General features: G+C 45.7%; 2 protein-coding genes across 11 annotated transcripts; both read left to right on the top strand.

Moving 5' to 3' along the window:
• Positions 1 to 28,778: 28,778 nt before the first annotated feature.
• Positions 28,779 to 30,996, top strand: LOC137345885 (probable G-protein coupled receptor 139). The gene is made up of 2 exons (XM_068009129.1): positions 28,779 to 28,902; positions 30,104 to 30,996. Exons 1-2 carry the CDS (start codon positions 28,779 to 28,781, stop codon positions 30,994 to 30,996), a joined length of 1,017 nt encoding a protein of 338 aa, XP_067865230.1.
• Positions 30,997 to 46,924: 15,928 nt separating this feature from the next.
• LOC137345659 (uncharacterized) lies at positions 46,925 to 123,683 on the top strand. Of its 10 annotated transcripts, none has more exons than XM_068008908.1 (5): positions 46,925 to 47,665; positions 48,311 to 48,342; positions 51,188 to 51,362; positions 89,825 to 89,892; positions 123,399 to 123,683. In XM_068008908.1, the coding sequence occupies exons 1-5, from the start codon at positions 47,659 to 47,661 to the stop codon at positions 123,564 to 123,566; spliced, it is 450 nt and encodes a 149-aa protein (XP_067865009.1). In that variant the 5' UTR covers positions 46,925 to 47,658; the 3' UTR covers positions 123,567 to 123,683. The 10 variants fall into 10 exon arrangements, 9 of the variants coding, with proteins under 9 accessions (XP_067865009.1, XP_067865013.1, XP_067865006.1 ...); XM_068008912.1 differs by lacking the exon at positions 123,399 to 123,683 and adding an exon at positions 96,830 to 96,864; XM_068008905.1 differs by lacking the exons at positions 89,825 to 89,892; positions 123,399 to 123,683 and adding exons at positions 90,535 to 90,687; positions 92,266 to 93,645.
• The last annotated feature ends 20,496 nt before the right edge of the window (positions 123,684 to 144,179 follow it).

The raw sequence follows: 144,179 nt of genomic DNA, 5'->3' as shown, positions 1-144,179 counted from the left end.
AACAGTAAGTACAACTTTTAAAACACAGTTCCTGGTGCCTTCACTTACCCACCGAAGAGTCGCTACCTTCTCCTGCTGCTCCGCCGGGAAATGAGCTGGAATCTGGAACACACTGCCTGAAGGGGTGGTAGAAGCAGGAACCCTCACAACATTTAAGAAGTATTTAGATATGTACTTGAAACGCCAGAGCATGCAAGGCTACGGGCCAAGTGCTGGAAAAATGGATTACACTATTTGGGTGTTTGATGGCCAGCATGGACACGATGGGCTGAAGGGTCTGTGTCTGTGTGGTACATCTCTATGACCAGAAACCTAACTAGGCCATCATGTATATATATAAATATATATATATATATATATATATATATGTGCAGCCAACAAAATCGGAACTCAGTGATGCCATTGATTCTCTAGCCAGCGGAAAAGCCCCTGGGAAGGACGGCATGACCACTGAAATAATCAAGAGTGCTAAGCCTGCTATACTCTCAGCACTCAACGAACTGCTTTGCTCTGCTGGGATGAGGGAGCAGTACCAGAGGACATGCGCGATGCCAATATCATCACCCTCTATAAAAACAAAGGTGACCGCGGTGACTGCAACAACTACCGTGGAATCTCCCTGCTCAGCATAGTGGGGAAAGTCTTCGCTCAAGTCGCTTTAAACAGGCTCCAGAAGCTGGCCGAGCATGTCTACCCTGAGGCGCAGTGTGGCTTTCGAGCAGAGAGATCGACCAATGACATGCTGTTCTCCCTTCGCCAGCTACAGGAGAAATGCCGTGAACAACAGATGCCCCTCCACATTGCTTTCATTGATCACACCAAAGCCTTTGACCTCGTCAGCAGACGTGGTCTCTTCAGACTACTAGAAAAGATTGGATGTCCACCAAAGCTACTAAGTATCATCGCCTCATTCCATGACAATATGAAAGATACAATTCAACATAGCAGTGCCTCATCAGACCCCTTTCCAATCCTGAGTGGCGTGAAACAGGGCTGTGTTCTCGCACCCACACTTTTTGGGATTTTCTTCTCCCTGTTGCTCTCACATGCGTTCAAGTCTTCAGAAGAAGGAATTTTCCTCCACACAAGATCAGGTGGCAGGTTGTTCAGCCTTGCCCGTCTAAGAGCGAAGACCAAAGTACAGAAAGTCCTCATCAGGGAACTCCTCTTTGCTGACGATGCTGCATTAACACCTCACACTGAAGAGTGTCTTCAGAGTCTCATCGACAGGTTTGAGGCTGCCTGCAACGAATTTGGCCTAACCATCAGCCTCAAGAAAACGAACATCATGGGACAGGACATCAGAAATGCTCCATCCATCAATATTGGCGACCACGTTCTGGAAGTGGTTCAAGAGTTCACCAACCTAGGCTCAACTATCACCAGTCTGGTGTCAGAACTGCAACTATCACAGCTGGAATGGTTTTGACAGGCCAAGTAGCCTCCTTTTATTCCATAAATGGCTCTATCACTCTATGGTTGGGCCTCGGACATGTCCCTCCAGAACTCGTGCAGAGATAACTTTTGACTGAGATGGTTGGCCTCCAAAAACGACAAGAACCTTCCTTTGTGTTCAGAATGACTGCAACCAGTGGACAGTTTTCCCCCGATTCCCATTGGATTCAATTTTGCTGGAGCTCCTTGATATTTATCAATATTTGCCAAAATGTTTCAGTGCAGTTTCCTGTCTCAACATTTGTAATGAAGATGTAGGTTGTAGTTCCAGCTCTCAGTTACTAGTTGGCACAAATGCGAGTTCACCAATTTATCTTCCAACTTCAGCAGTCATACAGTAAGCCCTGATTTCCAAATTATTCACTCTCTTTTCCATTTGTAGTTCTTCTTCTGCCATTCTCCAACCATCAAACCAATCTAATATCTCTGACACTATGCTTTCCATGCTGACGAAATGGTTGGCTGCCAAATTATAAGTCCAGCTAATCATAGGAAATTAGGAACAGGAGTAGGCAATTCATCCCATGGAGCCTGCTCCACTATTCAATTAGACCATGACCAGTCATCTACCTCAACGTCACTTTCCCACACTGTCTCCATATCCCTTGATGTCATTATTTATTTATTGATACAGCACTGAAACAGGCCCTTCGGCCCACCGAGTCTGTGCTGACCAACAACCATTCATTTATACTAACCCTACAGTAATCCCATATTCCTTACCACCTACCTACACTCGGGGCAAGTTACAACGGTCAATTTACCTATCACCTGCAAGTCTTTGGCTGTGGGAGGAAACCAGAGCACCTGGCGAAAACCCACGCAGTCACTTGCAAACTCCGCACAGGCAGTACCCAGAATCGAACCCGGGTCCCTGGAGTTGTGAGGCTGCGGTGCTAACCACTGCGCCACTGTGCCGCCCTAGTATTCAGATATCTATCAAATTCAGTCTCGAACATTCTCAATGATTGAGCTTCCATAGCCCCCTGGGATAGAGAAGTCCGAAGATTCACCACTCTCTAAGTGAAGAAATTTCTCCTTGCCTCTGTCTTAAATGGCCTACCTCTTATTCTTAGACCATGTTCCCTGCATAGCCACCAATGCATCCACCACCTTCAACACTCTGGGATGTAGCTCATCTGGTCCAGGGGATTTATCAATCTCAATCCAGTTAACTTTTCGAGTACTACCTCGTTATCAATATTAATTTCTTTCAGTTCCTCATTTTCACAGGTCGCTTGGTTCCCAAGTATTTCTGGGAGATTTTTTCTATCTTGCTCCATGAAGACAGATGCAAAATAATTGTTTAGTTTCTCGACCATTTCCCTATTCTCCATTATAAATTTTTGTGTTTCCACCTGTAATGGTCCCACATTTTTCTTTGCTAATTGTTTCCTTTCTATATACCGAAGGACACTTTTACAATCCACCTTTATGTTTCTCACTAGCTTGCATTCATATTTTGTTTTCCCTTTCTTTATCGGTTTCTTGGTCATCATTTGCTGGAATCCAAATTGCTCCCAATAATCATCCTGTTGGCTTTTCTTGGTGGTATGTGCTAAAATTATTAGCTATGACCTCTGACCCCTTCATCCCACAGGTTGCACCGATCCTGGCCTGTGATATCGAACACTATTACCCACTTAACCATTACCTCTGATCGCACTATCAAGCTAACACTACCACCATAACTTCAGTCCCCACAGTGAACTCTAACGTCCTCCTCCCTGCTACACCAATCTGTTAGCTCTGCTCTTATTCTGGGAGCTTTGCTACCTTCGAAATGTCTCTGTGATGGATAACCCACAGAGTGAATTTTAAAGTATCAGAATATTTTAAGCACTCGAACTGATTTTGGCATGTATTGCATCGAATTAACTTTTTTTTACGCAACCTGACAATCTTTTTTTTATCTCAAAGCCGTCTACATGTTAAAATGTATGTTTAATTGTTATAAAATGTATAATCTTCCCTCGGTATTGCTGAAAGTAGCTGCTGTTTAAACAAACAAAAGTCAGTCAACACCCACCGGGGCAGGAAGCAATGGCACCAATGGACGAATGGGCCAGTATTCTCCACTGAACAACGGCTTGTTAATTTGTTAATATCCTGGTATATCTTTTCTCCATTAAATCTTTATTTGTGGGTGTTTCCACTGATTAGGATTATTATTAGGTATCGAAGTCTTTCATAATTTTAAAGGTCTCTATTGTTTTACCCGTCAGCCTTCACTTCTCGAGAGAAAAGAAACCCAACATTTTCATTATCTCCTGACAGGAATACTCTGCATTTCTTGTATCATACTTGTAATTGTTTGCACCCTATCCAGTGCCTGTATCTCTTTATCATATGGTGATCTGAGTTATATGTAATACTCCAGGTCTGATCCATCCAAAGATCGATACATGTTTAGCATAACTTTATTCAAACTTTTAAATTCCATCCCTCTAGAAATAAACCCGTGTGTGATTAGTTATTTTTTATAATCTTGTTAAGCTGCTTCACCAGGTTTAGTGATTTGTATATTTGTAAACCTAGATCCCTTTTCTCTTCTCCCCCATTTACATTTTCTCAGTAATATGCAACCTCCTTATTCTTCTTGAAAAAAAATAATAACCCAGATTTGTCTATATTTAAATTCATTTGACAGTAATTTACCAATTCTTCAAGTTTATTAATATCTTCCTATGATTTGTTGCAGTTTTCCTCAGTATTGGCTAACTCTCCACCGCCCCCCCCCCCCTCCCCACCCCCTCCCCCCACCCTCAATATCCTGCTCCCAACTCTTAACAATTCTGTGTCTTCTGTAAATTTAGAAATTGCAGTTTTGTCTCCAAAGTCTAAACTGTTAATATAAATTGTGAGTAACGGAGGCCCCAGCACTGATCCTTCGAGAACACCACTTCCCACCTTCTGTCACTCTGAAGAATTGCCCTTTTACACTACTGTGTTTTTTTTCTGTCTTGAAGTTAGCTCGCTATCTGTTCTGCTACTTGTCCACTGACTCCGCATTCTCTGACCTTATCATAGTCTATTGTGTGGGCCCTGATCGAAGGCCTTTTGGAAATCCAGATAATTTACATCGACTGTATCATCTTTGTCTAGTCTCCCTGTTACCTCTTTAAAAAATTCAATGAAGTTGGTCAAGTAAGACTTTCCCTTTTGTAATCCATACTGACTAATCATTATCATGTTTTTGTTTCTAAATGATCTTCTAATCTTTTAATAGGGATTCCATTATTTTACCTCCCACAATATTAAGCTAACTGGTCGACAGAACACTGAACGTGCTCTATCTCCTTTCTTTAGTACAGGTATAACATTAGCTGTCCTCCAGACCTCTGGCACTACAGCTTTTACTAATGAGCTGTTAAAAATATATCATTGTGCCTCTGCTATCTCTTCCCTAGATTCTTCCAAAATGCACAGATGTAAACTGTTCAGAGTAAGTTTGTTGCCCTCTTTAACTTTGAGAAGTTTATTTAATATTTCAGCTTTATTTATTTCAAATGCAGTTAACTTATTTCTAATATTATCATCTAACACCATGTCCATTTGTCCTGGTCCCCTGGTAAGTATATATACAAATTATTTCTTTAATATTTCTGCAATTTATTTTTCGTTGTCTGTGATATTATCCTGTCCATCATTAATTGACCCTAATCCCACAATTGACTTTTTTTTATTCATGTACCTGAAGCTTAAGGGATGATGTAAAGCAGATCCACTGGGGTGAGGTTTGAGGAAATGAAATATGATGCAAAACTAGGAAAGATGGTGGGTTTGCTTTGACCAAAGGTTGAAAACATTGGCAGATTCTAGAAGGACACGCCTGCTTGAAAGTCTGGATTTAACACACATTTTGGGTCTTAATTGCTGATGACCGCAATTTAAACTTGCATGAATGTGTTAAGGAGTCACCAACCAGTTTATTGCTCATGGCCTGGTTAGCAGCAATATTGGTGGAGCACTGCATACGGGCTCCTCACTCCTACGTCTGTCTGTGTTGGGTGTTCTGGTTGGTACAGGGACGATCATTGCAAAAAGACTCGGGGAGCGAGGGAGCGTGGGAGCGTTGCATAGGTTTTTCGATACGGGCGTTCTGGTAGACGACCTCCAGAGCAGGAGGGATGTCTTTACCGCTTGAGAATAGGATACAACGTTGACCTCCTCCTTTCACTCTCTCTTGCAGAAGCTACTGCTGTCCTGCTTGACATCCTGTGTTCCTCCCGTTTCTCGTTAAGCCGAAGGAGAGCCTTCACTCATCTACCCATGACAGAGCAATCCCTTTCTCTGGATGACTCCGAGAATGTATCGAATGTGGTTGAGAACACAACACCGAATAGCACTTAGTATTTATAGGGGAATTTCTCAGAGTTCCCAGAATGTATGTTGCTCGAGTGTTGGAACAGTGTTGACAAAGCATCCCAAAGTGTCTCCCATGGTGTTCCAGAGATGTTTTTTCACAACGACAGCAGAAATGATCGTGACATAGTGAGTATCCCTTTAAGTAGCTCTTGAAGTCAACATCAATGTGGTGTTTGCTCCCAAACAGCTAGTCGTTGTTAGGAAAGGGCATTACATGAAGCATTAACTACCAAAATGCCGTGTGGACTCTTTAGTGAGCGTTAGCAGGCATTTTACACAGCAATAAGCTACTCAATGAGGGTCTGAGTGTCTCTCTGAGCTCTGGTTTCAACTGCTTTACCAAGATAACATATCTTACGCAAGTGCGGGCTAAACTGACGTTGTATATTAGTCACATCTGAGGATCTTTAGTTCCTAAAACATTCGATGAAAATCACTCCCCCTCCCTCTGGTGAAATGAATTAGATTACAGGGCAATATGATCAAAGTGTTTAAAATTATAACTAAAGTGAGCAGGGTCGATAGAAGAAGTCTGTTTTCAGAAGTTGATGGTGTAAGAAAAAATGACAACAGATAGAACTGTACATAAATAAAGAAATAGGAGCAGGAGTAGGTCATTTGGTACCTCGAGTCTGCTCCATCATTCAATAAGATCATGGCTAATCTGATACTGGCCTTAACTCCACTTTCCTGCCTGCCTCCCATAACACTTGACTCCCTTGCAGATCAAACAACTGTCTAGCTCGGCCTTGAATCTATTCAATGACCTAACCTCCACTGTTCTCTGGGTTAGAGAATTCAAAGATTAAAGACCCTCGAAGAGAAGAAATGCCTGCTCGTCTGGGTCTTAAATGTGAGACCACTTATTTTGAAACTGTTCACCCTCGTTCCAGATTTCCCCACCAGGGAACGCATCCTCTCAGCATCTACCCTGTCAAGCCCGCTGAGAATCTTATATGTTTCAAAAACATCACCTCTCATTCTTCTAAGCCCCAGTGAGTATCGGGCCAATCCGCTCAGCCTTTCCTCATAAGGTAATCCTTTAATCCCAGTAAACAACCGAGTGAACCTTCTCTAAACTGCATCCAATATATTCCCTCCTTAAATAAGGAGAACAAAACTCTGCAAAGTATTCTCGGCGTGGTCTCACCAATGACCTGTACAGCTGTAGTAAGACTTTCAAACTTTTATACTATATCCCCCTTGCAGTAAATGCCAAGGTTCTATTTGCCTCCCGAATTACTTGCTGTATCTGCATGGTAACGTGTTTGTGATTCTTGTATGAGAACACCCATAAACCTCTGTGTTGTAACATTCTTCAGTCTCTCTCCATTTAAATAATATTGTGTTTTTCCATCTTTCTCACCAAAATGGACAACCTCATATTTTCCCATATCATACTCCATCTGCCAAATTGTTGTCCACTCACATAATCTATCGAAATCCCTTTGAAAACTCTTTGTGTCTTCCTAACAACTTGTTTTCACACCTATCTTTGTATTGTTCGCAAATTTGTTTGCAATATAGTCAATCATTTCATCACAGTCATTCATAGAGATGGTAAATAGTTGAGGCCTCAGCACTGCTCACCACTTACAACTTGCCCACCTGAAAATGACACATTTATCCCAATTCTCTTTCTCCTATTGGCCAAAACTCTATTCATGCTAATATATTGCTATGATTGAGGGAAGGGCAGGACTGGCAGCTCAATATTCCAGGGTATAGAATCTTCAGGCATGACGGGAGGTGGGCAGGGGGTGTAAAAGAGGAGGTGGCATTGCAATATTGATCAAGGAGTCAATTACTGCAGTAGGGAGGGATGATATCTTAAAAGGATCCTCAAATGAGGCCTTATGGATAGAACTTTAAAACAAAAAGGGGGCAATCACTTTGCTAGGGGTGCACTACATGCCTCCAAACAGTCAGGAGGAGATAGAGGAGCAGATATGTAGGCAAATCTCAAACAGGTATAAAAATAATCGGGTAATAATAGTCCGGAATTTCAACTTCCCTGATATTAACTGGGATAGTCTTAGTGCAAAAGGCTTAAAGGGGGCAGAATTCTTAAAGTGCAGACAGGACAGCTTTTTGAGCCAGCACACAGAAATTGCTAAAAGAGAAGGGAATGAAACTGGACAAGTGGTAGAAGTGTCAGTAGGGGAGCATTTCAGGGATAGTGACCAAATCTCTGCAAGATTTAAGGTGGTTGTGGAAAAGGACAAAGATGGACCAGAAATAAAGGTACTGAATTGGGAGAAGGCCAATTTCAAGATGAAAGAACAGAATCTGGGAGCAGCTACTTGTTGGAAAATCTACATCAGACAAGTGGGAGTCACTTAAAAAGGAAATAGTGAAATTTCAGAGCCAACATGTTCCTGAAATGGTGACAGGTCAAACCAACATGTCCAGGGATATAGAGAAGGGTAGCAAGGATAAAGCAGGTAATTACAGGCCAGTGAGTCTAACATCAATGGTAGGGAAACTATTGGAAAATATTCTGAGGACAGGATTAATCTCCACGTGGAAAGGCAGGGATTAATCAGAGATAGTCAGCATGGCTTTGTCAGGGGGAGATCATGTTCAACAAATTTGATTGATTTTTTTGAGGAAGTGACTCGATGTAGAGATGAGGGTAAAGCAGTTGATGTCGTCTACATGGACTTCAGTGAGGCATTTCATAAGTCATGGGAGATCAATTAAGAAGGTAAGAGCCCATGGTAATTTGGCAAATTGGATCCAAAATTGGCTTAGTGGCAGGAGGCAGAGGGTGATGGTCAAGGGTTGTTTGTGTGATTGGAAGCCTGTGACCAGTGGTGTACCATAGGGTTCAGTGCTGGGACCCTTGCTGGTTGCAGTGTACGTGAATGATTTAGACATGAATATAGGAGGCATGATCAGTAAGTTCGCAGATGACACGAAAATTCATGCTGTCGTAAATAGTGAGGAGGAGGCCGTGGATTACAGGACAGTATAGATGGGCTGGTAAGATGGGCAGAGCAGTGGTAAATGGAATTTAATCCTGAGAAGTGTTAGGTGATGCATTTTGGGAGGACGAACAAGGCAAGGGAATGTACAATGGATGGTAGGACCCTCAGAAATACAGAAGGTCAGAGGGACCTTGGTGCACTTGTCCATATATCACTGAAGGCAGCAGCACAGGTAGATAAGGTGGTTCGGAAGGCATATGGGATACTTGCCTTCATGGGTAGGCAGTGGCATAGTGGTATTATCACTGGATTAATAACCCAGAGACCCAGGGTATTCCTCTGGGGACATGGGTTCGAATACCACCACAGCAGAAGGTGGAATTTGAATTAATAAATCTGGAATTAAAACTAGTCTAATGATGGCCATGAAACCATTGTTGATTGTTGTAAAAACCCATCTGGTTCACTAATGTCCTTTAGGGCAGGAAATCTGCTGTCCTTACCTGGTCTGGCCTACATGTGACTCCAGACCCACAGCAATGTGGTTAACTCTTACATGCCCTCTGAAATGGCCTAGCAAGCCACTCAGTTGTACCTAACTGCTACGAAGTCTATAAAAAGGAATGAAACTGGACGGACCACCCGGCATCGACCTAGGCACCGGAAACGACAACGGCAAACCCAGCCCTGTCGACCCTGCAAAGTCCTCCTTACTAACATCTGGGGGCGTGTGCAAAAGTTAGGAGAGCTGTCCCACAGACTAGTCAAGCAACAGCCTGATATTGTCATACTCACGGAATCATACCTAACAGACAATGTCCCAGACACAGCCATCACCATCCCCGGGTACGTCCTGTCCCACCGGCAGGACAGACCCAGCAGAGGTGGTGACACAGTGGTATACAGTAGGGAGGGAGTTGCCCTGAGAGTCCTCAACATCGACTCCGGACCCCATGAAGTCTCATGGCATCAGGTCAAACGTGGGCAAGGTAACCTCCTACTGATTACCACCTACCGCCCTCCCTCAGCTGATGACTCAGTACTCCTCCATGTTGAACATCACTTGGAGGAAGCGCTGAGGGTGGCAAGGGAACAAAATGTACTCTGGGTGGGGGACTTCAATGTCCATCACCAAGAGTGGCTCGGTAGCACCACTACTGACCGAGCTGGCCGAGTCCTAAAGGACATAACTGCTAGACTGGGTCAGCGGCAGGTGGTGGAGGGACCAACACGAGGGAAGAACATACTCGACCTCGTCCTCACCAATCTGCCTGCTGCAGTTGCATCTGTCCATGACAGTATTGGTAGGAGTGACCACCGCACAGTCCTTGTGGAGACGAAGTCCCGTCTTTACATTGAGGATACCATCCATCGTGTTGTGTGGCACTATCACCGTGCTGAATGGGATAGATTTCGAACAGATCTAGCAATGCAAAACTGGGCATCCATGAGGCGCTGTGGGCCATCAGCAGCAGCAGAATTGTACTCAACCACAATCTGTAACCTCATGGCTCGGCATATCCCCCACTCTACCATTACCATCAAGCCAGGAGACCAACCCTGGTTCAATGAAGAGTGCAGGAGGGCATGCCAGGAGCAGCACCAGGGATACCTCAAAATGAGGTGTCAACCTGGTGAAGCTACAACCCAGGACTATCTGCGTGCCAAACTGTGTAAGCAGCATGCGATAGACAGAGCTAAGCGATCCCATAACCAACGGATCAGATCCAAGCTCTGCAGTCCTGCCACATCCAGCCGTGAATGGTGGTGGACAATTAAACAACTAGCTGGAGGAGGTGGCTACACAAATATCCCCATCCTCAATGATGGGGGAGCCCAGCACATCAGTGCGAAAGATAAGGCTGAAGCATTTGCAACAATCTTCAGCCAGAAGTGCCGAGTTGATGATCCATCTCGGCCTCCTCCTGAAGTCCCCAGCATCACAGATGCCAGACTTCAGCCAATTCGATTCACTCCACGTGATATTAAGAAACGACTGAAGGCACTGGATACTGCAAACGCTATGGGCCCTGACAATATTCCGGCAATAGTACTGAAAACCTGTGCTCCAGAACTTGCCGCGCTCCTAGCCAAGCTGTTCCAGTACAGCTGCAACACTGGCATCTACCCTGCAATATGGAAAATTGCCCAGGTATGTCCTGTACACAAAAAGCAGGACAAATCCAACCCGGCCAATTACCGCCCCATTCGCCTCCTCTCAATCATCAGTAAAGTGATGGCTCAGTGACGCTCAGTTTGGGTTCCGCCAGGGCCACTCAGCTCCTGACCTCATTACAGCCTTGGTTCAAACATGGACAAAAGAGCTGAACTCAAGAGGTGAGGTGAGAGTGACTGCGCTTGACATCAAGGCAGCATTCGACCGAGTATGGCATCAAGGAGCCCTAGCAAAACTGAGGTCAATGGGAATCAGGGGGAAAACCCTCCGCTGGCTGGACTCATATCTAGCACAAAGGAAGATGGTTGTTTTTGTTGGAGGTCAATCATCTGAGCTCCAGGACATCACTGCAGGAGTTCCTCAGGGTAGTGTCCTGGGCCCAACCATCTTCAGCTGCTTCATCAATGACCTTCCTTCAATCATAAGGTCAGAAGTGGGGATGTTCGCTGATGATTGCACAATGTTCAGCACCATTCGTGACTCCTCAGATACTGAAGCAGTCTGTGTAGAAATGACACAAGACCTGGACAATATCCAGGCTTGGGCTGATAAGTGGCAAGTAACATTCGCGCCACACAAGTGCCAGGCAATGACCATCTCCAACAAGAGAGAATCTAACCATCTCACCTTGACATTCAACGGCATTACCATCGCTGAATTCCCCACTATCAACATCCTAGGGGCTACCATTGACCAGAAATTGAACTGGAGTAGCCATATAAATACCGTGGCTACAAGAGCAGGTCAGAGACTAGGAATCCTGAGACGAGTAACTCACCTCCTGACTCCCCAAAGCCTGTCCACCATCTACAAGGCACAGGTCAGGAGTGTGATGGAATACTCTCCACTTGCCTGGATAGGTGCAGCTCCAACAACACTCAAGAAGCTCGACACCATCCTGGACAAAGCAGCCCGCTTGATTGGCAGCCCATCTTCAAACATTAACTCCCTCCACCACCAACGCACAGTGGCAGCAGTGTGTACCATCTACAAGATGCACTGCAGCAATGCACCAAGGCTCCTTAGACAGCACCTTCCAAACCCGTGACCTCGACCAACTAGAAGGACAAGGGCAGCACATACATGGGAACACCACCACCTACAAGTTCCCCTCCAAGTCACACACCATCCTGACTTGGAACTATATCCGCTTCCTTCACTGTTGCTGAGTCAAAATCCTGGAACTCACTTCCTAACAGCACTGTGTTCAAGAAGGCAGCTCACCACCACCTTCTCAAGGGCAATTAGGGATGGGCAATAAATGCTGGCCTGGCCAGCGAAGCCCACATCCCATAAAAGAATAAAAAAAAAAATTAGTCGAGGCACAGAATATAAGAGCAGGAGGAATATGATGGGAGCTGTATAAAACGCTAGTTCGACCACAGCTGGAGTACTGTGTACAGTTTTGGGCACCACACTATGGGAAGGATGTGATTGCACTCGAGAGGGTGCAGAGGAGATTCACCAGGATATTGCCTGGGCTGAAACAGTTCAGCTATGAAGAGAGACTGGATAGGCTAGGGTTGTTTTCCTTACAGCAGAGAAGGCTGAGGGAGGACCTGATTGAGCTGTCCAAGATTATGAGGGGCATAGATAAGGTAGACAGGTAGAAACTTTTTTTTCCCTTAGCAGAAGTGTCAATAACCAGATGGCATAGATTTAAGATAAGGGGCAGGACGTTTAGAGGGGACGTGAGGATTTTTTTTTCACCCAGAGGGTGGTTGGAATCTGGAACACACTGCCTGAAGGGGTGGTAGAGGCAGGAACCCTCACAACATTTATTAAGCATTTAGGTGAGCACTTGAAATGCCCTAGCACACAAGGCTAGGGGCCAAGTGCTGGAAAATGGGATTAGAATAGATAGGTGCTTGATGGCTGGCATGGAAACGAAGGGCCTATTTCTGTGCTGTATAACTCTATGATTCTGTGACCACCCACCTCCTCCCCCTACCAGCCCCCACCGACGTCATGAGCTCTTATCTTATTCAGTACCCTTTTTGTTGGCACTTTATCAAATGCCTTTTGGAAATCCACATTCAGGATGTCCACTGGTTCCCCTTTATCCACCCTACTTGCTACATCCTCAAAGAACACTAATAAATTTGTGAATGACGATTTTCCTTCCACGGAACCATGTTAACTTTGCTTAGTTGTGTTATGGTTTTATAAATGTCTCACTATTACATCCTTCATAACTGTCACCACACTACCAGAAGGATGTGGAGGCTTTGGAGAGGGTACAGAGGAGGTTTACCAGGATGTTGCCTGGTCTGGAGGGCTTTAGCTATGAGGAGAGGTTGGATAAACTCGGATTGTTTTCACTGGAATGACGGAGGTGGAGGGGCGACATGATAAAGGTTTACAAAGTTATGAGCGGCATGGACAGAGTGGATAGTCAGAAGCTTTTTCCCAGGGTGGAAGAGTCAGTTACTCGGGGACATAGGTTTAAGGTGCGAGGGGCAAAGTTTAGAGGGGATGTACGAGGCAAGTTCTTTACACAGAGGTTGGTGAGTGCCAGGAACTTGCTGCCGGGGGAGGTGGTGGAAGCAGGCACGATAGCGACATTTAAGGGGCATCTTGACAAATACATGAATAAGATGGGAACAGAAGGATATGGTCCCCGGAAGTGCAGAAGGTTTTAGTCTAGGCAGGCATCAAGATCGGCGCAGGCTTGGAGGGCCAAATGGCCTGTTCCTGTGCTGTAATGTTCTTTGTAATGAATTCCACTTTTTCCCAATGACACATTTTAGGCTCACTGGCCTCTTGTGTCCTGCATTCATTCTGCCTCTTTTCTTGAATACAGGTGGTCCATTTGTGGTTTTTTAATCCACTGGAAACTTTCGAGAACCTAGAGTATTTTGGAAAATTACTAAGCATACATTACTTTTTCTGCAGCCACTTTTAGGACCCTCGAATGCAGGCTATCACTTTCAGGGGACTTGTCGCCTTTCATTCCATTAGTTTGCCCAGTACTTTTTTTCTCTCGTGGTAATGTTTGTTTTTAGTTCCTCCCTCCCTTTTGGCCCTTGATAATCTTCTGGTCTTGTGATATTTTTTGTGTCTTCTTCCGTGACAGTGAAATTTTAAGAGATTTATTATTGAAAGAAGGAGAAACTTCTTCACAGAGATGTGTGGCTGTTTTTTGTAAGAATTATGGCAAGATTCAGAATTAGAGTGGATGTGGTGATTAGGAAAAATGGTGAAATTATCTGGGAATAAGGTGGGTCAATGTGATTCAGACTTTTTGCTCTGGTGGAGAGTTAATGCTGACGTGGATTTAATAGTGTATTTCCCTCTTACAGCTTGCATGTTTCCAATTAGCCAATAATCCTTAGAGTTAAGCAACAATCTGATCTGTTTGTTCAAAAGACCGTGATTAATGTCAGTCACTGAGTAACATAATTAGTTCACCTGAGAATTCTTTTAGGTATAATAAAAGGTTTGAATTGAAGCACCTTCATCTGCTTGTTAATCAGAGATGTTGCCAGCAGCACTCACATCACATCAATCAACAGATGGATCGACCAATCCTTATGCAGATTGAAGCAGTTTACTACCCCTTCCTCGCAGCTGTTGGTGTTCCTGGTGAGTCATTACCATAATTTGTTTATGTAACTGGGCGTTGAACCACTTGATTGTTCTTGCTGATTTTGTGGTCTGTTTGTTTTGAACGGTTTGCTGTAAAGCCCTCAAGTTTACTGAGATCTCTATTAATTGAAATTATTATTGTGATTTGATCTTTTATTACCCATCCCTGGTTGCTCCTGAGGAGATGATAGTTCTTCTTGGCATCTTTATAAGTCTCTTCCTTTGATCTCATAAAATATTAACTTCCATTGTTAGCTATGGTTAGATCACTTCTTTTGCTGGGTTTTTTTGGTGCCTCAAATGAATGTAAGTTCTTTGTAAGCGTGTATTAATTCCTTACATGCTGGCTATTGCCTGTCTACTGTCATACATTCTCATGAAGTTTCCCAATCCACCACAGCTAACTTTCCCCTCATACCTTCGTAGTTTCTTTTGTTTAGATTTAAAACTCTAATTTCTGATTGAACTACAGCACTTTCAAACTTAAAGTATTTTCTATCATATAATGGTCCCTTTATGGCAGACAAGAGAAGTTAAATATTGTTTATTAAATATTGGCTGATAAGTTGCCAAAAAAAAAGACGAGTTAACCTTTGGAATTTAGCAAAGAAGGGCCAAGAAACTGATAAGAAAGGGAAAACAGAATACGAAAATAAAGTAGCAAAGAACATAAAAACGGATTGTAAAAGCTTCTCTTGTTATGTATAAAGGAAAAGATTAGCAAAGACAAATGTGAGTCCATATCAGGCAGAGGCATGGGAATTTATAATGGGAATAGGGAAATTGTAGATAAACTAAAGAAATAATTTTTGTCTGTCTTCACGGAGGAAGACACAAAAAACTTTCCAGAAATACTTGTGATCCAAGGAACTAGCGAGAAAACTGAAAGAAATTAGTATTAGCAAAATGTAGTATTGAAGAAATTAATGTGACTAAAAGTTGGTAAATCCCCTTGGCCTTATAATCTACATTTCAGAGCGTTGAAAGAGGTAGCTGTCGAGATAGCAAATATATTGGTGAACATCTTGCACAATTGCATAGATTCTGGAGCCGTTCCTGAAGACTGGAAGGTTGCAAATGTATCCCCACTATTTAAGAAAGGAGGGAGAGAGAAATCGGGGAACCACAGACCTGTTAGCCTGACATCAGAAGTAGGGAATATGTATCTACTATAAAGGATGTGATAACTGGACACTTAGACAATAATGGTGCAATGGGGCAGAGTCAATATGGATTTAAGAAAGGGAAATCATGTTTTACAAACCAGTTGGAGTATTTTTTGAGGATGTAACTAGCAGGATAGATAAGGGGGGATCAGTGAATGTGGTGTCATTGGATTTTGAGAAGGCTTTCGATAAGGTCCCACACAGGAGGTGAGGAAGGAAAATTCGAACGCATGGAATTGGGAGTAATATAACTGACATGGATTGAGAATTGATTAAGGGACAGAAAACAAAGAGCAGGGATTATCGTGTCATTCCCAGGTTGGCAGTCTATGACTAGTGGCGTACCACAAGGATCAGTGCTTGGTCCAAGCTATTCACAATCTATATCAGTGATTTGGATGTGAGGACCAAATGCAATATTTCCAATTTTGCTGATGATACAAAACTGTGTGGGAATGTGAGTTGTGAGGAGAATGTAAAGGGGCTACAAGGGAACTTAGACATGTTAAGTTAGTGGCAAGAACATTGCAGATGGAATATAATGTGGAAAAATGTGAAGTTATCCACTTTGGTAGGAAAAACAGAAATACAGTGCATTTCTTAAATGGCAAGAGGTTGGGAAGTGTTGATGTTCAAAGGGATCCGGGTGTCCTTGTTCTTAAGTCACTGATTGCTGGCATGCAGGTGGAGCAGGCAATTAGGAAGGGAAATGATATGTCGGATTTTATTGCAAGAGGTTTTGAGTACAAGAGTAAAGAAGTCTTGTTGCAATTGTATAAAGCCTTGGTGAGAATGCACCTGGAGTATTGTGTACAGTTTTTGTATCTTTAACTAAGGAAGGATATACTTGTCAAAGAGAGGGTGCAACGGTTGTTCACAAGAGTGATTGCTGGGATACTGGGTTGGCCTCTGAAGAGAGATTGAGGAGACTGGGCCTGTATTCTGTGGAATATAGAAGAATGAGAAATGATCTCATTGAAGCAAACACAATTATTACAGGGTTCGACAGCGTTGATGCAGGAAGGATGTTTCCCCTGGCTGGGGATAGCTAGAACCAGGGACAGTGTCTCATAATAAGAGGGAGTCCATTTGGGACTGAAATGAGGAGGAATGTCTTCACTCAGATTGTGCTGAATCTGTGGAATTCTCTATCCTAGAGGGTTGCGGAGGCTCAGTCATTGAGTATGTTCAAGACAGAGATCAATAGTTTCTATAAATTAAAGAAAACAAGGGATATGAGGATAGTGCAGGAAATTGAGGTTGAAGTAGAAGATCAGGCATGATCTAATTGAATGGCGGAGCAGGCTCGAGGGGCCGAATGGCCTACTTCTGCTCCTATTTCCTATGCTCCTATGTATTTTCTTGAATCTCTGCAGCGTGCGAGGTGAATGTTCTCCCATAATACTGTGAGGTAGTACACACTAGGATTTTGACCCAACATCAGGATGGTGTGCAACTTGAAGGGTAACTGGAGATGCTGGCTGCCCGTGTCTTTCTGGGTGGTGGAAGTCACGGATTTGAGAGATTCTGGTTTTGAAACGTGGTGAATCACTGCAGTGCAGCCTGTGGATAGTAAACACTGTATTCACAAGTGATGGATGGAGCAGTTGTTAACCTAGTCGGTGCAGTGCCGATTCTTGATGTAGTTACTGCACCCTTCCAGGCGAGTGGGCAGGATGTCATTATACTCCTGATTTGTGTCTTGTAGTTATTTTAAGGTGTTGGATAGTCCGGAGGTTAACTCGTCTACTCATGACCTAAATCTGTGTCCTCACAGAAGGTACTGAGGATATTACAATTCTCTCCACAGCCTCAATATCAATGATTTCACAACTTAATTTACAGTCTTGCAATAATGAGTCTAATCAGTTTCAGGGTCAGTTCAGCGATCAGTTTCATTGCATTTTCATTTCAGAAATATTCTCAGATCAAAGTAACCTGATGTCACAGATGAATAAATCCGTCTTGTTCAATGTTGATAATTTCTTGCGGTACATTTTCTGCTGATTTGCTCTTCGTGCTGAGTCTTATCCACTATGAGCACATTGCTTTAAACCGCGAGTCGGCAGACCTCGATTTCCGTGCGTGAGGGGTAAAAAATCAGAGGGAGAGAATTCGGTCTTGAATGGTATTACAAAGATGAAGTAGGGAATCTGCAGCCCGTTTTACACCCTGCCTGATATTTATTCCCATTGTCTTCAATAAGAAAATACAATTGAGAGAGGTTTAAACCGGTCTGTCAATTCGCTGTCACCTGCTTTACAGTAAAATTAATTTCATGAGTGTTTGTACAGCGTTACCTGGTGCAAAGAGCAATTGAATTTCATCCTATCACTGATTGACATGTTGCTATCAAATTCCTGTCTGCAAGAATGGAACGAGGAAATTCGTCCAGAAGCAAAGACAGCTACTTCAGATCTCCTGATCGAATGTGGTACTTTCAACAGATATTTTGGACAGGTGGTGTATGTGGGGAGTCCGCCGAGCTTCTACCAGCAGAGTTATAATGGCCACTTCGACAATCCTGAAAGAATCTCCTGCGGTCCAACATCAAACAGGAGAAATCAACGAAAAAAACAGTCAGAATCAAACTAGTAGATAACAAATGGAATGGTGTAGACCGAAGGTGTCAGAGAAAGGAAGAGATATCCAGATTCGGGATAAAGATAGTGTCACAATCCTGTGTTTTTCTTTCTCCTCGGGAAATATTGTGGTGCGCCTTTAAGGGTGTAAAGAGATCAGTGTATCTTTAAGATCTCTCCAGAAGGACTGTGAGTGAAAGTGCATTCTGGTAGCCAAGCTACAGCCATGCAGAGAGGGAGAACAGAGAATCAATATATCCATTTTCACTTTGAAACTGGCTGGCAGAGAGAGACAGTTGACAGACTGATCCAGCATGGGAAGGAAATAGGAGAGCTCTATCTAAGTCCATTTAAACCCTGGGTAGTTTCTCTCTTGAACTTCTTTGAGCCAAGTTAATTCCTTAAAGAAATAAGAAAAGAAAACGTTTTTTTCTCTCACCAGAAATTATTGATCTGCTGTGTTCATCGCTGGCAAAAAGAGTTCAATAGTGTTTGGGGCGGCACAGTGGCGCAGTGGTTAGCACTGCAGCCTCACAGCTCTAGTGACCTGGGTTCGGTTCTGGGTATGGTTCTGGGTACTGCCTGTGTGGAGTTTGCAAGTTCTCTCTGTGACCGCGTGGGTTTCCATCATGTGCTCCGGTTTCCTCCCACAGCCAAAGACTTGCAGGTTGATGGGTAAATTGGCCATTGTAAATTGTCCCTAGTGTAGGTAGGTGGTAGGAGAATGGCGGGGATGTGGTCGGGAATATGGGATTAATGTAGGATTAGTATAAATGGGTGGTTGTTGGTCAGCACTGACTCGGTGGGCCGAAGGGCCTGTTTCAGTGCTGTATCTCTGTATGACTCTAATACTACAACTGTTAAACTGAACTGTTGAACCCCTATCTCTGGAAGGGCCCTTTTCTCATGGACCTTGGAAGACTGCAAATAAACTTGGACTCTGTTGAATTGGAAGACTGTTCGTCAGAAGCATAATCCGCAAAGATTTTATTGTTTTTCTATTATTTTCGTGCAGCTAATTAAAAAACAAAGAACTGTTAGTTCGAATACATGTATGCAAATGTGGGAGTTAGATTTTTAAATAAGAAGTTATAAGGTCTTTAGATATTAGTTTAGTTTAGAGATACAGCACTGAAAAACAGGCCCTTCGGCCCACCGAGTCTGTGCTGACCATCAACCACCCACTTACACTAACCCGACACTAATTCCATATTCCTACCACATCCCCACCTGTCCCTGTATTTCCCTACCACCTACCTATACTCGGGGCAATTTATAATGGCCAATTTACCTATCAACCTGCAAGTCTTTGGCATGTGGGAGGAAACCGGAGCACCCGGAGGAAACCCACGCAGACACAGGGAGAACTTGCAAACTTATCTTAATAGTGTTTAAGATTTCAGTTTTTAAATAAATAGTTAATTTGTTGATATCTAAAGACACATGGTTTGGTTTGCCTCATTCAGGGATTACTAGATTGTTTCAATTTGGATGCTACTTTCTTGGATTTGGAATGCTTAAAGATATATGATGTGACCTGTGGTGTGGCGGGACTGAATTAACAGTGTGTTGCTCCAACGCAATCAGAATCAGATATTTTAAGTGTGGGCTTTGGGAGCGGACGGAAGGGAGCAGAGCGGGACAGGAAGGGGAAGCAGTGTGGGATGGGAGGGAAGCGGAGTGGGACATTGACGGTGGGGGGGAGCGCAGCGGGCTGGGGACGGTGGGGGGGAGCGGTACGGGGGGTGAGCGGAATGGGCCGGAGACTGGGAGACCGAGCGGGCCGGGGATGGGGGGGGAGCGGAGGGGCCAGAGAGAGCAGCGGGGGGGTGGGGGGAGGCGGGGAGCAGAGCGGCCAAATGAGTGGAACGGCTGGAGAGAGCAGCGAGGGAGGGGTAGTGGAGTGGGCGAATGAGCAGAGCAGCTGAAGAGAGCAGTGGGGGGGAGGGGAGAGGAGGAGCTAGACGTGTGGGTGAATACCCGTTAGTGTTGCATTGCTGTACACAGAAAGCGCATGCGCAGAGACCAACCAGGCGCATTATCCGAAGATGTACACGTCACGCAATGACGTGATTGGCGCATGCGCTAAACAGTCCTGGCAAGCCAGAACGCAGCAGATGCGCAGAGAGCAGGAGACCCTCTGCGCATGTGCGCACCTTGGCGCAGCCTGATGACGTCAGTGGCCGGCTGCGTTGGCAGGAATCACTTTGATATTTAATTGGGGGCTCGTCCACAGTCAAATCATATTTTAATTAGGTGGCTTACATCTGGGATCAAAAACAGACTAATTTGGAAGGCTTGTGTTTGGAATCATATTAATTTCTCTTGTGTCTGTGATCATATCAATTGGAACCTCGATTGTTGGGCTTTAAATCTAACACCAATTACGAAGAAATAAAATGAACCAGGTCTCTTGTATAATAAGGTACAGTCAATATCATAGTAATGGCATTAACAGTTGCAGCAGAGTATTTTGGAAAGCAGAGTGTTTCCCTCAGTGACTTGATAACTTTACCTAAGAACAAATTAAAAGAATTGGCGTCAAGATTGGGGTTAGAATTTAAATTAGGTGTCAAAAAAGCAGAGATAATTGACATAATAACCCAACATCTGGAATTAGAGGAAGAAGAAGTAAAAGAAGAATTCAAGGAACAAGGAAGTAGTGAGTCAGAGGGTGATGCAGTGGTATTGGCTAGGATTCAGTTAGAAATGGAAAAAACTTGAGCCTGAAAAAGAAATGAAAATGCTTGATTTGAAAAAGAGGAAAGGGAGAAAGAGAAAGCATTTCAGAGAGAATGTGAAAGAGAAGAGATGGAATTTAGGCCACAAGAGATGAACTAAGACAAAAGGGTTGTATTATATCCAGGGAGAATTCAGGTCAAGAAGAATCTGAAATTAGCTCAGGTCCCAGCGAAGAGTTCTTTAAATTTATTCAATCCCTCCCTAAGTTCTGAAAAAATACCCAAACAGATGAAATGACTGAAGGAAGTTGGACACTGCTTATGCAAAGCAGTTTGGTAGTCAGAGCTCGTGATGTTTATGCAATGCTTCCTGAAGAGGCTTCTGCAGATTATGAGATGGTAAAAAAGGCTTTTCACGCTGCATATGAACTAGTCCCTGAAACTTACTGTCAGAAGTTTCGGAGCTTACGGAAATTGGCTAGGAAGACATATGAGTGGGTGAAGCAAATTAATTTTGATCGTTGGACGCAGGCGTTAAAGATGGAAACCACATTTGAAACCTTCAGGAGTTGATTCTCTGAGAAGAGTTTAAAATTCAATTCCTTCAGCAGTGAGATCTCATGTAAATAAACTGTAGGTTTTGAAAGCTAGGCAAGCAGTGGAAATTGCTGATGATTTTGAGATTGTGAATAAGCCAACCTCTTTTGTCCGTCACCTCCATAAACCCAAGGATGGAAAGTGGAAGACTGAAAGGAAGACATAAAGGAACAGCTGGGATTGCCCCAGGATAACCTCCTCCAGTCAGAAAGGAAGGTGCTGAGGGTAGAAATTAAGTTTGCAAGCCACAGTGTTATCATTGCAACAAAACAGATCATCTTCGTTCAGAATGCTGGAAATTGTGAGGTAAACCCATAGGACGTGTTGGGATATGCAAAGCTAGTGCAGAGGTAATGACTCTGACTGAGAGCATAGCAGACCAGGCTACAGCTTTAACAACAGTTTTAAAACCAGATATTAAACTAAAAGAAGTGTAGAGGTTCAGAATAAAATACCCGAAAGTTATAATGAATTTTTGTCAATGGGATTTGGAATGCTTAAAAATGTATGATGTGACCTGTGGATTGACGGGACTGAATAGACAGTGTGTTTCTCCCACCACAATCAGAATCATAAATTCAGATTGGGGGCTTTGTCCTGAGCGGTCATAACATTAGTGAGAAAGACAGACATATTTGGGGATACTGATAGGGAAGCACTCAGGCACAGGGTTAGAGGTAGACAGATTGAGTGAGAGAGAGAGAGAGAAACAGATAGAAACAGAGATGCAGATTTAGTTATTTAAATAAAGAAACAGGTAACTAGATTCAGGGATATATTTAGAAATAGAAACATTTAGACATAGAGAGAGAAGGATCTAAGGAAGGAGAGAGAGATGGAAGCCCATATTCTCCTCGCCCAATATTGCTGTAGGTTCTATGCATACAATATTTACACAAAGCCGGACAGAAAATGTGCCAAATCTGTTGTACAACAAAATGCCTGATGACTGTCTAAGGAAAGCTTTAATCAGACTACCTTAATATCAGTTAATTGTATAAGTTTGTTGATTTAATTTCATATTCCATTAATAGTAACCTGTAACATTTGCTTGTTACGTGTCAGTTAATTTCGATCAGTGACCATTGATGTGTTGAATTGCAACTAACTTTAAAGTTAGGGTTAGTTTAGTATTTTATTTTGGTTCCTGGGACGTGAGTGTCACTAGTAATTAATGTTCATCGTTAATTGTCTTTCAGAAGGTGGTGGGGAGCCACCTTTTTGAACTTTTGCAGCCAAAGCAAGCAAGTCCAGTAGGCAGGCCGTGCAGGGGCAGGACAGGGAGCGTGGAAGGTCTGATAGGCTAAACTGCATTTAATTTAATGCAAGAAGCCTTACAGGTAAGGCAGATAAACTCAGAGCATGGATCGGTACATGGGATTGTGATATTATAGCTATTACGGAAACGTGGTTGAGGGATGTGCAGGACTGGCAGCTCAATATTCTGGGGTACCGATCCTTCTGGCATGACAGAGGTGGAGGTAAGAGAGGAGGGGGAGTTGCACTATTGATTAGGGAGGACATCACGGCAGTACTTAGAGAGGATATCCTGGGGGAATGTATAGTGAGGCCATATGGGTGGAACTTAGAAATAAGAAAGGGGTGATCTCTTTGATGGGATTATACTATAGGCCCCCCAATAGTTAGAGGGAATTGGAGGAGCATATATGTAGGAAATCACAGATAGGTGTAGGAATTATAGGGTGGTAATAGTAGATGATTTTAACTTCCCTAATATTGACTGGGACTGCCTTACTGCGAAGGGATCAGATGGGGAAGAATTTGTTAAGTGTGTCCAGGATAGTTTTCTGAAGCAGTATGTGGATGGCCCTACTAGAGAAGGGGCTACATTCGACCTCCTCTTAGGAAATGAGGATGGGCAGGTGGTTGATGTGTCTGTGGGGGAGCACTTTGGGACCAGTGACCATAACTCTATTAGCTTCAAGATAGTTATGGAAAAGGATAGGACTGGCCCTCAGGTTGAAGTCCTAAATTGGGGGAAGGCTAATTTCGATGGCATCAGACAGGAATTCTCAAAAGTTGAATGGGAGAGGCTGTTTACAGGTAAAGGGATGTCTGGCAAGTGGGAGGCTTTTAAAAGTAAGATAGGAAGAGTTCAGGGCCAACATGTTCCTGTTGGATGGAAGGGCAAGGCTGTCAAGTTTAAGGAATCTTGGTTGACGAGGGATATTGAGGTCTGGTCAGGACAAAGAAGGAGGCATATGTCAGGTATAGGCAGCTGGGATCGAGCGAGTCCGTCGAGGAGTATAGAGGATGTAGGACTACACTTAAGAAGGAAATTAGGCAGGCGAAAAGGGGCCATGAGATTTCCCTGGCAGATACGATAAGGAGTATAAGTATATGAAGAGTAAAAGGGTAGCTAGGGAGAGAGTAGATCCCCTTAAGGATCAGTGTGACAATCTATGTGTGGAGCCACGGGAAATGGGCGAGGTCATAAATGAATATTTCTCGTCCGTATTTACTGTGGAGAAGGTCATGGAAGCTAGTGAGTTCAAGGGAGGGAACACTGATATCCTGGAGCATATCAACATTACAAAGGAGGAGGTATTGGAGATTTTGAAGTGCATTAAGGTGGATAAATCCCCAGGGCCTGATCAGGAGTATCCTAGGATGCTTTGGGAAGCAAAGGAGGAGATTGCTGGGGCCCTGGCAGAGATCTTTGTATCATCGTTAGCCACGGGTGAGGTACCGGAAGACTGGAGGAAAGGTCATGTTATGCCTTTATTTCCGATGGGCAGCAGGGATAAGCCAGGGAACTAAAGGCCGGTGAGCCTTACATCAATGGTGGGAAAGTTATTGGAAGGGATTCTGAGAGACAGGATTTATATGCATCTCGATAGACATGGTCTGATTAGGGATGGCTTTGTGCATGGGGAATCATGTCTCACGAATTTGATTGAGTTTTTTGAGGAGGTGACCAAGAGCAAGGCCTTTGACAAGGTCCCACATGGTAGGCTGGTCCAGAAGGTTCAAACACATGGTATCCAGGGTGAGCTAGCAATTTGGATACAAAATTGGCTTGGTGATTGGAGGCAGAGGGTGGTAGTGTTAGGTTGTTTTTCAGATTGGAGGCTGGTGACCAGTGGTGTGCCGCAGGGATCAGTGCTGGGCCCTCTGTTGTTTGTCATATATATTAATGACTTGGAATTGAATGTAAGGGGCATGATTAGTAAGTTTGCGGATGACACCAATATTGGTGACAGTGAAGAAGGTTGTCTAAGGTTACAACAGGTTATAGATCAACTGGGAAAGTGGGCAAGAGAGTGGCAAACAGAATTTAACACAGACAAGTGTAAAGTGATGTATTTTGGGAAGTTAAACCAGGGCAGGACATATATAGTGAATGACAGGGCCCTGGGGAGTGTTCTTGAGCAGAGAAACCTTGGGGTGCAAATACATAGTTCCCTGAAAGTGGCAACACAGTTAGACAGGGTGGTGAAGAAGGTGTATGGCATGCTTGCCTTCATCGGCCGAGGCACTGAGTACAAGAGTTGAGACGTCATGTTACAGTTGTACATAACATTGGTTCGGCCGCATTTGGAGTACTGTGTGCAGTTCTGGTCACCGCACGACAGGAAAGATGTGATTAAGCTAGAGAGGATGCAGAAAAGATTCACAAGGATGTTGCCTGGTTTGGAGGGCTTGAGTTATAAAGAGAGATTGGAAAGGCTGGGTCTGTTTTCACTGGAGTGAAGAAGGCTGAGAGGGAACATGATAGAGGTATGTAAAATTATGAGAGGCATAGATAAGGTAGATACCCAGAGTCTGTTTCCCATGGTCGGGGTGACTAAAACTAGAGGGCATAGAATTAAGGTGAGGGAGGAGGTTTAAAGGGGATCAATGGGGTAAATTTTTCATACAAAGAATAGTGGGTATCTGGAATGAGCTGCCAGAGGAGGTGGTGGAGGCAGGAACAGTAGCAACATTTAAGAGGCATTTGGACAGGTACTTGAATGAGCAAGGCATCGAGGGATATGGAATTAATGCAGGCAGGTGGAATTAGTATAGATAGGCATTATGGTCAGCATGGACACGGTGGGCCGAAGGGCCTGTTTCTATGCTGTACGACTCTGACTCTATGTGGTGTAAGTTCAGCAGCAATGCTGTTAGGCAGGGAATTCCAGGATTCTGACCCAGCAACAATGAAGGAATGGCGATATTGTTCCAAGACAAGTTGATGTGTGACATTGAGCAGAACTTGCAGGTTTTGGTTTTCCCATCTGTCTGCTGCCCTTGTTCTTTTAGGTGGGAGAGATTGTGAGTTGGGAAGGTGCTATCGAAGGAGCGTTGGCGAGTTGCTGCAGTGTCTCTTGTAGGAGGTAAACACTTCTACCTCTGAGTGCTGGTGATGGAGAGAATGTGAGGTAATGGACGGGGTGCCAATCAAATGGGCTGCTTCATCGTGGGTAATTTCAAGCTTTTTAAGTCTTGTTGGAGCTGCACTTATCCAGGCAACTCGGGGGTATTCCATCACACTCCTGATTTGTGCCTTGTAGATGGTGGACAGGAATTGGAGAGTCAGGAAGTAAGTTAGTCATCACAGAATTCCCAGTCTCTGACCTGCTGTAGTCGCCACAGTATTTATATGGCTGGTCCAGGCAAAATTCTGGTCAATGGTAAGCCCCAGGATACTGATGGTGCAGGATTCATAATGCCATTGAACAACAAGGTGCTGTCTTGTTGATGTTCATTGCTGGGCACTTGTGTGTCACGAATGTTACTTGCCACCTATCAAGCAAGCCTGAATGTCGTCCAGGTCCTGCTGCATGTGGGCACAGACTGCTTCAGTTTCCGAGGAGTTGCCAAAAGATACTGAACACTGTACAATCATCAGCGTACATTACCACTTCAAATTTTATGTTGAAGAGGGCTGGCCTGTGACACTACCTCAGAAACTCCTGCAGGGATGTCATGGGACTGCGGTGATTGTCCTCCAACAACCACAACTACCTTGCTTTGTGCTCGGTATGACTCCAACCAATGCAGAGAATTCTTCTGGGTTCCCATTGATTTCAGTTTTGCTCAGGGACCTTGATGCCACGCTTGGTCAAATGCTACCATGGTGTCAAGGGCAGTCACTCTCAACTTAACTCTGGAATTCAGTTTTGTTTCATGTTTGGGTTAACGTTCTAATGGGGTTTCATAATTTATGTAAATATAATTAAAAGACAATCCAGTGCAAAGTGATGCATATATTTCATAGAAATTGAATTAGTTGATAACAAGTTCTGCAGAGTGAAATATATGTGAATACACCATCCTCTTTAGAAGTGGAAGATTGATATGTAATGGTACTGCAGCTAAAGGCCTGCTTGGGTCTGGGAAAAATCCCGGCCCGATCCCGACAGAACCACATCGGACCCGAGCCCGACCCGGCCCGAGTCCTTCTATTTTCTCCCGAGCCTGACCTGACCCGAGCCTGACCCGACCACCGGAATGTTCACTTTCTCCAGTTGACAGCATTCATTTTACATCCATAGTGCACTCACTGTACTTCCCACTTTTGGATGGATGGAATAGAAGGAAGCTGCAGCATGAGTGTGATGACATCATAGAGACACTCACTCACTCACTGCGCAGACTCAGAGTCTGTGGAGTCCGGATGCACGTTTCCCTCCTTGACCTCCCAGACTCCCAGCTCAGGCTTTTCAAATTTTGAGCTTATTTACTCAACTTCCCTTTTCCTCCCAGCAGAGCAAAAGGTAGTACTGTGTGTGTCCGACCCGGACCAGGCCTGACCCGAGTGCGAAAGCCAAACCCGGAAGAGCGACCTCTGGTCCCGTCAGGTTTGGGTCGGGTAGCAGGCCTTTAACTGCAGCAAAGACACACTTATAATTAGAGATTCTCTTGGTGAATAGTAATCCGATGTAACAAGATTGAAACTATCTTTAATACAACAATGCAGCTGAATTGTATGAAAAAACTTGTTATTGATAAGCAATAAGGTTAAAATTGTCTGTATATGAAGTTATGTTAAGCATTTTAGTTTTAGTTTGGAGATACAGCACTGAAACAGGCCCTTCGGCCCACCGAGTCTGTGCCGACCATCAACCACCCATTTATACCAATCCTACACTAATTTTATATTCCTACCACATCCCCTCCTGTCCCTATATTTCCCTACCACCTACCTATACTAGGGGCAATTGCTAATGGCTAATTTACCTATCAACCTGCAAGTCTTTGGCATGTGGGAGGAAACTGGAGCACCCGGAGGAAACCCACGCAGACACAGGGAGAACTTGCAAACTCCACACAGTACCCAGAATTGAAACCGGGTCGCTGGAGCTGTGAGGCTGCGGTGCTAACCACTGCTCCACTGTGCCGCCACTGCTGAGGCTTTCCGAAAGTCGGATCAACCGATATCCACCATTGGGCCGAAGGGCCTGTTTCGGTGCTGTATTCCCTATGATTCCTTGAAACGGCATTGTGTTTGAGTTCCCGACTTAACCCGCAAGGTTTTCTCATCAATACTGCTTTTAAGTGTATGCTTAGGTACGGGATGCGTAATTCCTTGAAACTTGACCTTTAATCTTTAAGAACCTTATTTATTTCGGTAGTTATTAAAAGTACGCCTTAAGGGGATTTGCAGAGTAGATGCTGGGTGTTTTGGGGGCAGAGCAAGTGTCAAGAATTGGAGCTGCAGTCTCAGAATGAAGGGTCGGTCATTTCGGACTGTGATGAGGAGAAATTTCTTCACTCAAAGAATTGTGAATCTTTGGAATTCTCTACTCCAGAGAGCTGTGGATCCCCCATTGGTGAGAATATTCAAGACACAAATCCACAGATTTTGTTGGATATTAGGGGAATCAAGGGATATAGGATAGTGCGGGACAATACAGTTCAGGTAGGAGATTGGCCATAACTGCATTGAATGGTACAGCAGACTCGAAGGGCCGAATGGCCTGCTCCTGCTCTTGTCCTTATATTAAGTACACATCTAATATCTCTAACATTTTCTGAATGCATAGTGGAAGCAATAACTTCAAATGAAATCATTTTTCTTAATATTGTGTGTTTTACCTGCGTATCATTTCCTGCCATTCTGCTGTGCAGAGCACCTGACATAAAGAACACCTCTCAAATGGAAATCAGGTAGTTGTTCAGGAAAGGCAGCTATATGGATAGTCCTAGAAAAGAAGCTGTAATATCATGATAGCTTGTGTTTTGACCATTTTGTAACCTTGTTTTATTTAATCTTTAATTGTTCTACAATGAGCCGATCTTCTCTAACTGTTACACCAAATGATGTAAACTATCATATTTTCCCCAACATTACTACTGGAACAAACGGGCTTCTCCTTGGGAATTTTCCATCTGATGTGTTTGGGGGAGGAGGTATATTTACACAGGGATGCCAGATAGACCAGACTGAAGGAGCGATGCTCTCTGCCCCACCCACTGGTATCTGGTGTGTTGTATTCACATACGGAAGTGAAAATATCTCACTTTTACAAATGATTAGTGCTGATGGAAGTTCGTTTTTTTTTCTCAAATGAAGCTGGGACAACTGATCCAATGGTATTGCTAACAGATGCGGACACCTACTCATAGTTTTAGATGCTTCTCTTAAGGTTTCAGTCACATTGTGATGCTGCATAAAATAAGACATGTCAAGATGACTGACTGTTGCTTTTACCTAACTGGCCTCACCAGTCAAATTCCACCAAACGTTTTGGTAGTCCCTGACCCAACTGCCTGACAAATGTCTTTGCGGATTGTCTTCTTATTGTCTTGGCTCTCAGAGGTGCAGATGCTGAGCTGCTAAAGCATCTGAAGATAGTGTGCATTCCAGCTCAGGCTAGGACATTGAAGAACAATGGTCAGCTGTGACGGAGAACATAACCCCACATCATCACAGACATGATGCATTTTCACTGTCATGTGACTGATTGGGTATTTTTCATCAATGGACACAAAGGTCACAGAGGGTCACCTCAATTACAGCCGTCACTTGCTTCATCACTTCAGCTGCCATTAAACTATTGAGCAGGTGCTTGTCTTCTGCATTACTTGGTGGCCAACTCATGGCTGCCTCGTGGGTTACCTTTTCCTTTCAAAGCCTCCTGTCACCTCCTAGTGCCTTAATTATTCAGCATTGTAAAACAAAACCTCTGAAATTTTATCGATAACTTCGGAAATGTTCTCTCCCATTACGGCACTGTCTTTAATTGTTCCCATTTCTTTCAATTTGAGAAAAGCACTTCCTGCTTCAATTACAAATGTGCCCCGAGACCTGTGTAAATTCCCATCTGGAGTTCTGCTATTAGCAGAATTCATAAAACAGGATGTTAACAACATAATTCCAATTGAATTTCTCCAATAGGCGAACTCTCCAAATACATCAGCTAAACTAAAAGAGGAAATTATATATCAGAGATAGAAAAAAGGTGGAAGATAGAAACTGAGAGATAAATAAAAAGGGAATGAGTTGACTGACAGAAAAAAGATGCACCACAACTTAATATATTTTATCAACCTATTAATCCTCTCATTGTGAATAGAATCATTAATTTCTCTTTTCCTATCTTTATTGCAGCTAATTTATTAACAATTGTGATTCTGTCCCGTGGAAAATGCGGTCTCTCCAAATGTATCAGTCGTTATATGGTGGCCATGACAACAGCAGATCTACTGGTCCTAATATTTGATGTAATTCTGTATGAGATTAAGGAGATGTATTTCACAAATTCATTTCTGGATTACACCTTCATCTGTCGTCTTCAATTCACCTTCAGTTTTATTTCCATTGATTGTTCTGTCTGGTTAACAGTCGCTTTCAGCTTTGATCGCTCTGTATCCATCTGTTACCAGAAACTGAGAAACAAATACTGCACAGAAAAAACTGCACTTGTCGTTATAGCAGCGGTGTGTGCACTTTCCGTTTTACAAAATATTCCAGTTTACTTTGTAAATAAACCTGGAATAATGATTGATAACATACCATGGTTCTGTATTGTAAAATCTGCATTCTATATTTTGCCCTATTGGATGGCTTACTTGTGGCTTAACATTATTTTAACCCCACTTGCTGCATTTTTCTTAATTTTGTTCTTCAATGCTCTGACCATCAGACACATTGTTGTGACCAATAGAGTCAGGAGGGGATTCCGGGAAAAGAGCAAAGATCCAGAGATAGAGAGCCGCAGAAAGTCCATCATATTACTGCTCGCTATTTCGGGCAGTTTTATCTTGTTATGGATTCTAATCTCCATCTGTGATATTTCTGTACAATTTACGGAAAATCAATTTGACCAAAGTGATTACAATGACCCTTTCACCATCATGGAACAGACCGGACTCATGCTCCAGCGTTTGAGTTGCTGCACCAACACGGTTATTTATGCAGTGGTACAGACCAAGTTCAGAGATGAGTTAAAGAATATTCTTAAATATCCCTTTACCCAGATTAAATTAATCGGAATGCGTTAAATTTATCTCCCGACCCACCCACCCCGGATTGGTCTCATATCATACACAATTATCTGCCGTTTAGATTGGATCTGTCCAACCACTCTACAGAGACATATTGTTCCTGCTGTTTAATATACTACTGAAAATCAAGTTCTCTATTTGCCCTGGCGGAACTGTGGCCAGCAGAGCTGTCAACAGATTTGGAGCGACTCAAAGAGAAATGTGAGGGTAAATGTTTATGTTTACCATTTAAAGCTCTTTGCAAAGACTAACATGATCTCAATGGGTATTTAATGTCCAGGAATTAAAGGTAATGAACTAACTTATTCTGTTTACACCAATTTCTAACTGGTCAAATATTTACATAAAACCAATCCAGGTTTGGAAAGAATTAAATGTATAAGTAAATTTGTGCGGCATTTTTGAAGAATTTACCTTTGTATCGGCTGCTTTAATTTTGTCATTGTATACAATAGGTTCAATTCAGCTTCACTCAAAGAAATACTGTTCTCCCTTTTTTAACAGACTATTGGTCTGATTGTTCAGTTTGCTGCAACTAGTTTGCTTGATGGATGAACCAGTTCACTCAGTTCAAGAATCTGATTGTTTGTGTGATTTGCTCAGCTACATATCTGCTTGGCTGCTTTTTGAATTTTAGTGATGAATTATTTAATTTCACGAAGCTTCGGGTCAATTAATATCATTAATATCATTTTCAGATCACAACAAATTGCTCTTGTTGACATACAGAAAAGACAGTGACAGATTTCCCCAGTGGTGTGCCTTGGGCTATTGAATCATCTAACATCGTGAATACAAGAAGCCGAGCAGGAGATGGTAAATATCCAAAAGGGATTCTGCCAAACGCTATTTTTCAGGCAGTTAAATGGGCATGAATTCAGATGAGTTCATTCGCGGTGTGTTTCTCTTGCTCCAGTCCTCTACTCACCAGGCAATCCAACAGCCCCAGCGTAGGAACAGGAAATATATTCTGGAACATTTAAAATATTGTCTGGAACATTTTAACTCCCTTGTTTGATGAGAAAATATTGACAGTTTTATTGCAGTAATAAAATATTTACAGCACTTTTACCATGAGACATGCAATCTTATTATTTTCCAAAACATGAAACAACTGTAGCTATCTAAGTTACAACTACTGTTTATTTGGTTTATTAAAATTCAGTCACTGTGACAATTATACATAAAACAATATAAATGTCGTGTCACTCTGTTACATTACAAAGATAAGGAAAATCCTGGGAACTCACAGGATAGACAATAAAAATCTAAACCTATTATCAGGTTCTTTTGTGATGAAGTTAAACTGATGCGTTCCTGCCAAGAAGTGAAAATAGTTTTTGTCATGATTTTTCTGATCCAAGCTCTCCATAACTTTGAGCTCCTCTCATCAGATCACCACTCTGTCTTTTACCTTGTCCCACTTTGTGTAAATGGAACGGAGATCAATATAGAAGATAGAGAATATAGTCTAATTCACGCTCCCTGGGCAACACACAAGGAGTCGAGACCAAATGTAATCTTGAAGAGAAGCAGAGTTAAAGATTTCAAAGATTAATGGAGCATAAAATCTAGAAATAATATAACCCCAGTTTTAAAGTGTTACATTGTGCTCCTATATTTCATGTCTTGTTATAAGTTCTGAACTCTATATTTATCTTGAAATACCTGGAATGTGTAATCGGACGGATTGTAAAACCGGTGTTGAACCTGAACGCACGTCATTGCGCCAGGTGTGTTAGGTTTCAGTCAGGAATGTTTCCTCCATATTTTGTGCAGAGATTAATTTAACAATTACTCTCCCACATCCCCCCACTCCAAACCCATTTCCTTCTCATAACGATTATGGTGAAATTAACTTCAAAGGAATGAGACAAAACAGATCGCCTGGATTGTCAGTCTGAATTCTTTTTTGTGTTTTTCTGTGCTGCATTTCTCTGCACATCTGTGTCAAAAGCGTTTTCTTTTCTTCATTGGAAAAACTCTCTTCAATATAATACTTGAGAACTGCAACATTTAACCGATTTGGTGTCTATAGTTTGAAACAGATGCCGAACAAGACATTGTGATGACAAAATGTTAACTATGAAACAAAAGGAAAACATGACAATAAACGAGCTGGTTTTCTCCCAGAGCATCTCACCTTTCACCAGTAATTAAACTGAATAGTATGAGATCAATACACTCCCCAACTTTTACCGTCAACTTCTAACCTTGAGGGCTTAGGGCCTAGGATGGGTGCAGCGCTAAGAAAGAGAATTCGGATTAGATTTTAGCTTCAGAACCAAAGAATCAACCCAACCGTTCACAAGAACTGCAATTCAACCCGTTCTCCAGTCCAAGATGGAAATGATCATTCCTCACAGCACCAACCTCTTCAGTTTGTCCTCCTGAGAATCCACTCCTACTCCAGAAGCTCGCGTCTCCATGTTGCCTTTCAGTATTTGCAGTGATTTTCACCCACTAGACGCTGGATCTGAGAGCATCAAACACAAAATGTAAAACTTAAATAACTAGAATGGTGCCGACCTTCGACTGACGGAGGGTGAGGTGGTTGGGGGGAATGCGGGAGGAATGTGGCTGAGAACCGACAGGGGAAAGTCCAAACTATGCAGCCCAGAAAAGGTGCCCAGTGAGGAACAATTACCACAAGTTATTAATAATAAAGTGAAGAAATCCCTCAGCAACGTAAGTGTTACAATAGGGCAATGTCAGAGCAGTAATGATATTAACAGTCATGTATGAGAACAGCCTGCTAAATTACTGATCAGTGAGAGCAGGGACCAGGAACAGGCACACAAGGGAAAATAAACACATATAAATATAAGGAATGGGAATTGGAGCACACCATTCAGTTCACTATAAAATTAAATTTGGTGGAGATGAAGAGATCTTTTCTCAAATTCTCAAATCACTTTTCACCTTTTTGTTCCTGCACGAAGTAAATTTGAAATGTAAAATCAGATCAAAATCAGCTCATGGGCTGAATTATCATCAGAAAATCATCCAGGCAGAGCATTTCAAGATATAAAATCTATTTCTAGCTGAACATTATTTATTCGGTTTATAAACAATGTAAGGTCACATGAGGCTTGTTTCTGCAGGTGTAACATCAGAATATGATCATAAAGGGGGAGTTTCTGCAGCGTCACCACGTAATGACGTCAACGAGATGACGTCCGAGTGTTGCCCGACCCGTCAATGGCCGCGATTCCCGCCTGATTCCCCCAACCTTAACCCACTCCCTCCCGCACTCGTCGCCTCAGTCGCTGCTTCCGCCTGCAGACGTGTGCTCGCTGCTCCATCCCGCCGCTCCTGTGCTCGCTGCTCCATCCCGCCGCTCCTGTCTGCTCGCTGCTCCATCCCGCCTCTCCTGTCTGCTCGCTGCTCCATCCCGCCGCTCCTGTCTGCTCGCTGCTCCATCCCGCCTCTCCTGTCTGCTCGCTGCTCCATCCCGCCTCTCCTGTCTGCTCGCTGCTCCATCCCGCCTCTCCTGTCTGCTCGCTGATCCATCCCGCCGCTCCTGACTGCTCGCTGCTCCATCCCACGGCTCCTGACTGCTCCCTGCTCCATCCCACCGCTCCTGACTGCTCCCTGCTCCATCCCACCGCTCCTGACTGCTCGCTGCTCCATCCCACCGCTCCTGTGCTCGCTGCTCCATCCCACCGCTCCTGACAGCTCCCTGCTCCATCCCACCGCTCCTGTGCTCGCTGCTCCATCCCACTGCCCCTGTCTGCTCGCTGCTCCATCCCGCCGCTCTTGTGCTCGCTGCTCCATCTCACTGCTCCTGACTGCTCCCTGCTCCATCCCACCGCTCCTGACTGCTCGCTGCTCCATCCCACCGCTCCTGACTGCTCGCTGCTCCATCCCACCGCTCCTGTGCTCGCTGCTCCATCCCACTGCTCCTGACTGCTCCCTGCTCCATCCCACCGCTCCTGTCTGCTCGCTGCTCCATCCCGCCGCTCCTGTCTGCTCGCTGATCCATCCCTCCGCTCCTGTGCTCACTGCTCCATCCCACCGCTCCTGACTGCTCGCTGCTCCATCCAGCCGCTCCTGTCTGCTCGCTGATCCATCCCGCCACTCCTGACTGCTCGCTGCTCCATCCAGCCGCTCCTGTCTGCTCGCTAATCCATCCCACCGCTCCTGACTGCTCCCTGCTCCATCCCGTTGCTCCTGACTGCTCTCTGCTCCATCCCTCCGCTCCTGTCTGCTCGCTAATCCATCCCTCCGCTCCTGTGCTCGCTGCTCCATCCCACCGCTCCTGACTGCTCCCTGCTCCATCCAGCCGCTCCTGTCTGCTCGCTAATCCATCCCTCCGCTCCTGCGCTCGCTGCTCCATCCCACGGCTCCTGACTGCTCCCTGCTCCATCCAGCCGCTCCTGTCTGCTCGCTGCTCCATCCCACCGCTCCTGTGCTCGCTGCTCCATCCCACTGCTCCTGACTGCTCCCTGATCCATCCCACCGCTCCTGTCTGCTCGCTGCTCCATCCCGCCGCTCCTGTCTGCTCGCTGATCCATCCCTCCGCTCCTGTGCTCGCTGCTCCATCCCACCGTTCCTGACTGCTCGCTGCTCCATCCAGCCGCTCCTGTCTGCTCGCTGATCCATCCCGCCACTCCTGACTGCTCGCTGCTCCATCCAGCCGCTCCTGACTGTTCGCTGCTCCATCCCGCTGCTCCTGACTGCTCGCTGCTCCATCCCGCCGCTCCTGTCTGCTCGCTGATCCATCCCTCCGCTCCTGTCTGCTCGCTAATCCATCCCACCGCTCCTGACTGCTCCCTGCTCCATCCCATTGCTCCTGACTGCTCGCTGCTCCATCCCTCCGCTCCTGTCTGCTCGCTAATCCATCCCTCCGCTCCTGTGCTCGCTGCTCCATCCCACCGCTCCTGACTGCTCCCTGCTCCATCCAGCCGCTCCTGTCTGCTCGCTGATCCATCCCTCCGCTCCTGCGCTCGCTGCTCCATCCCACGGCTCCTGACTGCTCCCTGCTCCATCCAGCCGCTCCTGTCTGCTCGCTAATCCATCCCGCTGCTCCTGACTGCTCGCTGATCTATCCCTCCGCTCCTGTCTGCTCGCTGATCCATCCCTCCACTCCTGTCTGTTCGCTAATCCATCCCTCCGCTCCTGTGCTCGCTGCTCCATCCAGCCGCTCCTGTCTGCTCGCTAATCCATCCCTCCGCTCCTGCGCTCGCTGCTCCATCCCACCGCTCCTGGCTGCTCGCTGCTCCATCCCGCTGCTCCTGACTGCTCCCTGCTCCATCCCACCACTCCTGACTGCTCCCTGCTCCATCCTGCCGCTCCTGTCTGCTCGCTGCTCCATCCCGCCGCTCCTGACTGTTCGCTGCTCCATCCCGCTGCTCCTGACTGCTCCCTGCTCCATCCCACCACTCCTGACTGCTCCCTGCTCCATCCTGCCACTCCTGTCTGCTCGCTGCTCCATCCCGCCGCTCCTGACTGTTCGCTGCTCCATCCCGCCGCTCCTGTCTGCTCGCTGCTCCATCCCGCCGCTCCTGACTGCTCCCTGCTCCATCCCACCACTCCTGACTGCTCCCTGCTCCATCCTGCCGCTCCTGACTGCTCGCTGCTCCATCCCGCCGCTCCTGTCTGCTCGCTACTCCATCCCACCGCTACTGACTGCTTGCTGCTCCATCCCGCCACTCCTGTCTGCTCGCTGCTCCAGCCCGCCACTCCTGACTGCTTGCTGCTCCATCCAGCCGCTCCTGACTGCTCGCTGCTCCAACCTGCCGATCCTGTCTGCTTGCTGCTCCATCCCGCTGCTCCTGTCTGCTCGCTGCTCCAACCTGCCGATCCTGTCTGCTTGCTGCTCCATCCCGCCACTCCTGACTGCTCGCTGCTCCAACCTGCCGATTCTGTCTGCTTGCTGCTCCATCCAGCCGCTCCTGACTGCTCGCTGCTCCAACCTGCCGATCCTGTCTGCTTGCTGCTCCATCCCGCTGCTCCTGACTGCTCGCTGCACCAACCTGCTGCTCCTGACTGCTTGCTGCTCCATCCAGCCGCTCCTGACTGCTCCCTGCTCCAACCTGCCGATCCTTTCTGCTTGCTGCTCCATCCCACCGCTCCTGACTGCTTGCTGCTCCATCCCGCTGCTCCTGACTGCTTGCTGCTCCATCCCGCTGCTCCTGACTGCTTGCTGCTCCATCCCGCTGCTCTTGTCTGCTTGCTGCTCCAACCTGCCGATCCTTTCTGCTTGCTGCTCCATCCCACCGCTCCTGCCTGCTCACTGATCCATCCCACCGCTCCTGTCTGCTCGGGTGGAGCCTCGGACTGCAGTCCCTCAAGCACCGGGATTCTCGAAGCTTGTCCTAGGGAAGTGGGTGGAGCATCTGTGTCTACAACATGGAGAGACATTGTAATAACATGGAAATGAGGGGGAGGGGACTAACCCTGCCTCCCAGTTAATGTTTCTCCAGGTGGGAACCATTTGAAAGGGGATATCAGGAAACTGTCAGTAACCCTTGTGGCTGCTCCCCTCTGATCGGGTCTCCTGAGAGGGAATGGCAACAAATTGAAGCAGCTCTAAAATAGTAAATAGACATTTTCACCCACAGGAATTTGTTAGATATGTGGATGTGAATAAAAACAGCAGTCAAAAGTCTCCAGCCTCTAGATAAATGTCCGATGTCTGTAAAGGTAAAGTACGACCATGTTATACACTCCATAAACACCAAAACCAGCCACTCAAACTCGAGAGTGGGGAAGATTCTATTCCTTTTTTAGTACAAACATCTTCTTTTCCCCATTATTCCTCTTTCATCCCTGGGCAAAGTTCTGTTTTATTCTCCTACATTCAAGTTTTAGATCAGATTGAGCAGCTAGTTTTTTCAGCCAGCACAAACATGATGAGCTGAATGGCCTCCTTCTATGCTATAATTTTTCAATGGTTCTATTTGAACATAGATCACAATTCCTTCAACATCACTGTTTTAAGATCTGGGATTCTGTCCCCTCTTCATTCTCTTTAGGGTTCTGTATTTGATACCTATTGTACTCAATACTTCTTTAATAGCCTCCCATTGTTTTACTCTCGGTTTCCCTGTTAACAGCTCAGCTGAGTTTTATGTGTTCACCTTACATGTCATTCTGTCCAAGTCAGCCTCACTAACATTAAAACCATAGCATGTGGGGGACCTTTCTCCTGGAACTGAATGTCTGTCTCTGACATATTGTGGTCACTGATTGCTAAATGTTCATTTACTATCCGAATGTTATAGTCACAGTCATAGAGTGATACAGCACTGAAACAGGCCCTTCAGCCCACCGAGTCTGTGCCAACCATCAATCACCCATTTATACTAATCCTATATTAATCCCATATTCCCTACCACATCCCCACCTTCCCTCAATTCCCCTACCACCTACCTACACTAGAGGCAATTTACAATGGCCAATTTACCTATCAACCTGCAAGTTGTTAATTAATTCCTGGTCATTATTCATTGTTAAATCTAGTACACCCTGTTTTCTTGTCAGTTACACGATATGTTGTGTCAGGAATCTGCCCTGAATTCAATCTAGAAAATAATTGCAGAAATTGCGGGTCAGTTGAGTTCATCTTGAATGAGCCAGTGAGGAAGGAGGAAGAAAGGAGAGATCAATGTTGAGTAAATCACTGATGTTCCCAGAGTTACTGTTAAATGGGGAGAGTCAGTGTTGGCTGCATTTAGGGGGATTGGGGATGTTTTAGATGATGGTGCCTCCTCCTGGTAGCAGAGAGTGTTACAGCTCAATGTTCCCTGAATGATCCAGTAGGAGGCCATTTGGCCCATAGTTTCTGTGCCAGCTCTTTGGAAGAGCTATCCAATCATTCCCACTGCCCTGCTCTTTCACCATAGACCTGAAGTTCCGCTATTTATCCAATTCCCTTTTGAAAATTACTATTGAATCTGCTTCCACCACCTTGTCATTACTTTATTCAGATCATAACAACACACTGCGTAAAAAATATTCTCATCATCTGCCCCTCTGGTTCTTTCACCAATTATCTTAAATCTGTGTCCTCTAGTTACTGACCCTCCTGTCACTGGAAACAGTTTCTTCTTATTTATTCTGTCAAAACCCCTTATAGTTAAATCTCCCCCTTAACCTTCTCTGCTCTGAGGAGAACAATCCCAGCTTCTCCAACTCTCCACATAACCAATTCTGCTCAATCTCCTCAGCACAATCTCCAATGACTTGACATCCTTCCTAAAGTGAAGACAATTCTCCAGCTGAGACCTAACCCAGTGATTTGTAAAGGTGATACATAACATTGTTATATAAATGTAACCAGTTCACTGTGTGGTATCCACCAAACACACTAAGAACTGGACTCAGAAGGTGACCAGCAAGGAAGTTTTCTTGACAATGAATCCTGTCCCGTGCACCCAATATCGAGAGTGTTGGAAATGTAGAGTCAGCTTGTGTGAGTAAAGTTCAGTGGAAGACCAGCTCTCTGTGCTGGATGAGGAGATGGCAGACAGACTGGAGACAGTGATCGTCTCTCTGAGTTTCCAAGCAGAGGGAATCCCGTGATATTTTGGTGAGAGGCTGTTGAATAAGTTCAGAGGAAAGATCACGTGTAGTTTTCAGGTGAAAGGGGTGAAATAGCAGAGGCTCTGACCATCATTTTCTAATTTTCTCTGGCTGCAGGCATGGTGCCGGTGAAGTGGGGGACCACTAAAGTTTTACCATTATATAAAAAGGGAGGAAGGGATAGACTGAGTAATTACAGCCAGTCAGCTTAACCTCGGTAGTGGGAAAATTATTGGAAATAATTCTGAGAGATGGTATGAACCATCATCTAGAACAGTTTAATCAAGGACCATTAGTTAAGGGAAGGTTGTGTCTGACTAACTCAGTTGAATTCTTTGAGGAGGTAACAAGATGTGTTGATGAAGGTAGTGCATTTGATATACTCGACATGAATTTACGCAAGGCTTTTGATAAGGTCCCACATGGCGGACTGGTCATGAAAGCAAAAGCCCATTGGGATCCAGAGCAAAGTTGGATACAAAATTGACTCAGTGGCAGGAAGCAAAGGGTCGATGGGTGTCTTTTTATGACTGATAGGTTGTTTCCAGTGAGGTTCCACAGGACTCAGGACTGGGCCCCTTACTGTTTGAGGTATATATCGATGATTTAGATTTAAATAAACGTAGAATAGAAACATAGAAAAATAGGAGCAGGAGTAGGCCATTCGGCCCTTCGAGCCTGCTCCGCCATTCAATATGATCATGGCTTTCATCAAAACTCAGTACCCAGCTCCCACTTTCTCCCTGTATCACTTTAGCCCTAAGAACTATATCTAACTCTTTCCTGAATATATTTAATGATTTGGCCTCAATTGCTTTCTGTAGTAGAGAATTCCACAGGTTCACCACTCTCTGGGTGAAGAAATCTCTCCTCATCTCAGTCCTAAATGGCTTACCCCTTATCCTTAGACTGTGACCCCTGGTCCAGGAATCCCCCACCATCGGGAACATCCTTCCTGCATCTAGTCAGTCCAGTCCTGATAGAATTTTGTAGTTTTCTATGAGATCCCCTCTCATTCTTCTAAACTCTAGTGAATACAAGCCTAATAGACCCAATCTCTCTTCATACATCAGTCCTGCCATCCTAGGAATCAGTCTGGTGAACCTTCGCTGCACTCCCTCCATAGCAAGAACATCCTTCCTCAGATAAGGAGACCAAAACAGCACACAATACTCCAGATATGGTCTCACCAAGGCCTTATATAATTGCAGTAAGACATCCTTGCTCCTGTACTTGAATCCTCTCGCTATGAAGGCCAACATACCAATGATTAAGAATTTTGCAGATGATACAATAATTGGCCTTGTGATTGATAGTGAGAAAGAAAACTGTAGACCACAGGAAGATATCAATGAAGTGGTCAGGTGGGCAGAAAAGTGGTGAATGGAATTCAGTCTAGAGAAGTGTGAATTAAGCATTTGGGGAGGGCAAACAACACCAGGGAATACAGAATAAATGGTGCAATTCTGAGAAGTGTATAGGAACAGGGGGACCCTGGAGTGTTTGTCTTCAGATACATGAAGGTGGATGGACAGGTGGATAAGGTGGTCACGAAGGCATAAGGGATACTTACACTTATTCGCTGAGTAGGGAGGTTATGCTAGAAAACTGTATAAAACATTTGTTCGACAGCAGCTAGAGAACAGTGTACAGTTCTGGTCACTGTAATTACAGGAAGGATGTGATTGCAGTAGATAGGGTGCAGAGGAGATTTATGAGCATGTTGCCAGGAATGGAGAATTTTAACTGTGAGGAAAGATTGGATAGGCTGGGGTTGTTTTCTGTAGAACCGAGAAGGCTGAGGGGAGATTTAATTGAGGTGTATTAATTATGAGGGGCCTAGACAGAGTAGATAGGAAGGACCTATTTCCCTTAGCAGGGATGTTAATAACCAGGGGGCATAGATTTAATGTAATTGGTAGAAGAATGAGAGGGGGTGAATTTTTCACCCCGAGGATGGTGGGGATCTGGAAGTCACTGTCTGAAAGGTTGCTGGAGGCAGAAACCATCAGAACAGTGAGAAAATACTTAGAAATATCGTTGAGGTGCTGTAACCTACAGGACTACAGACCAAGAGCTGGAAGGTGGGATTAGAATGGAAAGCTCTTTTCTGGCTGGCATTGACATGATGGGCCAAATGTCCTCTTTCTGTGCTCTAAATCTTTCTATAAATGAAAGGAAGAACTTGCATTTCTATAGCACCCTTTACTACCTGAGAATAGATGGACTGGGAAGATGGGCAGAGCAGTGGAAAATGGAATTTAATCCTGAGAAGTGTGAGGTGATGCATTTTGGGAGGACTAACATGGCAAGGGAATATACAATGGACGGTAGGACCCGAGGTGGTACAGAGGGTCAGAGGGACCTTGGTCTACTTGTCCATAGATCACTGAAGGCAGCAGCACAGGTAGATAAGGTGGTTAGGAAGGCTTACGGGATACTTGCCTTCATTAGCTGAGGTATAGAATATAAGAGCAGGGAGGTTATGATGGAGCTGTATAAAACACTAGTTAGGCCACAGCTGGAGTACTGTGTACAGTGGTCACCACACTATAGGAAGGATGTGATTGCACTGGAGAGGGTGCAGAGGAGATTCACCAGGATGTTGCCTGGGCTGGAGCATTTCAGCTATGAAGAGAGACTGGATAGGCTAGGGTTGTTTTCCTTAGAGCAGAGAAGGCTGAGGGGGGACCTGATTGAGGTATACAAAATTATGAGGGGCAGATAGGGTATATAGGAAGAAACATTTTCCCTGAGCAGAGGGGTCAATAACCAGTGGACATAGATTTAAGGTAAGGGGCAGGAGGTTTAGAGGGGATTTGAGGAAAGATCTTTTCACCCAGAAAGTGGTTGGCATCTGGAACACACTGCCTGAAGGGGTGGTAGAGGCAGGAACCCTCACAACATTTAAGAAGTATTTAGATGAACATTTGAAACGCCATAGCATACAAGGCTACGGGCCAAGTGCTGGAAAATGGGATTAGAGTAGATAGGTGCTTGCTGGCCGGCATGGACACGATGGGCCGAAGGGCCTGTTTCTGTGCTGTATAACTCTATGACTCTATCCCAAAGAGCTTTACAGCCAATGATGTACTTCTGAACTGCAGTCACTGTTGTCGGAAACATGGCAACCAATGTATGCACAGCAAGCTTCCATAAGTATCAATGATATAAAACAACAGGTAATCTGTTTGGGGTGTTATTTGAAGAATAAACATCAACCAAGGGCACCAGGGAGAACTTCACTGCCCTTCTTCCATTAGATGCCATCCTTTACATTCACCTGAGGGGGTAAATGGGGCCCTCGGGTTTAATGTCTCATCTGAATGACAGCACCTCTGACAGTGCAGCACTCCCTCAGTACTGGCATTAGGGAGTGTCAGCCTGGATTATGGGGCTCAAGTCTCTGAAGTGGGCCTTGAACCCACAGCCTCCTGCCTTAGAGTAGAGAGAGTTACTAACTGAGTTGGGTGAAAGAGCAGGATATGGAGGGACTGAAGATTAAATCCCATTTTAAACTCATCTGATCTCTCCTGTTCCCATCTAACTGGTCAGTGTCCTGTGACCTTGAACATGGGGATGAAAAGAGGAAGAAACACTGGAACAAGTATTTTGAAAAATGATATCGATTGATGGACACATGCTGGTTTAAATGATGGATATTGTCCTGCACGGAAGGAGCCGTGATGAAATAAACAATGAAATGGAGGAATCATGAAGTTTAAAAGTCAGCTGTTAAAATACATCACAGGAACTTGAACACTTGAAACACAGTCAAAATGGAGTAGTGACCATGTGACCGCTCCTGTACTGGAAATCCACAAACTCAACTGCAAAGATGAAGCTCATTAGCCTTGTCTGAAATAACTCTGTGGAAAACCCCTGTGAAATTGAAAGGAGCCAAGGCATATTAATGACTATGATTGATGTGAATAGACTAACAGAGGATGCTGGAGACAATCAGACTCACAACTCAAACCAAGATGAATAAGGTGTAAAGTAGCAACATCTTCACAGAATGCTAGCCATTTAAACATCAATCGATAGCAATCACTATCACATCCTGACCCATTTTGTGGTCACAACAGGGGACAGGTCATGTGTTTCCTAACAGAAACTCTAATGTGATAAACTTTTATCTTGAAAGGTAAATGTCTGGAGAGAGAGACAGAGATCAAGCAAACACCTTCAGAAAGCAGTCAGGCCAGGGACTGTGGAAACAGTTCCAGCCAAGCAAGAAGATGTCCTGCTGCCAAGTCTACCCTTCAACTTGCTGCAGCAGGGAACTGAAAATGACCACCAGCTCCAGTCTGAAGTCTTACCCTCTAGAAATCTGCAACACCTCAACAAGCCAAGACTGCATATACCCAGGCCTGCACCTTTAAAAGAGACTGGTCTCCTGAGAATTTTCAACATGTTTACTGTTAACCATGAATACCTACCTCAGTTTGAACTAACTCCTACCCTTTTCTCTCTATCTATCTATTCTTGTTTATGTGTGTGTGACTGAGTATGTGTGTGAGTGAAGTTGTAACCATTTCAGGAATTGTGTAAAAATAGTTATTTTTTTAACCAACAAGAAAATCTGCCATTTGTCTATTTTTTGACCAAAAAGATACTCAGTAGCTAAAGCATCATTTTTAACTAAACACGATTGCAGTCAGTTGGGTGGTGAACAGTGGGAACCACCCACATTCCTTCACAACCGTCCGTAACAATATGCTGTGTAAATGTGGTTGCTTTTGGTTGGAAGAAGCTACTTAAATAGGTACAAACCCTTTTAATATATACATGGTTTCAAATTATTTATCTACTGTTTAAAGTTATACTTGTTTTCTGAAATATTAGGTCCTCCATTTCAATGTATAGATATGTTGCATTAAATTGCACACACTCACATCTCTATAGTTACCACTAATAATGTTAGCTTATCAATACAATATTGCAGATAGATGTTATTCCGAGAGATAAGTCTACCCAGATATATTGTACACCTGCTGCCTTATATTACACAATGCTGCTTGGATTTATATTTCTATTGTGGTGAGTTATAGATCTTCTTTTGGGCCTCCTTATCTCGAGAGACAATGGATACGCGCCTGGAGGTGGTCAGTGGTTTGTGAAGCAGCGCCTGGAGTTATAGATAAGTCTTATGATAAGCTCATACTTAATATTTTAAATTATATCAATGCTGATTTGAAGTGTACATGTCAACCAATAAATTATCTGCTGTGGATACCGAATTGAAACCCTCCCATATTGACACACATATCTATAACCAACAACAACTGGCAATGATGGAGTGTCTTCATATAGTAAAACATTACAAAGTGTTTCACAGGAGCGATGATCAGGCAAAATTAGATACCGAGTCACATAAGTAGATATTAGGACAGGTGACTGAAAGCTTGGTCAAAGAGGTAGGTTTTATGGAGCATCTTAAAGGAGGAAGTGTCTCCCTCACCTTCTAATCTATCATCATCATACACTCCTTAAATATTCCACCCTTGACCACACTGTCCGGGAAAATTACTGCACAATCTCCAGCCTCCCTTTCCTCTCCAAAGTCCTTCTCCCAAATCCGTGCTCACCTTTCCCAGAACTCCGTGTTTGAATCCCTCCAATCAGGTTTCTGCCCCTGTCAATATACTGAAACGGTTCTCATCAAGTCATTAATGACATCCTATGTGACTGTGACAAAGGCAGTCTACCCATCCTCATCCTTCTCAACCTGTCTGCACCTTTTGACATGGTTGACCACACCGGCCTCCTCCAACTCCTTTCCCACATTTTCCAGCTGGGTGGGACTGACCTTGCTTACTTCCATTCTTATCTTTCCAGTCATAGCTGGAGAATCACCTGCAATGGCTTCTCTTCCTGCTCTCCCACTGTTAGCTCTACAATCTCTCAAGGAGCTTTCCTTGACTTCCTTCTATTTCCCATCTCCATGCTTCCCCGCGGAAACATCGTCCATAAACATATTGTCAGTTTCCACATCTGCGCTGATAACACCCAGCTCTACCTCACCACCACCTCTCAACCCTCCACTGTCTCTGATTTGTCACATTGCTTGTCTGAAATGCAGCAACGGATGAGCTGAAAATTCCATCAAATAAATATTCGGAAGACCAAAGTCATTGTCTTGGGTCCCTGCCACAAATTCCATTCCCTAATCATTGACTCCATCCCTCTCATTGGTCACTGTCTGAGGCTGAACCAAACTGTTGTAACATTGGCATCCCATTTGACCCTGAGATCAGCTTCCGACCACCTATCTGCTCTATCACGGAGACTGTCTATTTGCAGCTATGTAATGTCACACATCGTTGATTCTGTCTCAACTTATCTGCAACTAAAACCTTCATCAGCTGCTGAAATCCTCATCCATGCTCTTGTTATCTCTAGACTTGACTATTCCAATGCACTCCTGGCCAGCCTCCTATTTTCACCCTGCAGAAACTAAAACTCATCTAAAACTAACCTGAATTCACTCCAGTTCCCATTCCGCAATCACCCCTGTGTTCACTGAACTACATTGTCTCCCGGTCAAGCAACGTCTTGATTTTAAAATTCTCATCCTTGTTTTCAAATCACTCCATGACCTCGCTCCCTCCCTATCTCTGTAATCTCCTCCACCCCCTCAACCCTCTGAGGTATCTCTGCTGCTCTAATTCTGCCATCTTGAACATCCCTGATTTTAATCGCTTCATCATTGGTGGCACCTTCCGCTGCTTCGGCCCTAAACTCTGGAATTCTCTCTCCAACCCTCTCCGTCACTCTACCTCACTGTCTTCCTTCACCTCCCTTTCCCCCGGGTGCCTCTCCTCTCATTCACTGATTACCCGCAGTTCAGCTCATGCTGCAATTGACAACAGTGAAATATGGTTGTACAACAGTAATTCTCTGTGCAGACTCGCTTTAAGTACCTTTGCCCCGCCTCCAGCATCAACAGCGAACTGGTCGGAATTGGCCGTCAGAGCGCCATGACGTAAAGACGTTCAGCCAAGTGGATGCAATGACTCTGGACGGGGAGGAACACGACAGGAATTGAGCAGCACCGCTCTTCTTTGATTGGTTAGTGTGCAGCAATTCTGCTCACCGATTGGTTCACTGAGCTGTTGGTCACATGCATTGAGAGGCGGTGCTGAGCTGAGCAATGCCGCGCTAGGATTGGTCGGAATTTGACACGCTGCTTCTGCTGTGTCGAGACATGTTGCACGGCGGAGAAGGAAAGACTGCATGTCGATTGGTTAACGCAGCTGTCACTCAGACAATACGATAACCTTATTGGTTGCAGAAGATGTCGGTCACATTGTAGTCCTTGCCATTGGTTGGGGCCGTGTCGGTCTCTAACCGTCCGCTCTGATTGGCCTCCTCATGTCTCGAGGGCGGGGATTATACGCGGTCTGATCACACACTGGGCAGAGCGGCAGCGGGTGGCTGTGTTTTGGCGGGGATTTCAGTTTCCCAGCCTTGGCCAGGTTTATGATCCAGCTACGGGGCTCCAGAAGAAGGAAGGCGTTTAGGGCTGGGAATCCCCGCGTCGTCCGACTATTAATCGCCAACTCAGGGTTGCCAGTGGGAGAATCCGATGTAAACATGTCACGCTGCAGTTCCTCAGTCCTGCCAGTGAAGGAGCTGCAGCAACTGTTCAAACCCCCTGGAGTCAGATCACTCAGCACAAGGCGGGGATAGCGCCTGGGATCTTCCTGTGCTCTGTGTTTGGGCTTTGGTACCACACCAGCTTTGAGCATGTCACATAGCACAGGCTGGGAATGGATCCTGGGATCTTCCTGTGCTCTGTGTATGGGGTTCTGTACCAGACTGGGTGAGAGAAGCTCCTTCAGCATGAGCTGGGGATGGAGCCTGGGATCTTCCTGTGCTTTGTGGGGCTCAGTGCACACTAGTTGGATATCCCTCATTGTATGTTTCTGATTGCAGCCTCTCTCTCTTTCAGTTAGTCTCGGAGTTCCTGACTGATCAGAATGCCCCTCTCCTGTCACACCCATCACACACATTGAAGATGGACGACCTGCTGCCAGAGATCCAGATGATCAGGAACTCGAGCCTTCGGTACACTCATTTACTTCAGTGACTCCTAGTCCCTGATTCATCATCAATTTCCCTGGAATGTCAGGTACATTATCATCTTCCTCTACTGTGAAGACTGACATAAAGTAATTATTCAACAAATCTGCCATTTTCTTATGTGTGGGTAAACATGTCAGGAAAGGATGAACAGACTGGGTCTCTTTTCGTTTGCAAAAAGGGAGGTTGAGGGGTGGCCTAATAGAGGTCTTTAAAATGATGGAAGGTTGTGATATAGTGGATCCAGAGAGAATGTTTCCTCTTGTGGCGAAGAACATCACTCGAGGCCATCAATATAATATCGTCACCAAGAAATCCAATAGAAGAAACTTCTTTACCCAGAGAGTGGTGAGAATGTGGAACTCGCTACCACAGGGAGAGGTTGAAGCAAATAGTGTAGATGCATTTAATGGGAATCATAGGAGGGAGAGGGGAAGAGAGGGTAATGATAGATTTACATGAGGAAAGACAGGAGGAGGCTCGAGTGGTGCATAACCGCTGGCATGGACTGGCTGGGCCGAATGGCCTGTTTCTGTGCTGTGTATCCAATATAATCCTAGTTATGTGGAAAGATTAGAGAAACTGGGGTGGTTTTCATTATAGCAGAGAAGGTTAAGGGAATATTTGATAGAGTTGTTCACAATTATGAATGGTTTTGAAAGAGTAAATAAGGAGAAATTGTTTCTGATGGCAGGAATGTCAGGAACCAGAGGACACACATTGAAGGTAATTAGCAAAATAACAAGAAGGAACATGAGGAAATGGTAATTTATACAGTGAATTATTATGATCTGGAATGTTCTGTCTGAAGAGGTGATGGAAGCAGATTCAATAATAACTGTCAAAAGGGAATTGGACGAATAATTAAAGTTGAAAAAATTGCAGCCAACGTGGAAATAACAGGTGTGTATAACTGATTGGAAAGTTCTTTCAAAGAGCCAGCACAGGCACGATGGGCTGAATGGACATCTCCAGTGCCATATCACTCTATAATTCATGATATATATTAATGACTGAGACTTGGGTGTGCAAGGCATAATTTGAAAATTTGCAAATGACACAAAAATTGGAAGCATTGTGAACTTTGAGGACTGTGATAGACTTCAAGAGGACATAGACAGGCTGGTGGAATGGGCAGGCATGTGGCAGATGACATTTCATACAGAGAAGACTGAAGGCATTTGATACAGTGCCACACAGCAGACTTGTCAGTAAAATTATAGCTAATGGAATAAAAGGGACAGTAGCAACATGGATACAAAATTGGCTGAGTGACAGGAAACAGATTTAGTGGTTAATGCATGTTCTTTGGACTGGAGGAAGATTTGTAATGGATTTCCTCAGGGGTCAGTGTTGGGACCCTTGCTCTTCCTGATCATTATTAATGACCTCGACCTTGGTGTACAGGACACAATTTCAGTAGTTGCAGATGATACGAAACTTGGAAAAATTGTGAACTGTGAGGAGGATAGTGTAGAACTTGAAAAGGACAAAGACAAGTTGGTGGAATGGGCAGACAAGTAGCAGATGAAGTTCAATGCGGAGAAATGTGAAGTGATTCATTTTGGTAGGAAGAACATGGAGAGACAATACAGAAACATAGAAAAATAGGAGTAGGCCATTCGGCCCTTCGAGCCTGCACCGGCATTCAGTATGATCATGGCTGATCATAAAGAGCAGAGGGACCTCGGTATATATGTGCATAAGTCATTGAAGGTGGCAGGACAGGTTGAAAGAGTGGGAAATAAAGCATACAGTATCCTGGGCTTTATTAATTAGGGGCATAGAGTACAAGAGCAAGGAGGTTATGGTAAACTTGTGAAAGACACTAGTTTGTCCTCAGCTGGAGTATTGTGTCCAATTCTGGGCACTGCACTTTAGGAAAGATGTTAAGGCTTTGGAGAAAGTACAGAAAAGATTCAGGAGAATGGTTCCAGCGATGAGGAACTTCAGGTATGCAGATAGATTGGAGACGTTGGGACTGTTTTCCATGGAGAAGTGAAGGCTGAAAGGTGATTTGATAGAAGTATTCAAAATCATGAGGGGTCTGGACAGAGTGGGTAGGAAAAAACTGTTCCCACTCATGAAAGATTGGAGAACGAGAGGGCACAAATTTAAAGTAATTGGTAAAAGAAGCAAAAGTAACATGAGGAAAAACATTTTCACACAGCGAATGGTTAGGATCTGGAATGCACTGCCTAAGAGAATGGTGGAGGCAGGTTCAATTGAGGCATTCAGAAGGGAATTCGACTGTTAACTGAAAAGAAAGAATGTACAGGGTTACGGGGAGAAGGCAGGGGAATGGTATTAGGTTAATTACTCATTCAGAGAGCCGGTGCAGACACGATGGGCCAAATGGCCTCCTCTGCACTCGAACAATTTGGTGATTCTGTGATTTTGTGAAGTGGTATATGTTTTTAGGAAGAACAAGGAGAGGCAATATAAAATAAATGATACAATTCTGAAGAGGGTGCAGGAACAGAGAGACCTGGGGGTATATGTGCATAAATGATTGATGATGACAAGCACAGATTGAGAAAGAGGTTCAAAAACATATGGGAACCAGGGCTTTATAAATAGAGGCATGGAGTACAAAGGCAAGGATGTTACGATGAACCTTTATAAAATACTGGTTCGGCCTCAACTGGAGTATTATGTCCAATTCTGGGCACCGCACATTAGGAAGAGGTTACAGAAAAGATTTACAAAAATGGTTTAAGGGGTGAGGGAATTCAGTTACGTGGATAGATTGGAGAAGCTGGGGCTGTTCTCCTTGTGGGAGAGAAGGTTGAGAGGAGATTTGATGTGGTGTTCAAGATCATGAGAGGTCTCGGCAGAGTAGATAGAGAGAAACTGGTCCTGTTGGTGGAAGAGAACAAGAGGACCCTGGCAAAAGAACCAACTGCGAGTTGAGGGAAAACCTTTTTCGCACTTCGAGTGGTTAGGAAGTGGAATTCACTGCCTGAGAGTGGTGGTGGCAGGTACAGTCAGGACTTTCAAAAGGGAATTGGATAAGAACCTGAAGAGGAAAAAAATGCAGATTTATGGGGACAGGGCAGTGGAATGGAACCAGCTGAGTTGTTCTTGCAGAGAGCTGGCATGGACATGCCAAATGGAATGGCCTCCTTCTGTGCTGCAACCATTCTATGATGGGAGTGGGGTTGGAGACGGGACTGATTGATGTTCATGTCCAGTGAGATTGCACACCAGGAGCAGAGCCTGGTCATGTGATCCTGTGATACCTCGAGTGGGAGGGGCTCTGGCTGCTTTGTGACATCATTGCTGGGTGCTGTGTGATTGGCTTCTGACAGGTTCCTGACCCTGGTTACGCCCCATCACTGGGATGTCGGTGTGGGAGGAGCTGGTGTGACAGCTGACATTGCCAGTGAGTTCAGTCCTGATCAACAGGACAAAGGACAGAAAAGACCAATTTAATAACAAGTTAAAAATTCAAGACAACTCATTAATTGCAAATAAATTGATATGAAATCCAATCATAATTATAAAAACAGTCCCATTGTATTCCAGTTACAGGTTCTGGGATTAATATGAATCATTTTTCTATTGATAGTTTCTTGGCATGTGGAATATCTCAGGAAGGTGGAGAGAGAGAGAGAAGTTGAATCATTGCCACACTAACTGGGATTGGAGAAATGTCACCGGATCCCCAGAGCAGTTCTGCTGGAACCAAGAGCCTCGGTGTTGGAGACGGGAGAAAACAGGAATCATCAACAATAACTGGAAAGGTGAGGATCTTTACTGAGAATCCCATTCGTCCAGGATTTTGCTGAGGTGAGAGTGTAACCAGATACTGGGAGCATTTCACCATCTGCCATCAGGCTTGGCCTTTGATTTGAGCCGAGCTTAACTCGTATAATCTTGTACACCTCTATTAAATCTCTCCTCAAACTCCTTTCCTCTAAGCAGAACAACCCCAGCTTTTCCAACCTAACCTGTAACTAAAATCCCCCATCCCTGGGACCATTCTGGTAAATCTCCTCTGCATCCTCTCCAGGACTTTCACATCCTTCCTAAAGTGTGGTGACCAGAAATGGACACAATTCTCCAGTTGGGGCCTAACCAGTGCTTTATAAAGGTTTAGCATAACTTCCCTGCTTTTGTACTCAATGCCTCTATTTATGAAGCTCAAGATCCCATATGCTTTGCTAACCAATCTCTCAATATGTCCACTCCCTGGTCCCTCTTCCTGCGCTCTTTAAAACTGTGCTATTAAGTCTATATTGTCTCTCCTTATTCCTTCTGCCAAGATGCATCACTTCACACTTGTTAGTATTAAATTCCATCTGCCACCTGTCAGCCCATTCTGCTGGCCTGTCTATGTCCTGTTGCAGGTGGTTCATGTCATCCTTAAAGATTGCCACATCTCCAAATTTGGTGTCATCAGCAAATTTCAAAATTCTACTCTGCATTAAAAGATGCAAATCATTTATATTTAGCAAAAAAAAGCAGTCGTTCCAGAACTGACTCCTGGGAAACACCACTGTCTACCATTCTCCAGTCTGAAAAACAACCATTTACTGCAAGTCGCTGTTTTCTGTCCTTAAGCCAATATTTTTATCCAATTGGACACTGACCTTCCTATTCCCTGAGCTTCAGTGTTTTTAACTAGCCTTTTATGTGTACATTATCAAACACTTTATTAAAATCCGTACAAACAACATCCACCACATTCCCTCATCAACCTTCGCTGTTACTTCATCAAAAAAATCATTGAGATTGAATCTGATCTGCCTTTTACAAATCCGTTCTGGTTATCCTTAATTAACTCAAACCTCTCCAAGTTTCAGTTGATTTCCTCCCTAATTATTGTTTCGAAAACCTTACCCACCACTGATGTTAAACTAACTGGCCTGTAGTTGCTAGGACTGACCTTCTTGAATAAGGATGTCACTCTCCAGTCCTCTAGCACCTCCTCCATATCCAGTGAAGATTGGAAGATTATGCAAACCCTTCTGCTATCTCCATCCCCATTTCCTTTAGTAACCTGGGATGCAAGCCATCTGGATCAGGGGACTTATTTACCTGAAGCATAGCCAGCCTTTTTAGTACTCCCCCCCCCCACCCCTCTCCCCCCCGCTCAATATTTACCCTATCCAGTACCTCTACCTTCTCTGCTTCCACTGATATTTTGTCAGACTGCACTGCCTTCGTGAACAGAGTTACAAAGTACTCATTAAGTCTATAAATATTGCCCAGCTCCTCTCAGCATATATTACCCACTTTGTCCCTAATAGGCCCCACTTCACATCTTACTACTCACTTACTGTTTACATGCTGGTAAAAGATTTTGGGTTCCCTTTTATGTTGACTGCCATCCTATTCTCACATTCTCTCTTTGACAGTCTTATTTTCCGCTGCACCTCTCCTCTCAACCCATTGTAAATGGCCTGATTCTCACTTGAAGAATTCACCTGACATGCACCACACACCCTCTTTTTTTGTTTCATCATAATCTCTATTTCCCTCGTCATCCTTTTTTTGGTTCCCCTACCTATCGCCCTTGTTGGAATGTATCTAGCCTGTACCTGAAGCATCTCTTCCTTCAAGATATCCCATTGTTCCGATACAGTGCTTCCTGTCAGTTTTTGGTTCCTTAAGTTCGATCCCTTCTCATCGCATTAAAATTAATTCTCTTCCAATCTAGACATTCTGCCTTATTTAGTTCCTTGTTTTTCCACGTTACTAGTCTAAACCTTATGATGTGATGATCACTCTACCCAAGTGTTCCCCCACTGATACTTGGTCCACCTCATTTCCCAGCACCAGATCCAGCAATACCTCCTTTCTAGTTGGGCTGAGAACATACTGGTCAAGGAAATTCTCCTGAACACATTTCAGAAATTCCTCCCCCTTCTTAACTTTGACTCCAGAATTATCCCAATCGATATTTGGACAATTAAAGTCCCCCAAAATCACCACTCTATAGTTCTTGCACATCTCTGTGAATTCCCTGCAGATTTGTTCCTCTATTTCTCTCTATCACTATTTGGAGGCCTATAGAATACCCCCAGTACTGTGATCTTACACATTTTGCTTCTCAGCTCTAAGCAAATGGATTTAGTCCTTGCCCCTTCAAGGATTTCCTCTCCTTTCAACAGTACAATGCCTTCCCTAATCAGGACTGCCACCCCACCTCCTTTTTGTTCCTTTTCTATCTTTTCTGAACACTTTATGTCCTTGTATATTCAGTGCCCAGTCCTCACCATTTTTAAGCTACATTTCTGACATTGCCATTACATCATATTCCCATACTGCTATTTGTGCTTGGAGCTTACCAAAATTTTTCACCATACTTTTTGCAATTTCACACGTGCATTGTAATCCTGTCTGGAGTATTGTGTACAGTTTTGGTCTCCTTATCTAAGGAAGGATATACTAGCCATCGAGGGTGTGCAACGGAGGTTCACCAGACTAATCCCTGGGATGGCAGGATTGTTTTATGAAGAGAGATTGCAGAAACTGGGCCTGTGTTCTCCGGAATTTCAGAGAATGAGAGGTGATCTCATTGAAACTTAGAAAATTCTTACAGGGTGTGACAGGGTAGATGTGGATAGGATGTTTCCTCTGGCTGGTGTGTCTAGAAGAAGGGGTAGGTCATTTCAGACTGAGATGAGGAGGAATTTCTTTACTCAGAGGGTGGTGAATCTGGAATTCTCTCCCCCAGAGGGCTGTGGAAACTCAGTCGTTCAGCATGTTCAAAACAGATTTCTGAATACTAATGATATCAAGGGATATGGGAATATTGGGGGAAAATGGTGTAGAGGTAGATGATTAGCCATGATCAGTTTGAATGACAGAGCAGGCTCAACAGGCCAAATGACCTACTCCTACTTCTCTGATCCTATGATCCTTTGCATTCCTCTCAGTCCGCTGCAATCTAATACAGAACTTCTCTAGTCCAGTCTAACGCTCTCTCACATTGTGCACCTTATTCCTTTTTCTACTTCCATGTACTGGTGCCCACCCCCTGTCAATTTAGTTTAAACTCTCCCAACCACACTACTGAATCTCCCTGCAACGATTGTGATCCCATTACTGTTCAGGTGCAACCTGTCTCTTTTGTCCAGGTGCCTTCTGCCCCGGAACTGGTCCCAATGCCCCAAGAATCTGAAGCCCTGCTTCCTATACTATATCTCAAGCCATGATGTTTCCTCTTGTGGGATAATTTATAACTTGGGGTCACTATTTAAAAATAAGGAGTTGCCCATTTAAGACAGAAATCAGAGGGTTGTGAGTCTTTGTAACTCTCTTCTTCAAAAGACGGTGAAAGCTGAGTCTTTGAATAATGTTAAGGCCGAGGTAGATAGATTATTGATAAGCAAGGGGTGAAAGGTTATCGGGGGTAGGCAGGAATGTGGGGTTGAGGTTACAATCAGAGGAGCAGGCTCGAGGGGCCGAGCGGCCTACTCCTGCTCCTAATTTGTGTGTTTGTGTGTAAACCACGCATTGATCCTCCGTATCTTCTTATTTCTACTTTCGCTAACACGTGGCACTGGGAGTAATCCAGAGATTACTAAGCTCAAGGTTCTACTCTTCAACTTCCTCCCTAGCTCCTGAAAATCTGACGTAGGACCTCAATCCCTGTCCTTGCTATGTTGTTGGTGCCAACGTGTACCACAACTTCTCAGCAATTCCTACCCAGCAGATTGGAAATCCACCAAGGCAGTGGTGATGGATCTAGTCGTTGAAAATAAATCAGAGCAAATATGAAAAGCAAACTTAAGTGAAAATTGAGCCAATATCAGTCACAACATAATAAGGTTTAAGGCAATGATTCAGATCAATACAAGTAAGAAAAGCCAAAAATAGATTAGAAAAAGCTGATTATTGGGGATTGAGAATGCAACGAGTGAAGATTTAACTGGAACAGAATATTAACAAACAGAGAGAACAGTGCGGGGGAATCATAGACTTCAGGAGAAATATACTCCATGATAAAAGAACAGACTGGCCTTTTATGAATCATTATGGACGAATAAAGGGATAAGGACAAAATTGAAACTAAAGTAAAAATCATGTACTAAATACATTGGCAAAAATGAGCAAACGATGAAAAACTAAATCAAAGAGATTAGGAATGAAGTCAAAAAATTATGAAGGCAAAGAAGAGCAGCAAATATAAATAGTCAAGGAATATGAAAAGCAGAAGTAAAGTATCATACAGACACATATAGATAACAAAAGGTCATTCAGAATAGGGACAGAGTCACTGAAGGATGTACAAGAACAACTCACAGATAATGACAGAGGTATGGCAGAAATATTAGAGAATTAGTTTATCTCAATTTTTACCAGCTGGACTAACAATGTGGACTAGACAGCATTCCAAGTAGATATTAAAATATATAGAATAGAAAGGATGGGATACCAGGAAATATTAGAGAAAATAAACTCTTGGAACTGGATGAATTACATCCACATGGGTCAGTGGAATACTCCATTGAGAGCAGTACATACAGTTCTAGACCCCACACCTGAAGAATGATGTTTTAGTTTTGGAGGGGGTGAAACACAAATTCACCAGAATGGAGATCGGGCTGAAAGGTTTAAATAATAAGGATAGGTTTTACAGACTAGCCTTGCATCTCCTTGACGATAGAAGATTAATGGGTGATATTTTGAAGTGTTCTTGATGATTAAAGGCTTAGTTCGGATAGCTAGCGGGAAACTAATTCCTCTGGCGGCTTCAGAAGAGGCTTATCCCTAATAATAGAGAAAGGCCTCTCATCTCTCTGCCTCTATTACTTCTCTCTCTTTCACTTTGTCTTTCTCACCTCATTTCCTCTCACTATTTCTGCCTCTGTCTCTTAGTCTCTCTCAACAACAATCGACAATGGTGGTCATCATTAGACTAGCTTTTAATTCCAGATTTTTTTATTAATTAAATTCAAATTCCATGATCTGTTGTGGTGGGATTCGAAACCATGTCCCCAGAGCAATACCCCGGGTCTCTGGGTTACTAATCCAATGACAATACCACCACACCACCATCTCCCAACTGTCCCAACACAATATACACACAATCCCAGCCTGTATTCTGAATACATTCGAAGATATATTATTCCATACTGAATATACTGTATCAGCTGAAGCAGCATCTACACTCCCAGTTTTTTTAAATGATCTGTGAATGTACCAGGCCTCATCAGTGGCTTCGAGTCCGGCAAGATTTTGCTGTTAATCTGGAGGGGAAATTGCCTTTGCTTCAGTACTCGGAAGCAGCTCTGCCTCCCATCTCACCCAGTCCTCTTCATAAACTCATTTTATCACGTTTCATCTTGCAGTGACATATCCACCTGCTGAAGTATATACACTAGCTGTCGAGTCTAGAACTAGGAGACACAGTCTCTGAATAAGGGTCAACCACTTAGGACTAAGATGAGGAGGAATTTCTTCCCCCAAAGGGTTTTGCATCTGGAATTCTCTACCCCAGAGGGCTGTGGATGCTCAGACATTGAGTATATTCAAAGCAGAGATTGATTGATTTTTAGACAATGAGGGATTAAGGGATATGGAGATGGTGTGTGAAGGTGGAATGAAGGTAACAGATCAGTCAAAAACGTGTGAACTGGTGGAGCAAGTTCCAATGGCCGAGTGGCCTACTCCTGCTCCGAAATCTAGTGTTCATATACCTGCAATGTGCTCCACTCTGTAAATCTTCTGGACCTTGTTTTTCCTTATTTCTGACAACCTGTCTTTGTAACTGAAGCTATTTGGTCAGTTTCCAAATTTATCTTAAACATTTGAGTAATTGGCAAGCAATTGCTGCTGATCTTATAAAGACATTTCCATATAGGACATAGATACCTCAGAGGAATGTGGATCCAGTCAGGTTAAATAATGTAACAAAGGTTATTCTACAGACCACCTAATAGTGGAAGAGATCGAAAGGAAAATATACAAAGCGATGAAACAAGTAAAATTCATAGCATCGTAATCATGGAATATTTCATAGCAAATAATCTGTCAGGAAGAGGAAGGAAAAGGGGATAAAAGGGAATGGAGCCGTTTCCCTGTGTTCTAGACATCTTTCTTACCCAGTACATAAGAAGCCCAAACAAGAGAGGAATCACTGATGGATCAAGCAATATAGAATGCACCAGAGCAGATAAAAGTTGGAGATTTCGGAGAAACTCGTTGGAATATCAGTCAGAACAGAATATAGTTTAAGGGAATGTTTGAGAAAGATGTAACTAAGAAAAGGCAAAAAAAATTGATTGTAAAAAGCTGACTTGGGGGGGATGAAAATGGAAGTTGTGAAGAAAACTGGACAGAATATTGATGAACAAAGATAGATCAGCAGTGGAAAATATGTAAAAAGGTGATCACTAGACTTCAGGAGAAATAAATTCCACAAAACAAGAATCAATTAACCAATTATGAAACACCATAAATGAAAAAAGGGATAAGTGTGAAACTGAAATGAAAGTCAAAGGCAGGTAATAAGTATCTTGAGATTAAGGGAGAGGATGACAAAAACCAAAATCAGGAGGTTAGGGAACATGTTCAAAAAGTAAAACAAAGAGAAACTGTGAAATTAAATTCTGAAGAAATTTAAAAAGAAATAGTAAAATATCCTACAGACACATAAATAACAGAAAGGTAAATTCGAATAGGGATAAAGTCAATGTCGGCTGCACAGGAAAAACTCACAGGTAATGAGGAGAGATGGCAGAAAGATTGGAGAATTACTTTGCTTCAGTTTTACCAGCTGGACTAACAAGGTGGATTTGACATCATTACAGGTAGATATCAAAACATTTAAAACAGAAAGGAGGGGATAGCAGTAAAACCTAGAGATGATAAATTCTGGAAACTGGATGAATTGCATCCGTGTATACTAAAACAGGCAAAGGAAGACCCCATTGAGAGTGATGTATTCAGTTCTGGACCCTACACCTCAAGAATGATGTATTAGTTTAGGATGGGGTGCAGCACCTATTCACCAGAATAATACTGAAGCTACAAGGGTTAACCTGTGAGGACTGATTTTTTGAAATTATTCATTCATGGGATGTGGACATCGCTGGCTAGGCCAGCATTTATTGCACATCCCTAATTGCATTTGAGAAGGTGGAGATGAGCTGCCTTCTTGAATCGCTGAAGTCCATATGGTGTAGGTACGCCCACAGTGTTGGTAAAAAGGGAGTTCCAGGATTTTGACCCAGCAACAGTGAATGAACAGTGATATAGTTCCAAGTCAGGATTGTGTGTGGCTTGGAGGGAACTTGCAGGTGGTGGTGTTCCCATACATCTGCTGCTCTTGTCCTTCTAGGTGGTAGAGGTCACAGGTTTGGAAGGTATTGTCGAAGGAGACTTGATGAGTTTCTGCAGTGCATCTTGTCGGTGGTACACACTGCTGCCACTGTGCGCCAGTGATGGAGGGAGTGAATGTTACATCCTGTTATGACAAGGTGCAAAAGGTGTCTCGGGGTCTGTTACTATCTTCATCTGGTCTTATTGTAACAGGGTTTTATTTTTAAACACACTGTATTTTGAGATCCCCCTTTGTGAATCCTTGTTCACAACTTTCCAATTATAAGGCTTTCTGTGGTTTAAAGAAGAAAGATGAAATTTATTAAACCTACCTAACTTAAACTCTAATACAGTTAACACCTACAGATATACGACGTGCCTATGCTTGCATGCACATGCAATACACACATACAAATTGGGACAGAAAAGAGCAGAGGAACAGATAAGTAGAACAGTTTGAGGCAATATCTTGTTACTGTTTCTCGAGCTCGCCGTAGTCCTTGATTGAAGATATGGTCTTGCGTTTCATTGGGGCCCAGTATCCTTCGTAAACCTAGTTCACGTAGGAGATTTTTCTCTGCCTGAGTTTACGTGTCTTCATAAGATTCAGTTCTGTGGGGAAGAGATGGAGGCAGGCAGACAGGAGAGGAGGTAATTCTTGCTTCAGTTCCAGGAAAGATCTTCACTCCATGAGTCACAGAGTTATACAGCACAGAAACAGGCCCTTCGGCCCATCGTATCTGTGCCGGGCATCAAGCACCTAACTATTCTAATCCCATTTTCCAGCACTTGTCCCGTAGCCTTATATGCTATGGCGTTTCAAGTGCTCATCTAAATACTTCTTAAATGTTGTGAGGGTTCCTGCCCACAACTTTTTCTCAGTTGAAATCCTGTTTTCTCCAATTTAGAACTCTCAGTTCAAACCTCTGCAGCCGCCAGTTAGTCATGTAACTAAAACTGCTCTGACCACTTCTTTGTATTGGGGAAGCAACTACTGGATCCCCATTGTTTCAACACCGTCTGGTACTTGGCAAAAATGTCTTTCCAGTCAGGGGCTTGTGATTTTTAAGTTTTAATGTTCATGTGGCAAAATAACGTGTGCCTCAGTCTTGGCAGGTGGGGGGTTTGCCTGACAATACGAACATACGAATTAGGAGCAGGAGTAGGTCACTTCGTTCATAGAGCCTGCTCCGTCATTCAATCAGTTCATGGCTGATCTCGACTCCACATTCCCGCCTAAGCCCGATAACCTTTCAACCTATTGCTGATCAAGAATCTATCTACTTCTGCCTTAAAAATATTCAAAGACTGTGCTTCCACCACCTTTTGAGGAAGAGAGACTCACGACCCTCTGAGAGAAAAGATTTCTCCTCATCTCTGTCTTAAATGGGCGACCCCTTATTTTTAAACAGTGACCCTTAGTTCTAGATTTTCCCACAAGGGGAAACATCCTTTTCACATCCACCCTGTCGAGACCCCTCAGGATCTTATATGTTTCAATCAAGTTGCCTCTTACTCTTCTAAATTCCAGGGGATACACGCCTAGGCTGCCCAACTTTTCCTCATAAGACAACCTGCCCATTCCAGGTACTAGTCTAGTAAACCTTCTCTGAACTGCTTCCAACACATTTACGTCCTTCCTTAAATAAGGAGACCACTACTGTTCACAGTACTCCAGATGTGGTCTCAGCAATGCCCTGTTCAGCTGAAGCATAACTTCCCTACTTTTGTATTCAATTCCCCTTGCAATAAATGATTAAATTCTATGAGCTTTCCTCATTACTTGCTGAACCTACATACTGACCTTTTGTGATTCATGCAGTAGGACACCCAGATCCCTCTGCATCTCAGAGCTCTGCAATCTCTCACCATTTAGATAATATGCTTCTTTTTTATTCTTTCGACAAAATGGACAATTTCACATTTTCTCACAATATACTCCATTTGCCAGATCTTTGCCCACTCCCTTAACCTGTATATATCCCTTTGTATCCTACTTATGCCCTCTTCACAACTTACTTTCCTATCTATCTTTGTGTCATCAGAAAATCTAGCAACATACCTTCAATCTTTTCATCCAAGTCATTTTTAACAGTTGTAAAAAGTTGAAGCCCCAGCATTGATCCCTGTGGCACATCACTCATTACATCTTGCCAATCAGAAAATTACCATTTTATGCTGTTTTGTTTCCTGTTAGCTAGCCAATCTTCTATACATGCCAATATGTTACCCACCCCGCCCCCATCCCACAAACTTTTATTTTCTGCAATAACCTTTGATGTGGCCCCTTATCAAAATGCCTTCTGGAAATCTAAGTACAGTACATCCGCAGGTTCCCCTTTATTCCAGCACGTTACTTCTTCAAAGAACTCCAATACATTGGTTAAATGTGTTTTCCCTTTCACAAAACCATGCTGACTCTGCCTGATTATCTTGAATTTTTCTGTGTCCTGCTATAATGTCTTTAATAATAACTTCTAACATTTTCCCCAAGACAGTTGTTCAGCTAACTGGCTTCTATTTTCATGCTTTCTGTCTCCCTCCCTTTTTAAATAAAGGAGTTACATTCGCTATTTTCCAATCTAATGGAACCTTCCCCGAATCTAGGGAATTTTGGAAAATTAAAACCAACACATCAAATATCTCACTGGTCACTTGTTTTCGGAGCCTGGAATGAAACCCATCTGGACCCGGGAACTTGCCAGCCTGCAGCTCCAACAATTTGTTCAGTACCACTTCCCTGGCGATTGTAATTTTAGAGTCATCGAGTCGTACAGCATAGAAACAGGCCCTTCGGCCCACCGCGTCCATGCCGACCATAATGCCGATCTATACTAATCCCACCTGCCTGCATTAATTCCATATCCCTCTATGCCTTGCTCATTCAAGTACCTGTCCAGATGTCTCTTAAATGTTGCTGCTGTTCCTGCCTCCACCATCTCCTCAGGCAGCTCATTCCAGATACCCACTATTCTTTGTGTGAAAAATTTATCCCTTTGATCCCCTTTAAACCTCCTCCCTCTCACCTTAAATCTATGCCCTCTAGTTTTAATCACCCCTACCATGGGAAAAAGACTCTGGCTATCTACCCTATCTATACCTCTCATAATTTTATATACCTCCACCATGTCCCCCCTCAGCCTCCTTCGCTCCAGGGAAAACCAACCCAGCCTATCCAATCTCTCTTTATAACTCAAGCCCTCCAAACCAGGCAACTTCCTTGTGAATCTTTTCTGCACCCTCTCTAGCTTAGTCACATCTTTCCTGTAGTGCAGCGACCAGAACTGCACACAGCACTCCAAATGCGGCCCAACCAACGTTATGTAGAACTGGAACATGACGTCCCAACTCCTGTACTCAATGCCTCGGCCGATGAAGGCAAGCATGCCATACGCCTTCTTCACCACCCCGTCTACCTGTGTTGCCAATTTTACCTGCCAATATCTTTTCATGTCCTCGCTTTGCTGTTCTAATTTCCTTTTTTACTTCACCCCTGCACTTGCTATACTCCTCTAGGCTTTCTAAGGTATTAAGGTATTATTTTCTTGAGTTCCTCCCTCCCTTCTATGTCTTGATTTACAACTTTTTCTGGGATGTTGATAGTATCCTCGATGGTGAAGACCGATGCAAAATACCTGTTCAGTTCATCTGCCATCTCCTTATTTTCCCTTAGTAATTCCCCAGACCCACTTTCTATTGGACCAATGCTCACTTTGTTAACCTTTTTCTTTTAAATATCTGTGCAAACTCTTACTATCTGCTTTTATATTACTAGCTAACTTTCTCTCGTAATCTAATTTTTCCCTTATCAATCTTTTGAGTCATTCTTTGCTTTTTTAAAATATTTTTTCCAATCTTCTGACCTGCCACCCATCTTTGAGCAATTACATGCTTTTTCTTTAAGTTTGATTTTATCTTTAACTTTTTGATTAACCACGGATGGTGAGTCCTCCCCTTGGAATTTTTCTTTCTCGTTGGAATGTATCTATTCTGTGTATTCTGAAATATCCCCTTATATGTCTGCCACAGCATCTCTATTACCTAGAAAATTCTAACAGGACCTGATAGGGTAGATGCAGGTAGGATGTTCCCGAGGGTGGGGGAGTCCAGAACCAGGGGTTATCCTCTAAGGATAGGGGGTAAACCTTTCAGGACTGAGATAAGAAGAAATTTCTTCTCCCAGCGAGTGGTGAGCCTGTGGAATTCGCTACCACAGAAAGCAGTTGAGGCCAAAACATTGTATGTTTTCAAGAAGGTGTTAGATGTCGGTCTTGGGTCTAAAGGGATCAAAGGGTATGGGTAGACAGGAGGAACAGGTTACTGAGTTGGATGATCAGCCATGATCATAATCAATGGTGGAGCAGGCTCGAAGGGTCGAATGGCCTACTCCTGCTCCTATTTTCTATGTTTCTATTGATCTGTCCTTTAACCTGATTTGCCAGTTCAGTTTAGCTCTGCTTTCATGCCCTCATAATTTGCCATGATTTAAGTTTAAAATATTAGTCTTCGACCCATTCTGCCTCAAAATGAATGTAAAATTGAATCATATTATGATCACTGCTGCCTGGGGGCACCTTCACTATGAGGTCATCAGTTGTGCCTGTGCTGGCATTTTGCTACAGCAATCTTTGTCCAGAGAGTGGCGCTCTAAGCATTCACATTATTAATTTAAAATCGACCAACAAAACAATTTATCCAGTGTTTTGAAGGTAAATTACTAAACCTTGCTTCAACACCTTACATGTTAACATAAGCTTTTATATTGGAAATATTATTGGAAACAGATGTGTTCTTAAATCCACAGTTTTGTCAGTCTGAGTTTAGTTACTTGTGTAATCTTTCTCTGAATACGGGGACTTATCTCCAGAGGTGGCTAATGTACCTGGCATTAGCACAACACCTTCCCAGGGTCAGCTCCTGTGATTGGGATGTTTTGTGCGCTTGTGATGATCTCAGTGAATGTGCAGAATGTCCCTGATTTCAGGTCAGTGCTGAGTTCAGCTTCCTCCCCCCCCCCCCCCCCCCCTACACCCAATCCATTCCCAGCCTGCTGTCTATCACCTCTGAAACATTACCTGCTCACCCTCTCTGCTGTCTGAACCCGAATCCAGTCTTTATCACCTCAACACTCAATCTCCCCAATGCTCCCCCTACCAACCACCCCAATTCCCCACTCCACAAACTACAATGTATCCCAACTGTCACAGTGCAAATCATGAACTGGGAAAAGGCCCAAACACCCTGGAAATCCTAGGACAGCATCATGTGGATCCACCCCTTTCTCCTCTCATTTACATCTGGGAATTAAACATGTAGCAGACACATGGAAGGGGAATTTAGGGACCTGTATCATGTCCAACGATCCCTCCTCCTGTCCATGTCTGATGTACCAGCTGCCAACTCCAGCTCCTGCCCACGGGAACTACAACTGATGAATTGTAACCAGGGGCTAAAACCTGTCTCCAGGTGACATCACAAAGGGAGCCAATCACACAGCAGCCAGCACAGGCCCTGCCCACTGGTGGTATTGCAGGGTCACATGACCAGGCCCTGCTCCAGTCTCACTGGATTGGGAGCACAGGTTACAAGATCAGCCCAATCATATGATGGCCGTGTCCCCAACCCGAGCTCCCGTATAATGACACCACAGGCAGGGAGCCCCATCCACCATCTTCAACATTCACTCCTTCACCACTGATATACAATGGCAGCAGTGTGTACCATCTACAAGATGCACTGCAGAAACTCACCAAGAACTGACTGACCTGCAGTTGCTGGGCTTTTTTACACTCTTTTTTTGCACAATTTGCAATTCTCCAGTCCTCTGGCACCACCCCTGAGTCTAAGGAAGACTGGAAAATTATGGCCAGTGCCTCTACAATTTCCACTGTCACTTCCCTCCGTATTCTTGGATGCATCTGGTCCTGGTGCTTTATCAACTTGAAGTATAGACAGCCTATCTAATACCGCATCCTTATCAATTTAAAATCATTCTAGTTATTATCTCCTCTTTCACAGTGGTCTGGGTAGCACCTTCTTCCTTAGTAAATACAAATGCAAAGTATATATTTAGCACCTCAGCTATTCCCCCTGCCTCCATATATAAATCCTCTTTTTGGTCCCTAAATGGCCCTACTCCTCTCTTCACCACTTTTTTACTATTTAAATGCCTGAAGAAAGCTTTGGGATTCCCTTTTACGTTAGCTGTCAGTCTCTTTTCATACTCCCTCTTTGCTTCTCTTACTTGCTTTTTCACTTCCTCTCCGAACCTTCTGTATTCAGCCTGGTTCTCCATTGTATTCTCCAGCTGACATTTTTTCTTCTTCATCGTAATCTCATCTCTTTTGACATCCAGGGAGCTCTGCATTTAGTTGCTCTCCCTTTCCCCTTTAAGGGAATCTACCTTGATTGTGCCCAAACTATCTATACTTTGAAGGTAGCCTATTGTGCAGCTGCTGTTTTTTCTACCAACCTTTGATTCCAGTTTATTCGGCCCAGATTCATTCTCACCCCATTGAAGTTGGCTTTCCCCCAATTAAGTATTCTTACTCCAGATTGTTCTTTCTCCTTTTCCATAGCCAACCTAAACCTTATGATACCTGATCACTGTTCCCTAAATGTTCTCCAACTGATATTTGATCCACTGGGTCCACCTCACTCCCATGAACCAGGTCCAGCAGTGCCTCCCTTCTAGTTGCAGTGGAAACATACTGCTGTAGAAAATGTTCCTGAACACACTCTAGGAACTATTAGTCCTCTCTGCCCTTTACACTATTAATATCCCATTCAATGTTCAGATATTTACATGCCCCATTACAATGACTCCATAATTCCTGCACCTTCCTGTAATTTCATTGCAGATTTCTTCCTCTGCACCCTTTCCATTAGTTATTGGCCTATAGACTACACTGAGTAATGTAACTGCACCCTTTTTGTTCTTTAGCTTTAGCCAAATAGGTGCAATGATCACAGTCCCCTAAATGTTCTCCGACTGATATTTGATCCACTTGGCCCACCTCACTCCCATGAACCAGGTCTAGCAGAGCCTCGCCTCTTGTTGGAATGGAAGCATTCTGCCAGTCCTGCCCTTCATTAAGCCAGGTCTCTGTTTAGCCACATCATATTTCCACATATCAATCTGCACCTGAACTCACCAGATTAACGACACTCTGATGAATGCACAGTGTGCACATTAACCCTGATTTTACTCTAGGTCTTTCTCCCTGACTCTGACCCCACCTGATATCCCCAGATACAGGAGTGTGAGACAGGGCTTCGAGGGACCTCCCCAGATACAGGAGGTTGAGAGGGTTTAATGCAAACTCCCGATACATGGACTGTAACCTGTGTCAGGAGTAGGACTGACTGTTGACATTAGTGGTGCTTTGTAGATGAGCTTATTTTATCAACTCCCAGGTAACATAAGTTGAACAAACCCTGCCCTTTTTCAAACCTGACAAAATATTTCAGTTAAGAATCAAATGGCAGCAGGTAACTGGGATGAATGTCACATGTGATGGTATCTCTGAGGGCGAATCAGTTCAATAACATTATCTAACCTTGTCCTTCTTTAAACCTCAGCAAGAATTTCAGGTCGGTTCAGGTATGCAGCAGAGAAATGGAATGAATGTCGTGGTTAATTGCAGGTTCAGTGAAGTTCAGAATCACAAACATCATCCAAACAAACCGAGTCAGTTGTTCATTGGTTACTGTAAACAATACCAGGGAAATGTAAACAGAATTTTTATAATACATGAACTGATAGAATCATAGAGACATGTCCGGCACAGTGGCCCAGTGGTTAGCACTGCAGCCTCACAGCTCCAGCGACCCGAGTTCGGTTCTGGGTACTGCCTGTGTGGAGTTTGTAAGTTCTCCCTGTGGGATTTCGCCGGGTGCTCCGGTTTCCTCCCACAGCCAAAGACTTGCAGGTTGATAACGAAATTGGCCATTGTAAATTGCCCCCAGTGTAGATACGTGGTAGGAGAATGGTGGGGATGTGGTAGGGAATATGGGACGAATGTCAGATTAGTATAAATGGGTGGTTGTTGGTCGGCACAGACTCGGTGGGCCGAGGGGCCTGTTTCTATGCTGTATTTATTTATTTTATTTTTTATTTATACAACACTGAAACAGGCCCTTCGGCCCACCGCGCCCATGCCGACCATAATGCCTATCTATACTAATCCCACCTGCCTGCATTAATTCCATATCCCTCTATACCTTGCTGATTCAAGTACCTGTCCAGATGCCTCTTAAATGTTGCTACTGTTCCTGCCTCCACCACCTCCTCAGGCAGCTCATTCCAGATACCCACTATTCTTTGTGTGAAACATTTACCCCTTTGATCCCCTTTAAACCTCCTCCCTCTCACTTTAAATCTATGCCCTCTAGTTTTAGTCACCCCTACCATGGGAAACAGACTCTGGCTATCTACCCTATCTATGCCTCTCATAATTTTATATACCTCTATCATGTCACCTGTCTGCCTCCTTCGCTCCAGGGAAAACAGACCCAGCCTATCTAATCTCTCTTTATATCTCAAGCCCTCCATACCAGGCAACATCCTTGTGAATCTTTTCTGCACCCTCTCTAGCTTAATCACGTCTTCCCAGTGGTGCGCAATTTTTGGCCTGGTCTGACTTTTCTGCACCGCCGCTGAGTCAACAGGTCCTTGATGGCATCCCTTCACTTTGGCAGATGAGTACGTCAGGATGCCCAGCAATTATACACCATCTGCGTGGAGCCATTCCTGTGCCTGCTTTGCAAGAGGTTGGTGGGTTTGGCTCTGCATGGGTCAGGCATGCGGGTCGTCCTCTCGGCTTACATCGATTACGTGCTCCTCATGATCACAGATCCTGTTGACTTACAGGGGATGCTCTCAAGAGGCAAATCCCCGGGGCTGACGGTCGAGTTCTTCAGGGCATTCTGGGATGTCCTGGAGGGCGACAACGTGCCAGTCCTTGGGGGGGGGAAAGCAGGGCAATCGGGGAGATGCCCCTCGCCTGGCGCAAAGTGGTCCTGGCCGTGCTCCCAAAGTGGGGTGATCTCCACTTGTTTAAGAACTGGCGTCCGGTCTCTCTCCTCAGCACGGATTATAAGATCTTTGCCTGGGCTTCATGCTGACTCATATCACCACCCCGACCAGTCCTACATGGTCCTAGGCCGGTCCATCCATGACAACATTGACCTGGTCTGGGACCTGATCCATCATTCCCAGAGGACTTGTCTGTCTGTCTGTCGGCTTTCTCTCCCTCTCTCTCCGTTTACCCTCCTCGCGCTCTTTTCCATTTCCCCCCCCCCCCCACCAAATCGCTCTCTCCGATTTCCGCCCCCTCGCTCTCGCCGATTTCCCCCCCCCGCCCCCGCTCTCGTCGATTCCCCCCCCCCCAGCTCTATTTGATTTCCCCACTCTGTTCCCCCTCCCCCCCCGTCTCTATTTCTTTGTTCCCCACCCCCCACCGTGTTCCACCCACCACCACCCCCGACAATTACACTGAGCAGGAGCGCTCAACACTGCAGCATTGACATTAACCTTATCTAACCTTGTCCTTCTTTAAACCTGAGCAAGAATTTCACATTAATTCAGGTATGCAGCAGAGAAATGGAATGAATGAATGTCGTGGTTAATTGCAGGTTCAGTGAAGTTCAGAATGTCATACATCAAACACACCCAGTCAGTCGTTCATCGATTACTGTAAACAATACCAGGGAAATGTCAACAGAATTTTTATAATACATGAGCTGATAGAATCATAGAGTCGTACAGCATAGAAACAGGCCCTTCGGCCCACCGTGTCCGTGCCGACCATAATGCCTATCATTACTAATCCCACCTGCCTGCATTAATTCCATATCCCTCCATGTCTTACTCATTCAAATACCTGTTCAGATGCCTCTTAAATGTTGCTACTGTTCCTGCCTCCACCACCTCCTCTGGCAGTTCATTCCAGATACCCACTATTCTTTGTGTGAAAAATTTAACCCCTTTGATCCCCTTTAAACCTCCTCCCTCTCACCTTAAATCTATGCCCTCTCGTTTTAGTCACCCCTACTATGGGAAACAGACTCTGGCTATCTACCTTATCTATGCCTCTCATAATTTTATACCTCTATCATGTCCCCTCTCAGCCTCCTTCGCTCCAGGGAACACAGTCCCAGCCTTTCCAATCTTTCTTGATAACTCAAGCCCTCCATACCAGGCAACATCCTTGTGAATCTTTTCTCCACCCTCTCTACCTTAATCACATCTTTCCAGTAGTGCAGCGACCGGAACTACACACGTTACCCCACATGCGGCCTAACCAACATGATGTACAACTGTGACATGACATCCCAACTCTTGTACCCAGTGCCTCGGCCGATGAAGGCAAGCATGCCATACGCCTTCTTCACCACCCTGTCTACCTGTGTTGCCACTTTCAGGGAACTATGTACTTGCACCCCAAGGTCTCTCTGCTCAACAACACTTCCCAGGGCCCAGCCTTTCACTGTATATGTCCTGCCCAGGTTTAACTTCCCAAAATGCATCACTTCACACTTGTCTGCGTTAAATTCCATTTGCCAATTTCTTGCCGTCTTTCCCAGTTTATCTATATCCTGTTGTAACCTCAGACAACCTTCTTCACTGTCCACTATACCATCAATTTTGGTGTCATCTGTAAACTTACTAATCATGTCCCCTACATTCACATCCAAGTCATTAATATATTTGACAAACAACAGAGGGCCCAGCACCGATCGCTGCAGCACACCACTGGTCACCGGCCTCCAATCTGAAAAACAACCCTCCACTACCATCCTCTGCTTCCAATCAACAAATCAATTTTGAATCCAGTTGGCTAGCTCACCCTGGATCCCATGTGTTCGAACCTTTTGGACCAGCCTACCACGCAGGTCCTTGTCAATGGCCTTGCTACAGTCCATGTAGACAACATCCACCGCCCTGCCCTCGTCAATCCTCTTGGTCACCTCCTAAAAAAACTCAGTCAAATTCATGAGACATGATTTCCCACGCACAAAGCCATGCTGACTATCCCTAACTATACCTAACTATCCATGACTATACCTTGCCTTTCCAAATGCACATAAATCCTGTCTCTCAGAATCCCTTCCAATAACTTTCCCACCACTGATGTAAAGTTCACCGGCCTATAGTTCCCTGGCATATCCCTGCTGCCCTTCTTAAATAAAGGCACAATATTAGCTATCCTCTAGTCTTCCGGTACCTCATCCGTGGCTAACGATGAGACATAAATCTCTGCCAGGGCCCCAGCAACCTCCTCCCTTGCTTCCAAAAGCATCCTCGGATACACCTGGTCAGGCCCTGGAGATTTATCCATCCTAATGCGCTTCAAATCATTGTCCCATCCACCACTGACTGCTCTTCACTTCCCCATGCAAGTTACTCACTGCTTCCCTGATAGAGATACAGACACTGACTCATTCTGAGTATAGATCCAAAGACAATGAAACTGCTGGGAAATGGTCCGTGCCAATAATCACTCGGTGTTTATGTAGAATTTTGTGATGAGTGCGAGAGAGTGGTCTACCCAGATACAGGAATGTGAGGGAAGGGTTAGACAGACTTCTCCATGTACAAGAATGTGACAGAGGGGTTTACTGGGGTGTCCCCAGGTACAGGAGAGGGACAGAGGATTTAGAGTGGCAGCCCCAGATACTGGAGTGAGAGACAGCAGTTAGAGAGATCTCTGCAGATACAGGAGTGTGAGTGAGGGGTTCGTGGGTCCTCACCAGATACAGCGGAGTGGGAGAGGTGTTAGAGGGGTCTCCAAAGATACAGGAAATGTGTTAAAGGTATCTTACAGAAACAGGCGTGTGAGAGAAGGGTTAGAGTGACCACCCCAGAAAGAGGAGTGTGAGAGACGGATTATAGATTCCTGCCCAGAAACAGGAGAGTGACTGAGGGGTTAGAGGGTCCTCCCCAGGTACAGGAGTGGGAGACGGGGCCTCCGACCCGAGTTTCTGTCCAACAACACCGCAGGCAGGAAGCACAGTCTCCAAATATTGCCCTTTATAAATGTTACATCTTAACCTCTTAATGTGAGGTCCCACTGTTCAATGTCCCTCACCTCCCAATGTCTCCACATATTTTTCTTCTCCATTGTAACTGGGAACTAAGCATTTTCCAGATTCATAGAAGAGGAATATCGGGCCTTGTGTCACATCCAATGATTCCTCCTCCTGTCATTGTCTGATGTAAAGCTGGACATTGTCCCTGCTCTCCTGATCATTATATATACACTAACCATCTGTCAGATCAGCAGGATGCATGGGGCCAGCTTCCACAAGAAGATAAATGACATTCCCCACCTCCTCCATTAACCTCAGGGTGTCGTCACTCTCTCCAATTGTCTGTCCAACATTTCGATCTGGATGAGACAGAAGTTTCTCCAGATAAATGTCGGCCAACTGACTCCGTCCTCTTTGACTCGCACAAACACGAACACAATCCCTGCCCCTGGAATGGTTGATGGGACAGTGAAGAAGGAGCTTTACTCTGTACCTAACCCGGGCTGTACCTGCTCTGGAAGGATTAACAGACCGCTCCACACTCCCAAGCCCCCTCAACACCCGCAGTGAGGGGCGTCTCGGGGGCTTCGGCTACTCCTCCACCCGTCGATCCATCCCCAGAGCCGGCCACACAGACAACCAGAGCCCCCTCCTCCGCCGGCAGGGAAGCACCCTGACTGGAGGTGACCATGTTCCAGACTCTGAATAGATCCCAGTAAAAGTCAGGTAACTCCCTTCGAGAGGCATGGCTAATGTTTGCTACCGGGAGCTGTCTGTCATCTTGAAGGCTGGCGGAAAAAATACATCGCCAGTGCACATCATCTGGGAGGACGATCGACGTACAGGTGTCTCTGTAGGGTCCAAAGGCGCGGAGTCACAGTCTGGTTCCAGACCAGCAGCTGAGCACTCTCCACAATCAGGAGACGCAAGACTGTGGTAGAGACCCAGTGTTTCCTCTTGCCCCAGCAGAAATAGACGAGCTTCTTCTGCATGTTGGTGAAAAATGCAGGGGGCAGTACCAAAGTGACCAACCGGTACCACAGGATTGAGGACACCAGCTGATTTAATACCAGTACCCAACACCTGAAGGAAAGCACTCTGAGCAGTCCTGTCCAGTGCCCTAGCAGAGCTGGGAGTTTCACCTCCAACTCCAGCCAGTTTCTGGTCAGGCTTCCTCAACGGGGCTCAGGTGGACTCCCAGATAGAGGAAGTGCGTGGTTAACTCCTCCGGCAGGGAATCCACCCACCACTGACGCACCAGGAGTCTGGAATATTTCTCCCAATTGCTCCTCAGAGAGGATGCGGCAGAAATGGTTTGATAGTACTCGGGCATCCTCTGCAAGTCAATGGGATCTGTGACCATGAGGAGCACGTAATCGATGTAAGCCGAGAGGACGACCCGCATGCCTGACCCATGCAGAGCCAAACCCACCAACCTCTTACAAAGCAGGCACAGGAATGGCTCCACGCAGATGGTGTATAATTGGTGGGCATCCCTGACGTACTCATCTGCCAAAGTGAAGGGATGCCAACAAGGACCCGCTGACTCAGCGGCAGCATAGAAAAATCAGACCCACAACAAATTGCAGCCCGAGTCTGAACGTGCGCAGAATCCCGAAGAAATATTTGTGATCCACCTTGCCGAGTCCCTTCTCCTGATCAAAGGGGAGAAAGGTGACTGACAAACCAGTCCACTGAGAAAGATGCATCATGTCCAGGACCAGGTGGATTTTGTCCTGGATGGACCGGTCCGGGGGCAAAGATCTTATAGTCTGTGCTGAGGAGGGAGACCGGACACCAGTTCTCAAGCAGGTGGAGATCACCCCTCTTCAGCCCTGCAGCATGAGAGGGGCATCACCCCGGTCACCAGGGTTTCCCCCAGGATCTGTACATAATGGTCCCCCCAGGATTTCCCAGAACCCCCTGAGGAAGTCTATGGTCAGCCTGTCAAGCTCTGCAGATTTTCCTGATGAGAGCTGCTGGAGGGCGCTGGTCAGCTCTGCCAGCGTTAGCAGAGCCTCCAGTCGAACAGCACCCTCCGGGCTGACCTTTGGCAGGCCCTCTCAGAAAACTCTGCAGGCATCCTCTGGGCAGATCCAGAGAGAACAATGTGCTGTAATAAGTATGGACCAAAAAGCCCATTCCCTCCGGATCTGTGACGGAGGTTCCATCATCAGCCAGCAGCTTGACCATGACACCAACTGCATGGAGGCCATCGAGACACACGAAACATATGCCTACAAAATGTAGAGGTTGTCAATTCAGGAACCTCCTCCTCCAGACCTGCAGCTGAAGGTACTGGAGTCGGGATCGAGATTCCACCAGACGTTCACCAAGGCGAGGGTGCTGATCAGTTCCCTCAACTTCTCCAAGGCAGTTACAGCAAGTGTTAGATGAAGTAATGCTCATTCTACACGTCCCCATCAACGACTCTTCAAAACATAGATTTTTATGAAAGAACAGGATTCTGCTGCATTGCCGCCTGCACATGGAGTGTTAGATTCCCTGTACACTTTTCCATCAAACACTCACAGGGCAGCTACAGCTCTGATTGGTTGGTGAATTTGGAGCATTTCCTGTCTACAATCAGGTGAAACAGCTGCACCTGTGCAGACTGGTGGGAGTTGAAACATTTACAACATGCAAGTGTGGAACTGATTCCATCCATTGCAGAGAAACAGGATCTGCGAGTTATTTTGGAGAGGTGGGTGTTGGAGCACTGAAGAACTGTTTTGCTTGGACTGTTGGGGGAGGGAGGAGATGCGGAATATCCAGGGGTGGGACACAAGATTCTCTAGAGAGCCCCCGTATTTGCTCTCGTGCTTTCCTCCATCTGGAACAAATGGAGCACCCTCCCCACCCCAACCGCATGGCTCAGGACAGCTGGAGCCACCTGGGTGAAGAAAGTCTTTGTCACAACAGCAGAAAGTGGAAAGAACCGGACAGCTCCAGCCGACCAGATTTCCAGGGTGAGCTAGCAAATTCGATACAAAATTGGCTTGGTGATCGGAGGCAGAGGGTGGTAGTGGAGGGTTGTTTTTCAGATTGGAGGGTGGTGACCAGTGGTGTGCTGCAGGGATCGATGCTGTGCCCTCTGTTGTTTGTCATATCAATTAATGACTTGGATGTGAATGTAGGGGACATGATTAGTAAGTTTACAGATGACACCAAAATTGGTGGGACAGTGGACAGTCAAGAAGGTTGTCTGAGGTTACAACAGGATATGGATAAACTGGGAAAGTGGGCAAGGGATTGGCAAATGGAATTTAATGCAGACAAGTGCGAAGTGATGCATTTTGGGAAGTTAAACCTGGGCAAGATATGTGCAGTGAATGGCAGGGCCCTGGGAAGTGTTGTTGAGCAGAGAGTCCTTGGGGCACAAGTACATAGTTCCCTGAAAGTGGCAACACAGGTAGACAGGATGGTGAAGAAGGCGTATGGCATGCTTGCCTTCATCGGCCGAGGCATTGAGTACAAGAGTTGGGATGTCATGTTAAGTTGTACATAACGTTGGTTAGGCCACATTTGGAGTACTGTGTGCAGTTCTGGTTGCCGCACTGGAGGGAAGAAGTGATTAAGCTAGAGAGGGTGCAGAAAAGATTCACAAGGATGTTGCCTGGTATGGAGGGCTTGAGTTGTAAAGAGAGATTGGAAAGGCTGGGTCTTTTTTCCCTGGAGCGAAGTAGTCTGAGAGGGGACATGATAGAGGTATATAAAATTATGAGAGGCATACATAGGTTAGATAGCCAGAGTCGGTTGCCCATGGTAGGGGTGACTAAAACTAGAGGGCAAAGATTTAAGGTGAGAGGGAGGAAGTTTAAAGGGGATCAAAGGGGTAAATTTTTCACATAAAGAATAGTGGGAATCTGGAATGAGCTGCCAGAGGAGGTGGTGGAAGCAGGAACAGCAGCAACATTTAAGAGGCATCTGGACAGGTACTTGAATGAGCAAGGCACAGAAGGATATGGAATGAATGCAGGCTGGTGGGATTAGTATAGAAAGGCATTATGGTCAGCATGGACACAGTGGGTCAAAAGCCCTGTTTCTATGCTGTCCGACTCTATGAGCCTGTGACCCGGGCAAAGAATTCCCCACCGCCCCCCACTGGAAGATTGAGCTTTTTGTACTATTTCCAGTCGGGTGCTCCAACCACCTGTTCAAGAGGAACATCCTTGCAGTCTTTCTCTCCCTTCCACGACTCAGCCACCTATCCTCTCCTTTTCCATTTCCTTTCCACCCCTATCTCCTCTACACCCACCCCCCATCATATCCTTTAACGTTTTAAAAAATCTGCTATTTGCTTTGTTTCTCGGGTGGGTCTGGCTCTGCTGTGCAGAAGGGCGGGAAAAAGAGTGGAAGGGCTATAGTCATAGGGGATTCGATTGTAAGGGGAGTAGATAGGCGGTTCTGTGGTCGAAAATGAGACTCCCGAATGGTCTGTTGCCTCCCAGGTGCACGGGTCAGGGATGTCTCAGATCGGCTGCAGAACATTCTGAAGGGGGAGGGTGAACAGCCAGTTGTCGTTGTGCACATAGGCACCAATGATATAGGTAAAAAAACGGGATGAGGTCCTACAAGCAGAATTTAGGGAGTTAGGAGCCAAGTTAAAAAGTAGGACCTCAGAGGTAGTAATCTCAGGATTGCGACCAGTGCCACGTGCTAGTCAGAGTAAAAATGAAAAAATAGTCAGGATGAATGCGTGGCTTGAGAGATGGTGCAGGAGGGAGGGGTTCAGATTTTTGGGACATTGGGACCGGTTCTGGGGGAGGTGGGACTATTACAAATTGGACGGTCTACACTTGGGTCGGACTGGAACCAATGTTCTTGGGGGTGCTTTTGCTAACGCTGTTGGGGAGGATTTAAACTAATGTGGCAGGGGGATGGGAACCAAATGAGGAGGTCAGTGGACAGTAAGGAGGTAGTAACTAAAGCCTGTAAGGAACTAGAGAATGAAGTCAGCGTGACTAAGAGGAAGAGTAGGCAGGGAGCAGATGATGAATGCAAAGGGACTGGTGGTCTGAGGTGCATTTGTTTTAATGCAAGAAGTGTAGTAGGTAAGGCAGATGAACTTAGGGCTTGGATTAGTACCTGGGAGTATGATGTTATTGCTATTACTGAGACTTGGTTGAGGGAAGGGCATGATTGGCAACTAAATATCCCAGGATATCGATGCTTCAGGCGGGATAGAGAGGGAGGTAAAAGGGGTGGAGGAGTTGCATTACTGGTCAAAGAGGATATCACAGCTGTGCTGAAGGAGGGCACTATGGAGGACTCGAGCAGTGAGGCAATATGGGCAGAACTCAGAAATAGGAAGGGTGCGGTAACAATGTTGGGGCTGTACTACAGGCCTCCCAACAGCGAGCGTGAGATAGAGGTACAAATATGTAAACAGATTATGGAAAGATGTAGGAGCAACAGGGTGGTGGTGATAGGAGATTTTAATTTTCCCAACATTGACTGGGATTCACTTAGTGTTAGAGGTCTAGATGGAGCAGAATTTGTAAGGAGCATCCAGGAGGGTTTTCTCGAGCAGTATGTAAATAGTCCAACTCGGGAAGGGGCCATACTGGACCTGGTGTTGGGAAATGAGCCCGGCCAGGTTGTTGAAGTTTCAGTAATGGACTACTTTGGGAATAGTGATCACAATTCCGTAAGTTTTAGAATACTCATGGACAAAGACGAGAGTGGTCCTAAAGGAAGAGTGCTAAATTGGGGGAAGGCCAACTATACCAAAATTTGGCAGGAGCTGGGGAATGTAGATTGGGAGCAGCTGTTTGAAGGTAAATCCACATTTGAAATTTGGGAGGCTTTTAAAGAGAGGTTGATTAGCGTGCAGGAGAGACATGTTCCTGTGAAAATGAGGGATAGAAATGGCAAGATTAGGGAACCATGGATGACAGGTGAAATTGTGAGACTAGCTAAGAGGAAAAAGGAAGCATACATAAGGTCCAGGCGGCTGAAGAAAGACACAGCTTTGGTCCTACATTCCCGATATTCTTCCAATCTGAAACGAGGTATTAAGAGAGTTAAAAGGGGTCATGAAATATCTTTAGCAAACAGGGTTAAGGAAAATCCCAAAGCCTTTTATTCATATATAAGGAGCAAGAGGGTAACGAGAGAAAGGATTGGCCCACTCAAGGACAAAGGAGGAAAATTATGCGTGGAGTCAGAGAAAATGGGTGAGATTCTAAACTAGTTCTTTGCATCGGTATTCACCGAGGAGAGGGACATGACGGATGTTGAGGTTCGGGACAGATGTTTGATTACTCTTGGTCAAGTCGGCATAAGGAGTGAGGAAGTGTTGGGTATTCTAAAAGGCATTAAGGTGGACAAGTCCCCAGGTCCGGATGGGATCTATCCCAGGTTACTAAGGGAAGCGAGAGAGGAAATAGCTGGGGCCTTAACAGATATCTTTGCAGCATCCTTAAACACGGGTGAGGTCCCGGAGGACTGGAGAATTGCTAATGTTGTCCCCTTGTTTAAGAAGGATAGCAGGGATAATCCAGGTAATTATAGACCGGTGAGCCTGACATCAGTGGTAGGGAAGCTGCTGGAGAAGATACTGAGGGATAGGATCTATTCCCATTTGGAAGAAAATGGGCTTATCAGTGATAGGCAACATGGTTTTGTGCAGGGAAGGTCATGTCTTACCAACTTAATAGAATTCTTTGAGGAAGTGACAAAGTTGATTGATGAGGGAAGGGCTGTAGATGTCACGTACATGGACTTCAGTAAGGCGTTTGATAAGGTTCCCCATGGTAGGTTGATGGAGAAAGTGAAGTCGCATGGGGTCCAGGGTGTACTAGCTGGATGGATAAAGAACTGGCTGGGCAACAGGAGACAGAGAGTAGCAGTGGAAGGGAGTTTCTCAAAATGGAGACATGTGACCAGTGGTGTTCCACAGGGATCCGTGCTGGGACGACTGTTGTTTGTGATATACATAAATGATTTGGAGGAAAGTATAGGTGGTCTGATTAGCAAGTTTGCAGACGACACTAAGATTGGTGGAGTAGCAGATAGTGAAGGGGACTGTCAGGGAATACAGCAGAACGTAGATAGATTGGAGAGTTGGGCAGATGGAGTTCAATCCGGGCAAATGCGAGGTGATGCATTTTGGATGATCCAATTCAAGAGTGAACTATACAATAAATGGAAAAGTCCTGGGGAAAATTGATGGACAGAGAGATTTGGGTGTTCAGGTCCATTGTTCCCTGAAGGTGGCAACGCAGGTCAATAGAGTGGTCAAGAAGGCATACGGCATGCTTTCCTTCATCAAACGAGGTATTGAGGACAAGAGTTGGCAGGTCATGTTACAGTTGTATAAGACTTTGGTTCGGCCACATTTGGAATACTGCGTGCAGTTCTGGTCGCCACATTACCAAAAGGATGTAGATGCTTTGGAGAGGGTGCAGAGGAGGTTCACCAGGATGTTGCCTGGTATGGAGGGCGCTAGCTATGAAGAGACGTTGAGTAGATTCGGATTATTTTCATTAGAAAGACGGAGGTTGAGGGGGGACGTGATTGAGGTGTATAAAATCATGAGAGATATAGACAGGGTGGATAGCAAGAAGCTTTTTTCCCCCAGAGTGGGGGATTCAATTACTGGGGGTCACCTTTCAAAGTGAGAGGGGAAAAGTTTAGGGGGGATATGCATGGAAAGTTCTTTACGCAGAGGGTGATGGGTGCCTGGAACGCGTTGCCAGCGGAGGTGGTAGACGCGGGCACGATAGCGTCTTTTAAGATGTATCTAGACAGATACATGAATGGGCAGGAAGCAAAGAGATACAGACCCTTAGAAAATAGGCGACATGTTTAGATGGAGGATCTGGATCGGCGCAGGCTTGGAGGGCCGAAGGGCCTGTTCCTGTGCTGTAATTTTCTTTGTTCTTTTCTTCGACCCCATTGCAAGCCCCTCTTTACTGGTGACGGGGCCTTCTCACACATATGCTGCTGCTGCTGCAGCTGCACCTGTTGCCCTGTCACCATTTACGCTATTAACATCAAAGCATGGGGTCGAGAGCTACGTCCACCCCAATAAGTCAATAGAGGCACGTGTAAAAGCAATGGCTGAGGTTGTCGGTCCGTCGGCCATTGTTGCTGTCTTGAAAATATATGGGAGACCATGTTACTCCTGAATAGCGATTGGGCGGTGTTCCTGGCCCTGAGCAAGGGTCACTGTGGGTGGGACCTTTCTGGCAGTGGACTCCCTCGAGGCCACTGAGCAGCAGGTCACCTTGTCAAATGTCCCTTCATTCATGGTGAACTCCTCCTTCCACACTTGCACCATCTGGGGGAGATAAAGACAGGGCTTACCCCAGTCCCATTCGGTCTTCGGGAGAACTGCCTCCGGCATGTATACTCCTTCCGCTGCCAACTCTTTATGCAGCTGGCGCGGGAGGAAGTCACGGAAGGTCAATTTGATGTGGGGTTCCAGGGAGTGGCCTACCGTTTCCTCTGGACCTCGAGTGGGACGCGGTGTCACGCCTCTAAGGGGGTGGGACATGTTCGTAAGAGCGACCTCAACCTCCAGGCTGCTAACTTTACCTCGGCGGCACAGAGTGGAGCTGCTGCACCTCCCCCAATTCCCCCGACACCTGCAACAGCAGCCACTCGGGTGGTTCTGGAGGCCGTGGTTTTCACAGCCTCCGATAGGGATGGGGAGACCCGTCCAGGTGGAAGGAAGGCACGGTGCAAGTCAAAACACCCAAAGGTGCGCCACCTGGACACAAAACAACAACCTGAGCCAGGCCCGAGACAGGGGAGCCCACCTGTCCTGTGGCTGAGCTTGGGCCCAAGGGATCTGGGCAGGTCGCCAACACAGCCAAGCCTCAGTGGAGAAGTTGTGGGAACTGATCAGCTCCGTCAACTTGGTGGACGTCTGGCGCAATCTGCATCCCGACTCCAGCGCTTTCACCTGGAGGTCAGGAGGAGGAGGGTCCCAAATCGGCCGCCTCTGCACTTTGTCTCGCTGGCCTCCCTGCGGTTGGTGCCGTGCTCGGATCACTGCCTGGTGTGGGCGGAGCTCACTCCACTCTGCACACAAGCAGGGTCCTTATACTGGCACTTAACAACCGGCCCCTGGAGGACAAGTGATTTCCGCACTCAGTCTGTCGATTCTGGGCCGACTGGAGAAGGAAGCAGGGGGGCTTCCCCTCCTTGAGGCAGTGGTGGGGTGTGGGCAAGACTCAAATCCGTGTCTTCAGTCAGGAGTAGGCAAAGCGGGTCGAAAAGAGGTGGGAAGCTGGGATCAGGCTCCTGGAGAGGGTGGTACTCGACTTGAAGTCCTGTCTCAGTCAGGCCGTCATGGTCCCAGCCCTGTTGGAGGGGTACAAAGAGAGGAAGGACACGCTGAGGGACTTACAGCTCGTCGGGTCCAGAGGCAAGTACGTGAGGTCGCGGAACCAGACCTTGGAGATCAGGACCGCGCCTCACCCTTCATTGACATGTTGGAAAATGGCGGGGCGTCTGGAAGCAGCTCGTTGAGCTGCTGGCCGACAACGGATATTCCGATATGAATCCAAAGGGAATGGGCCTCTTGGTCCATACCTATTACATCACGTTGTTCTCTCTGGATCCGTCCTTTGAGGACGCATGCAGAGTTTTATTTAGAGATTCAGCACTGAAACAGGCCCTTCGGCCCACCGAGTCTGTGCCGACCAACAACCACCCAAATCTTTGGCTGTGGGAGGAAACCGGAGCACCCAGCGAAAACCCACGTGGTCACAGGGAGAACTTGCAAACTCCATACAGGCAGTACCCAGAATCGAACCCGGGTCCCTGGAGCTGTGAGGCTGTGGTGCTAACCACTGCACCGCCTTTGTGGGAGGACCTGCTGAAGATCAGCCCGGAGGACACCAAAATATTGGAGGCTCCATCTGCATTGGCGGAACTGACCGGCGACCTTCACCTGCTCTCGAGGGGCAAATCCCCGGGGCTGACCGTTGAGTTGCTCAGGGCATTCTGGGACGTCCTGGGGTGTGACTACGCTCCGGTCCTTGGGCGGTGTGAGGGGAAAGCACAGCAATCGGGGAGATGCCCCTCTCATGGCGCAGTGTGGTCATCGTCCTGCTGTCAAAATAGGGTGATTTCCGCTTGCTTAAGAACTGGCGTCCGGTCTCCCTCCTCAGCACAGATTATAAGATCTTTGCCTGGGCTGTGTCTACTCACCTCGGTTCCGTGCTGACTCATATGATCCACGCTGACCAGTCCTACACGGTCCCGGGCCGGTCCATCCAGGACAACATCGACCTGGTCTGGGACCTGATCCGTCATTCCTAGAGGACTTGTCTCTCTCCCTGATTTCCCCCCCCTCGCGCGCTCTCCCCGATTTACCCCCCCCCTCGCGCGCTCTCCCCGATTTACCCCCCCCTCGCGCGCTCTCCCCGATTTACCCCCCCCCCTCGCGCGCTCTCCCCGATTTACCCCCCCCCCTCGCGCGCTCTCCCCGATTTACCCCCCCCCTCGCGCGCTCTCCCCGATTTACCCCCCCCCTCGCGCGCTCTCCCCGATTTACCCCCCCCCTCGCGCGCTCTCCCCGATTTACCCCCCCCCTCGCGCGCTCTCCCCGATTTACCCCCCCCCCTCGCGCGCTCTCCCCGATTTACCCCCCCCTCGCGCGCTCTCCCCGATTTACCCCCCCCCGCGCGCTCTCCCCGATTTACCCCCCCTCGCCCGCGCTCCCCGATTTACCCCCCTCGCCCGCGCTCCCCGATTTACCCCCCTCGCCCGCGCTCCCCGATTTACCCCCCTCGCCCGCGCTCCCCGATTTACCCCCCCTCGCCCGCTCTCCCCGATTTACCCCCCCCTCGCCCGCTCTCCCCGATTTACCCCCCCCTCGCCCGCTCTCCCCGATTTACCCCCCCCTCGCCCGCTCTCCCCGATTTACCCCCCCTCGCCCGCTCTCCCCGATTTACCCCCCCCCTCGCCCGCTCTCCCCGATTTACCCCCCCCCTCGCCCGATTTACCCCCCCTTGCCCGCTCTCCCCGATTTACCCCACCCCCTCGCGCGCTCTCCCTCTCTGTTTTCCCCACCCATGTTCCACCCACCACCACCCCCGACAATTACACTGAGCAGGAGCGCTCAACACTGCAGCATTGACATTAACCTGATCTAACCTTGTCCTTCTTTAAACCTGAGCAAGAATTTCACATTAATTCAGGTATGCAGCAGAGAAATGGAATGAATGAATGTCGTGGTTAATTGCAGGTTCAGTGAAGTTCAGAATCTCATTCATCAAACACACCCAGTCAGTCGTTCATCGATTACTGGAAACAATACCAGGGAAATGTCAACAGAATTTTTACAATACTTGAGCTGATAGAATCATAGAGCCGTAGAGTCGTACAGCATAGAAACAGGCCCTTCGGCCCACCGTGTCCATGCCGACCATAATGCCAATCTATACTAATTCCACCTGCCTGCATTAATTCCATATCCCTCTATGCCTTACTCATTCAAGTACCTATCCAGATGTCTCTTAAATGTTGCTACTGTTCCCGCCTCCACCACCTCCTCTGGCAGCTCATTCCAAATACCCACTATTCTTTGTGTGAAACATTTACCCCTTTGATCCCCTTTAAACCTCCTCCCTCTCACCTTAAATCTATGCCCTCCAGCTTTAGTCACCCCTACCATGGGAAACAGACTCTGGTTATCTAACCTATGTATGCCTCTCATAATTTTATATACCTCTATCATGTCCCCTCTCAGACTCCTTCACTCCAGGGAAAATAGACCCAGCCTTTCCAATCTCTCTTTATAACTCAAGCCCTCCAAACCAGGCAACATCCTTGTGAATATTTTCTGCTCCCACTCTGCCTTAATCATATCTTTTCTGCAGTGCGGGAACCAGAACTGCACACATTACTCCAAATGCGGCCTAACCAATGTTATGTACAACTTAACATGACATCCCAACTCTTGTACTCAATGCCTCGGCCGACGAAGGCAAGCATGCCATACACCTTCTTCACCACCCTGTCTACCTGTCTTGCCACTTTCAGGGAACTATGTACTTTCACCACAAGGTCTATCTGCTGAACAACACTCCCCAGGGCCCTGCCTTTCACTGAAGATGTCCTGCTCAGGTTCAACTTCCCAAAATACATCACTTTGCACTTGTCTGCATTAAATTCCATTTGCCAATCCCTTTCCCAGTTTATATATATCCTGTTGTAACCTCAGACAACCTTCTTCACTATCCACTATACCACCAATTTTGGTGTCATCTGTAAACTTACTAATCATGTCCCCTGCATTCACATCCAAGTCATTAATATATATGACAAACAACAGAGGGCCCAGCACCGATCCCTGCAGCACACCACTGGTCACCGGCCTCCAATCTGAAAAACAACCCTCCACGACCACCCTCTGCCTCCCATCACCAAGACAATTTTATATCCAATTTGCTCGCTCACCCTGGATCCCTGGTCGGCTGGAGCCATCCAGTTCGTTCCACTTTCTGCTGTTGTGACAAAGACTTTCTTCACCCAGGTAGCTCCAGCTGTCCTGAGCCATGCAGTTGGGGTGGGGAAGGTGCTCCATTTGTGCCAGATGGAGGAAAACACAAGAGCAAATACAGAGACTCCCTATAGAATCTTTGTGCCCCACCCCTGGATATTCCGGCATCTCCTCCCTCCCCCAACAGTCCAAGCAAAACAGTTCTCCAGTGCTCCAACACCCACCTCTCCAAAATAACTCACAGATCCTGTTTCTCTGCAATGGTAGAATCAGTTCCACATTTGTATGTTGTAAATGTTTCAGCTCTCTCCAATCTCAGCTCCCACCAGTCTGCACAGGGGCAGCTGTTTCACCTGATTGCAGACAGGAAATGCTCCAAATGCACCAACCAATCAGAGCTACAGCTGCCCTGTGAGTGTTTGATGGGAAAGTGCAGAGGGAGTCTTGCACTCCATGTGCAGACGGCAATGCAGCAGAACCCTGTTCTTAAATAAAAATCTATGTTTTGAAGAGTCACTGATGGGGACATGTACAATGAGCATTACTTCATCTAACACTTGCTGCAACTGCCTTGGAGAGGTTGAGGGAACTGATCAGCACCCTCGCCTTGGTGAACGTCTGGTGGAATCTCGATCCCGACTCCAGTGCCTTCAGCTGCAGGTCTGGAGGAGGAGGCTCCTGAATTGACCACCTCTACATTTTGTAGGCATATGTTTCATGTGTCTCGATGACCTCCATGCAGTTGGTGCCATGGTCAGAGCTGCTGACAACGGATCCTCCATCACAGATCTGGAGGGAATGGGCGTTTTGGTCCATACTTATTCCAGCACATAATTCTCTCCGAATCTAACCAGCGAGGATGCGTGCAGAGCTTTCTGAGAGGGCCTGCTGAAGGTCAGCCTGGATGCTCTGCTAACATTGGCAGAGCTGAACAGCACCCTCCACCAGCTCTCCAAGGGAAACTCTACAGAACTTGACAGGCTGACCCTGGGCTTCCTCAGGGGGATCTGGGAAATCTTGGGGGGACCATTTTGTACAGATCCTGGGGGAAAGCCTGGTGATTGGGGTGATGTCGCTCTCATGGTGCTGGGCTGAAGAGGGGTGATCTCCACCTGCTTGAGAACTGGTGTCCGGTCTCCCTCCTCAGCACGGATTATAAGCTCTTTGCCCGGGCTAGGTCGACTCGCCTGGGCTCCCTGCTGGCCCATATGATCCAACCCGACCTGTCCTACACAGTCCTGGGTCGGTCCATCCAGGACAACATCCACCTGGTCCTGGACATGATCCATCTTTCCAAGAGGACTGGTTTGTCAGTCGCCTTTCTCCCCTTCGATCAGGTGAAGGGACTCGACAGGGTGGATCAAGAATATTTTTTCGGGATTCTGCGCAAGTTCGGACTCGGACTGCAGTTTGTGGCCGGGTCTGAATTTTCTACACTGCCGCTGCTGAGTTAACGGGTCTTTGATGGCATCCCTTCACTTTGGCTGATGAGTACGTCAGGGATGCCCAGCAATTACACACCATCTGCGTGGAGCCATTCCTGTGCCTGCTTTGCAAGAGGTTGGTGGGTTTGGCTCCGCATGGGTCAGTCATGCGGGTCGTCCTCTCGGCTTCCATCGATTACGTGCTCCTCATGATCACAGATCCTGTTGACTTACAGGGGATGCTCTCAAGAGGCAAATCCCCGGGGCTGACCGTTGAGTTCCTCAGGGCATTCTGGGACATCCTGGGGGGCGACTACGTGCCAGTCCTTGGGGGTTGGGGGGAGGGGGGGTGGAGTGGATGCTGGGCAATCGTGGAGATGACCCTCATGTGGTGCAGTGTGGTCATCGCCCTGCTCCCAAAGTGGGGTGATCTCCACTTGCTTAAGAACTGGCATCCGGTCTCTCCTCAGCACGGATTATAAGATCTTTGCCCAGGCTATATCTATTCGCCTGGGCTCCGTGCTGACTCATATCACCACCCCGACCAGTCCTACATGGTCCCGGGCCGGTCCTTTCATGACAACATTGACCTGGTCTGGGACCAGATCAATCATTCCCAGAGGACTTGTCTGTCTGTCAGCTTTCTCTCACTCTCTCTCCGTTTCGTCCTTCTCTCTCCGTTTCGTCCTTCTCTCTCCGTTTCGCCCTCGCGCTCTCTGTTTCCCCCCCTCGCGCTCTGATTTCCCCCCATTCGCGCTCTCTGATTTCCCCCCACTCGCTCTCTGATTTCCCCACTCTGTTCCCCCCTCTCTGTTCCCCCTCCCCCCCCCCCCGTCTCTATTTCTCTGTTCCCCCCCCATGTTCCACCCACCACCACCCCCGACAATTACACTGAGCAGGAGCGCTCAACACTGCAGCATTGACATTAACCTTATCTAACCTTGTCCTTCTTTAAACCTGAGCAAGAATTTCACATTAATTCAGGTATGCAGCAGAGAAATGGAATGAATAAATGTCGTGGTTAATTGCAGGTTCAGTGAAGTTCAGAATCACATACATCAAACACACCCAGTCAGTCGTTCATCGATTACTGTAAACAATACCAGGGAAATGTCAACAGAATTTTTATCATACATGAGCTGACCGAATCATAGAGTCGTACAGCATAGAAACAGGCCCTTCGGCCCACCGTGTCCTTGCCAACCATAATGCCAATCTATACTAATCCCACCTGCCTGCATTAATTCCATATCCCTCGATGCCTTACTCATTCAAGTACCTATCCAGATGCCTCTTAAATGTTGCTACTGTTCCTGCCTCCACCACCTCCTCTGGCAGCTCATTCCAAATACCCACTATTCTTTGTGTGAAACATTTACCCCTTTGATCCCCTTTAAACCTCCTCCCTCTCACCTTAATTCTATGCCCTCTAGTTTTAGTCACCCCTAGCATGGGAAACAGACTCTGGCTATCTACCCTCTCTATGACTCTCATAATTTTATATACCTCTATCATGTCCCCTCTCAGCCGCCTTTGGCTCCAGGGATAACAAACCCAGCCTTTCCAATCTCTCTTTATATCTCAAGCCGTCCATACAGGCAAAATCCTTGTGAATCTTTTCTGCATCCTCTATACCTTAATCACATCCTTCTTGTAATGCGGTGACCAGAACTACACACATTACACCACATGCGGCCAAACCAACGTTATGTACAACTGTAACATGACGTCCCAACTCTTGTACTCAGTGCCTCGGCCAATGAAGGCAAGCATGCCATACGCCTTCTTCACCACCCTGTCTACCTGTCTTGCCACTTTCAGGAAACTATGTTTAGTTTAGTGACACAGCACTGAAACAGGCCCTTCGGCCCACCGAGTCTGTGCTGACCATCAACCACCCATTTATACTAATCCTACACTAATCCCATATTCCTACCACATCCCCACCTGTCCCTATATTTCACTACCACCTACCTATACTTGGGGCAATTTATAATGGCCAATTAACCGATCAACCTGCAAGTCTTTGGCATGTGGGAGGAAACCGGAGCACCCGGAGGAAACCCACGCAGACACAGGGAGAACTTGCAAACTCCACACAGGCAGTACCCAGAATTGAACCCGGGTCACTGGAGCTGTGAGGCTGCGGTGCTAACCACTGCGCCACTGTGCCGCCCTGAACTCACTTGCACCCTCAGGTCTCTCTGCTCAACAACATTTCCCAGGGCCCTGCCTTTCACTGTATATGTCCTGCCCAGGTTTAACTTCCCAAAATGCATCACTTCACACTTGTCTGCATTAAATTCCATTTGCCAATCCCTTGCCCACTTTCCCAGTTGATCTATATCCTGTTGTAGCCTCAGACAACCTTCTTCACTGTCCACTAGACCACCAATTTTGGTGTCATCTGTAAACTTACTAATCATGTCCCCAACATTCACATCCAAGTCATTAATATATATTGACAAACAACAGAGGGTCCAGCACTGATCCCTGTGGCACACCACTTGTCACTGGCCTCCAATCTGAAAAACAACCCTCCACTACCACCCTCTGCCTCCTATCAACAAGCCAATTTTGAATCCAATTGGCTAGCTCACCCTGGTCCTATGTGTTCGAACTTTCCAGACCAGCCTACCCGCTTGGTACGGACCTTGTCAAAGGCCTTGCTAAAGTTCATGTTGACAACGTCCACCGCCCTTCCCTCGTCAATCCTCTTGGTCACCTCCTCAAAAAACTCAATCAAATTCGTGAGACATGATTTCCCATGCACAAAGCCATGCTGACTATCCCTAATCAGACCATGCCTTTCCAAATGCATGTAAATCCTGTCTCTCAGAATCCTTTCCAATAACTTTCCCACCACTGATGTAAGGCTCACCAGCCTATAGTTGCCTGGCATATCCCTGCTGCCCTCTTAAACAAAGGCACAACATTCGCTATCCTCCAGTCTTCCGGTACCTCATCCGTGGCTAACGATGAGACATAAATCTCTGCCAGGGCCCCAGCAATCTCCTCCCTTGCTTCCGATAGCATCCTAGGTCAGGCCCTGGGGATTTATCCACCTTAATGCTCTTCAAATCATTGTCCCATCCGCCACTGACACACCATGCGTCTTGAACATTTCTCACAGTGGATGCGGCAGAAAAGGTTTGCTGCTACGCATGCACCCACCAACCTCTTGCAAAGCAGGCACAGGAATGGCTCCACGCAGACGGTGTATAATTGCTGGGCATCCCTGACGTACTCATCTGCCAAAGTGAACGGATGCCATCAAGAACCCGTTGACTCAGCGGCGGCGTAGAAAAGTCAGACCTGGCCACAAATTGCGGCCCGAGCCCGAACGTGCGCAGAATCCCGAAAAAAATATTTGTGATCAACACTGTCGAGTCGCCTTCTCCTGATCGAAGGGGAGAAAGGCAACTGACAAACCAGTCCTCTTAGAAAGATGGATCATGTCCAGGACCAGGTGGGTGTGTCCTGGATGGACCGGCCCGGGACAGTGTCGGAGAGGTCAGGTTGGATCATATGGGCTAGCAGGGAGCCCAGGCGAGTCGACCTAGCCCGGGCAAAGATCTTATAATCCGTGCTGAGGAGGGAGACCAGACGCCAGTTCTTGCAGGTGGTTCAAGCAGGTGGAGATCACCCCTCTTCAGCCATGTACCATGAGAGGGACATCACCCTGGTTACCAGGCTTTCCCCCAGGATTTCCCAGAACCCGCTGAGGATGTCCATGGTCAGCCTGTCAAGCTCTGTAGATTTTAGCTTTGAGAGCTTGTGGAGGGTGCTGGTCAGCTCTGCCAATGTTAGCAGAGCCTCCAGTCATTCAGCACCCTCCGGGCTGAACTTCAACAGGCCCTCTCAGAAAACTCTGCACGCATCCTCGCTGGTCAAATCCGGAGAGAGCAATGTGCTGTAATAAGTATGGACCAAAAAGCCCATTCCCTCCAGATCAGTGATGGAGGATCTGTCATCAGCCAGCAGCTCTGACCATTGCACCAACTGCATGGAGGCCATCGAGACACACGTAACATATGCCTACAAAATGTAGAGGTTGTCAATTCGGGAGCCTCCTCCCCCAGACCTGCAGCTGAAGGCACTGGAGTCAGGATCGAGATTCCACCAGACGTTCACCAAGGCGAGGGTGCTGATTAGTTCCCTCAACCTCTCCAAGGCAGTTGCAGCAAGTGTTAGATGAAGTAATGCTCATTGTACACGTCCCCCTCAGTGACTCTTCAAAACATAGATTTTTATGAAAGAACAGGGTTCTGCTGCATTGCCACCTGCACATGGAGTGTTGGATTCCCTCCACACTTTCCCATCAAACACTCCCAGGGCAGTTACAGCTCTGATTGGTTGGTGCATTTGGAGCATTTCCTGTCTGCAATCAGATGAAACAGCTGCACCTGTGCAGACTGGTGGGAGCTGAAACATTTCCAACATACAAATGTGGAACTGATTCCATCCATTGCATAGAAACAGGATCTGTGAGTTATTTTGGAGAGGTGGGTGTTGGAGCACTGGAGAACTGCTTTGCTTGGACTGTTGGGGGAGGGAGGAGATGCTGGAATATCCAGGGGTGGGGCACAAAGATTCTTTCGGGAGCCCCTGTATTTGCTCTTGTGCTTTCCTCCATCTGGCACAAATGGAGCACCCTCCCCACCCCAACTGCGTGGCTCAGGACAGCTGGAGCCACCTGGGTGAAGAAAGTCTTTGTCAGAACGGCAGAAAGTTGAAAGAACCGGACGGCTCCAGCCGACCGGGCAAAGAATTCCTCCACCGCCCCACCCCACCCCACTGGAAGATTGAACTTTGTACTATTTCCAGTCAGGTGCTCCAACCACCTATTCAAGAGGAGCATCCTTGCAGCTTTTCTCTGCCTTCCACCACTCAGCCACCTATTCTCTCCTTTTCCATTTCCTTTCCACCCCTGTCTCCTCGACTCCCTGCCCCCACTCCCCCCCCATCATATCCTTAAAGTTTAAAAAACTGCCATTTGCTTTGTTTCTAGGGTGGGTCTGGCTCTTCGACTCCAGCGCAAGCCCCTCTTTACTGGTATGGATGAGGATCCAACAGCAGGTGAGTTGAGGCAGGGGTGGAGACCGTGACTGTTATAGAGGTGACAGTTGGCAGTCTTGGTGATGCAGAGGATGCAGGGTTAAAAATGCAGCTCTGGATTAAATAGGACGATGAGGTTGTGAACAGTCTGGTTCAGTTTCAGACAGTGACTGGGGAGAGGAATGTAATCAGTGGTTAGGGCCTGTACCGGTAGGTCACAGTGGGAACAGACAGTGATGTTTCCAGTGGTCCAATAACAATAGTCAGAATATTCCCGTGAAGGAACTGCCGATGGAACCGGATCCCAGTGAGAGAGAGAACCATCTGGGCTGAACAGAAAGAGGTTTATAATAACATTGGAAACACATCCGGCGTGTCCTTACTGGTTTATCAGCTGAGTTCCTTCTCTGAAACAGTTGGAGACTGGCTTGGTTTTCATTCCCTACTTTCCTTTTCTCTCGAGCCCATTTCTGTTCCATCTGCATCCCTGCTATCTCTCCCTGGCATGTAAGAGTTACTAGACCCAAATTTATTCAGAGTTATGGGATCTGTGTATTAACTCATCATTGTCAGTCATTTCTGTGGCTTCTCTTCCCCTTTAACTCTTTGTTCTTCAAGGTGGGTTCTTGTATTAACTGCGATATTATTTTTAATTTCTTGCAGCGACGTCACTTCTCTCAAATTTTCATGTGAGGGTTTAAGCTTGAAAGATCGTATCCAGCGATCGAATGTCATCTGTTTAATTCTTTGAATTTCAATGCAAGTCTATGCGGGTCTAATCCTGGTGTGTCTCAGTTTCTGTCATATAGGCTGCAGGTACTAACTCACACGCATTTAGAATTCTAATTTTAGTTTGTTGACGGTCAAAGGAGCTTCTGATAACAGAGAAAAAGCTTCACATGCCCTACCCAGGAACTCGCCTTGTTAAGAGGAGAGTCCAAAATTATTTCGGCCAACTTAGCCTGGTAGCTCTTTTTTGCAGCTGACATAAAATATGACTCAACCTTCTCATTAAAGTTTGACACTAGTCTTGAATGTCTCAGTACCTCATAGTCATTCCCTGAATTGGAGATAAGGTCTGAGTGCCTGGTGACATTTTCATTTTGGGTTTGCAGCCTCACTAACTCAAACTGTTTCGATGTGATGGGATTGTCTGCCTCATAATAATGATAAGTAGTTGTATATGTTTACAGCAACCGAGTTAGGCCATTCAGCCCCTCAAGTCCATTCCCAATGTAATTACATGATGACTGTTCTGGCCCTCAAATTGATTTACCACCTTTGATCCATATCCCTTGATAAACTAAGGAACAGGAGTCGGTCATTCAGCACCTCAAGCTTGGTCTGCCTTTCTATTGGTTGATGGTTGATTTGCAGATTAACTCCATCTAATCCACTTAGTTCCATATTCCTTCATTCCCTTCCTAACATCTATCACTTTTTGTAACTTTACAATTGACCCCCAGCCTCAACAGCCTATTGGGGGCGGAGAGGTTCTGATTTCCTCGACTTCTTGTGTAAAGAAGAGTTTCCTGACATTAATCCTTTTATCATCTTGAACACATCAATGAGATCATTATTTAATCTTCTATACTCAAGACAATACAAGCCTAATCTATACAACCAGGCCTCATAATTTAACCCTCTAAACCCTGGTACAATGCTGGTGAATCTGTACTGCACCCCCTTTAAAACCAAATTATCCTTCCAGAGGTGAGGTGTCCAGATCAGAACACAGTCCTCCAGATGTGATTTAACCAGAGCTTCACACAACTGTAACATAACTTCCACCATTTCTGTTCCAGCCCCATTGAGGTAAAGACTTCAATTCCATCAGCATTTTCAATAATTCTCAGGTGGTCCAATGGTTGCTAATCATTTCCATACCTATCCCTTTAAATCTCTCTGTTCCTCCACAATTCCCAGATTCTAACCATTTGGAAAATACCCTGATTTATCTTTGAGGTTAAAAATTATTGACCTCAAACTTCCCCACATTTTACACCAGCTGCTGTAGTTTGATCCTGTCACTGAATCTATCAATGTCCCTGGGTTGTAACTGTGTGGAAACCTGAGTACACTGTGAGTCAGACAGGGCTGTTCTCTCTCCCCGGTCTTGTTTGTTTGCTGTATTGAACCCTTTGCTGAGTCTATTAGGAAGGATGCGAGCAGAAGAGGGGTGACAATCCCAGGCAGTGGAGGCACTCAGGTTAAAACCTCCCTGTACATAGATGACATCGCCATCTTCTGCTCGGATCCACTGTCTGTGCACAGACTGATGAGCATCTGCGATCAGTTCAAACTGGCCTCGGGAGCCAAAGTTAACCACGGCAAGAGCGAGGCCATGTTCTTTGGGAACTGGGCTGACCGATCCTTTGTCCCCATCACCGTCAGGTCAGACTACCTGAAGTTGCTGATGAACTGGTTCGCAAAGGCCAGGACGTGCACCAAAACCTGGGAGGAGTGCGTAGCCGGGGTACAACACAAGCTGAGCATGTGGGAGCAGCGATCTCTCTCCATTGTGGTTAAGAACGTGTTCATCAGGTGCGAGGCGCTCACGTTGTTGCTGTACGTGGCGCAGGTCTGGCCCATACCCCACTCCTGCACTGTGGCAGTCACCGGAGCCATTTTCCGCTTCATCTGGGGATCCAAAATGGACCGGGTCCGGAGGGACACAATGTTCAAACCTCTGGATAAGGGCGGGAAAAATGTACCCAACGTCGCCCTCATCCTGATGACTACCTTTGTGTGCGGCTGCATCAAGCTGTGTGTTGAACTCCAGTACGCAAACTCCAAGTGTCACTATGTGCTGAGGTTCTCTCTGTGCCCGGTGTTGCGAAGGATGGACCTGGTCACATTGCCGCAGAACGCTCCATCCAGTTGGACTGTGCCGTACCACCTATCTGTCGTGGAACAGTTTCTGCACAGAAACACTTTTGACCACCGGTCCATCAGGCAGTGGTCTGCACGGAATGTTCTCAAGGCCCTACGGGAAAAGGAGATGGTAGATTCTGTCGGATAGTTCCTTGAGCAGACCGCCAAAGTCATTTGGCGGAATGCCTCATCACCAGAACTTTCAAACAAGCACCAAGACGTAGCTTGGCTGGTGGTGAGAAGAGCCCTCCCAGTCAGATCCTTCCTGCACGCCCGAAGTCTCACCCCCTCCGCACAATGACCTCGCGGTGGCTGTGGTGGGGAAGAGACGGTTGCCCACCTCCTTCTGGAATGTGTCTTTGCAAAGTAGGTGTGGAAAGAGGTTTTGTCGAGGTTCATCCCAAGCAGCTCTAACAGGAGTCTGTGCTCTACGGCTGTTCCCAGGGACGCACACGGAGATAAACATCAACTGCTGCTGGAGGACTATCAATTCAGTGAAAGAGGCCCTTTGGTCTGCCTGAAACTTGCTGGACTACCAGCGCAAAGAGTTGTCCACGACCGAATGGTGCAGACTGGCACATTCCAAGGTCCAGGACTACATGCTGAGGGACGTACTAAAGCTTGGGCAGCCGCAGCAAAGGCTCAATGGGGAAAGACCTCAGTGTAAGGTCCCCCCACCAAGCAGAACGGAGGGGCTGGATCCATGGAAAACCCCTTGAACTGTATCGGGAAAATTTTCGTTTGCTGTAAAATGTATATGGCACGAGAAATGAAATGGAAGGGTTGTGAGCCAATTCATGATTGCATTGAAGGAAACTGACCTCCTTTGCACTGTCTGTAGTTTTTGACTTGGTGCTGTTTGGAACTGTTTTGTCATGTTTTTTTTTTACAGATTTTTATGAATAAAGTATATTTTGAGAATAAAATAAAAGAAACCTGAGTACACTGTGCACAGGGGAAATGGATTTTTTTTTCTCATACCAATAGAGTTTATGTTGCCCATTCAGCCTGTTCCACTCAATTCGGTTCGGGCTGGTTTGTACATTAACTCCATCTACACCTCTCCTTGGTTCCATATTCCTTAATATCCTTCCAAACATAAATCTCTCAATCCAGTTTATTAAATTATCAATTGACATTTCAATGTAGCAACTGTGCCTGGGGTGTTGGGTAAACTGTCGGCAGGAGTTAAAGGGACGTATTTGCCTGGAAAGTGGAGGTGACATTGTTCACACAGTACTCCAGATGTGGTCTCACCAAGCCCTTGTATAATTGCAGCAAGACATCCTTGCTCCTGTACTCAAATCCTCTCGCTATGAAGGCCAACATACCGTTTGCCTTCTGAAATGCCTGCTGCACCTGCATGCTTATTTTCAGCGACTGGTGCACAAGGACACCCAGGTCTCACTGCACTCTCCCATTTCCCAATCTATCGCCGTTCAGATAATAATCTGCCTTTATGTTGTTGCCAACAATGTGGATAACCTCACATTTATCTACATTATACTGCATCTGCCATGTATTTGCCCACTCAGTCAATCTGTTCAAATCACACTGGAGCTTCTCTGCATCCTCCTCACAGCTCACACTCCCCCAGCTTTGTGTCATCTGCAAACTTGGATATATTACATTTAATTCCCTCATCTATATCATTAATATATATTGTGAATATAGTTATGGATCTTGTGTTTGGAATCATGTTCGAGGAAATGTATATTTGTATGGTGCATTGGAGAGATGGTCGAAGACGGTGTCTACTGTAACAATAGAAGAAATGGCTTTGCTTTGAGACAGGATTGTTTAATTTCAATTAAGACAGGCTCAGGGTCACAATAATTGATAGACTTGTAGGCCTCACGATGGAAATGTAAGTAAAGGTGTTCAGAGACTATTCATGACTGGAATGTTGATGGGGATAGCAAACATTCCCCATTGTGGGAAAATGACATAGGCCATCAAGCTATCTTCAGAGATAATGTATGGGAGGTGCAGTCATAACTGATCAATCGAAAGCGATAAGGTGGGATGTAACCTTACATGGAATTAAGGAACCTTCGGTGGCAGCACAAATGGAAGGTTCTGAGAGACATCAGGGAGAAGTCTGCAGTCAACAGAACACCTCGAGAGAGAAGACTGCATTACAGCAGCTCAGCAAACAAGAATCGAGGATGCTCTTCACTCTGCGTTAGAGAGCAAGTTGGGGAAACAGCGAGCATTTGTGTCTGCTGTCACCCAATTGATCCAGAATATACTGATTCCTCAGAGGTAGAGTGGGGTTCATTCGGGGAGAAAGCCTCCAAGTACCACTCGGGTGAAGACTAGCGGGTCCAGGACCTCCCCACTCCACACACCCCCCCTCCCACCCCCACCGATCTTCCTGTTAATGTGGTGATGGAGACTCATGTTTTAAATCAAGCGGGACAGCAGACTGGAACTAATTCCTGACCCCGGTCCCTGAGTCCCAGTGATTTACAAACCTGCATCCATGAGTTAGACATTATTAAAATGGGGACTCATTGTGAATTGAGAATTTCAGAACCTGAAAGTAGATTGTACGTGAGGGAGAATGGACAGAAGGAAAAGAAATTACGATAGCCCACTGTAAAGGTGAGGACGGTGTGTGAGCAACCAGATTGGTGTGAAAAGATGTTCAACTTGAAACCTTTACTGGAGTTCATATCCAGCTCAGATCCTGTGTCGAGGGAAATTTAAAGAGAGAGTAATTCCTCTCTGTGTGATTCCCTTGTGTGTGTGCTCAGTGTTCTGTGTCACTGGAATTGTAGACTAATTAACCCTCTTTGATCTAGTCTTGTATGTTGTTTGAAGATTGTTCGTTGTTTAATCTGTGTTCTGTATACACTTGGATCAAAGTTGATTTGAAGAGAAGGATGAGTTCAGTTCTGATGAAATGAAGGAGAATGGAATATGAGTTTCTGGTGTTCTGTCTCTTTAAGAATCTGTGACTGGAAGCACGATATAACAGGCTGCAAAAACTTTGCTGGGTGAATTTCTTTTGGGACGAAGAATGTTGAAGGTTTCCTTTTGTTGTTTGTGGAATTAACTCTTTCTTTAGATTTCTATTTACAGGCATTCATAAAGGTACTAGAAAAAAGAAGACAAGTGATGTAATTTAATTTCCTCTTTTCCCTTTTAAATAAAAAGCACGTGCTTATTCTGTTCTGTTTTAGTTAATCATTAGTTCTCAGTTATTAAAGTTGAAAAGACCCAGAGTGGCTGCAGTGTGTGTGAGAGGAAGCTTCCTAATTTGTGAATAAAATACCTTTTTTCCAGTTTTTGTGTGTGTGTCATCTTCACTGTTCTGTGCAGAGAACTTAAACCTGTTTAACCTGTTTTGGTGGTCTTAAGTGGAAGTTGTTTGAAGTTGTCTGTTTAATGTGTTTCTGCATTTGTAATATTTAGTTTTTATCTCTGGGACACACAATCCTGCAATAGTAGAATTGTCACTTTGAGTTAAATATGAGAATTGTAAGCACAGTCTAAAGGGATGTGGAATTAATAAAGTAAACCTTTCTAAGTGATGAAATTGGAATTTCATTGGTTGCCACAGTGGCATTCTAGTGACAATGAGAAAACATGTGGGAATTTTATCCTGGAGACTAATTCACACATGTAAGAGTGGGACAGTTTTAAGGTTTGATTGTGTAAATTGGAATTTGGGATATTTGAGGTGTTTGTTCAGTCACCTGGGTTGGAATTAGTCTTGGGTTTTTAAGAAAACTGAGGAGTTTTGGAAACAATTGGGAGTTTAATTGAAAATGCTTTAACCCATTTGGGTGTGTGTACGTGACTTAATGGAACATATTTGCTCTTTTTTCAAAGAAAAGGTGGTGATCTAATGTGAGAACTTTTGCCCCGCCCCCTTTTCAAACTAGCAGTGATAGTTAACCCTTTCAGCTCGCAGCTTAGCTCACTACAAAACTTTTAGTTCATTGAAGATTTATATACAGTACATTAGACATTATGAAATTTTAAACTGATGAATTCACAGATACAATTAGACATGTTAACCCATTGGACTCCTGACCAGAGACAAATGGATTCTTTGTGCTTTTTTTAAAAACAGAAACAAGAACAATAAGAAATCCAGAAGTTTTGAAAATCTTTCAAGACAAAGTGCTTGAAAACAAGAGATGTGAAGGTCACCTCTAAACACCTGCAAACACTTTTATCTGATGTAAAAGCACCATTTAAAAGCACCAAGCCTGGGGATAATTATTTCTAAAATTGGAATTGATAACACAAATTGATGAGTTGTTATTCCAAGCACTCATAAGGGAAGTTTACTTGAAGTTTAAGGAGATAAACAAAATTTTACTTCAAAACAAAATGGTAATGCCTGGGACAACTACATGTCCGCCTGCCAGTATATTATTGTGAAGTAAGATGTTGTGTCAGTGGGAACTGCCGCGACAGTGAGATAATGATTAAGGGTCTGTTTGATTCTTCAGTTAAAAGCGTTCTGGGTAATGGACATTCAGGTTTCTCCAGGGCGCAAAAATGAAGTAGAATTGTAATTCATTAGAATTGGGAATAAAATCTGGTTGCTGTAAGATCTAAGCAAGGAATTTTGGGGGCAAAAATTGACAGAATAAGAGCTCAAACTGTTAAATTAATGTGCATAATTTCCAGGAAGTTCAGAACTTTCGAATAAGAGTTAGGAGAGTGCAGTTATGAATTGTAAATTGATAGCTTTCTCTTGGAGATTTGTATCTTGCCTATGTTTTTTTTAAGAGAACTGAATTTGACATTCTGGCCACTGCCCAACGCATTGGGACCATGCAGGGGGAGATGAGCAAGGTCTCGAAACACTTCCCTCACCCCCTCCCCTTTTTGATCTTTTGTTAAGATCACTGGCGAGTCAGGAATGTGTGACATGATATTGGGACACTGGTGGAAATGTGATGTGTTTTGCACAAAGTAACTAACATGCAGATGCATGGTGAAATGCACTGAAGAATGGGTCTCAGACATGTTCACCAACTTAACAACAGTACAACATGGAATGGTTAATGTGGTCAGTCGAGTGAAACATGTTTTAAATTATCAAGGCATTGATTAATATTCCATAGTAACTGACTTTAAAACAATTAGAATAGAATTAAACACCCTGGAAATGGACAGAGGGAGCAAGATGAAAGTTCAGAGAGAGACAGTTGAAGGGCGAGGAATGATTCAAAAGATGGATATGATAAAGGGAGAGCTGGAGAATCTTTCAAGTCCATGCCTGATCTGTTACTTGAAACAAAAGTACTGAGAACAGGACAATCATTCAGAATTAACAAGCTTCAGCAAAAGAATAAAGAATTGATCTTGGGAATCTTGAATTACTGCAACAGTTGTTAAGTAACAGATAATAATGAGGAATCACATTGTTAGATAAAAAAATCCACTTAATTATATCTCCCTAGTCAATGAAACCACCTGGGTTGCCCCTGACTTGTCTGGGGGTCTCCAGTCAGAGGATGTCTTTGTTTGCCCATATGATATTGTAGAAAACTCTGCTCCAGCATGTGGATTAACCTGGAACAAAGACCCCCCACAACTGTACAATGGAAATAGTGAGTGGAGAGGAGTTCCCCAATCACTCTGTCTACCAAGGTGAGGGAAGGTATTGTGTTGTTACTACCCACACAGAGTATACATATGACAGTTTAATGTGTCAAATAAATAAGGGAGAATATTGTTTTAGTCCCTCTCTAAGGGCTCAGATAGTAAACAAGGTCCTATTCAGTATAAGGAATAATCAGCAAATAAATATCACTGTTAAAGATGACCTCAAGGAGCAGTTATATCAATATGTTAGTAGATTTGTTTATGGCATTCCCCCTTTTCCTGAACATCTGACTGAGCTATTGCAAAGACTCAATACATCCAACAAACACTTTTATGTCCTGCAACAATAAAATGAGGAAATTAATAAGGAAATCCCTGAGATAGGGGATGAGAGTTACTGGTGTGACATGGGGTTAAACATTGAAATACCCCCTTGGATCAGGATTATTTCCCATGTCTTTGTAATCGTTCAATAGGTGATAATTTGATTTTGGTGTGTGCGTTAAGACAAATCATGGGGATGATAAAGAAAATGAGAATTAGACAGGAGACCATGAAAGAATATGCCCCACTTAAGGGTAATGTATGAGGGATCAATGCCATCTGGTATTTTACCCTCACGGTGGGCACTGTAGGAACTAAGGGGTTAACTGCCATGTTTAATCTGTTGGATGAATCTGTGCAAGTTGTGGCCTGATACAATTCACATGAGGTGCTATGTTTTGAAGTAGAATAATTTGAAATGATATTGTGGTTATGTTCAGGAATAGTTATACTTTGTATATGTATCAACGTATTATATTAGAATTAAGTTCTGGACCTTGTGTTTAGAATCATGTTCTGTGAAATGTATATTTGTATGCTGTATTGGAGAGATGGTGGAAGACGGTTTAACTGGAACAACAATAACAGAAGTGACTTTGCTATGAGACAGGATGTTTTGATAAGTACCTTACTGCATTTCAATTAAGACAGGCTCAGGGTCACAATAATTGATAGACTTGTCGGCCTCATGATGGAAATGTAAGTAAAGGTGTTCGGAGACTATTCATGACTGGAATGTTGATGGGGATAGCAAACATTCCCCATTGTGTGACAATGACTTAGGCCATCAAGCTATCTTCAGAGACAATGTATGAAAGGTGAGGTCAAAACTGATCAATCAAAAGGGTGCAGGTGGAATGTAACCTAATATGGATGAAGGAACCGTCAGAGGATCAGGGTGCAGGTATGAATGAAAGGTGCTGAGAGACATCAGCACAAAAAGATTTGAGAAGAGACCATCCTGCAGTCAACAGAACACCTCAAGAGAGAAGACTTCACCACAGCAGCTCAGGAAGCCAAACTGAGGGCACTCTGCTGTTTAACGACTGCCATTGGTTTAGAATTGCTTGCAAATCCTTGCTGTGCTCAATGAACTCACTATCTTGATTTAAGAATACCAGAGACAGTAACTTGTGGGTTAAAAGCGAGTCAACGTCCCACACAAAAATCATACAGAGGCCCCTCTAATGCTTCTGTTACCCTCCTGTAATATCAGGAAACTTTGCATCAAACACAGTGGCACAGTGGTTAGCACCGCTGCCTCACAGCTCTAGTGACCCGGGTTCAATTCTGGATACTTCCTGTGGAGTTTGCAAGTTCTCCCTGTGTTTGCGTGGGTTTCCTCCGGGTGCTCCGGTTTCCTCCCACATGCCAAAGACTTGCAGGTTGATAGGTAAATTGGCCATGAGCAATTGCCCCTAGTATAGGTACGTGGTAGGGAAATATAGGGGGATGTGGTAGGAATATGGGATTAGTGTAGGATTAGTATAAACGGATGGTTGATGGTCGGCACAGACTCGGTGGGCTGAAGGGCCTGTTTCAGTGCTGCATCTGTAAACTAAACACAAAGTAATTGTTGGCACTGTCAGTTTTCCATTAGGTGTCATTGTCCGTGGATTTATATTCGGAATGTGTTAGTGTCTGTCTCTATCATAAAACATAAAGAGACGAGGAGAGAGAGCGAAAGTTCACTCAGCAAGCGGGAAAAAGCAAGAGCAGAGCCGGGGCATAAAGTGACCGGGAGAGACCGCGAGAGTTCACTCGGAGAGCAGGGAACAGCGATAGTGAAGCCGCAGCATAAAAAGAGTGGGTGAGAGAGTGAGAGTTTGAAAACAATGTGACCAGTGACGTCACAGGAAAGCTGCCTTCTCCAGCTTCCAACCTCAGCCCTGCAACCTTGGACAGCCCGCTTCTACCTCCTTCCTAAAATCCACAAACAGGACTGTGCCGGCAGACACATTGTTTCAGCCTTTTCCTGCCCCACTGAATTTATTTCTTCCTATCTTGTCTCTATCTTTTCTCCCCTGGTCCAGTCTCTTCCCACCTTCATTCCATGACATTTCTGACACCCTATGTCATTTTGACAATTTCCAGTTTCCTGGACCCAACCGTCTCCTCTTCACTATGGACGTCCAATCTCTCTGCACCTCCATCGCCCACCGGTATGATTTGAGGGCACTCTGCTTCTTCCTTGAACAGAGGCCCAACCAGTCCCCATCCATCACCAACCTCTTCCGCCTGGCTGCACTTGTTCTCACATTGAACAACTTCTCCTTCAACTCTACTCACTCCCTTCAAGTAAAAGGTGTTGCTGTGAGTACCCACATGGGTCCTAGTTATGCCTGTCTTTTTGTGGGATATGTCGAACATTCCTTCTTCCAGTCCTACTCAGGCCCCCTCCCCCAACTCGTTTTCCGGTACATTGATGACTGTGTCGGTGCTGTTTCCTGCTCCCACCCTGAACTGGAAAACTTTATCAACTTTGCTTCTAATTTCCACCCTTCTCACCACCTTTACATGGTCCATCTCCAACCCTTCCCTTTCCTTCCTCGACTTCTCTGTCTCCATCTCTGAGGATAGGCTGTCCAGTAATATTCATTAAAAGCCCACTGACTCCCACAGCTCCCTGGACGAGGTAAGCATTCCATTCTCCCAGTTTCTCCGTATCCGACACCTCTAATGATGCAACCTTCCACGACAGCGCTTCTGATATGTCTTCCTTTTTCCTCAACCGAGGATTCCCCCCCCACACCCCCACTGTGGTTGACAGGGCCCTAAACCATGTCCAGCCCATTTCCCGCACCTCAACCCTCACCCCTTCCCTTCCCTCCCAGAACTGTGACAGGGTTCCTCTTGTCCTCACTTTCCACCCCATCTGCCTCCACATCCAAAGGATCATCCTCCGCCATTTCTGCCACATCCAGTGTGATGCCACTACCAAAGGCATCTTCCCCTCCTCTCTCCTGTCAGCATTCCAAAGGGATCATTCCCTCCACGACACCCTGGGCCACTCCTCCATTACCTCTGACACCTCATCCCCCTCGAACGACACCTTCCCCTGCAATCGCAGGAGGTGTAATACCTGCCCATTTATCTCCTCTCTCCTCATTATCCAAGGCCCCAAACACTCCTTTCAGGTGATGCAGTGATTTACTTGTACTTCTTTCAATGTAGTATACTGTATTCACTGCTCACAATGTGCTCTCCTCTACATTGGGGAGACCAAACGCAGACTGGGTGACCACTTTGCAGAACACCTCTGCTCAGTCCGCAAGAAGGACCCTGAGCTTCCGGTTGCTGGCCATTTCAACACACACCCCTGCTCTCATGCTCCCATCTCTGTCCTGGGATTGCTGCAGTGTTCCAGTGAACATCAACGCAAGCTCCAGGAACAGCATCTTATTTACCGATTAGGCACACTACAGACTGCCGGACTGAACATTGAGTTCAGTAATTTCAGAGCATGACGGGCCCCCTTTTTACTTTTATTTTTCGTTATTTTTTACTTTTTTTTCTTTTTTGAGTTTATTTTAATTTAGTTTTTTCAGTTTGTTTCTACTGTGCCTACACACTTTATTTTCATGTTTGTGCCTTTGGCTGTTCAGTTTTCAGTCAATTAACACCCTATCTGTACTAATGCTTTGTCTTTCTGCACATCATGAACATATTGTTTGCCTTTGCTGCATAACCTTCTGGTCAGCTATTCTGTGACCTTGTCCTATCAACACCTCTTTTGTTATCTCTTGCCCCACCCCCACTTTACTTGCTTAAAATCTTTCATATTTTTTATATCTGCCAGTTCTGATGAAAGGTCACTGACCTGAAATGTTAACTCTGCTTCTCTCTCCACAGATGCTGAGTATTTCCAGCATTTCTTGTTTTTCTTTCAGATTTCCAGCATCTGCAGTATTTTGCTTTTATTCTCCTTAAACCTTATTCAATGCAGGAGACTTTTCTCTCTTGGTGTTCATCTGTCTTCAATGGTTTATGAAGCTGGTGAGAGCAGACAGGCGAAAGGTGTTCTCAGTCCTGGAGAAAACAGCCTTCTGAGTTCAAAATCCCTGTTGGAAGGTCAAATTCAAAAACTCAAATAGTCATGTGACCAAACTGGTCCGACCACATCTGTTTGTGTATTCGGCCATCTTAGAAACATAGAGAATAGGAGCAGGAGTAGGCCATTCGGCCCTTTGGGCTTGCTCCGAAATTCAAAAAACATCATGGCTGATGGTCTAATTCAGTACCCCATTCCCACTTTCTCCCCATGTCCCTTGATCCCTTTGCCTTTAAGAGATATATCTATCTTCTTCTTGAATATATTTAATGACATAGTCTCCACTGCCTTCTGAGGTAGAGAATTCCACAGGTTCACCACCCTCTGAGTGAAGAAATTTCTCCTCCTCTCAGTTCTAAATGGCATACCTCAAAGGTGTAACCCAGACTGTGACCCCTGGTTATGGACTGCTCAGCCATTGGCTCATATTGTTTTCAAACTCTGGCGCGGCTGGACTCTCGGAAGGCAAGTGATCTATGCCGCGATCGTCGGGCTAAATTTATCGGCTCCTTGCTCCGATGTCCTTCCCACAGCTCCACTTCTGTCTGCTGCTCTGCTGGAAGGTAAGGGGAGCGGGGAACACTGAGTGGGGAACACTGGGCGGGGAGTTGGGAACACTGGGTGGAGAGTGGGCAACACTGAGTTGGGAACACTGAGCAGGAAGTGGGGAACGCTGAGTGGGGAGTAGGGAACACTGAGCAAGAAGTGGGGAATACTGAACAGGGAGTGGGAACACTGAGCAGGGAACACTGAGTGGGGAACACTGAGCGGGGAGTGGGGAATGCTGAGTCGGGAACACTGGGCGGGGAGTGGGGAACACTGAATGGGGACAGGGGAACGATGAGTGGGGAGTGGGGAACGCTGAGCAGGGAACACTGAGTGGGGAGTGGGGAACACTGAGTGGGGCGTGGGGAGCGGGGAGTAAATTTTGTCCATAATTTTGTATTGTCACACGTGTGTGTGCGACATTGTCCATAGCAACACCCTTTATTTGGAGGAGGTGTGTGGAGGTGAAGGAGAAGTTGTTCAATGTGAGAACAAATTCAGTCAGATTGAAGAGGCTGGTGGTGGATGGGGACTGGTTGGGCCTTAGTTCATGGAAGAAGTTGAGAGCCCTCAGACCGTCTTAGTGCCAGATGGAGGTGTAGAGACATTGCATGTCCATGGTGAAAATGAGACAGTTAGCTGCAGGAAACTGTAAAATGTTAAGTTGACAGAGTCACAGATGTCCATTAAAGGAGACTGGACACTGGGACGATAAATAGACTTGAGTGGACAGTGAACTTTACTCAGTACCAGACCCCTGCTGGACCGCACCCACCCCCTCAAAACTTACACCCCACTTATAATCACTTACCCCTTTTTCTTTCTGTCTCTTCTTGTGTGTATGTGTTTGTGCATGTGTGTGTGTGTGTGTGTGTGTGTGTGCGCGAGAGTACTGGATGGGATTTTTGGAGCGAGTTTTACTCTGTACATAACATGTGCTGTACCTATACTGGGATTATTTTATGGAACAGTGTAGAGGGAGTTCTACTCTGTACCTAATCTGTGCTGTACCTATACTGGGATTATTTTATGGAACAGTGCAGAGGGAGTTCTACTCTGTACCTAATTTGTGCTGTACCTATACTGGGAGTATTTTATGGGACAGTGCAGAGGGAGTTCTACTCTGTACCTAATTTGTGCTGTACCTATACTGGGATTATTTTATGGGACAGTGTAGAGGGAGTTCTACTCTGTACCTAATCTGTGCTGTACCTATACTGGGATTATTTTATGGGACAGTGTAGAGGGAGTTCTACTCTGTACCTAATCTGTGCTGTACCTATACTGGGATTATTTTATGGAACAGTGTAGAGGGAGCTCTACTCTGTACCTAATCTGTGCTGTACCTATACTGGGATTATTTTATGGAACAGTGTAGAGGGAGTTCTACTCTGTACCTAATCTGTGCTGTACCTATACTGGGATTATTTTATGGGACAGTGTAGAGGGAGCTCTACTCTGTACCTAATCTGTGCTGTACCTATACTGGGATTATTTTATGGGACAGTGTAGAGGGAGCTCTACTCTGTACCTAATCTGTGCTGTACCTATACTGGGATTATTTTATGGGACAGTGTAGAGGGAGTTCTACTCTGCACCTAATCTGTGCTGTACCTATACTGGGATTATTTTATGGGACAGTGTAGAGGGAGTTCTACTCTGTACCTAATCTGTGCTGTACCTATACTGGGATTATTTTATGGGACAGTGTAGAGGGAGCTCTACTCTGTACCTAATCTGTGCTGTACATATACTGGGATTATTTTATGGGACAGTGCAGAGGGAGTTCTACTCTGTACCTAATCTGTGCTGTACCTATACTGGGATTATTTTATGGGACAGTGTAGAGAGAGTTCTTCTCTGCACCTAATCTGTGCTGTACCTATACTGGGATTATTTTATGGGACAGTGTAGAGGGAGTTCTACTCTGTACCTAATCTGTGCTGTACCTATACTGGGATTATTTTATGGGACAGTGTAGAGAGAGTTCTTCTCTGCACCTAATCTGTGCTGTACCTATACTGGGATTATTTTATGGGACAGTGTAGAGGGAGTTCTACTCTGTACCTAATCTGTGCTGTACCTATACTGGGATTATTTTATGGGACAGTGTAGAGGGAGCTCTACTCTGTACCTAATCTGTGCTGTACATATACTGGGATTATTTTATGGGACAGTGCAGAGGGAGTTCTACTCTGTACCTAATCTGTGCTGTACCTATACTGGGATTATTTTATGGGACAGTGTAGAGAGAGTTCTACTCTGTACCTAATCTGTGCTGTACCTATACTGGGATTATTTTATGGGACAGTGTAGAGGGAGTTCTACTCTGTACCTAATCTGTGCTGTACCTATACTGGGATTATTTTATGGGACAGTGTAGAGAGAGTTCTTCTCTGCACCTAATCTGTGCTGTACCTATACTGGGATTATTTTATGGGACAGTGTAGAGGGAGTTCTACTCTGTACCTAATCTGTGCTGTACCTATACTGGGATTATTTTATGGGACAGTGTAGAGGGAGCTCTACTCTGTACCTAATCTGTGCTGTACATATACTGGGATTATTTTATGGGACAGTGCAGAGGGAGTTCTACTCTGTACCTAATCTGTGCTGTACCTATACTGGGATTATTTTATGGGACAGTGTAGAGGGAGCTCTACTCTGTACCTAATCTGTGCTGTACATATACTGGGATTATTTTATGGGACAGTGCAGAGGGAGTTCTACTCTGTACCTAATCTGTGCTGTACCTATACTGGGATTATTTTATGGGACAGTGTAGAGGGAGTTCTACTCTGTACCTAATCTGTGCTGTACCTACACTGGGATTATTTTATGGGACAGTGCAGAGGGAGTTCTCCTCTGTACCTAATCTGTGCTGTACCTATACTGGGATTATTTTATGGGACAGTGTAGAGGGAGCTCTACTCTGTACCTAGTCTGTGCTGTACCTATACTGGGATTATTTTATGGGACAGTGCAGAGGGAGTTCTACTCTGTACCTAATCTGTGCTGTACCTATACTGGAATTGTTTTATGGGACAGTGTAGAGGGAGCTCTACTCTGTACCTAATCTGTGCTGTACCTATACTGGGATTATTTTATGGGACAGTGCAGAGGAAGTTCTACTCTGTACCTAATCTGTGCTGTACCTATACTGGGATTATTTTATGGGACAGTGTAGAGGGAGCTCTACTCTGTACCTAATCTGTGCTGTACCTATACTGGGATTATTTTATGGGACAGTGTAGAGGGAGCTCTACTCTGTACCTAATCTGTGCTGTACCTATACTGGGATTATTTTATGGGAGAGTGTAGAGGGAGCTCTACTCTGTACCTAATCTGTGCTGTACCTATACTGGGATTATTTTATGGGACAGTGCAGAGGGAGTTCTACTCTGTACCTAATCTGTGCTGTACCTATACTGGGATTATTTTATGGGACAGTGTAGAGGGAGTTCTACTCTGTACCTAATCTGTGCTGTCCCTATACTGGGATTATTTTATGGGACAGTGTAGAGGGAGTTCTACGCTGTACCTAATCTGTGCTGTCCCTATACTGGGATTATTTTATGGGACAGTGTAGAGGGAGTTCTACTCTGTACCTAATCTGTGCTGTACCTACACTGGGATTATTTTATGGGACAGTGCAGAGGGAGTTCTACTCTGTACCTAATCTGTGCTGTACCTATACTGGGATTATTTTATGGGACAGTGTAGAGGGAGCTCTACTCTGTACCTAATCTGTGCTGTACCTATACTGGGATTATTTTATGGGACAGTGCAGAGGGAGTTCTACTCTGTACCTAATCTGTGCTGTACCTATACTGGGATTATTTTATGGGACAGTGTAGAGGGAGCTCTACTCTGTACCTAATCTGTGCTGTACCTATACTGGGATTATTTTATGGGACAGTGCAGAGGGAGCTCTACTCTGTACCTAATCTGTGCTGTACCTATACTGGAATTGTTTTATGGAACAGTGCAGAGGGAGCCTTCCTCTAACTAAGCAGTACTGCACCTGCATTGGAAGTATTTGAAGGCACGTTTTAGAAAACCCTTTTCTCTTTCTAACCTATGCTGTAGTTGCTCTGAGTTCAACAAAGAATCAAACAGTCACATCACAGGAAAGCTGTAAGGTGGTTGGTTGGTGAGTTACTGATGTGAAATCACAGTTTGTACACTGCTGTTAGGGTGCACCAGTTAGGAGCTGGAAATTAGAGGAAAGTAAAATAAAAATTACTAATTTTTAAGTTCTTCTTTCTTTTCTTTCTTTTGGGCCTCCTTATCTCGAGAGACAATGGATACACGCCTGGAGGTGGTCAGTGGTTTGTGAAGCAGCGCCTGGAGTGGCTATAAAGGCCAATTCTGGAGTGACAGGCTCTTCCACAGGTGCTGCAGAGAAATTTGTTTGTCGGGGCTGTTGCACAGTTGGCTCTCCCCTTGCGCCTCTGTCTTTTTTCCTGCCAACTACAAAGTCTCTTCGACTCGCCACAATTTAGCCCTGTCTTTATGGCTGCCCGCCAGCTCTGGCGAATGCTGGCAACTGACTCCCACGACTTGTGATCAATGTCACACGATTTCATGTCGCGTTTGCAGACGTCTTTATAGCGGAGACATGGACGGCCGATGGGTCTGATACCAGTGGTGAGCTCGCTGTACAATGTGTCTTTGGGGATCCTGCCATCTTCCATGCGGCTCACATGGCCAAGCCATCTCAAGCGCCGCTGACTCAGTAGTGTGTATAAGCTGGGGGTGTTGGCCGCTTCAAGGATTTCTGTGTTGGAGATATAGTCATGCCACCTGATGCCAAGTCTTCTCCGAAGGCAGCGAAGATGGAATGAATTGAGACGTTGCTCTTGGCTGGCATACGTTGTCCAGGCCTCGCTGCCGTAGAGCAAGGTACTGAGGACACAAGCCTGATACACTCGGACTTTTGTGTTCCGTGTCAGTGCGCCATTTTCCCACACTCTCTTGGCCAGTCTGGACATAGCAGTGGAAGCCTTACCCATGTGCTTGTTGATTTCTGCATCTAGAGACAGGTTACTGGTGATAGTTGAGCCTAGGTAGGTGAACTCTTGAACCACTTCCAGAGCGTGGTCGCCAATATTGATGGATGGAGCATTTCTGACGTCCTGCCCCATGATGTTCGTTTTCTTGAGGCTGATGGTTAGGCCAAATTCATTGCAGGCAGCCGCAAACCTGTCGATGAGACTCTGCAGGCACTCTTCAGTGTGAGATGTTAAAGCAGCATCGTCAGCAAAGAGGAGTTCTCTGATGAGGACTTTCCGTACTTTGGACTTCGCTCTTCGACGGGCAAGGTTGAACAACCTGCCCCCTGATCTTGTGTGGAGGAAAATTCCTTCTTCAGAGGATTTGAACGCATGTGAAAGCAGCAGGGAGAAGAAAATCCCAAAAAGTGTGGGTGCGAGAACACAGCCCTGTTTCACACCACTCAGGATAGGAAAGGGCTCTGATGAGGAGCCACCATGTTGAATTGTCTTTGCTCGAATCGCTCTGAACAGGCTCCAGAAGCTGGCCGAGCGCGTCTACCCTGAGGCACAGTGTGGCTTTCGTGCAGAGAGATCAACCATTGACATGCTGTTCTCCCTTCGTCAGATACAGGAGAAATGCCGTGAACAACAGATGCCCCTCTACATTGCTTTCATTGATCTCACCAAAGCCTTTGACCTCGTCAGCAGACGTGGTCTCTTCAGACTACTAATTTTTAAGTAACTACCTGATAATTTCGTTAAGATATGCAAGCAAAAGGGAAGTAAGAAGCAGGTAAGTCTACTGTTTTCTTTTATTTTAAGTGGTACGTTTTATTGCATTACCAAGATTTTAAATTCATCAAAGCAAGTGCTGGTGAGGAGAGGCATTAATTCAACAATTCATTGAGAAAATAATTTATTCATTAGTAAATGAAAACACAATAAGGATGGCCGGGAAGGTGATGTTTCACAGCTGCAGTATGTGTGAGCTCATGGACTCCAATGTGATCCACAGCAACCACGTTCACAGTAAATGTCTGTGGTTCGAGGAGCTTTGGCTCAGGTAGATGAGCTGGAGACTGAGCTATGGACACTGCGATGTATCAGGGAGGGGATAGTTACTGGAACACTTTGTTCCAGAAGGCAATCACACCCTATAGGATAGAGTCTTCTGAATTGTTCAGTGGTCAGGGACAGGGGAGGTGTGACTGAGTGAGGCAGGTAAGGGGATCGAGAAGGCAGAAGTGGAGGAGCCTCAGCCCTTACAATTGTCCAACAGGTTTGAGGTTCTTTCAGCTTGTATGGATGAGAGCGAGGGCTGCAGGGTGGATGAGCAAACTGACCATGGCACCATGGTACAGGAAACCATTCAAGCTGAACACAGTAAATAGAAATACAATGGTAGTAGGGGACAGTATAGTCAGGGGGATAGACACAGTTCTCTGCCGCCAACAGCGAGAGTCCAGAAGGCTGTGTTGCCTGCATGGTGCCAGGGATCGAGATATCTGTTCAGTGATGGAGAGGAACTTGCAGTGCGAGGGGGAGGATCAGTTGTTGTGGTCCACGTGGATACCAATGACATAGATAGGACTAGGAAGGAGGTTCTACATAGGGAGTATTAACATATAGGGTATAAATTGAAAAGCAGAACCTCAAAGATAATAATCTCTGGATTATTACCTCAGCCACAAGCAAATTGGAGCAGGGTAAATAACATTAGAGAGTTAAATGCACGGCTCAAAGATTGGTGTGAGAGAAATGGGATTCAGTTCATGGGGCAGTGACACCAGTGCTGGGAAAGTAGGATCTGTACCTTTGGGAACGTCTTTACCTGAACCATGCTGGGACCAGTGTTCTGGTGAGTCATATAACTGGGGCGATAGAGAGGGCTTTAAACTAAATAGAGGGGGTGAGGGATCAAGTGAGGGAAGATTTGATAAGTGAAAGAGAGATGACAAGGCAAGAGAGCAAACTAGCAATAAGTGAGTTGATAATCTGGGTGTGGCAGAAAGGGACAGAGTGTACTAACTTTAGAGTGCGGCAGCAGATACGGCTAGAGTTTGTGAAAATAATAAGACAAAATTAAAGGCATTCTATCTGAATGCACATTGCAGTCGCAAAAAAGTAGATGAATTGATGGCACAAATGGACGTAAACAGCTATGATCTAATTGCCATTACAGAGATGTGGCTGCAGGGTGACCAACACTGGAAACTGAATGTTCAAGGGTATTCAACATTTAGGAAGGAGAGGAAAAAAGGAAAAGGAGGTGGGGTAGTGCTGCTAATAAAGGATGAGATCAGTACATTAAGTGAGAGAGGATCTTAGAACGGAAGATCGAGATGTAGAATCAATTTGGGTGGAACTAGGTAACAGCAAAGGGCAGCAAACATTAGTAGGAGTTGTTTACAGGCCACTAAACAGTCGTGGTAATATAGGGCACGGTACGAAAAATTAAATCAGGGTTGCATGTAGCAGGGGTAATACAGTAATCATGGGGAACTTCAACTTACATATAGACTGGGTAAACTTAATTAGCACGAATGCTATGAGTGAATTCCTGGAATGTATGAATGGTTTTCTAGAACCGTACGCTGAGTAACCAACTAGAGAACGGGCTATTTTAGATCTAGTATTGTGCAATGAGAAAGAATGAATTATTGTAGAGACAGTGGATGCATTGGTGGTCATCTTCCAAAAATCTATAGATTCTGGAGCAGTTCTTGCAGATTGGAAGGCAGAAAATGTGACCCCACTATTTAAGCAAGGAGGAGGAGGGAAAATGGGGATCTACAGACCTGTTACCCTGATATCAGTAGGAGGGAAAAGGCTAGAATTTACTCGAAGGGATGTGATAAATGGACACTTAGAAAATTGTGATGGATTGGGCAGAGTCAACATGGATTTATGAAAGAGAAATCATGTTTGACAAACCTGTTAGAGCTTTTGACAATGTAACGAGCAGAATAGATAAGAGAGAACCAGTGGATCTGGTGTATTTGGATTTTCAGAAGACTTTCGATAAGGTCTCACACAGGAGGATAGTAAGTAAAATTAGAGTGCATGAGATTGGGGGTAATATATGGGCATGGGTTGAGAATTGGTTAACAGACAGAAAACAGTGAGTAAGAATAAACAGGTCATTGTCAGCTTGGCAGGTCGTGACTCGTGGGGTACCTCAAGGATCAGTACTTCATCCCCAGCTATTCACAATCTATATCAAGGATTTGGATAAAAGCAAAATACTGCAGATGCTGGAAATCTGAAATAAAAACAGAAAGTGCTGGAAATACTCAGCAGGTCTGGCAGCATCTGTGGAGAGAGAAGCAGAGTTAACGTTTCAGTTCTGTGACCTTTCATCAGAATTGGAAAAGGTTAGGAAAGATTAGGTTTGAAGCAAGTGAAGGGGGAGACGGTGTTGTTGGTGGGGAAGAGAAAAAAAGAAACGGTATGTGATAGGGCAGAGGGCAAGAGAGATTAAATAACAAAGACGTCTTGGGACAAAGGCAAAGAAAGTGTTAATGCTTGTGATGAACAACAATCCAGAGAGAGTGTTAATGGCAGAGTAATGAACAGCTCTGTCCAAAAGCACCACATGAAAAACAGACACATGGTTAAAAAATAAAATAACACAAAATGAGAAAAATATAACAAAGGCCAGTCATGCTCTGAAATTGTTGAACTCAGTGTTGAGTCTGGAAGGCTGTAGAGTGCCCAATCTAAAGATGAGGTGCTGCTCCCCGAGCTTGTGTTGATGTTCACTGGAACACTGCAGCAGGTCAAGGACAGAAATGTAGGCTTGAGAGCAGGGTGGTGAGTTGAAATGGTAAGAAACTGGAAGCTTGGGGTCATACTTTCGGACTGAGCAGAGGTGTTCCTCAAAGCAGTCACTCAATCTACGTTTGCTGTCTCCAATGTAGAGGCGACCACATTATGAACAGTGAATACAGTGGATAAAATTGAAAGCTGTACAAATAAATCACTACTTCACCTGGAAGGAGTCTTTGGGGCCTTAGATGGTGAGGAGAGTAGATTAAACGGGCAGGTATTACACTTCCTGTGATTTCATTGGAAGGTGCCGTGGGAAGTGAATAAGGTGTCGGGGGTGATGGAGAAGTGGATCAGGGTGTCGCGGAGGGAATGAACCCTTTGGAATGCTGGCAGGGGAATGGAAGGGAAGATGTGTTTTGTGGTGACATCACGCTGGAGGTGACAGAATGGCGGAGGATGATCCTCTGGATGTGGAGGCTGGTGGTGTCGAAAGTGAAGACAAGGGGAACCCTGTCACAGTTCTGGGAGGGAGGGGAAGTGGTGAGGACAGAAGTGCGGGAAATGGGTCGGACACGGTTGAGGGCCCTGTCAACCAAAGTGGGGGGGAATCCTTGGTTGAGGAAAAAGGAAGACAGATCAGAATTGCTGTTGTGGAAGGTTGTATCGGAGATGGAGAAACTGGGGGAATGGGATGGATTCCTTACAGGAGAAAGAGTGTGAGGAAGTGTATTCGAGGTAGCCGTGGGAGTCAGTGTGCTTATAATAAATATTAGTTGAAAGCCTTTTCCCAGATCTGGAGACATCGACGTCGAGGAAGGGAAGGGAAGTGTTGGGGATAGACCATGTAAAAGTGAGAGAAGAGTGGAAATTGGAAGCAAAGTCGATGAAGTTTTCCAGTTCGGGTTGGAGCAGGAAGCAGCACTGATACAGTCATCAATGTACCAGAAAAAGAGGTGAGAGAGGGGCACTGAGTAGGACTGGAACAAAGAATGTTCGACATATCGACATATCCCACAAAAAGACAGGCATAACTAGGACCCATGCGAGTATCCATAGCAACACCATTTATTTGGAGGAAGTGAGTGGAGTTGAAGGAGAAGTTGTTCAATGTGAGAACAAGTTCAGTCAGGTGGAGGAGGGTGGTGGTGGATGGGGACTGGTTGAGCCTCTGTTCAAGCAGGAAGTGAGAGTCCTCAGACCGTCCTGGTGGGGGATTGAGGTTTTGAGGTATTAGATGCCGATGGTGAAAAGGAGACAGTTTGTTTAACCAGCTGCCCGTTCTTCATCTTGTGATTTTGGACAGAGCTGCTCATTACTCCACCATGAACATTCTCTCCAGAATAATACTTTGTCTTTCACCACAACCATTAACACTCTCTTTACCTTTGTCCCATGACATCTTTGTTATTTAATCTTTCCTGCCTTCTGCCCTATCACACAGTTTCCCTTTTGTTTTCTTCCCCATCACACCACACCCTTCACTTTCTTAAATCCTAAAACTTTTCTAACCTTTGCCAGTTCTGATGAAAGGTCACAGACCTGAAACATTAATTCTCTTTCTCTCTCCACATATGCTGCCTGACCTGCTGAGTATTTCCATCACTTTCTGTTTTTATATCAAGGATTTGGGTGTGGGGACCAAATGTAATATTTCCAAGTTTGCTCATGACACAAACATATTGAGAACATGATTAAGAAGTTTGCAAATGAACAAAAAATTGGCCTTTTTTTTTTGATAGTGAGGAGGATAACTGTAAACTGCAGGAAGATATCAATGGACTGGTCAGGTGGGTAGAAAAGTGATAAATGAATTCAATCCAGAGAAGTAATGCATTTGGGATGGCAAACAAGGCAAGGGAATAGAATTCTGAGGAATGTAGAGGAACAAAGGGACATCAGACACCTTATCCACTGATAGGAGATAGTTTCTATTTCTTTTGTAAAATATGTTAAGGACCTATGGATTATTTATTATTTGAATTATGGACACTGATTCATCTGGAAACTTGAAGAGGTTGTTAAATTTCATGTAATTTTCAAAAGCGATCACCAGAAGTTTCCTGGATTTGGCTGGTAAACAAGTCTTACTGGAAGGCACCTGTCCATGGATAATCACCTAGCTGGGGTTGTTTCTGACTTGGGCATATGTTTACAAAGAAGTGACAGGCCAAGATTTATAGATATCAAGAGGCTTAACATCTGGAAGGTTTTAGTTTCAGTTTGAACCATTACAACAGACAGTTGCTTTTTGTCTACCAGAGGAACAGCTCAACTCTCCCTCTCTCTCTTGAAAATAATTCCTGCAACTAGTCTGTCAGATTCCTATTTCCTTCTGCATTTGAAGAAGCCCTTCACGTTTGAAGAACCTTTCACACTGACTGTGTGGGTTCTGAAACCTTGTCGCTGCATTTCTGCTATAAGACCTATCTGTAGCCTCTGTACCTGCATCTCTTGGAAAGCCTACCCAAACTGATCTTCAACATTGCTTGGAAAGAACAGTTCTCGGAAGATCCTCGTGACACTCGCCTATAACCAGAACAAAGGACGTTGTTCCATAGCTTCTTTTCAGCCTATGTGTTTTTTTCCTTCTGTCATCTTTGTAACAGCTATAAAGAGAAATTTATTTTATTTTCCCCATTACCCAGTGTGTATATATATGTATATGTGTGTGTGTGTGTGAGGGGCTAAGATCAATAAAGGAGATTAAAATTTGAATTTATGTGTGTATGTTTTACTTCATTATTAGTTGAGACTTGGTTTATAATAAACTGATAATTCTGTTTATTAAATAAACTTTGTTGGTGTGTTTTATTCTGAGAAAGATAGAGTGTATGATTGACTACATCAGTAAGTGGGAAAATTTTAATATTTGTTGTGACCTGTGGAGAAGTGGGATTAGAATAAACAGGCACTCCTCCCACCTTGTCTGTCATATATAATTGAGGGCTTTTGTCGGGATAAACCCAACACCAAAGATGTTTAATTGTAAGTGGGGTAATAATAACTGAAAAAGGAAAAATAAACAAACCAGGTTTCTTGTGTAATAAAGTTTATACCACCAGAATGTCTTTCACAGTTGCTGTGACATTTCTGGGGAAGGAGGATGTATCCTTGAGTGTAATAAAAACAAGAAATGCTGGAAATACTCAACAGGTCTGGCAGCATCTGTGGAGAGAGAAGTAGAGTTAACTTTTCAGGTCAGCGACCCTTCTTCAGAACCTGAAATGTTCACTCTGCTTCTTTCACCACAGATGCTGCCAGACCTGCTGAGTATTTCCAGCATTTCTTGTTTTTATTTCAGATTTCCAGCATCTGCAGTAGTTTGCTTTTATATTATTGTTTCCTTGAGTGATTTGAGGTATTAACCAAGGTTAGTCGAATAGCATTGGCAGCAAAATTGGGGTTAGAGTTAAAACCAGATTTTGATGAGGAAAGATCTGACTCCAGCTCAGGACCCAGTGGAAAGCTGTTTAAACTGAAACAGGCCTCCCTATGTTTGAGGAACAGGACATAGAGGCATTTTTCATTTCTTTTGAAAAGATAGCCAAACAGATGAGGTGGCCAAAGGAAAGCTGGACACTGCCTAAGCAAAACAGGCTGGTCGGCAGAAGCTCATGAAGTTTATGCAATGCTTTTTGAAGAGGCTTCTGCAGATTACGAGATGGCAAAAAGGCTATTCCCACTGTGTATGAGTTAGTCACTGATGCTCACTGACAGAAATTTCAGAACCTCCGGAGATTGTCTGGGAAGACTTATATACAATTTGAGAGAGTAAAATAAATTAATTTTGATCGTTGGATACAGTAACTAAAGATGGAAGCCATGCATGAGAACCTTAGGGAACTAATTCCACTGGAAGAATTGAAAAGTTCCCTCCCTCCATTGGTACAAACCCATGTAGAGAACCAGAAGGTTTCAACGGCCAGACAGGCAGCAGAAATTGCTGATGATTATGAGCTTGTGTATCATCTCAAACCCTTTATTCGTCATCCCATAAACCCGAGAAGGATAGAAGGTGAGAGAGTGAAAGGAAAGCATGTAGCCAGGAACAAAAAGGGACAGCTGGGAACACCCTGGAATCTCCTCCTCAGGCCAGAAAGGAAGGTGCTGAGGGTGGATGTGAGGTCCGTAAGCCCAAGTGTTACCATTGTCACAAAGTGGGACATCTTGGAGCAGAATGCTGGAAGTTGTGAGCTGAACCGATGGGACACACAAAACCAATGTAGACAAAGGAGACCTGATCGACAGTAGAGCAGATCAGGCTGAAGCTCTGACAGAAGCTGTAAAGCCAAATAATAAAACCAATGTGAGTGCAGGGGTTGAGAATAAGATACCTGAGAGTTATGTGGAATTCTTGTCGAAAGGAAAAGTCACGCCTTATCCCTCAGGTAAAGCAGGCAAACCTATAGTTATATTTAGGGATACACGAGCCGCCCAAAATCTTTTGCTGGGTAAAGGAATAACATTTCTACCAGAGAGCACACTGAATGATAAAGTTTTAGTGAATGGTATTGATGGGGATTATATACCTGTACCTTTGTATCGGGTTCACCTAGAGTGTGACCGAGGCTGGAACGTTTCATTGGGTGGGAGGCCCCATTCACCACCTGAAAAGTCAGTGGTGAGCCCACCTCTGTGGGTCTGAGGAGCCAGACTGGGATTTTTCGCTAGCCAGGCCTTTAATTGATCTTGGGTGGGCCTTCTACCTCCTTGAGGCCGAATGGAGCTGCCGACCAATCAGCAGGCTGGCAGCTCTTAGTCCCAGCATCACCACTGGGAGCGATGGCCAGTGCTGGGACTACACCCAGCCACTGGAAGCAAGAGGAAGGATGGCCCCAGAATTAAGAGAAGTTTTTGTAGCCTTGCCGAGGATAATTGCTTGGGCCTCAGCGAGGCAAGGGGGGTTTAACGCGGGGGTGGGGGAATGTTGTGCATTGGAGGTGATTGGGGCTTCGAAGACAGCCCTCCTTGGGCCCCATCAGGAGGCTCCCCACCAGCCCGCAAGAAGGCCGCCTGGTTTCACTTAAGTGCCAGTTACTTGGCCAGTTAAGGGCTTTGATTGGCCTGGGGCAGAGGGACATTTCTGGATGCCGCCACCCAAAGTAAAATTGCAGCAGCAACAAGAGGAGGTCAGGAATGGTCCCCCTCCTCCCACTTAATTTTACACCACTACCCTCTTCGCCCCACCCCTGCAAACAGCCGCTTGTTTGGTAAGTGTAAAGTCTGGCCCTAATGTCTGGAATGGTAACTGTAGGAGTTGTCCATAGTTTGCTGGTAGAGGAAGTTGACCTAATCCTGGTAAATGATTTGGCTGGAGTGAAAGTAATGGCTTCTCCAGTAGTCACAGAAAACCCAAGGGAAGTTAAAGAGACAGAACAGTTACAGGAAAGGTACCAGGAATTTTTCCTTCATGTGTCGTAACCTGAACAATGGTTAAACAAGTTCCATTGTCAGAGGTAAAATTGGCACCACCGACAGATAGTCGAATATCTGAAACTTTCTTTGCTGATTTGGATAATCCAAAGGAAATGTTTTATAATTCTTCTCTGATCACAGGTCAGCAAGCTGATCCAGAGTTAAATAAAGTGGCACAATCAGCTCGAACAGAAGCTGAGACAAAAGGGGTTCCAGAAAGCTATTATATTAAAGATGGAATTCTGATGAGGAAGTGGAGACCTCGTCACAGACCTGTAGATGAAGAATGGATGGTAGTTCACCAGATAGTGGTACTGCCTAAGTATCACTGGGAAATATTATGGTTAACAAATGAAATTCCTATAGTGGGAGATGTAGAGATCCAGAAGACCAAATCACATATAAATCACCATTTATACTGGCCAGGTATTTCCAAGGACGTGGTGCAGTTTTGTAAAACGTGCCATATGTGCCAGATTGTGGGAAAGCTGCAACCTGCCATAAAACCGGAGCCTCTAACTCCTGTAGCAGTTATTGGGAACCATTTAGTAGGGTGTTGGTAGACTGTGTAGGACCTTTACTGAAAACAAAAGCATGACACCAATATATACTCACTATCATGGATTTGGTTACTTGGTTCCCAGAGGCCATTCCATTGAGAACAGTTTTTGCTAAGGTAGTGGTAGAGAAGTTAACCCAGTTCTTCACTAGATATGGATTATAGATTGAGATTCAGTCGGATTAAGGTTCCAATTTTATGTCTAAATGTTTTCAGGAAGTTATGAGTAATTTGGGTGTAATACAGTTAGTCTTCAGCATACCACCCACAGACACAGGGAGCTTTAGAAAGGTACCATAAGACCTTCAAAATGATGATTAGGACATACTGTCATGAATATCATGATTGGGATAAAGGGGTAGAATTTCTTTTGTTTGCCACGAGAGATTTACCTAATGAGTCTACAGGCTTTTTGAATTAGTTTATGGACATGAGATAAGAGATCCTCTAAAACTAATGAAAGGAAAGGTTTTTGGAACAGAAGGATGAATCTTCTATACTAGATTATGTATCTGTGTTCTAGGCCTGGCTCACGAGAGCTTGAAAAGTAACTCAGAAACAGCTTAAAGCTTCCCAAACAACTATGAAAAAATGGGCAGATAAGCATGCTAAGACTGGAACCTTTCAACCAAGGGATGAAGTATTAGTATTACAACCCTTACAAGGTGAACCATTGAAAGCATTGTTCACTGGTCCATAGACAGTGGTCAAGAGAATTGGTAAGGTAAATTTATTTGATTGACTCCCCAGATCACTGGAAAAAGAATTGACTGTGTCACATTAATATGTTGAAACAATATTATCACAGGGAGGAGGATAAGCAAGCACAGGTATGTCAGGTAGTAGAGACAGTGAAGGATGAAAGGGTTAGTGAGGATGAGGCAGAAGGAGGGCTAGACAATTCTGCAATTGAACTTCCTACCATCCAGTTAGCCATTACCGAATTGCAAAGGAGATTGGACACTATGCTTTCATATTTAGATGCAGAACAATGAGAAGCTCTAACAAGGCTACTCACAGCATTTAAAAGAGTCCATACAGATAAGCCAGGATGTACAACCTTAGTCACACATGATGTGGATGTTAGGGAATCTGTTCCTATAAAATAGCATTCTTACTGCTTAAGTCCAGAGAAACAGGCCCAAGTAAAAGCAGAAAACCAATGCATGAAGGAGAACTACCTAATAGAACCCAATCAAAGCAACTGGAGTTCACCAGTAGTATTAGCGCCTAAACCTGATGGTTCAACTGGACTTTGCAAAGACTGCAGAAAAGTTAATGCAATAACAAGGACAGGCTCCTACCCAATCCCTCGCTTGGAAGACTGTATTGACAGAATTGGCAGTGCCATGTATCTTAAAAAAATAAATTTGTTAAAGTTCCTTTAACACTCCCAGGCTAAAGAAAAATCAGCTTTGATCACACCATATGATTTTTTTCCTGTACCAAGTGATACCATACAGGCTAGGGGCTGCTCCAGCAACATCTCAGTGACTAGTGAACCCAGTGGTAGCCAGTGTTCCTAACTGTGCAGTTTAACTTGATGATGTGCTGGTCTACAGTGACTCTTGGAAGAAACATTTGCAACAACTGGGGGGTTCTGTTTAGAGGTTTGCAATCAACTGATTGGATGATAAACTTGTTCGAAAAAAATAAAAATCAGAATGCCAGACTATTCCAATTGAGTTTATTATTACAGCCCTATCACTTAACGATTATTCACAATGTGGACAAAAATAATGTTATTGTAGATGCTTTATCATGAATCCAGCTTTGTTTTAGTTATTTGAGTGCAAAGATGGTAAAAAAACAAAATTGTATTAACTGCAAGGAAAGACTGAATGGGGATGAGTGTGAAAATGTATTTTAAAATGTTTTCATCTTCCATTTATGTTTACATTTTGCAATGAAATGCATTTCAAATGGAGTTTCATTTCTCCAAGGGTGGAGGTGTTAGGAAATTGCTTCTATTTCTTTTGTAAAATATGTCAAGGACTTATATTTGAATTATGGGCACTAATTCATCAATAATCTTGAAAAGATTGCTGAACTTTGTGTTTAAACAAAAAAATCACTAGAAGGTTCCTGGATTTGGCTGGTAAACAAGTCTTACTGGAAGACACCTATCTCTGGATAATCACCCAGCAGGGGTTGTTTTTTTTAACTTGGCTTGCTGCTTTGTAAAAACCTTCCCAAGGTTTATAAATGACAAGAGGCTTCACATCTGGAAGGTTTTAGTTTCAATTTGAACTGTTACAACAGACAGTTGGTTTTTGCCTACCAGAAGAATAACAGCTCAGCTCTGTCTCTTGAAAATAAATCCTGTATTCAGTGTGTCAGATTTATATTTCCTTCTGTATTTGAAAACCCTGCATGTTTGAAGAAACCTTGCACACCGAATGTGTGGGAACTGAAACCCTATTACAGCATTCCTACTGTAAGACCTATTTGTAGCCTCTGTAGCTGCATCTCTTGGAAAGCCTACCCAAACTGATCTTCAACATCACCTGAAAGAACAGTTCTACTAAGATCCTAGTGACATCTGCCTATATGCAATTAGGATGCTGAATCAAAGCAAAGGACATCTTTCCATACCTTCTTTTCAGCCTAAGAGTTTTTTCACCTTCTGCTGCTGCAACAGCTATAAACAAAACTCCCTTTTAATTACGCAGTTGAGCGGTGTGTATATATTTGTGTGTGTGTGTGTGTGTGTGTGTGAGGTGCTAAGATAAATAAGGGTCTTTAATATTTCAATGTGTGTGTGTACGTTTTACTTCATTACTGGTTAAGACTTGGTTTATAATAAACTGGTAATTTTGCTGTTTATTAAAGAAACCTTGTTAGTGTGTTTTATTCTGGGGAAAAATAGAGTGTATGATTGACTGTATCAGTAAGTGGGAAAATTTAAATATATTTGTGACCTGTGGAGAAGAGGGATTAGATTAAACACTGCACTCCTCCGGTCTTGGTCATAACAACACAGATTCCCTGAAGACAGCAGGACAGGTAGATAAGGTGATTAAGAATGCATAAGGGATACTTTCCATTATTGACTGTGGAGTGGATTATAAGATCAGGGATGTTATGCTAGAACTGTATAAAAAACTTTAGCATACAAAGTTCCATCTTCACACTAGGACTCCCTCCATCGTGTTGTGTGACACAACCACCATGTTCAGTGGGATCGATTCAGAACAGATGTGGAATTGTATTCAGCCACAGTCTGTAAACTAATAACTTGGTAAATTCCTCACTGTATGAGTATCACCATCCACAGGACTAACCCTGCTTAAATGAGGAGTATAGGAGACATGCAGGGAACAGCACCAGGCATACCTAAAAATTAGCTGCTAACATGGTGAAGTTACAACATAAGATGACATAACATGCTAAATGGTGGAAACAGCATGCTTTAGAAAGAGTTAAGTGATCTCACAAACAATAGATCAGATCAAAACTCTGCAGTCCTGCCAAATCCAGTTGTGATGGTGGTGGACAATTAAATAATTAACTACCGAAGAAGGTTCGATGAACATCCCCATCTTCAATGATGGGGAGTCTGGTACATCAGTGAAAAAGATAAGGATGAAGCGTTTGCATTCACCATCAATTAGAAGTGCAGTGATCTATCACATGACAATACTGGAAGGAGTTAACGTGTTAAATATCATATTTGTGTACCTGGCAAATCCTGTCAGTTGAGCTCATGTGTAAAGACTTGGTCTGATAACCAGACATAAGATCTTATGATCTAAAATATAATGACATTCCAACTGAGCCAACCTGCCAACTGATCCACCCTTACACAGAAAGGAAACACCACAGGACATTACAAGAGTGCAGAGTCACTCACTGTTTCAGTCAGCATAAAAGCAGAAATCTCTGCAAGTCTGGATTCAGAACATTTCTGCTGCAGCTTTCTAATCCTGAGGAACTCTGTGGATGATGATGAAGGCGTGCCTTTTAGTTCTTTGTTTTCTGGTGTTGAATCAGTGCCTTGCTGCAGGACTTAGAAGTGGCAAAGATGGGAGCAGTGACAGCCGTGACAGCAGTGAGCGCTCTGCTCGACATGATGAAGGTACATGAAAGTAAATGTCTCTGATCTCCCAGCAACCAGGGCTCAAACAGTTTCATCTTTAAACCACTTTATTCTCTTTGAAGTTCACGGTTTGATTAGTTGAATTAAGTTGATTGCATGAAAGACTGAAGAATTTATTGTAAACCAGTTCCCCAGGTAAATCCCCTGATTGATTATTCACTACCTGAGTGAGTACAGGGAATGGTGAGCTGATCCTAACAGACCAGCAATAAAAGCACAGATTACTGGGTGATGCTAAGTTGGTGGATCTCAGCCGGAGCATTGACCCGGTTGGCAGACTCTGTAATTGGCCTCAGTACCCAGGTACTACAGAGGGGAAACTCACAGTTGCTGCTCCCGATCACTACAACCTGCTGCAGAGTGTGAGAGTGAGGACAGGATCGGGAATTCCTTCAGTCCCTTTTCCCCACACTGACTGTGCAGTCTCACAGGTGAAGGATGGTGAATTGGGAGCAATACTGGAGGTGTCTGTGGAATCAATCCCCAGACATGAGTCAGTTTTTCAAAATATGTGGGGAGGAAATGGGAGTAAAAGGGTTTTAAACAGGTTTATTTAATTTTATTAATACTGCAGCTTTCATAGAGATGGGGATGTGAGAACATGCATTAAGTAGATGTGACAAGTGGTGAAATGATCCATTGTCAGTAACTGGGTGTCAGTCTGCCTCAGTTGGGTGTTGAGTGAACAAGTTGTGGGTTGATGTCCCACTCCAGTCTATACAGTCCAGCACTGGGGGAGTGCTGCTCTGCTGGAGGTGTCATGTTTTGGATGAACCATTAACTGGAGACCCGACTGGGACATCATTTGAAGAGCTGGGAGTTCTCCCGGTGTCCTGAACCAACATCACTCTCACAACCAACATGACCAGAAACTCCCCATCCTGTCAAATCTCATTCACTGTTTGTGGGACTTTGCTGGGAGCAGATTGACTGCAGTGTTTCCTATAAAACAGTGTCGGTTCTTCAGAAACAGTCCATGGTCTGTGAAACTCTTTGGGCCCTTCTGGTGATGGGAAAGATTCTATATAAGTGTCAGATCTTTCTTTTCTCTGTCTCTGGTCTCAGATAGTGGGTGTGGTGGGGTCCACTCTGAGGAAAAGCCCTTGGGCTGCCCTTCAGGACAGAGACTGAGTCTGTACAGGTCAGGGGAAGGGAGGGAGGTGTGGGGTTTTATTAAATACAAAAGAGCTAAGGTTGATGTGTGGTCCAGAGTCAGTCCCAGTAACACTGACAGACTCAGCTTCATGTTTTCTCATTGTTCTCCCTCCCTCTGTGTACAGAAACATCACTCAATTCATTCTTCATTTTGGATTTTAGGCAAATGCAGAGATATTGGAGGAGAGTGTCGTCGTGGTGGCTGTAACACAGATGAGAAGTCTGTCGAAGGGGACTGCCCCAAGCATCTCCAATGTTGCGTACCGAAATAGTGAAAGGTCCAGAGAGGGATTCCCACCAGCCCGAGCTCGCCAAGTTCTCACTGACTGAAACCTTTGTTCCTGGGAAACAGGCTCTGTTTGAATGTTTAGGTCCTGTAACCCCTGACCCTGTATGACTGCTGTCTGAATAATGGGCTGTACTCAGAAATAAAACTTACTGCATTGATCACTGCTTCATATCTGTGTCTTGTTTCTCTTTAGGATCAGTGTGTGTGAGGACAGGGTGTTTGAGGGTGGATTGAGGCTGGGAGAAGATGTGGGAATTACAGGAAATGGGAAGAGGAGATCACTGCAGGGAATCTCTGAATGTTCAGAATAACACATTCAGAAAGAGACTGAGATAAGACAGGGGTCCCAGAGTGACAGCATTCTGACCCTTCGAGATTCAAGATATCTCACTGAAATGAGTCTGTTCAGCCAGATTGGAAGCTGATATACTGGCCATTATACCCCAGGCCCCTTACATTTTTGTTGAGGGGGCCTTTATTCCCCAGTTCCTCATTTATTAGCATTGTATCAAATAACTTTATTCAAATCAAATAAATAAAACAAAACTCAAATTAAAATGGCATTTTCAGCATCGATGATGCTTTCCAGCCCCTGTGCTGCCCACCGGTCACAAAAGGCCTCAAGCAAACTGACGGACTCCGCATGCTCCTGCTCCAGGAAAACCCGGGTGTGAACATAACCTCGGAAGAGGGAGAGGCAATCCCGGAGGACAGACCCCTTGACGGCCTGCAGCCTGGATCTGTGAATTGCCACCTTGGCCAGGCCCAGGAGCAGACCGACGAGGAGATCCTCTTCCCGGCCCCCACCCCCCCCCACCCTCCGCACCGGGTGTCCAAAGATCAGGAACATGGGGCTGAAGTACAGCCAAAACTTTAGGAGTAGCCCCTTTAAATACTCAAAGAGGGGCTGCAACCTCACACACTCCATATAAACACGGAACACTGACTCGTTCAGGCCACAGATGTTAGAGGTGGCCTGGGAGTCCCTGAACCTACTTAAAAATCTATTGCACAAGACTGCCCTGTGTAGCACCCTCCACCACAGATCCCCGATGTAAAGGGGGAGGACTCCCATGTAGACAGACCTCCATCGGGGATTCCCATCGCTTCCAAATGGCAACACAGATCACTACAGAGTGTCCGGGTGGCAGACGAGGACGAGCAAGTGGAGAATGTGTAGCAGCAGGGTTTTGGGGCCTGGATCTGATAAGCAGTTCCAGCCAAGCAGGGGTCAGCTCAGTCGGGAGTGCTCCGCATTCATGAACCCCCTCGTCACCCACATGAGGGGTGTCCTGGAGGTTTCAGATACTCCTCCACCTGCCGGTCCGTCCCCAGAGCTGGCTGCCCGGACAGCCAAGGCACTCTCCTCCGCCAGCGGGGGAGCACCCTGACTGGAGGCGACAGTGAGGTGTTTATGCAGCTGGCGCAGGAGGAGGCCTTGGAGGGCCACTTCAGTGTGGAGGAAAAGGAGGGTGTGGAGGCAGAGGCCTCTGATGACATGGAGGTCTCTGAGCCTCCGTGCACAACTGGGAAAAAGAGGAGAAGGCACCCCTCCACGGAGGTAACTCAGGGCCCTGAGGTGCAAGACCCAACTGTTGGAGGAGAGCTGTCCTGGTTCGGGTCACCAATTTCCCACTGCTACCACCAACATCAAGGCTGCAAAGTCTGGGCAGGAGCTCCCTACACCTCAGGATGGAGGGGAGGAGGAGGCCCCTGTACATGAGGCCCCTCCTGGAGGAGTAAGTGGAGCCCTGCTTGTGGTTGGGGAGCCTGGGGACACCTCCCATTCTGCCACTGGGTCGGGTGCCCTGATTGGAGGAAAGGGCGAGGCCCCAAAGGATCGTCCCTCCGAGCCAAAATCCTCCACCAACCAGGACACACCCGACCCAGTTAGAATTGACAATGCTGCCCCATCTGCTGGGTCTGTGGCCACTGGCGGGGCACGAGATGGCCTCCTCTGTCTGCCTCCAGTCTCGGCTCCGGCCTGATTTCAGGAGTCGGGAACCTCCATCTCCCCTGGACAGCACATTGACCTGGGGTCGGAGGTGGAGGGGGTTCCTGAGCCGCTGGCACCCAGAGGCTCCAGTTCCATCCTGGAACCCACAGAAGACTCCTCGGCCATCGATCCTGTGGGTGGGATCATGACGGAGGCGGGACCAGCTGGCGCGGCCAGGATATCCGCCCCACAGTGTGTGCTGGGTGTGTCGGCCGCTGGTGGTGACGACCCGGAGGAGGATGGGGACTCGAAGTGGGGCACGGAGGACGATCTTGAATCCATCGCCAGTGAGGCAGTGGAGTCCCTCGTGTCTCCCACCGAGTCTCCTCTCATCCCCACAGCGGAACTCCGGGATTTCTTCGCGGCATGCAGGGGTTGCCGCAATAAAGTTCAGCTGGCCCTCAGCCGTTGGTTGAATCCGGCACTGATCATCCATTCCGCTCGTGCTGTCCTCAAGAAAGTGGGGAAGGGCGCGGGCGTGAAACTGGTTGAGAGGCACCGGTTTAATGTGTTCCTCAATGGGTTGCTGGGGTGGTGGAAGGTCAGGTGCACTTCCACTCCCTCCTCACAGTGAGGTGTTGGTGACGGTTTTTAAGTACCTTTGACATGAAGATAACCATAGCCAGCCTCAACATCAATGGCAGCAGGGGGTCTCACCGTAGATTTCACAATCTCTCAGTCCTTAGGGAAGGGTGATTTGCGGTGAGCTTTCTGCAGGAAAACCACACCATTCCGGGAGACAAAGCTCCCTGGCTCCTGGAGTGGCAGGGTGGGGTCGATGTGAGTCACCTCACCCCTATTTCTAGTGGGGTGCCTATCTTGTTGGCCCCGACTTTTCAGCCGGAAATCCTGGGGGGGTCAAGGAGCTCATGCCGGGCCACTTGCTCCACCTTGCCATTCACCTGGGTCATGTGCCTCTCCACGGAGTGAACGTGTATGTGCCCAGGCCCGGCGCGTTGCAAGCGCGCTTCTTTGAAGAACTGTCCACTCTTCTGAGCTCCATCGATAGCATCATCCTCGGAGGGGACTTAAACTGCACCCTCGAAGTGTGGGATCGCTCCAGTCCCCAGCGCGGCCAAGCATCGGTGGAGAGGTTGAGGGAACTGATCAGCTCCCTCAACTTGGTGGATATCTGGCGGAATCTCCATCCCGACTCCAGCACCTTCACGTGGAGGTCTGGAGGAGGAGGGTCCCGAATTGACCGCCTCTACATTTCTCAGGTGTAAGTCTCCCACGTCTCGGCGGTCTCTATGCGGCTGGTGCCGTGTCGGACCACCACCTGGTGTGGGCGGAGTTCACCCCGCTCAGCACACGGCGGGGTCCGCATATTGGCACTTAACAACAGGCTGCTGGAGGACGAGCAATTCTGGGACTTGTTCTAATGATTCTGGGCCGACTGGAGAAGGAAGCAGGGGGGCTTCCCCTCCTTGAGGCTATGGTGGGATGTGGGCAAGACTCAAATCCATGTCTTCTGTCAGGGGTGCGTGAAGGGGTCGACCAGGAGGCGGGAAGCCGAGATCGGGCACCTAGAGAGGGGGGTGCTTGACTTGGAGTCCCACCTCGGTCATGCCGTCGCGTACCCGACCCTGTGGCAGGCGTATAAAGAGAAGAAGGGCGAGCAGAGGGACCTGCAGCACATAGGATCCCGAGGTGCGTACGTGAGGTCTCGGATCCAGATCCTGGAAAATTTGGACCGCACATCACCCTTCTTCTACTCGCTGGAAAAATGGCAAGGGGTCCGTCAGCAGCTCTTCGCGCTGTTGGCCGACGATGGATAGTCCATCAGGAATCTGGAGGGAATGGGCCTCCTGGTCCATACCTATTACAGTGCGTTGTTCTCTCTGGATCACGTGTGCAGAGCTTTGTGGGAGGACCTGCCGCTGATCAGCCCGGAGGGCGCCGAAGGATTGGAGGCTCCGCTCACGTTGGTGGAGCTGACCGGTGCCCTCCACCAGCTCTCGAGGGGCAAATCCCCAGGGCTGGACGGGCTGACCGTGGAGCTTCTCAGGGCATTCTGGGACGTCCTGGGGGACAATTATGCGCGGGTCCTGGGGGAAAGCCTGGCGATTGGGGAGATGCCTCTCTCGTGATGCAGGGTGGTCGCGTCCTGCTGCCGAAGAGGGGCGGTTTCCACCTTCTTAAAAACTGGTGTCCGGTCTCCCTCCTCAGCACAGATTATAAGTTCCTTGCCAAGGCTATGTCGACCCGCCTGGGCTCCTTGCTGGCCCACATGATCCACCCCGACCAGTCCTAAAAGGTCCCGGGCCGGTCCATCCAGGACAACATCCACCTGGTCCGGGATGTCATCCATCGTTCCTAGAGGACTGGTCTGGCGGTCGCCTTTCCTCGATCAGGAGAAGACGTTCGACAGGGTGGATTACGAATGCCTTTTCGGGAATCTGCATGCATTTGGACTTGGGCTGCATTTTGAGGCCCGGGTCCGACTTTTCTACGTTGCCACAGACTGTCTGATCAAAGTTAACGGGTCCTTGATGACGCCCCGTCACTTTGGGAGAGGAGTGCGTCAGGGTTGCCCCATGTCCGGACAATTGTATACCATCTGCGTGGAGCCGTTCCTGTGCCTGCTTTGCAGCAGGTTGATGGGATTGGCTCTGTGCGAGTTGGCCACGCGGGTTGTCCTTTCGGCTTCCACTAATGGCCTGCTCCTCGCGGTCACAGATCCCGTTGACTTGTGGAGTATGCGCGACTGCCAGCAGACCTTTTCTGCCGCGTCCTCCGCAAAGATTTGGGAGGAGTTGACACCCTTTGTGTGGAGCACCAGGCACCTCCTCTATCTGGGAGTCCACCTTAGCCCCGCTGTAGAAGCCTGGCCGGCAAACTGGCAGGAGTTGGAGGCGAAAGTGACCACTCGGCTGGGGCACTGGACAGGACTGCTCCGAGTGCTTCCATACAGGGTCCGTGTGCTGGTCATAAACCAACTGGTAGTCTCGATGCTGTGGTACCGGTTGATCTCTTTGGCCCCACCCCCTGCATTTGCCACCAAGATCCAGAAGAAGCTCATCAATTTCTTCTGGGGCAAGAGGAAACATTGGGTCTCTGCCACGGTCCTGAGTCTCCCGATTGAGGAGGGTGGCCAGTCGCTGGTGTGTGTCCGCACCCAAGATGGGACTCTCCGCCTTTGGACCCTGCAGCGATACCAGTACGTCGAGCGTCCTCCCAGATGGTGTGTACTGGCGACGTATTTTTTCCGCCAGTGTCACTGCCTTCAAGACGACACACAGCTCCCGACAGAGATCATTAGCCGCTGCTGTCTGAGGGAGTTGCCTGTCTGTTATCGGGATCTATTCAGAGTCTGGAACAGTGTTGCCTGCAGTCAGGGCGCTCCCCCGCCAGCAGAGGAGAGTGCCTCGGCTGTCCGGGCAGCCGGCTTGAGGGACGAACTGACGAGTGGAGGAATAGCCAAAGCCCCTGGGACTCCCCTCATTGCGGGTGTCGAGGGGGCCCGGGAGCGAAGAGCATTCCCAGCTGAGCTGACCCCCTCTCGGCTGAAAGTACGCATTGGGCACAGGCCTTGAAACTTCCTCGGGACCCGGTCCCGCATAACCCGAGCCTCCTCTCGGAAATGCCCTCCGTGCCTTTCCAAACGGCAGAGAGGGGTTTCCTCTTTGGGCTGCTCCTGCATACTCTCTACTTCCTCGCCCTCATCACCCAGCTGGACATGCCCTGGCAGTCCACTTTGCCATCTGACAGTGAGGGAAAGCCCCGATGGAGGTCTCTATATGCGGGAATCCTCCCCCTTTACATCAGGGATCTGGGATGGAGGATGCTGCACAGGGCAGTCCTGTGCAATAGGCTGTTAAGCAGTTTCACGGACTCCCAGGTCGTCTGTAATTTCTGCGGCCTGGACGAGTCTGTGTTCCACGTGTATATGTAGTATATGTTTGAGTATTTGAAGGGGCTGCTCCTCAAGTTTTGGTTGCACTTCAGTCTCACGCTCCTGATCTTTGGGCACCCCGTGCGGAGGAGTGTGTGCCGTGGGGAGGATCTCCGCATCGGTCTGCACCTGGACCCGGCCAAGGTGGCAATTCACAGGTCCAGGCTGCGGGCCTTCGGGGTGTCCGTCCTCCCTGATTGCCTGCCCCTCTTCCGCGGTTACGTTCGCACCCGGGTGTCCCTGGAGAAGGAGCACGTGGTGTCCGCCGTCACACTTGAGGCCTTCCACGACCGGTGGGCATCGCAGGGACTGGAGTGCATCATCAATGCCGAGAATGGTATTTTAATTTGAGTTTTTGTTTTATTTATCTGTTATTAGTAGTTATATTAAAATGTATATAAAGGGGGCCTGAGGAAAAACATCCCCCTCAACAAAAGTATAAAAGGGGCCTGGGGTATAACAACAAAAATATAAAAAAGAAAAAAAAAGAAAAAAAATGGGATAGATACAGAGTAAAGCTCCCTCGACATTGTCCCATCAAACACTCCCAATCCAGGTGCAGCATGCGTTAGATACTGACTAAACTCTAGATGTGGTCTCATCAAGACCCTACATATAAATGTAGTAAGAATTCTTTACTGTAATACTCCAATCCCCCTGTAATAAAGGCTAACATACCATTTGCTTTCCCAATTGCTTGCTGTATCTTCATGTTAAGTGATTTGTATACAGGGCCCCCCAGGTTCCTCTAAATATTAACATTTCCCAGTCTCTCACCATTTAAATAATATTCTGTTTTTCTATCTTTCCTTCTGAATTCGATAACTTCACTCTTCCCCACATCATATTCCCTCTGCTGTGTTCTTGCTCAATCATTCAACCTGTTCCCCATTGCAGCCTCTTTGTATCCTCCTCACAGATTACTTTCCTATCTAACATCATATTGTCAGAAACACTGGGTCCTCTCATCTCCTCTCATTGAGATAGATTGTAAATAGTTGAGGTCCAAGCACTGATCCTTGCAGTACCCCACTAGTTACAGCCTGCCAGCTTGAAAATGACCTGTTTATTCCTACTCTCTGTTTTCTGTCCATTAACCAATTCTCAATCCATGGCAGTTTATTACCCCAATCCCATCACTCCTCATTTTCTGTAATAATCTCTCGTGTGGCACCTTATCAAATGTTTTTTAAAATCTAAATATACTACTTTCACTGGTTCACCCTCATGTACTCTGTTAGTTCTAACCTCAAAAACATCAAACATGATTTCCCTTCATAATCTGTGTTGACTCTGCCTAATCCTATTGTGATTTTCTTACTGCTCTGTTACCATGTCCCGAATAATAGATTGTAGTATTTTCCGATGACTCTGATGTATTGGCCTATTGTTCCCTGTTTCCTTTCTCCCTCCTTTCTTGAATAGTGGGATATGTTTGCTACTTCCCAATCCACTGGGACCATTCCAGAATCTGGGAAATCTGGGAGAACAAAACCAATGCATCCACTATCTCTGTAGCTACCTGTTTTAAAATCCTCATGTGCAGGTTGTCAGATCCAGGGGATTTGTTAAATTTTAGTCTCATTAATTTCTCCATTATATTTCTTTGCTAATACTAGTTTCTTTAAGTTGCTCATTGTCACAAGAGCCTTGGTTCCTCACTATTTCCAGAACGATTGTTGTGTTTTCTAACATGAAAACAAGCACCAAGTATTTGTTTAATGTCTCTGCCATTTCCTGATTCTGGTTTACTTTTACTAATCTCTTCCTTTTCACATACCTTCAGAAGCTTTTGCAATGCGTTACTATGTCTCTTGTTAATCTCCTCTCATGTTCTTTCTTTCTCTTTATTAATTTCTTGGTGATCTGTTGCTGAATTCTAGACTCCTCCAAATTCTCAAGCTTACTACTCTTTTTGGTAACATAATCAGCCTTTTGCTTTTATCTAATACCATCTTTACCTTCTCTTGTTAGCCATGGTTGGACTACTTCTCCAGTGGGTTTTTAATTCATTATGGGAATGTATATATGTAGCAAATAATGGACTAATTCCATAAATGATTCTGTGGCAAAAAAATAAAGATCCCATTCACTTAAATGAATAGACCACACTCAATAACAAAAATTAGAAGTAGTGCTGCAACTCACTCCTACTACCAATATAGTTTGCTTTGTTCAGAGTTAATATCTTTCATTCTGAATTAACTAAATCACTCTCCAATTCAAGATAAAATTCTCATATTGTGATCACTCTTCCCTCGAGGATGCTTTATGACAAGGTTATAAACTAACCCTTTCTCAATGCACAATACTAGATCTAAAATAGCCTGTTACTTATTTGTGTTTCTCCACTTACTGATCTCGAAATGTATCTTATCTACATCGCATGAACTTCTCCTCCATACTCTTACAGCAAATTTGATTTGCCCAGTATATGCAGAGTTTGCGAGTTCTCCCTGTGACTGCATGGGATTCCTCCGGGTGCTCCAGTTTCCTCCCACATGCCAAAGACTTGCGGGTTGATAGGTAAATTGGCCATTGTAAAAAAATTGTCCCTAGTGTCGGTATGTGGTAGGAGAATTGTGGGGATGTGAGAGGGAAAATGGGATTAATTTAGGAGTAGTATAAACGAGTAGTTGATGGACAGCACGGACTCAGTGGGCCGAAGGGCCTATTTTGGTGCTGTATCTCTCTATGACTCTATATTTGAAGATTAAATACCCCCATGATAACCGTATTACGCGTGTTACATTCACCTCTAATTTTTTTATTTATACTCTGCCCAATGCTGAAGCTACTGTTCTGGATTGATAAACTGCTCCCACCCGTGTTTTCTGCCCCATGTTGTTTCTTACTCCACCCAAGCTGATGCAACTTGTTAATTTTCTGTGTTCCATTCAGGTGCTAACACACAGCTGTCTGTTTCTCCATAAGAACAGTCTGTTGCCACTATAAGCCAGTTCAAAATTAAATTGTAACAATGTATCTCTTGATCTCTGGTCCTGAATGGCTGTATCTCTGGCACGGAGAATACACTCTTCAACTCAGACTTTATAGCTTGCTGCCTTAAAGCAGTACGGCTCCTTTTCCAGCATTAAAGGCACACCGCATTCTTCCCAAAAAAAGAAAAACTACAAGATCATAACAACAGATACATCTACAGATACTGACAGCAAGAAAACATTCAATGGAAAAGCTATTCAAGACAACAGTCTTGGCAAAAGATTTAAAGGATGGGTCACATCACTGCATCTGGGGAGACTTTAAGCCCTCTCTCACAATCCTGTATCTAAAGAGATCCCTCTAACCCCTCTCTCACTCCTGTATCTGGGTGGATCCTTCCAATGAATCTCTCAGTCTCCTGTATCTGGGGAGGTCCCTCTAACCACTCTCTGATACTCCTGTATCTTGGGAGGTCTCTCTTACACCTCTTTCACACTCCTATATCTTGGGAAATCCCTCTAACCACTCTCTCACACTCCTGTATCTGGGGAGATACTTCTAACTGCTCTCCCACAATCCTGTATCTATATTTCTCTCACCCCAGACTCAAATTCCTTTATCTAGGATGGTCCATCTTAAACCTCTCTCACACTCCTGGATATGGGTCGGTCCCTCCAACCTCTCTCTCTCTCACTTCTGATATGGCTAGGTCCCTCCAACCCCTCACTCACACTCCTGTATCTGGGAAGGTCCCTCGAACAACTCTCTCACATTCCTGTATATGGGGCAGGCCCTCTAATACCTCTCTCACACTTCTTTATCTGGGGAGATGTAGGAATTAAGGCCTTAACAACTGCCATGTAAAACCTGTTGAATGAATCTGTGCAAGAAGAACATGGAGAGACAATATAGAATAAAGGGTACAATTCTAAAGGGGGTGCAGGAGCAGAGGGACCGAGGTGTAGATGTGCATAAGTCATTGAAGGTGGCAGGACAGGTTGGGAGAGCGATTAATAAAGCATACGGTATCCAGGACTTTATTAATAGGGGCAGAAAGTACAAGATCAAGGAAGTTATGTTGAACTTGTATAAGACACCAGGTCAGCCTCAGCTGGAGTATTGCGTCCAATTCTGAGCACGCACTTGTGGAAAGACGGGAGGGTATTGGAGAGATTACAGAAAAGATTCATGAGAATGGTTCCAGGGATGAGTAGTCATCGAGTGACACAGCACTGAAACAGGCCTTTCAGCCCACCAAGTCTGTGCTGACCATCAACCACCCATTTATACTAATACTACATTAATCCCATATTACCTACCACATCCCCACCTTCCCCCTACCACCTACCTACACTAGGGGCAATTTACAATGGCCAAGTTACCTATCAACCTGCAGGTTTTTTAGTTTTAGTTTTTTTTTAGTTTTAGTGATACAGCACTGAAACAGGCCTTTCGGCCCACCGAGTCTGTGCCGACCATCAACCACCCATTTATACTAATCCTACACCAATCCCATATTTCTACCTATCAACCTGCAAGTCTTTGGCTGTGGGAGGAAACAGGAGCACCCGACAGAAATCAGTGCGATCACAGGGAGAACTTGCAAACTCACAGGCTCATGGAGAGATACAGCACTGAAACAGGCCCTTCAGCCCACTGAGTCTGTGCCAACCAACAACCACCCATTTATACTACAAAGTGATTCCTGACAACGCTGGCTGCCACTGATGTTATCAGGCGGCTCCGCGGTGCCCACATGCACAGATGGTCTCCTGTTCTCTGCGCATGCGTTGCGTTCCGGCTTGTCAGGACTGGTCAGCGCACACGCCGATGATGTTGCACGTGACGTATGCATCTTCGGGCAATGCGCCTGGTCGGCCTCTGCCTGTGCTCTTTATGCAACGCCAACGGGTATTCACACTTGCGTCAAGCTTTGGCACGATTTTCTGAAAGTGGAAGGAGGAGAATTTGTCGGGCATTTTCTCGCAATTATTTAGTTATTTTGAAGATTACAGTCTGCTTCATTTTTATCTGAAAGAGGAGATTGCTCCAAGGTAAGTTGTTCTGAAAACATTCCCATTGTCTGGGGCACTGCATGTGTTCCAGTCCCTGTTGTAAGTTGTTCTGAAAACATTTCCATTGTCTGGGGCACTGCATGTGCTCCAGTCCCTGTTGTAAGTTGTTCTGAAAACATTTCCATTGTCTGGGGCACTGCATGTGCTCCAGTCCCTGTTGTAAGTTGCTCTGAAAACATTTCCATTGTCTGGGGCACTGCATGTGCTCCAGTCCCTGTTGGAAGTTGTTCTGAAAACATTCCCATTGTCTGGGGCACTGCATGTGCTCCAGTCCCTGTTGTAAGTTGCTCTGAAAACATTTCCATTGTCTGGGGCACTGCATGTGCTCCAGTCCCTGTTGTAAGTTGTTCTGAAAACATTTCCATTGTCTGGGACACTGCATGTGCTCCAGTCCCTGTTGTAAGTTGTTCTGAAAACATTCCCATTGTCTGGGACACTGCATGTGCTCCAGTCCCTGTTGTAAGTTGCTCTGAAAACATTCCCATTGTCTGGGGCACTGCATGTGCTCCAGTCCCTGTTGTAAGTTGTTCTGAAAACATTTCCATTGTCTGGGGCACTGCATGTGCTCCAGTCCCTGTTGTAAGTTGCTCTGAAAACATTTCCATTGTCTGGGGCACTGCATGTGCTCCAGTCCCTGTTGTAAGTTGCTCTGAAAACATTCCCATTGTCTGGGACACTGCATGTGCTCCAGTTCCTGTTGTTAGTTGCTCTGAAAACATTCCCATTGTCTGGGGCACTGCATGTGCTCCCGTCCCTGTTGTAAGTTGCTCTGAAAACATTCCCATTGTCTGGGGCACTGCATGTGCTCCAGTCCCTGTTGTAAGTTGCTCTGAAAACATTTCCATTGTCTGGGGCACTGCATGTGCTCCAGTCCCTGTTGTAAGTTGCTCTGAAAACATTTCCATTGTCTGGGGCACTGCATGTGCTCCAGTCCCTGTTGTAAGTTGCTCTGAAAACATTCCCATTGTCTGGGGCACTGCATGTGCTCCAGTCCCTGTTGTAAGTTGCTCTGAAAACATTTCCATTGTCTGGGGCACTGCATGTGCTCCAGTCCCTGTTGTAAGTTGCTCTGAAAACATTTCCATTGTCTGGGGCACTGCATGTGCTCCAGTCCCTGTTGTAAGTTGCTCTGAAAACATTCCCATTGTCTGGGGCACTGCATGTGCTCCAGTCCCTGTTTTAAGTTGCTCTGAAAACATTCCCATTGTCTGGGGCACTGCGTGTGCTCCAGTCCTTGTTGTAAGTTGCTCTGAAAACATTCCCATTGTCTGGGGCACTGCATGTGCTCCAGTCCCTGTTGTAAGTTGCTCTGAAAACATTCCCATTATCTGGGGCAATGCATGTGCTCCAGTCCCTGTTGTAAGTTGTTCTGAAAACATTTCCATTGTCTGGGGCACTGCATGTGCTCCAGTCCCTGTTGTAAGTTGCTCTGAAAACATTTCCATTGTCTGGGGCACTGCATGTGCTCCAGTCCCTGTTGTAAGTTGCTCTGAAAACATTCCCATTGTCGGGGGCACTGCATATGCTCCAGTCCCTGTTGTAAGTTGCTCTGAAAACATTTCCATTGTCTGGGGCACTGCATGTGCTCCAGTCCCTGTTGTAAGTTGCTCTGAAAACATTCCCATTGTCTGGGGCACTGCATGTGCTCCAGTCCCTGTTGTAAGTTGCTCTGAAAACATTTCCACTGTCTGGGGCACTGCATGTGCTCCAGTCCCTGTTGTAAGTTGCTCTGAAAACATTCCCATTGTCTGGGACACTGCATGTGCTCCAGTCCCTGTTGTAAGTTGCTCTGTAAACATTTCCATTGTCTGGGGCACTGCATGTGCTCCAGTCCCTGTTGTAAGTTGCTCTGAAAACATTTCCATTGTCTGGGGCACTGCATGTGCTCCAGTCCCTGTTGTAAGTTGCTCTGAAAACATTCCCATGGTCTGGGGCACTGCATGTGCTTCAGAACCTGTTGTAAGTTGCTCTGAAAACATTTCCATTGTCTGGGGCACTGCATGTGCTCCCGTCCCTGTTGTAAGTTGCTCTGAAAACATTCCCATTGTCTGGGGCACTGCATGTGCTCCAGTCCCTGTTGTAAGTTGTTCTGAAAACATTTCCATTGTCTGGGGCACTGCATGTGCTCCAGTCCCTGTTGTAAGTTGCTCTGAAAACATTTCCATTGTCTGGGGCACTGCATGTGCTCCAGTCCCTGTTGTAAGTTGCTCTGAAAACATTTCCATTGTCTGGGGCACTGCATGTGCTCCAGTCCCTGTTGTAAGTTGCTCTGAAAACATTCCCATTGTCTGGGACACTGCATGTGCTCCAGTCCACTGCACTGCACTAAAATCTTTTCCATTGTCTGGGGCTTTGTGCAGTCAGTACATGTGCAGCAAGAAGAGACTGAGCACTAAAAGAAACAAGCATGCCGTGTCCAGTGGTAGCACAAATGTGAATGCTCTTGCTGTGTACACAACTGGTGAGGTGGGAGTGCAGCCATACCGTTCTCTATCCTCAATGTTACTTTAAGGCAAAGGTAGATAAGAGTTAAAGAAATGGAAGGTGATGCTGATAGTAGTAGCCAGGATTAAATGGGAGCGGATGAGAAAGCGCAGGAGTAGCATAACCACTAGCAGGGAACAGCTGGGCTAAATGGCCTGCTTTATGTTCATAGTCCAAAAGAAATGTGCTTCTTTTTCCAGCACCCTCACATCATTCATGTTTTCCCTGAGAGCAGCATTGAACCATCACGAGATAGGGGCAATTACATCATCCTGACTCCTACAGCTGAGGTGGGTACTAAGTGATTCATTGGCGGTGTTATCAGTACATGCCTTTACTGCAGAACATAAAGCATGCTCAACAGTAATTTCATTGGAGGTGGGAAGATCTGACACTGATGTTCTTTCCTTATTTTCTTTTCATGTAAGACATGCTGTCGAGAAAACAATCCTTGAGACTTAAGGTCAGCATTCAAGCAACGAAGGCAACTGGATCATGCTGCGGAGCTTGTCACGATGTGGAAAGGAACCTTGCATTTATGGATGAAGTGGGAGTGCACATTGGGATGCGTTTGGGGAATATTCACCAAGAATAGACTGAGCTCAGACTCTTGTGACTTTGCCTTCTTCACATGGACAATACAGTAGTGGAATAGAGAGCCAAGCATTCATTCACCACAAGGCTCTCCAGGAACAATCTCTTTACTTCTGCATAGCAGAGACTCGGCCTGTCTGTCTCACGGGAACGCTGGTGACACAACACTCATGTATCCGTGCACAGCAGTGCCTCGAATGTTTAATGTACTGAATAAAATTTCTCAATAATTAAACATGGAATTGTTGAGGTTTTTGATGCTATTTTCCCGACTTTGCAACCGCACTTCAGATATTTAACTGTGGTGTGGTCCTTGGGGTGAGGGGGAGGTGTGGTGGGGGTTGTGAGAATGAGGTGGGGGGGGGTTTGTGAGGGGAGGTGGGGGGGTTTGTGAGGGGAGACTGGGGGTGGGGGAGAGGGGGAGGTGGGGGAAGAGGGATAAGAGGGGAGTGGGGGGGGGAGAAGGGGAGGTGAGGGAAGAGGGGGGGTAAAGGGAAGTGGGGGGAGGGGGTTGGGGTATTGGGGGAGATGGGAGGCAGAGACGGGAGGGGGAGAGGTAGAGTGGGTGGGGGGAGAGGTGAGTTGTTGGGGGAGTGGTAGAGAGGGGGTGGGGGGAGAGGGGGTGTGGGGGTTTAGTGGGAGGGAGTTAAATTCAGAAGTGCCTGAAGAGGGGGATGCAAAAGGCAGACAGCTGCAATGCCTGAAGTACAGTTGAGAAATAGGGGAGAAAGCGGCTGGATGGGGGATCTGCAGCTGGTGGGAACGGCTGGATGATGGAGAGGGCCGGAAGCGAGAGGCCGTAGAGAGCCGCGGGGAGCGAGAGACAGAAGACCTTGGTGTCACCGGGTGTGGAGATTGGCCAGTACGTCTTTTGCTGTTGCAAGGTTATGGCACATGTGCAGAAAAACACACTCCTCCCCCCTCTCCCCACCCCTCGCTGCTGTCTCCGGCCACTCTGCTCCCCTCCGTCACCGGCCCTTTCGCTCGCCCACTCGGCTTCCCTCCCTCCCCCTCCCACTCGTTCTCTGACTCCGCCATTGTCTGCTGCCATGTGTTTGTTAGGTTGCCTCTGTGTGATTATTTGAGCAGCGCCATCTTTAGTCCTGGCAGCTGCCTAAAGTCACAGACTGTGACGTTTTAGTGGCACATGCGCACATGCAGCAGTGTCACCTAGCGGTAGCATTGTCAGGAAACACAGCCGTTCATGAGGGGTCTGGACAGGGTAGATAGAGAGAAACTGTTCCCACTTGTGAAAGAACGAGAGGGCATAGATTTAAAGTATTTGGTAAGAGAAGCAAAAGTGACAAGAGGAAAAACTTTTTCACACAGCGAGTGGTTAAGGTCTGGAATGCGCTGCCTGAGAATGTGGTGGAGGCAGGTTCAACTGAAGCATTCAGGAGGGAATTAGACAGTTATATGAAAAGGAAGAATGTTCAGGGTTACAGGGAGAAGATCGGGGAATGGAACTGAGGGAGTTTGCTCTTTCATAGAGCCAGTGTGGACATGATGGGCCGAATGGCCTCCTTCTGTGCTGTAACAATTCTGTGATTCTGTGAAGTTATGGCCTGTTACAATTCACATGAGGCACTATGTTTTAAAGTGGAATGACTTTCAATGATGTTGCTCTGGAATAGTTATTCTTTGTATATATAGCAATATATTATATTAAAATTAAACAGAGAAACATAGAAAATGGGAGCAGGAGTAGGTCATTCGGCTCTCCGAGCCTGCACCGTCATTCAATACAATCATGGCTGGTTGTCCAAACTCAGTACCCTGTTCCCGCTTTCTCCCCGTGTCCCTTGATTCCTTTAGCCCTAAAGACGATATCTAACGTGTTCCTGAATATATTTAATGATTTGGCCTCAACTGCTTTCTGTGGTAGAGAATTCCACAGGTTCACCACTCTCTCTCATCTCAGTCCTAAATGGCTTACCCCTTATCCTTAGATTGTGACCCCTCGTCCAAGAATCCCCCGCCATCGGGAACATCCTTCCTGCATCTTGTCTGTCCAGTCCTTAGAATTTTGTAGGTTTCTATGAGATCCCCTCTCATTCTTCCAAACTCTAGTGAATACAAGCCTAATTGACCCAATCTCTCTTCATACATCAGTCCTGCCATCCCAGGAATCAGTCTGGTGAACCTTCGCTGCACTCCCTCCATAGCAAGAACATCCTTCCTCAGATAAGGAGACCAAAACTGCACACAATACTCCAGATGTGGTCTCACCAAGCCCTTGTATAATTGCATCAGTACATCCTCCCACTATGAAGTCCGACATACCATTTGCCTTCTTAACTGCCTGCTGCACCTGCATGCTTACTTTCAGTGACTGGTGCACAAGGACACCCAGGACTCACTGCACCTCCCCCTTTCCCAATCTATTGCTGTTCAGATAATAATCTGCCTTTCTGTTTTTGCCACCAAAGTGGATAACCTCACATTTATCTACATTATACTGCATCTGCCATGTATTTGTCGACTCACTCAACCTTTCCAAATCACACTGGAGTTTCTCTGCATCCCCCTCACAGCTCCCACTCCCACCCAGCTTTGTGTCATGTGCAAACTTTATATCATTAATATATATTGTGAATATAGTTATGGATCTTGTGTTTGGAATCATGTTCGGGGAGATGTATATTTGTATGCTGTATTGGAGAGATGGTGGAAGACGGTGTCTACTGTAACAATAGCAGAAATGGCTTTACTATGAGACAGGATTTTTTAATAAGTACCTTACTGCATTTCAATGAAGACAGGCTCAGGGTCACAATAATTGATAGACTTGTAGGCCTCACGATGGAAATGTAAGGAAAGGTGTTCGGAGACTATTCATAACTGGAATGTTGATGGGGATAGCAAACATTCCCCATTGTGTGACACTGACATAGGCCATCAAGCTATCTTCAGAGATAATGTATGGGAGGTGCAGTCATATCTGATCAATCGAAAGAGATAAGGTGGAATGTAACCTTATATGGAATTAAGGAATCTTCAGATGGTAGCACAAATGAAAGTTGCTGAGAGACATTGGGGAGAATCCTACAGTCAACAGAACACCTCAAGAGACAAGACTGCACTACAGCAGCTCAGGAAACAAGAATCAAGGACACTCTGCTGTTTAACAACTGCTGCTGGTTAAGTATTGCTTGTAAATCCTTGCTATGCTTAATAAACTCACTATCTTGATTTAAGAATACCAGAGTGTGAACCTTGTGGGTCAAAGGCTTGTCAACGTCCTGCACAAACATACAAAAATCTTACAATTGGCAACCCAGAGATGGGACATGATGACTAGTTAAAACTGGACTTCTGGTCTTTGTTGAGATGGAGTCTCCTAGTCATTTGCCTGGCCAGCATTTGATCGAGGAGGGGGAACTGTAACTGGTGTGTGTCAGTACATTTTATTGATTACCAGTAGTTGTTTTTTCTCAAATGAAAAATCGTGACAGACAAACCCGTGTTGAAGGCTTTTCAGGTCCAGTTAGATAGAAAAGTGAAAATGAAGGACCGGCAGGTACTGCTCAGGGAATGTTTAAACCCAAAGATCGTGTTCCATTTGAGGAAGTAGTTCAGTTTATTCAGGAACGGGTTGATGAGAAGAAGTTGAAGGTAGGTAGAGCCTTCAAGCTCATCTCCTCAGTGGCATCATATTGCGTGCAGAGGGCTGACCAGTTAGTCCAAGGAAAGGGCAAATTCATACAGGATCAGAAGCATCAGATTGATGTGTTACAGCAGCAGCTGGCTAGTATGAGAGCAGTAATTCAGCAGCAGTGTGTTATTGCTGTACAGGCAGGGAGTGCGATGCATTCTCTCCAAAATGCTCAGCAAGACTTCGATATTATGAGCCAGGAAAATAAAAAAACTTAGCGAGCAGTTAGAAGACTCACGTGGTGTTCTGAGGGAAGCCCTTTAGTAGTCCCACTGGGAGACAGATCACTGACAGTGCCATCTTAAAATCAGGGAGTTAGAGAGTAAGTTGGGGAAACAGTGAGTATTTGTGTCTGCTGTCACCCTATATGATCCAGAATATACTGATTCCTCAGAGGTCGAGTGGGGTTCATTCGGGGAGAAAGCCTCCAAGTACCACTCGGGTGAAGACGAGCGGGTCCAGGACCTCCCCACTCCACACACCCCCCTCCCACCCCCGTCGATCTTCCTGTTGATGTGGTGGTGGAGACTCGTGTTTTAAATCAAGCGGGACAGCAGACAGGACATAATTCCTGACCCCGGCCCCTGAGTCCCAATGATTTACAAACCTGCATCCATGAGTTAGACATTATTAAAATGGGGACTCATTGTGAATTGAGAATTTCAGAACCTGAAAGTAGATTGCACATGAGGAAGAATGGACAGAAGGAAAATAAATTAAGATAGCCCACTGTAAAGGTTAGGACAGTGTGTGAGCAACCAGATTGTTGTGAAAAGAAGTTCAACTTGAAACCTTCACTGGAGTTCATATCCAGCTCAGATCCTGTGTCGAGGGAAATTTAAAGAGAGAGTAACTCCTCTCTGTGTGATTCCCTTGTGTGTGTGCTCAGTGTTCTATGTCACTGGAATTGTAGACTAATTAACCCTCTTTGGTCTAGTCTTGTATGTTGTTTTAAGATTGTTGGTTGTTTAATCTGTGTTCTGTATACACTTGGATCAAAGTTGATTTAAAGGGAAGAAGGATGAGTTCAGTTCTGATGAAATGAAGGAGAATGGAATATATGAGTTTAGTTTTTATTCATTCATGGGATGTGGGCATCATTGGCCAGTACAGCATTTATTGCCCATCCCTAATTGCCCTTGAGAAGGTGGTGGTGAGCTGCCTTCTTGAACCGCTGCAGTCCATTTGGGGTAGGTACATCCACAGTGATGTGAGGCAGGGAGTTCCAGGATTTTGACCCAGCGACAGTAAAGGAACGGCGATATAGTTCCAAGTCAGGGTGGTGTGTGACTTGGAGGGGAACTTGCAGGTGGTGGTATTCCCATGTATTTGCTGCCCTTGTCCTTCTTGTTGGTAGAGGTTGCGAGTTTGGAAGGTGCTGTCTAAGGAGCCTTGGTGCGTTGCTGCAGTGCATCTTGTAGATGGTATACAATGCTGCCACTGTGCGGCGGTGGTGGAGGGAGTGAATGTTTGTACTGGGGTGCCAATCAAGCGGGCTGCATTGTCCTGGATGGTGTCGAGCTTCCTGAGTGTTGTTGGAGCTGCACCCATCCAGGCAAGTGGAGAGTATTCCAACACACTCCTGACTTGTGCCTTGTAGATGGTGAACAGGCTTTGGGGAGTCAGGAGGTGAGTTACTTGCCTCAGGATTCCTAGTCTCTGACCTGCTCTTGTAGCCACGGTATTTATATGGCTACTCCAGTTCAGTTTCTGGTCAATGGTAGCCCCAAGGATGTTGATAGTGGGGGATTTAGCAATGGTAATGCTGTTGAATGTCAACGGGAGATGGTTAGATTCTTTCTTGTTGGAGATGGTCATTGCCTGGCACTTGTGTGGCACAAATGTTACTTGCCACTTATCAGCCCAAGCCTGGATATTGTCCAGGTCTTGCTACATTTCTACACGGACTGCTTCAGTATCTGTGGAGTCACGAATGGTGCTGAACATTGTGCAATCATCAGTGAACATCCCCACTTCTGACGTTATGATTGAAGGAAGGTCATTGATGAAGCAGCTGAAGATGGTTGGGCCCAGGACACTACCCTGAGGAACTCCTGCAGTGATGTCCTGGAGCTCAGATGATTGACCTCCAACAACCACAACCATCTTCCTTTGTGCTAGGTATGACTCCAGCCAGTGGAGGGTTTTCCCCCTGATTCCCATTGACCTCAGTTTTGCTAAGACTCCTTGATGCCATACTCGGTCAAATGCTGCCTTGATGTCAAGGGCAGTTACTCTCACCTCACCTCTTGAATTCAGCTCTTTTGTCCATGTTTGAACCAAGGCTGTAATGAGGTCAGGAGTTGAGTGGCCCTGGCTGAACCCAAACTGAGCGTCACTGAGCAGGTTGTTGCTAAGCAAGTGCTGCTTGATGGCACTGTTGATGACACCTTCCATCACTTTACTGATGAATGAGAGTCGGCTGATGGGGCAGGAATTGGCCGGGTTGGACTTGTCCAGCTTTTTGTGTACAGGACATACCTGGGAAATTTTCCACATTGCAGGGTAGATGCCAGTGTTGTAGCTGTAATGGAACAGCTTGGCTAGGGGCGCAACAAGTTTTGGAGAACAGGTTTTCAGTACTATTGTCGGAATATTGTCTGGGCCCATAGCTTTGCAGTGTCCAGTACCTTCAGTTGTTTCTTGATATCACACGAAATGAATCGAATTGGCTGAAGTCTGGCATCTGTGATGCTGGGGACTTCAGGAAGAGGCCGAGATGGATCATCAACTCGGCACTTCTGGCTGAAGATTGTTGCAAATGCTTCAGCCTTATCTTTCGCACTGATGTGCTGGGCTCCACCATCATTGAGGATGGGGATATTTGTGGAGCCACCTCCTCCAGTTAGTTGTTTAATTGTCCACCACCATTCACGACTGGATGTGGCAGGACTGCAGAGCTTAGATCTGTTCCATTGGTTATGGGATCGCTTAGCTCTGTCTATCGCATGCTGCTTACACAGTTTGGCAGGCAGATAGTCCTGTGTTGTAGCTTCACCAGGTTGACACCTC

This window comes from Heterodontus francisci, chromosome 29 (genome assembly GCF_036365525.1).
Source record: "Heterodontus francisci isolate sHetFra1 chromosome 29, sHetFra1.hap1, whole genome shotgun sequence".
Classification (NCBI taxonomy): Eukaryota; Metazoa; Chordata; class Chondrichthyes; order Heterodontiformes; family Heterodontidae; genus Heterodontus; species Heterodontus francisci.
This window is presented reverse-complemented; position numbering and strand designations above follow the sequence as displayed.

Bases quoted from the DNA above. Each gene is read 5' to 3' on its own strand.
- LOC137345885 (XM_068009129.1), top strand. From the start codon at position 28,779: ATGAGCCGATCTTCTCTAACTGTTACACCAAATGATGTAAACTATCAT. The intron at 28,903-30,103 runs GTATATTTACAC...TCTTTATTGCAG, and splicing joins TGATGTGTTTGGGGGAGGAG to CTAATTTATTAACAATTGTG.
- LOC137345659 (XM_068008904.1), top strand. From the start codon at position 90,629: ATGCAAGTCTATGCGGGTCTAATCCTGGTGTGTCTCAGTTTCTGTCAT. The intron at 90,688-92,265 runs GTACTAACTCAC...CATCACCGTCAG, and splicing joins TTCTGTCATATAGGCTGCAG to GTCAGACTACCTGAAGTTGC.